The 111,502-nt window shown below is 35.9% G+C and overlaps 13 protein-coding genes, 1 non-coding gene and 1 pseudogene across 37 annotated transcripts; 5 read left to right on the top strand and 10 right to left on the bottom strand.

Annotated features, from left to right (window-relative positions):
• Positions 1-7,082: 7,082 nt before the first annotated feature.
• On the top strand, positions 7,083-9,326 carry LOC125215236 (galactinol synthase 2-like). The gene is made up of 3 exons (XM_048116598.1): positions 7,083-7,486; positions 8,234-8,554; positions 8,718-9,326. The coding sequence occupies exons 1-3, from the start codon at positions 7,163-7,165 to the stop codon at positions 9,084-9,086; spliced, it is 1,014 nt and encodes a 337-aa protein (XP_047972555.1). The 5' UTR covers positions 7,083-7,162; the 3' UTR covers positions 9,087-9,326.
• Positions 9,327-9,903: 577 nt separating this feature from the next.
• On the bottom strand, positions 9,904-11,859 carry LOC125210754 (annotated as a pseudogene).
• Positions 11,860-13,486: 1,627 nt separating this feature from the next.
• Positions 13,487-16,403, bottom strand: LOC125211398 (nitrogen regulatory protein P-II homolog). Of its 3 annotated transcripts, none has more exons than XM_048111168.1 (8): positions 16,084-16,403; positions 15,940-15,991; positions 15,810-15,837; positions 14,904-14,991; positions 14,593-14,660; positions 14,430-14,499; positions 13,877-13,912; positions 13,487-13,794 (listed from the first exon to the last, which is right to left on the bottom strand). In XM_048111168.1, exons 1-8 carry the CDS (start codon positions 16,316-16,318, stop codon positions 13,718-13,720), a joined length of 654 nt encoding a protein of 217 aa, XP_047967125.1. In that variant the 5' UTR covers positions 16,319-16,403; the 3' UTR covers positions 13,487-13,717. The 3 variants fall into 3 exon arrangements, with proteins under 3 accessions (XP_047967125.1, XP_047967126.1, XP_047967127.1); XM_048111169.1 differs by having other exon boundaries at positions 16,120-16,403; XM_048111170.1 differs by having other exon boundaries at positions 15,940-15,985; positions 16,120-16,403.
• Positions 16,404-24,156: 7,753 nt separating this feature from the next.
• Positions 24,157-31,482, top strand: LOC125212125 (DUF724 domain-containing protein 3-like). 8 transcript variants are annotated; one of them, XM_048112195.1, is made up of 9 exons: positions 24,157-24,769; positions 25,371-25,784; positions 26,775-27,149; positions 27,931-28,054; positions 28,139-28,365; positions 29,224-29,320; positions 29,441-29,761; positions 29,894-30,049; positions 30,120-31,482. In XM_048112195.1, exons 1-9 carry the CDS (start codon positions 24,248-24,250, stop codon positions 31,244-31,246), a joined length of 3,363 nt encoding a protein of 1,120 aa, XP_047968152.1. In that variant the 5' UTR covers positions 24,157-24,247; the 3' UTR covers positions 31,247-31,482. The 8 variants fall into 8 exon arrangements, with proteins under 8 accessions (XP_047968152.1, XP_047968150.1, XP_047968149.1 ...); XM_048112193.1 differs by having other exon boundaries at positions 28,130-28,365; XM_048112192.1 differs by having other exon boundaries at positions 27,928-28,054; positions 28,130-28,365.
• A 4,910-nt stretch (positions 31,483-36,392) lies between these two features.
• Positions 36,393-36,466, bottom strand: TRNAR-UCG. The gene has a single exon. It is a non-coding gene; the product is annotated as a tRNA-Arg (tRNA).
• A 3,268-nt stretch (positions 36,467-39,734) lies between these two features.
• On the top strand, positions 39,735-43,953 carry LOC125216324 (long chain acyl-CoA synthetase 1). 2 transcript variants are annotated; one of them, XM_048118016.1, is made up of 19 exons: positions 39,735-39,977; positions 40,272-40,426; positions 40,519-40,582; positions 40,656-40,745; positions 40,819-40,875; positions 40,962-41,010; positions 41,086-41,162; positions 41,252-41,291; positions 41,371-41,465; positions 41,558-41,725; positions 41,795-41,905; positions 41,979-42,066; positions 42,162-42,228; positions 42,303-42,496; positions 42,556-42,801; positions 42,884-43,023; positions 43,148-43,330; positions 43,483-43,605; positions 43,689-43,953. In XM_048118016.1, the coding sequence occupies exons 2-19, from the start codon at positions 40,275-40,277 to the stop codon at positions 43,734-43,736; spliced, it is 1,992 nt and encodes a 663-aa protein (XP_047973973.1). In that variant the 5' UTR covers positions 39,735-39,977; positions 40,272-40,274; the 3' UTR covers positions 43,737-43,953. The 2 variants fall into 2 exon arrangements, with proteins under 2 accessions (XP_047973973.1, XP_047973974.1); XM_048118017.1 differs by lacking the exon at positions 39,735-39,977 and having other exon boundaries at positions 40,221-40,426.
• Positions 43,954-46,669: 2,716 nt separating this feature from the next.
• Positions 46,670-48,367, top strand: LOC125212776 (pentatricopeptide repeat-containing protein At1g09410, mitochondrial-like). Its single transcript, XM_048113033.1, has one exon. The coding sequence runs from the start codon at positions 46,673-46,675 to the stop codon at positions 48,281-48,283; it is 1,611 nt and encodes a 536-aa protein (XP_047968990.1). The 5' UTR covers positions 46,670-46,672; the 3' UTR covers positions 48,284-48,367.
• Positions 48,368-48,590: 223 nt separating this feature from the next.
• LOC125215002 (argininosuccinate synthase, chloroplastic-like) lies at positions 48,591-52,116 on the bottom strand. Of its 2 annotated transcripts, none has more exons than XM_048116270.1 (11): positions 52,041-52,116; positions 51,637-51,743; positions 51,489-51,547; positions 51,315-51,396; positions 51,075-51,213; positions 50,852-50,900; positions 50,530-50,712; positions 50,139-50,213; positions 49,840-50,025; positions 49,390-49,478; positions 48,591-49,287 (listed from the first exon to the last, which is right to left on the bottom strand). In XM_048116270.1, exons 2-11 carry the CDS (start codon positions 51,698-51,700, stop codon positions 48,735-48,737), a joined length of 1,479 nt encoding a protein of 492 aa, XP_047972227.1. In that variant the 5' UTR covers positions 51,701-51,743; positions 52,041-52,116; the 3' UTR covers positions 48,591-48,734. The 2 variants fall into 2 exon arrangements, with proteins under 2 accessions (XP_047972227.1, XP_047972228.1); XM_048116271.1 differs by having other exon boundaries at positions 51,637-51,735; positions 52,041-52,086.
• Positions 52,117-54,893: 2,777 nt separating this feature from the next.
• LOC125215000 (probable pre-mRNA-splicing factor ATP-dependent RNA helicase DEAH2) lies at positions 54,894-59,021 on the bottom strand. 4 transcript variants are annotated; one of them, XM_048116267.1, is made up of 7 exons: positions 58,617-59,018; positions 58,166-58,368; positions 56,993-58,077; positions 56,464-56,589; positions 56,136-56,374; positions 55,930-56,048; positions 54,894-55,183 (listed from the first exon to the last, which is right to left on the bottom strand). In XM_048116267.1, exons 1-7 carry the CDS (start codon positions 58,902-58,904, stop codon positions 55,057-55,059), a joined length of 2,187 nt encoding a protein of 728 aa, XP_047972224.1. In that variant the 5' UTR covers positions 58,905-59,018; the 3' UTR covers positions 54,894-55,056. The 4 variants fall into 4 exon arrangements, 3 of the variants coding, with proteins under 3 accessions (XP_047972224.1, XP_047972225.1, XP_047972226.1); XR_007175197.1 differs by lacking the exons at positions 54,894-55,183; positions 55,930-56,048 and having other exon boundaries at positions 56,322-56,374; positions 56,464-56,686; positions 58,617-59,021; XM_048116268.1 differs by lacking the exons at positions 54,894-55,183; positions 55,930-56,048; positions 56,136-56,374 and having other exon boundaries at positions 56,488-56,696; positions 58,617-59,021.
• A 3,348-nt stretch (positions 59,022-62,369) lies between these two features.
• Positions 62,370-64,567, bottom strand: LOC125208974. Its single transcript, XM_048108524.1, has 4 exons — positions 64,365-64,567; positions 63,498-64,275; positions 62,747-62,894; positions 62,370-62,645 (listed from the first exon to the last, which is right to left on the bottom strand). The coding sequence occupies exons 2-4, from the start codon at positions 64,096-64,098 to the stop codon at positions 62,636-62,638; spliced, it is 759 nt and encodes a 252-aa protein (XP_047964481.1). The 5' UTR covers positions 64,099-64,275; positions 64,365-64,567; the 3' UTR covers positions 62,370-62,635.
• A 1,614-nt stretch (positions 64,568-66,181) lies between these two features.
• Positions 66,182-69,479, top strand: LOC125210886. Of its 10 annotated transcripts, XR_007174415.1 has the most exons (6): positions 66,182-66,373; positions 66,556-66,627; positions 67,643-67,707; positions 67,778-67,875; positions 68,843-69,013; positions 69,111-69,479. XR_007174415.1 is itself a non-coding variant. In XM_048110506.1 (5 exons), exons 1-5 carry the CDS (start codon positions 66,238-66,240, stop codon positions 69,165-69,167), a joined length of 534 nt encoding a protein of 177 aa, XP_047966463.1. In that variant the 5' UTR covers positions 66,182-66,237; the 3' UTR covers positions 69,168-69,479. The 10 variants fall into 10 exon arrangements, 3 of the variants coding, with proteins under 3 accessions (XP_047966463.1, XP_047966464.1, XP_047966465.1); XR_007174420.1 differs by lacking the exon at positions 66,556-66,627 and having other exon boundaries at positions 67,794-67,875; positions 68,856-69,013; XR_007174417.1 differs by lacking the exon at positions 66,556-66,627 and having other exon boundaries at positions 68,856-69,013.
• A 1,194-nt stretch (positions 69,480-70,673) lies between these two features.
• On the bottom strand, positions 70,674-71,989 carry LOC125209923 (WRKY transcription factor 23-like). The gene is made up of 3 exons (XM_048109500.1): positions 71,550-71,989; positions 71,312-71,458; positions 70,674-71,222 (listed from the first exon to the last, which is right to left on the bottom strand). Exons 1-3 carry the CDS (start codon positions 71,882-71,884, stop codon positions 70,862-70,864), a joined length of 843 nt encoding a protein of 280 aa, XP_047965457.1. The 5' UTR covers positions 71,885-71,989; the 3' UTR covers positions 70,674-70,861.
• Positions 71,990-81,844: 9,855 nt separating this feature from the next.
• LOC125217040 (transcription factor UPBEAT1) lies at positions 81,845-82,287 on the bottom strand. Its single transcript, XM_048118862.1, has one exon. It carries the CDS (start codon positions 82,198-82,200, stop codon positions 81,895-81,897), a length of 306 nt encoding a protein of 101 aa, XP_047974819.1. The 5' UTR covers positions 82,201-82,287; the 3' UTR covers positions 81,845-81,894.
• A 16,415-nt stretch (positions 82,288-98,702) lies between these two features.
• On the bottom strand, positions 98,703-101,892 carry LOC125211898 (stachyose synthase). Its single transcript, XM_048111858.1, has 4 exons — positions 100,225-101,892; positions 99,983-100,160; positions 99,546-99,913; positions 98,703-99,449 (listed from the first exon to the last, which is right to left on the bottom strand). The coding sequence occupies exons 1-4, from the start codon at positions 101,686-101,688 to the stop codon at positions 98,886-98,888; spliced, it is 2,574 nt and encodes an 857-aa protein (XP_047967815.1). The 5' UTR covers positions 101,689-101,892; the 3' UTR covers positions 98,703-98,885.
• A 7,072-nt stretch (positions 101,893-108,964) lies between these two features.
• Positions 108,965-109,879, bottom strand: LOC125209287 (glycine-rich cell wall structural protein-like). Its single transcript, XM_048108891.1, has one exon. It carries the CDS (start codon positions 109,877-109,879, stop codon positions 108,965-108,967), a length of 915 nt encoding a protein of 304 aa, XP_047964848.1.
• Positions 109,880-111,502: the final 1,623 nt, after the last annotated feature.

The following is a 111,502-nucleotide window of genomic DNA, read 5'->3' as shown; positions in this document are numbered from 1 at the left end:
AAGCAAAATAAGTACTAGGATTGACCCAAAATGTGTCATTTTTAAAAAGCGTAAGCCCATATATGGAGTACTACTACAATTTAACCTTCGATTTTAGGCTACAATTGAAAGGCCCATATATAAAATTGGGCCTTATTTGCATCGTCATATATAATTCTATATTTAAAATTGGGCCAATATATGGAGTATTAGGCCCATCGACGTTGGAATTTTATTTACTGTCGAATAACTAATTTAAAATTCTATATTTACTCACAATTAAAACTTAACTGAAGGTAGTAATAATTTTATTTTGCTCAGATAAGTAGAATATGGCATATGTTAAAAACGCATATATCACTTCAGAGTATTATGCTTTAATTTGCACATTTTTAATAAGAAAAATCAATCGCTCGAACTTGTACTAGAATGAATACCTGTAAATATATTTTTATTATATATACAACAAATTGATATACTAAAATAACTCTGATTGATAACTTTCAAATTTGACTTTGTCAAAAATAAAATAAAACACTGTTTGCATTAATAATGGATTTCATACTCATTTGATTTGCCAATAAATTATTTGGGGTGTGTGTGGTCACACTCACATATCCACATACTATATTCAATAAAGCAGGGAACACATCAATTTCAAAATGTAAGTGTGGGCTATGTATAAGTTGGGGCCAGACTCGAATAGAGACAACCAAATATTATTCCATATTACTCCACTCATTTTATTTCACTTGCTTCCCATTACTCTTTTTATATCACTCAACATTAATCCTAAATTCCTAACTAATCATAATATGTTAGATTATAGTAGTATCATTACGTACAGTTTGAAATTATCCCCTCATCAAAATAAGAATATATCGTCCCAAGACGGATGCTTCACTAAAATGGAGTGTAAGAGAGACTATCTCAATTCCCAACCATCTCTTGGTTCAATTTGGTCTACTACAATATTAACATAATATTTTAATTAATTTATGAATGTGTGAAATAAGTAAAGCTTGTTTATTAGTAGTCCAAGGCTGAAAAACTCATACTACTATATTTTATTTCTTTTTACATTTCTTAATTAATGAACATTTTTTATAAAGAATTTATTGAAACTCTTATTATATCTAATTACTACTCTTATATTCGTGATATCAAAAATAAAATAATTTTTCAAAACTTTATACCCAACTGAGAATTTGAGAAGAGACGACTCTTATGGCGAATGGGAACTTGGATTAAAGAATGATGCCCAAACTTTCCTTATGCGCCAGATTTTTTGATTAATTTGGAAGATATTAGGATTTGGTTGGGTGCATGCGATGGCAGATAAACCTTAGTTCTGAGTTTGTGTTTGCGTTTATTTTTGGTAATAGTACCTAAAGCCCTGGCTTAGATTGTTTTTACTTTTTAGCATTAATTTACTCTTGGTGCTAACTTGGGTTTAGATTTGTTATTGTGGTTTGAGGGTTGTTTCCCTTGCTCATCTCCTTGGCTCGAGCATTTTTCCTTTTATAAAAAAATAAGAGATCTTACTCCCATTTCTGTAGCACGTGTTTAATAAAACTGCTTTTCATTTTTGTCTGCTACGTTTTGTCAATTTGTGGTTAGCGATGTCGCCGTCCCCACTTGCCGTCACATTATTTGTTTTAAGCTTTAAACTGAAATAAAATTCGAGATGCTGCTGTGCACAAGTCAAAGCTCGTGATGTTAATTATTGGGAATAAAACATTATGTTGTTAATTATTGAGATTTGAGGGTGTCCATAATAAATCGATGACAATTGAATAAAGAAATGCAATTCTTATAATGTGTAGCTGTTTATGGACCCTCGATGTCGATCAATTATCGCAGAAGAGAGCAAATTAAAAGGCATGTGAATTTTGTGGTTCTACTTTACTTACCCTTTCCATTATTTCAGCAGTGCAACATGAAAAAAATGTGGATCCAGTTGCTGTCAACTCATAATTTTCCCATTCTTACAACTTTTGAGTGAATTGAAGTTCGACTATACAAATTGTAACGCAATAGAAGTTTCAAGTTCAAGAAGAACATAAATTAAATTTTGGGAAGCTTATATATAAAATTAAAATTTTGTTTTAGCATTAACTTATTTAATCCTCTCTTTGTCCAACCTAAGTGAGACGTTTTCCTTTTCGGTACGTCCCAACCTAAGTGAGTCGTTTTCTCTTTTGGTAATAATTTACCACTCCTATCCCCTACTTTATTCTCCTTTCTCCCGCTTTATCATATATCCTACTTTTTTTTTTTTTTTTTTCTTACTTTATTCTCACTAATGTACGTTAGAGCATCTCCAATGCTATTAAGCCAGCCACTATCTCTCCCTGCCACGTCAGCAGCACTAAAAATCCACATGCAACCTCAGATTTAGCCACCCATAGGCCAGCCGCAAAAAAAATAATTCAAAATATACTACATTTACGGAATTAAAATTACGATTAAATTACGGAATTAAATTTACGAGACATATACGGAAAGATTCATTAATTGCATTTAAAAAGGTACATAGATAAAAAAAATTACATTTAAAAAGGTACATAATAAAGAAAAAAAACTATCGCCGTGCAGTCCTCCGTGCCCACAACTCTTCAATTATATCCTTTTGGAGTTGAATATGAGCATCCACTTGGCGCATGTCGGCAAATTCCTTGAGGCGGCCGGCTTCATCGAGAGGTACCCCACGTCGTACGTTAGGGGTGGCCGTTCCGTGGCTTGGACCGGCTTCATCGTCATTGGCCCAACTAAAATGAAAATGAAAACTCGTTAAAACAAGCGGTGCAAATGAAAATGAAACTAAAATCGCGTTTATATAGGTTTAAAAAAAAAATTAAAAATTGGCGCTGGCCGATCGGGCCGCCACAATGGCGGCCAGCGCATCGGCCACCACACGCAATCGGCTAGCCTTGGCCGGTTTTTTCGCCGAAATTCGACTAGCCTACTCCAATGGTTCGGCTAGCCGACCGGCTAGCCACGTCAATCGGCTAGCCTACCATTGGAGATGCTCTTATTATCTTTTTTTTTTCTTATGTTATTATCTTTTTTTTCTTATGTTATTATCTCTCTCCTACTTTATTATTAATAATTTAAGTAATTAAACATCACTACCTAAGTTCTTGTGTCAAAATAGAAAGCGTATCAGTTAGGCTGGAATGGAGGAGTACTACATATGAGACATATTTAAAAAGCAATATTATCCATCAATATAGTAACAACTTAATTGTATTAAGAGTGAATATTTATTACTCACCCTTTATTTTTACCATAAATAGTAAGTTGGTCCTACATTCCACTAACTCAATTCACTCACATTTTATTATAAAATCAATATAAAAAAATGGATCTCACATTCCACTAACTTTTTCAACCAACTTTTCTTTACATTTTTTAAAAAACTCGTGTCTGATCATAGTGTGACTCTTAATCAGAGACGGAGGGAGTATTACATTAAAAATCTACAAAATCTCGAGAAGCTTCCATCCGTTTAATCAGTTAAAGGAACCGTTGGATTAAAATTATAATCTGCTGTCCTTTGTAAATTGTAACCACAATTTAAATTAGGTCCAACTATAATTGAAAGACAAATTAACACAGCTGGTGTAACAGAAACATTTGATCAGTTATAATCTTACCAGTGTTTTTAAATTCGTGCTCATCATATAGGATTATCTCTTGTACTAAAATTTATATTTCTTCCAAGTGGGTAGTGATTTAGATTTTGACTAATATATCCTTAATAGTGTAATTATGGATAATTTTCATTTTAGGGGATTTTAATGTGAAGAATTTCAGTTAATATGGTACATTAATGTGATGTCTGATTAACATAACCACACACATTTTCATTTTTTTTCTTTATATATCTGTATTTTCTTGAGAGTATATATTCTACAAAATTACAAATTTTCTACTTATTTAAAATTGTAATAATTAAAAAATCAAATTTTAAAAATAAAAAATAAAATCAAAATTATGAAATTCCTATAATTAAAAATGTGAACTGAATCATTATTAATATACTATTATTTTTCAAATTTTAATTTATTGCATGAAGAATTAAGCTAAGACTCTAGTACTATATTTTATAAAAAAGAGTAAATATTAAATATGAAGCTTTGAAATATTAAATAAATGAGTTTAAAATGTGATAATTTTTTTGATAGAGGTTTGTAAAGTTTCAAAATTAAGAATTTATATAATTTAATACTATTTTAAAAAGTAAAGAATTAATTATAAAATTATTAAAATTTTGAACTCAAAACTTTAAATTCAATTAGTATGAATAAATCATATCGTATCAATTTTTTTAAATTATTGCATGATAGCGAAATGAGCCAAGAAGTTTATTTATAAATAAAAGAAAAATATTAGTAATTATATATCTTTAAGATATTGAATAACAAGTTAAGAACTAAGATCATGTGATAATATTTTGATCGAATCCAATTATAACGTTCCCAAAAATTAGACATTTACAGAAATTAAAATTTGAGAAAAGTACATAAAAAAACTCAAAATTATGAATTCTTAAAATCAATACTGTAACCTCATTTGGAATTAATATATCTTATATCAAATATAAATGTGTTACATGTTATATTGAATTGAACTAAGGGCTCTAATATTTTACAACAAAAAAATATAAAGTATAATTGTATATTTTTAAATAAACATATAGTACTGTATTAATTTTAAGCATTCGAAATTTTAACATTTTTGAATATATGTTTAATTATTTTGTCATTATTAACGAAAATTGTTGACATTTATTCTTATCTTTTTGATTCATTTGTTTTTAAAGTACATATAAAAAAAATGATATGGATCAATTAATTTAAAGCTGTGGTCCCAGCTAAATCCATATATATTTCTGTTAATATATTTCTGTTAATGAAGTACTCTTATGGAGTAGATCTTAACTAATACTTCTTGATTAGATAATTATATATGTAGGGGCAATAAGGTATATTGATAAACTATAATTTTAATCAAAAATAAAATTAAATACAAAATTACTAATTACACCCTATTATAGCAATGCCATTACGTCTCCAAAACATTTCTCATACAGTAGTAATTATTTCTTGCAATTATTTGGTAACTCTGTCCCTCATTAACCAACTGCGTTGTTCCTGTGGACTCCTTGTATCAGTGACGGACCCAGGTGAGGTTGGGTGGGGTCTGACGAGCGCCACCGTAAACTTCATTCACAGACCTCCGATCAAAGAAAAATTTCTCCTCCCGACCCCACGAAGCTCCGTCTTGACCTCGCGCAGTGGACATCCACCTCATTCATTCAAACTTTGCAGAAAAATGAAAAGAAGAGAGGGATAATCAGTGGGAAGATTAGATGAGAGAGATGGAGAGGGGAATTCAGATCGGTTGAGGAAGAAGAAGCGTTGAAATGGGCTCAGTACGTGGGCCTCAATGAGCAGGCTTCTTTTACATAAATCTAATAAAAATGATTATTTAAGTACAGTTATGTTTATAGTTTTTCTTCTCTATAAACAATAATTCCATTGCATTCTATTATTGTTTTCTAACTTATGATAAACCATTAAATAATTATTTATAAAATATTTCAATATTAGAAATATATATTTAAGTGAGAAAATAAACAACTTAAATCGTACAATCTCCACCCAATAATAATATTCATTTTACCATTTAGGTATGTCTGATAATAGAAGTCTTATTTTACTATTATTAAATATATATGTAGATCTCATATTCATAAATTCATTATAATTCCTATTTTTATTATAAACTAATTATTAAAAATAAGATTTAGATTCCATTTTTTTTCAAACTCACATTTTTATTAAAATTTGTGTTTAGAAAGGGGTTTAAATCATGGGTGGAGGGAGTCATATTTTTTACATAATTATCTAAATATTATATTATATATGATAATTATTCAATTATTCAATCCCACGAGTTTCAGTTTCTGCGTCCGTCATCGCCTCGTATACTTATTTGTTTATATAGTAGAGATTATCTTTGTATCAAGAATATCTTGCATCTATTTTTCGCCCCTTTAATTTGTTCGATCCTATGGGGTATATTTTAAAAAAATACTCCAAATGACATGACATGAAATATAAACTACGTTCCCATCAAGTTATTTGAAGATTGTATAGATGCGACATTTTTATACAAAGAAAATAGTTTGTGGTATAATCAAATAATTCTCGAATTTGAGAACATTTTAATAAAACAATTATAATTTGGGTTTTAAAATCATTCTCTTCTATATAAAACACTAGTAATACTCTCCGTATCTGTACAGAGTGGACGACACATATTTTAATTCAAAAATTACAACCTAAAAGTATAGAGAAAAAAAAATAGTTGGAGACTTATTAGGCCACACACAATAGCACCCATAAATCTCACCCATTTTTATTAAATTTGTGTATAGTAATCCTATTTTTGGCTCTATAAATATCCTATTTTCACCCCATTTATCACCCTTCACTCCAATGACCAATCTCTTCTCCCATCTTATTTTGACCTCTCAAGAAAGTAAGAAATGAATCTCAATGATTTCCCAACAAATTCTAACGGAATTATGACGTTTCTCGCCTTTAATTTATGTTATTTTACTATTTTATTATACTATTCGATAATATAAAAAATTGAAACATAGTGATGAAAATGGAGATCGTGAATTTTAATGACAGAATTTAGGGCATTATTCAGATGCTGAGCTGAAAGGTAAAATGCTAATGTGGCAAGAAAAAAAAACGTGAATAAGAGAATTTTAATGATACAGAAAATAAATTTGCATAGATATAAATAATTTGAACAGATTACATAAAACATCAGTGGTCTATATTAAATTATTACTAATATTTGTAGCAGTTAATAAATTGTGGCCAGTAATCCTACATTTCCAGTGGAGTTCTAGTTTCTTCTTCTTATCTCACAATCCAGAAGATTCCACATCCCGCCATAATCCTAAACAGCCGTCCGATCCTATGAAGGTACACGTGTCTTGTGGCGATTTATCATCGTTTATAAAATTAAACACAGTTGTCCATTTTTTTAACTATATAAACTCTACTCCGTCACAACAAATATACTATCTCCAACAACTTAACATCAAAGGAAAAAATTTCAAATTCACATCAGTTTGCAAAACTTGTCCCTTTCCATGGCTCCCGAGCTAGTCACGGCAGCAGCGGCAGCTACAGCCAAAACGACGTCGCTGCGATCGAGAGCTTACGTGACTTTCTTGGCCGGCAATGGGGACTACGTGAAGGGCGTGGTGGGGCTGGCCAAGGGCCTGCGGAAGGTCAAGACAGCGTATCCTCTCGTGGTGGCGGTGCTTCCTGACGTGCCGGCAAAGCACCGCCGCATACTGGAGGAGCAAGGCTGCATAGTTCGGGAGATCGAGCCTGTCTTCCCGCCTGAGAACCAGACGCAGTTCGCCATGGCGTATTACGTCATCAACTACTCCAAGCTCCGTATCTGGGAGGTACTTGCCACCTTAACCACGCACGAGTTTTAAGAAATATAAAGAAAAATTGGTTGAAAAAGTTAGTGGAAGGTGAGATCCACTTTTTTATGTTAGTTTTATAATAAAATGTGAGTGAAGTGACTTAGTGGAATGGGGGACCTGCTTATCATTTATGGTAAAAATAAAGTATGACAATTATTGAAAGACGGACAGAAATGGAAAAGAGTAACAATTAATCGGGGACTGAAGGAGTAGCAGTGACTAAGTCGTGATAAATTATCTATGATTTTGATTTTTTTTTATGATAGTTTCATCTGTGTTCTCTAATTTTAATAGAGGCGAAGATTTTTTAAAATTAGTACTAGTATTATTAGAAATATATTTTAGTATCCCGCATTAAAAAGTTATTTTAACTGTTCTTTTCTTCTAGTATATACTAGATCGATCCAACTAGTTTAGCATCTTCTGGATAAGGTAGTGTTGCTATAACACCTAGCTTTGCATGCCAAACACGTGGGTTTTCCTGTCCGATTCTGGAAACTTATCTTTATAGATTATAGAATTAGGTCACTCATACCCTTGAAAGGCTTAATAAGGGGAGAATTATCTAAGAATATACAGATGAGATAGAAATATTATCAAGTTTGTGTGATAAGAATGAGTTTGTTTAACATCATGCATTATGTTTTTCATTGATATGGCATTTGTGGGGTGTGATTAATTTTTGATTTGCTGATAATTTTTTTGTTTGTTTTGGGTGTGAAGTTTGTGGAGTATAGCAAGATGATATACTTGGATGGTGACATTCAAGTGTTTGAGAACATAGACCATCTGTTTGATTTGGAGGATGGTTATTTTTATGCGGTCATGGATTGCTTCTGCGAGAAAACATGGAGCCACACGCCGCAGTACAAGATTGGCTACTGCCAGCAGTGCCCAGAGAAAGTGACGTGGCCTGCGGAGATGGGCCCGCCTCCGGCACTCTACTTCAACGCCGGCATGTTCGTCTTCGAGCCCAGTCTTGCCACCTATGAGAGCCTCCTTGCTACCCTCAAGATCACCCCTCCCACTTCTTTCGCTGAGCAGGTACATTATGTATATACTACTTTTTCGGGAGGAATTAGAATTGTAATTCATTTCCGAATTCAACTTTTTGTGGTGCCGGACAATGGATTTGGAATTGAATGCTCCAATTCTAATTCTGCTGGTCCAAAAGGAGCCTAAGTTTTTTCTGATTTGTTTATGGCAGGATTTTCTGAACATGTTTTTTAGGGATGTGTACAAGCCAATACCAAATGTGTACAACCTTGTCCTAGCCATGCTTTGGCGCCACCCAGAAAACGTGGAGCTCGACCGAGTCAAAGTGGTTCACTACTGCGCTGCAGGGTCTAAGCCATGGCGATACACGGGGGAGGAAGAGAACATGCAGAGAGAAGACATCAAGATGCTGGTTAAGAAATGGTGGGACATTTACAACGACCACTCTTTGGACTTGAAGATGTCTCCCACCCCGGCTACTGAAGGCGGCCGTCTGGATCTGCAGCCTTTCGTTGCTGCGGTCATGAATGAGGCTAACGCACCCGAAGTGATGTACGTCACGGCTCCTTCTGCTGCTTGAGCTTTGCTGAGGAGAGGAGAGAGGGCTGTCATAGTAAGTATGGCTTTGAGGAAGGCTGATGAATATATTGTTGATAGTTTGTGTTGGATTTTGCTGTTGGAAACCATCCTATTGCAGTAATGGGAGAAGTAATGTTTGGTGTTAAGCTTAGTATGCCCTTTTAGAGAGATGTTCAATGTATTTCACTAAGATTGGCGTCCAGATTGGGGTATGATTAGTTTCAATACTGTTTTGTTTCTAGTGTGAAACTTTGCCTTTAATTATTTTTATATCAAAAAGCGATGGTAGATAGTCCGATTTATACTAATAAAATGGTGTGGTTTATGGTTTTGAGTTGAATCATTCTTTACAACAAAATTTAGTACTAGTTGCTACGCGTGATTCCTTTAATGAAAATCCCAGTCACACCAATCTCCACCACAGAATTAAAATGCTGATAGTACTTTAAAGTAGAAAAGTAATGATCGACATGATTTTTCCTCCATAAACTCTAATGTTCGACGTTTCTTTTCAGCACAGACTTTTAAAAAGTTGTGTTTATTTAGTTAAATGAAGTTAAACTAATGGTGTATATGAAAGAGGAAAGAGAGTATATGAAAGAGGAAAGAGAGTAAAGAGAGTAAGACTAGATTTTTCATTTTTAGCAATAAAAAAAATGGAAGTAACTCAGGTTAGCCCAAAATAGAATACAACATGAAGTACTACTACTTTATATGGAAAAATCTTAGTACGGACGCCTACTCCATATATCTTTTAAAAAACAACAATAAGTTTACAGAATAAATATTTTGAAAGTGCAAGTGAAATTAGGTAGGTATTACTCCAGTAACTATCTGACTATTTATATATACTCAGCAAAATATATCCCTGAGAATGTAATTTATTAACATGACTGTCTCATCAAAAGTGAAAATCGATACTGGTAGGTAGTTTCGATTACGGAACTCGATCGTATACCACGAAACAGTAGTAGGAAAAAACACACGGTTGACAAGAAAAACTAAAAATTATTAACTACATAAGAAAGGCCGAAAGATGGCAACGTTCTCGACTGGATCCGAGGCTGTCAGCATAATAATGCTAGACAATCGAGTGATAAAGAATGAGCCCCACAGGCCATAGTGCAAGGTCATCTCAGGCAGAAGAGCTTAACTCTGAAAAAAAATGCATTGAGAAGATAATTATAAAATCGGGTTGCACAAAGAATAGGTTTAATTATACTGGGCTATAGTTGTAAGATGCAATCTTACCTTGTTGGCAATGTTGTTCGACAGCCAGTCCAATCCCTCATAGAGACCTTCACCGGAAGTTGCACATGTGCTCTGGATGTACCTGAATTTCAGAAGCAGACAGATGGATGAGTTACATGAGATTCAAGATGCCTAAATCAGAGGGGAAGGTATACATGAGTTATGATAAGAGATTGTACCAATGGCGTTGGCGGAGAGAATGAAGGCCCAGCTTGTCAGTTATTTCTGCAGCATTCATTGCATTTGGAAGATCCTGCTTGTTGGCAAAAACAAGCAGGACAGCATCCCTCAACTCGTCCTGAAACAAAGGTTTCACTCAGTTTGGTGTTGCAGGGCAGTTTCTTTTTTGTTCATCCTAAACCGTATCAAGAAAAGAGAAGTTCAGTGATGTGTACCTCATTCAGCATCCTGTGCAATTCATCCCTTGCTTCAACAACACGATCACGATCGTTGCTGTTGGAAGTCGGGGCTCGTCCCCGGTCAATATTGGATCAAACAAAACAATAGGGGGCCGTAGCACTGACCCTTTTTTGATTCAATACAATAAGGTAAAAGCTACAACAAGGAACTTACCAATGGTAGGAATTGTGGTGACAATTTCTCCAAGTTTGAGCTTGTACAGAATGGTTGTTTTACCCGCAGCATCGAGACCTACCATGAGTATACGCATCTCTTTCTTGGCAAACAGCCGGCTGAAAAGCTTCGTGAAAGACAGCCCCATCTTTTAACTGCCAACTAATAGTGCGTAAGCTAAATCAGATCAAAACCAGCAAATACCCAACCTATAAAGCTCTCACGAAAGAAACACCACAGCATACATATTCATTATCATCTGAAAATGAGCATGTGATCTTACAACACAATTCCAACCAAATTGACATCAAAGTTATGCAGGGGATCACGTGAACTTCAATCCAGCCACTCTTACCCATGGTACAAGATCACCAGAACTGAATCTGTTCTATATGCATTCCTTAACATCTTTTACATCAAATAATGCAATCACGCAATATAAAATGAAATCATCAGACAACTATAAGGCGACATATCAGTCCAAAAAGTCAAGCAGAAACTATCAAATCTATATCTGGAGCAAATTAACCTACACAAGCCGACTGCAAAAACACGAGATCTAACACCACGACGATCAGATCGAGCATCAAGCGCAAAAATTGAGGACAAATAAGCGCAATTAGGAATTTAAACAACCAGCTCATGAGATCGATAACCAGGATCTAAAAATAACTTGAATCCAATATTTTAAAGTTCCAAAATGAAATTTTAGGCACAGATGCACAAATCAAACCAGACGACCAGTACAAATCGTCGAAGTTCAGTACCGAGAGAGAGGGAGAATTAATTCTTACAAGAGGAGCAGCGAGGATGGATCGGCGTTTAGAGATCTCTCCAAAATAACGATGTGTGCGAGCGTAACATCTGAGCAGTGCGATATTTTATTGTGGTGCCCCTTTCTTTTTCCTTTTTCTTTTACTAATATTTGTTCTCCAAAATTGAATACTAACCTGTTTCTTTGTGCGCCTTATCTGCTGTAGCTATTTTATTTTCTTGTTTCTATACTACTAGTACGGAATTGTTATATTGCTAACTCAACACTTAGGTGGCGTTTGGTTGTCATGACTAATTATCATGAGACTATCAATCGAGGATTAAATTATGAGATTATTTTAGTTGGAGGGGGAGGCTATGACTAATAATTTTGAGACTATCTATCTAGAATTAAGTTGTATGGAGTCAATCTTATGAACCAAACATGATACATATTTAATCATGAGATTTAGTCTTGCCAACCGAACACCCCCTTAATTGCTAATATGACTAAATAATGGTCATTAGATATTTAAATTACTGGTCTAGATCATCAATCTCGAAATATCAATATGATAAAAAAAACATCAACAAGGATATTAAGGTCAATTTATAACAAATTAGTTGTAACTAACTTTTGAAAAATATCCCATAACTTTAAAACACATATAACTTTCTCGATTTAAATTATTTTTTTCGCACATATATCAAATTAAAGATAATTTCATAAGGATTCTAACGAGATCTCACTTACATATGTTCCAACGTTAAATTTGAAAAAAATTTGAAAATTTTTATTTTTTTGTACAGCACAAATGTCAACATTGTATATAAAATATGTCAATATAATACATATAGAATGTCAATATAAGCAATGTGTTAACATTCTAAAAGCATTGTGTTGACATTCTCAAAGCATTGCGTTGATATTTTCGAAACGCTAGATTGACTTTTTCATCCAAAATCCTAATTTGGTAGTTTTTTTTATCTTTTTTTTATTTAATTAATAAAAACGAAAATTACACGTAGTAAATTGTAGACCACAAATTTTCTAAAATTCTATGGTTTTAAATTAGTTATAGTTAGCAATTAAATGATGAGTTAGCAATTGATCACTCCTCCTACTAGTACTACTAAATAAGTACTCCAACTTACAATTAAACGGTGCTCATTCCTCGAAATAAAAAAAGTTTATTGGTTGCCATTATATGAAGATTTATTCAAATTTATAATCCCGAATAAGAGTCCCGTTTTTTCATTTTAGTTCCTCCGCGAATAGGAGTCTCGATTCATTTATCTATAAAATGGTAATAAGTCTCACATTCCACTAACTCATTATACTCGCATTGCATTTAAAATTAATAAATATAAAGTGAGACTCATATACCGCTAACTTTTTTTTCACCCACTTTTCTTAACATTTCTTAAAACTCGTACAAGAACGAAATAGGACTCCTATTCGCACACAGTAGGAGTAATTTCTACATTATTGAAAAAAATTGTTTTTTATTTATAATTAGAACACCCCCAAATTTTCAGTAATAAAACTGCATTGATATGTTGGTAGAATGATGCCATTTTAGTGATGCATACCAGACAATAGTGAAAAAATATAAAATGTTTATAATGCAAAATATATGAAAAAATAATGGTGCTGTAATTACAACGTTATTATAATAAAAAAAAATTAAAGTCATGTTGTAATAGCAACTTTTTAAGAGTCCAATTCTCCATTTAGTAAACTAGATTCCAGAAAGTACTATTCGAAGAAATTTCAAAGTTTAAAAATGGCAGTTTATGTAAAAAATGGGAATGAATGCAACATTAAGGTCTAATGTGACTGGGAATGTTTGAGGTTTGAACTGATTTACATTGTTTTCATTCACAAAACACACAGCCATAATGCCAATCAACGAGAAATCTGTCTGAAGTACTGAATTTATGCACTGCGTTTTTGTTGATCTGTTCTAGTAGAAATATTAAAATCTCAAGACTAAAGATTCAAAATCTCCAACAGTGACAGACAACAAAAAAGGTTGTGCAGTTCTGGCGGGCTTAAGTAGTGGAGGATCCAACGGAGAACATATCATAACGTCCGCCTGTCATCCTTTCAGCCTTCTCTCCTCGCTCGCCTAAATTAGAGCATAAATACTTCATACACAAATGAAAAGATAGAGGAGGCATGAAAATATGTTATATAGATAGGACGCTTACCTGTACGAACTCTTATTATGTCCGCCACAGGACTCACTGCACAGATGACAGACAAAATAATATCAGGACTAGTTTCTCGGTTACAATTTTTTGTTTCTGTTTTTTTATGCTCTCTGTCTGAGGTATTAAAAACTAGTTTCATAGTTACGATTACTCCTTTTGTTTCTCTTGGAAATTAACTTCTGTCTCTAATCCTAAACTGAGCCAAAAAATTTTTTTATCAACATAGACTATTCTATTTGTGACCCCACTGCAGGTTCATTGTTTGACTATGAACTATGACAAGAATCAAGTATCCCAGGTTAAACATAACAGGAAAATAGCAGCATAGACACGAGGGAAATAGCAGCATAAATTCTGAATACAATATTAGTCTCAGTGAAGAGTTAAGACCTCCTTTGCATGAAATATAAAACACTAAACAGAACAAAAATGCAGGATAAAAGATTAATTAGGAAATCACTAGAATTCTAGAAAGAAGTAATAAGTTGGAGGATGAATGAGGTCTAAGAGAAATCTCAGCCCACAAGAGATATCACTTTTGTAGTCTTACCAAAAATCTTGCCATCCCCTATTTCTCCAGTTCTTGCCTGGTCGATTATCTTTGCAATGACTTCTTCGACCTACACAACAAAAAGTAAAAACAAGAACCTTACACGAGTTTTGAGGTGGACATAACTGAATGGCTAAAACAAAAGGTCCTTAGATTCCTATACCTGATCTTTGCTCACAACAATCTCCATCTTTACTTTCACGACAAAATTGTCTTCAGAAAACTCAGAGCCTGAAGAGAGCACATATGACATAACATTACATGAAATAGATTACAAATGGTTTTGAATGCAAAAAACAATAAATTGAACGCTGTTGGAACTGTGCTTGGGGATGGAAGCATTTATCCACCTCCCTACTGTTCTTATGCTGCAGGAATGCATTAGTTGCCATCTTCAGCCCGGGCAGGGACAAAAAATACATTTATAAAACAACCCTTATAAACTGAACCACAGAATTTTGTACGTGCATATACCAGCCTGTCTTTCTGCTGAACCACCTTGAGCGCCAAAGCCTCGTACATCAGAAACTGTAATTCCACGAATTCCCATCTTCAACAATGCCTAGGTATTATCCAGAAAAAAAATGTTCAGTAGCACAGTTTTCTTCAAATTATAACAAGAAGACGTGTTAGATATGCTGAAAACTCCAGAACCAGAAGCAATAGCTCAATCCTGTTTGGGAATAGGTTTCTAAATTCAAGGTTCAATGTAGAAAATCTTGTGGTTTAGCTGAATGATATATATTGATTATTGTTCCGAATTAATAAGAGTCGTGCTAGTAGCTTTCCAGGATAGAGACAGTGTTGCATTCACTGGGACATTATAAGCCATGTTATCACGATTAATGTAATGTTTCCATATCAAAGATGTTGTGTTAGTGATCTTGAACCTACGACTAGTGAGATAGTGATCCTGCCATTTCATTTTTAGAAGTGTAAAGTGTCATTGCAAATTCTGTATCAGATGCACAAATGTCATTCTAAACTTGCTCAAAACCTTCCCTAAATCATGATCATTTCAAATAGTAATGAGAACAATGACGATAACTAAACCCTCAAAACCAAGATCATTAATCATGTACAATGATACTGATTCAATCAACATTTATGAAGAGTTAATTATGCGAACAACAGCTATCATCCACACAACTGTAAACAGAAATGACTATTTTTAGGCATATGAAAGAACATCCTGGTTTATCGCTGAAATTGTTTATGAATAATACTAGAACATAATGTGGATTTCTTTACATGCAAACAAAAATTTAAAGCAATTTAACAACATTCATAACAATTTGCATGCTAGTCGGATTAAAAAATGTGTCACAAACTCCAAATACAATCTGTAATTATAAAAATCCTAAAAATACATATCCTTACCGAAGAAACCTGTTGAATCCTCCACGGCCTAAATCCAAGGTTAGCAGAAGAGAAAAAGGAAAAATAAAAACAAAAACAAGTCAGCGAGCTATCGAGACATGTAAAAACGAGATCAGCACATTAAGCGAACCTCAGAATTGCCTCAACTTTGTAGAAATTAGCCTCAGGTGTGTAACCTACAGCTACAATGTCAGAGGCAATTCATCAAACAGTTAGTCAGCTATCGACATGTACGAAAATATTCTCTATCTTCTGCTGAGTACGCAATGCTAACCTAGTGGCAGGGTAAAAACTATTTCCGTCTGCATACCTGGAGAACTCTGAGCTCTAATAATCGGCAGGGAAGAGCCATTTGCAGTGTAGTGATGGGCGAGGCCGAGCGGAGGAGGGCGGAATTCCGGAAGGCCATGGAGGAGCGAAATGGAGGCAAATTTAGGGAAGAGGTGGTGGCGAGAGTTACAGGAAGAGAGAGCAGTGGTGGAATTTGCAATCGCCGTAGACGCTGCCATGGGAGGATTTCGAAAGCAGCTGGTGAAACAAATTGTTGATGTTAAGCGGTTAATGGTCAGTTTTCAGTTTCACATACAGCTAAGTATGACTACTACACTTAACTGGTAATAAGTAGTACGGAGTACAATTTTAAAAAATGACTAAATTAGAGAATTATATACATAAAATAATTTTATTTTAATTGAAATTGTTTTGAAAAAAAAAATCAGAAAATCTCATAGTGCATATATTTAAACTAAAAAAATGTTTAAAATAGTAAAAACTTATGTACTTGCAAACTATAATTTGTCAAGTAAAAATGATAAAATATCAACTGTACTTTACATATTACATAGGCTAAGGGTATCCACAGTCGTGGCCCTCTTGGGCATGCCCAAGCCATCATTTTTTGGGCATGCCCAACAAACTTAGCACTGCCCATGAAAACTTGACCATCACAATTTTGTTATATTTCAAAAATTAAAATCATTTTCATACATTTTTCGTTACATGTTAATATTACTAGAATAAAAATTATTGGACTATAATAATTAAAAAAATCTAAATTAATTTTAAAAATTTTGACAATTACAAGTAAATATATTTATTGAAAATTCAAATTTTAATTATTTCCGTAATTAGGGTGTGAATTGAAATCACAATCCTTAATTAAAAAGTTCACCAATTTAAAAGGGATTTAGTTTTAGAGATTGATTTGTTTCTTAAATTAATGCTAAATTTTTTGAAAACGGTCGTCCTCTTTTCCGTCACATACTCTCTCTCTCTCTCTCTCTCTCTCTCTCCACTTCATCTTCTCCAAAATGCTAAAATTAACACAAAAACTGAAAAGAAAAAAAAAATTGAAACCATGGCCCGGGCCACGGCTCTCTGCCCTCTGCAGTGACGAGCCGCGCCTCGCGCCCAAGGTCCTCGGCCAGGCCGAGAGCTCGCCTCTCTCTCGTCCACGCCCTGAGCCGCGCCTCCCTTCCGCCTCAGTAGTAGGGGGCCGCGCATGGCCGACTCCGGGCCAAGGGCCGCGGCCCTCCCAATGTGTATACTCTAAAAGAATCATAATAACTATGTTTACTTAAGTCATGGATTTTTTTATCCTTGTATATCTTGCTAACTAATTGTGTTTTGAAAAGATAAAAATAAATAATTAAAATAAAGAAAAAGTAAAATAAAAAAATTAATAATATAGATAAGAGTCTTCTCTACTTTTTAAGTACTTCTTTTATTTTTAACTTTTTATCCACTTTAATTATTTATTATTATTTTCTTTAAACTAGTGCAGAAAATAAAATGATTCTATTAATTTGGAACGAAGAAAATACTCAAAAAGATGTTAATGACTATTTTTATTTATTTATTTTTTATTTTTAAAATAAACTCCTAAGAAAGGAGGAAATTACAACTGAGGTTAAGAGGGCTCGAACTCGACACCTCATACATTGATGGCTAAGCACCTTGCCGCTGGGACAAAGGCTATAGACAAGATGTTAATGACTATTGTGTAGACAAAACTTGTCAAGTTATAGCAAGCTATGAGAAAAGATGACAATGAAAAATACTCCCTCTGTCCCACTTTATGAGTCCCGGTTGAGTTCGGCACTGGTTTTAAGAAATATAGAGAAAAATTGATGAAAAAAGATAGTGGAATGTGAATCCTATTTTTATATATTAGTTTTATAATAAAATGTGAGTGGAAAAAGGTGAGTGGAATGTGGAGCCTATTATCAATTATGGAATATTCCAACGAGACTCTTAAAATGGGATATTCAAAAGTAGTAAACCAAGACTCCTAAAGTGAGACAGAGAAAATATGTCAAATGCATGAAAAAGGAATCAACGAAATGCATAATTTATTTGGGAAAACAAGTGTACTTTCATGACTTGTAAAACACAAAAAGTGGAGTAGTACTCATTTCACAGAGAAGAGTGATTTTCAAACATCATTTTTAATGCGAAGTGATGTTAGAGCACCCACTATAGGGGCGGCGCGCCGGCCGCCCCCTTCCCGGCTTAGCCGCGGCGGGCTATAGCTGGAGTGGCGTCCGCCCCGGGGGCGGACGAATTGGCTGGGGCGGACGGAAGATCGCCGGCTTTGCGGCGAGGACGGGCCGCTGGAGAGAGAAAAGCGGCGGCCGCCGCGCCTACCTATTGCGCGGCGACACCGCCGCGGCGGTCCGCCGGATTTTCCTTTTTTTTTTTTTTTTTTTTTAATTCGAATTTTTATTTAATTTAATTGGCTTATTTAAATAAATACCCACCAATTTGTCTTCCACTCCACACCCATTTTCACTCCACCCCCAATTTCACAGCCCTAGATTTTACCGAGATACACGGGAGAGACGAAGATTCACTCGGCACGGAAGAATCGGGATACGGATACTATCCTTCTTCCCTTTTTTTTTTTTTTTTTTAATTCGAATTTTTATTTAATTTGTTGGCTTATTTAAATAAATACCCACCAATTTGTCTTCCACTCCACACCCATTTTCACTCCACCCCCAATTTCACAGCCCTAGATTTTACCGAGATACACGGGAGAGACGAAGATTCACTCGGCACGGAAGAATCGGGATACGGATACTATCCTTCTTCCCGGCCATCTCAGCTGTGGGGATCGAGTCCCACCCCCCGGGGATCGAGTCCCAGTCCCCCTCCATTCCAGTCGTGGTCACCGACATCCCCGCCGTGGCAACAAAGCCAATATCGGAGTCAATCTTCTCATCAGAGGAATTTGGGTCGTTCGGTATTTGGAGATTATCGACCCACTATGGACTCGCCCAACCATCCGCGTCCGGATACCCCTTCTCACTCTTTCCAGCGCACCCAAACTCCTTTGTCGGATTTCGATAGGTTCACACTCGGAGCAGATGATGGGGCGATGAGTCCGGCCTACCGAAGAACCCGCCGATGAGATCTTCCGGCGGGCGGTGGTGGGAGGGGCGGCGGCAACGACGGTGGGGGGAGAGGCGGCGGCGACGGCGGTGGGGGAGAGGCGGCGGCGGCGACGGCGGTGGGTGGCGGGCCGGCGGCGACGGCGACGGGGATGGCAGCAGCAGCGGCGGTAGCGATTCGGCGGTAACAAGTCGGGCCGTGCACTACACCAAAGACGAGTCGATTGCTGTGGCGAGGGCATGGGATGCCGTCACATCCGACCACTGTGTTGGCACCGATCAGACCGAGATTGGCTTTTGGAAGCGCGTTTTGTTGACCTACAATGAGTTCAAGCCGAGAGGCGCCAAACCGCGTGACGCGGAACAGATCCGGAAAAAGTTTGGGAGGATTCTGACACCCACCAGGAAGTTCGCGGGCATCTACGGCAACAACCTTATCAACGCTGAGAGTGGCCGCAACGAAGCCGACGTGAAGGCTCTCTCTGTGTCCCAATACAACGCGCTATATAAGCCTAAGTTCAACCACTGGGAGGAGTTTCGCGTTCTCGAGAACTGCCCGAAATTCAAGGCCATCTGTGCAGAGGAGACTGAAGGTCACGGGGCGAAGCGCAATAGACGCAACAGAGCCGGGAACTACAGCAGCAGCAGCGGCGGACATTCAATCGACCTCAACGACGCCCAAGCGGAGGAGCCCTCTGATACACACACCAGGCGCTCACGCCCTCCGGGGGGGCAGAAGGCCAGTATCCGCAGCGCCCGGATGTCTGCAGGTTCCTCCCGCTACTCGGCGGCCGCGTCTGGATCGCGGGGCGCGCAGGCGCCTTCTGGAGCTCAGTCCGTGGACCATGGGGCCCATGTGGTCTTGAACAGGAACCTGAATGTGCAGTTGATGAAACAACTGCAAGATAACTGCCGTTTCTACGAGTCGGCCACCGACCCGATCACCAAGTCGATATACTATGAGCTGATGTGTAGGATCAGAGAGGAGCTGGGGCTGACTGGTCCAGGGGCGACACTTGGGGCGCCGGGGGCAGGGGCGGCGGCGCCGGAGGGAGTGGGCGACCAAGATGAGGCAGAGGTTTCCGACTCCACCACCGAGTAGATGGTGGCGGTGTTTTTATTTGTTTTTGTATGTTTTTTTTTTTTAAATGTTCGTTGTGTAATTTTTCGGTATCCATGAATACAACGAATATTTGGTCTCATCGCACTTTTTAATTTTATTATTATCTCGTTCTCTTATTATTTATAGTCCGATAATTTTAATTGTAATTGAATTAAAATATACAACAAAAACAATAAAGTGAAATTTGTCCACTAAAAAGTGTCCACTATTGCTGCGGACACTTTTTTTTGTGGCTGTGGACAAATAAAATGGGGCTATGGACAAAAAAAAAAGTTGTACACCAAAAGTTGTCCACCTATAGTGGATGCTCTTACATGGATGGAGGTTACTTGGAAGTATTCAATGGTACACAGGTGGTTGGGGAAAACTTGTCACTTTTGTCATCGATATTATAAAGAGTAAATAACAAAATTAGTCCTGAACATATGTACATTTTATGATTTTAGTATATTATATTTTAGAGGGAACATCTTTTTAGATCCACGAACTTTGCTAAAGTATCATTTTAGATCCGTGAATTTTGATAATATCATTTTAAGTCCGTGAACTACAAGTTAATATCATTTGAGGTATTTTGAACTTTTTTCGGATGAAAATGCCCTTAAGGCCTTCAAAGGGCAATTTGGACAATTCTTTCGCTACTATTTAATTCAGTTACCATCCAAATTGAATTTAAATATAATTAAAATTTGCCGTAAAAAGTGTGTTAGTTTTTCAATTATTAGATGACTAATTATTTAATGATAGTGAATTGGGACTTGATACTTTATTTTATTTTTTCAATCTAAACTGCATTTTAATAACTTACTATAGGTGATGTGTGAATTCTATTAAGTTTATTTTTTTGAAATTAGATAGCTACTACTACCTCCGTCCACCAAAATTTGTCCCACTTTGACCCGACACGGGTTTTAAAAAATGTAATGAGCAGTGAGTTGAAAAAGTTAGTGAATTGTGGGTCTGCTACTTTTATATATTAGTTTTATAATAAAATGTGAGTAGGAATGAGTTGGTGGAATATGTGGTCCACTACCAAAAATGGTAAAAGTGAAATATGACAAATTTTGGTGGACGGAGGTAGTAATTTGGATTGTCATTCGGAGGTGAATTTCAAAATGGAGATCAATTAACATCTAAATTGAATTTAAATATAAAAATTTGCCGTTAAAAATTGTTGGATTCCATGTCTCTGATGCAAGATGATTGGCGAAAGAATTATCCAAATTGACCTTTGAAGGTCTTAAGGGTATTTTCGTCCAAAAAAAATTCAAAATACCTCAAATGATATTAACCTGTAGTTGATGGACCTAAAATGATATTTTCAAAGTTCACGGACCTAAAATGATACTTTGGCAAAGTTCGTGGACCTAAAAAGATGTTCCCTCTATATTTTATCTTTTGAATTTTTGCATTTTGAACATTTCAACTCGAATCACAATTAGTCTTGTACTAACAATTCCATCAATTTTTAAACGGTTTTAACCCGATTTTGACCGATTTTTAAATGGTTTTAACCCGAATGGGACTGTTGAGACCATCAAAATCGGGTTAAAACAGTTTAGAAATTGCACGTTGATTTAATTGTGTGAAGTATGATGAAAAAGCCTCGTAAGTTAGTCAAATATAGTAATAGACATGCCGTGGGAAATACCAAACAAAATGCAAAGTTCGTGATATTATATACCAATTTCAAAATTAATGAGAAATACCAAATTTTATGCAAAGTTCATGATTTTAGAGACCAATTTCCCAATCAAGTAATAGAAAATTAATGACGTATGGACAATGTTACGTGCATTAACTAGAAATCACAATTTGCTAGATATTTTCTTTTAGTAATCAACATGATGTACTTATCTTATTGTAGTCATTTCATTGGTACACAGTGTATTCGTCATCTCAGATTATAAGACTTTAAGCTTGATACTACAATCTTTGGTGATAGATAGTCCATTTCCTATCTATATTGTGAATATTAATTTACTTGTACAAGAAATTGGGAAAGAGATCAATCAGTGACGACACGATCCTCATTTAATGTTCTACGCAAAATATTTTTGGACTTTTGTTGTTCCATATATAATTTAAAGACAAAATATTATGTCCTGAAAATATTTATTTTCATAAAATTAAGACATACGCAGTGTACGTAGGTGTGTGGTGCGTGCAATGTAACGTGTAATTTGTGTGCATCGTGGGTGGAATATGTAGAGTGTATGTAACATGTGAACATGTGAGTGTAGTGTTTGTTGTGTACTACTAGTACTTAATTAGTTTCCAGTATATTTAATTTCATTTATACCGTAACTAATTAGTATTCTCTAATTAAGATTAAATCCTAACCTAATAGCCATTAGATTAGAAGATCTGGTGGTTGAAATAATATCATATGAATTATATTTTTAATTAAGAAAATTAATAAATAAAATTAGAGGGTATTAATGTCAATTCCCTCTCATTAAAATCATCTTAAAACTTTAAATTTATGTAACTCTCTCGATTTAAATTATTTTTTCACAAAAAATATATCAAATTAAAGATAATTTTATAAGGATTCCAACGAGATCTCAATTGCATATGTTCCGACGACGTTCGGATGATGAAATTTGATATTTTTTATTTTAGTTTTAAGTAAATGTTGATAACCAGATTTTTATCAACAAATATATCAAAAAATCTCAATAAAACCATGTAAAAATCTCAATAAATATGTGTTAATATTTTCTTGTACTAGTGTTGATATTCTTATGTCAGATTGTTGATATTTGTAATACACTATGTTGATATAAAAAACATTCACGAAAATTATCATATGATAACATAATGACAATATTACTCTTTTGTTGATATTTTGTCTACTATTTATTGAGATTCGTAAGATTTAATCTCATCCACTCATTTTAAAATCTAAGGGTGAAGATTTGGTCTTGATTTTGGATTAGGGTGCTATAAGCATTAGAATACGACCCCTATCATCTATACTTATCAAATTTAAGAATACAATCAATTATCTCTTATAGAAATATGTTATATTTTATTTTTCGCTCGTCACATAGAAATAGAGTACAACCACATTTATAGATACATTTTCTACCCATCTCTTACTTTTTCATTTAGGAGCTCCACCATCCACCGACACTAATTCAACTACATTTCCTCATTCTTTCTTTATTTATCAATTATGTATTGAACCATATCATCCTCAAATACATATCTCTATAGAAATAAGATATTTCTTATCTTCATTCCATATATCTCACAGTTAACAATTGTGTCTAAAAATATGGCAAAATCATATCTATAAATACTCCCTCTGTCCCACTAGAAATGAAACATTTTCCTTTTTGGGTTGTCTTTCTTAAAATAAAAATAACTTTATCTATACTTTTCTCTCTCTTCTTTAACTCACAAAACAACACTACATAAAATCTTGTGCCGAAAAGCAAACGTTTCATATTTATTGGGACGGAGGGAATAATACATTTCCTCATCGAAATGGTCGTTCTAGACCATTGGCCAAGCTATTGGACTGGCCTAACTCAAACCTCCATTGGACCTAAAATGAATAAATAGGTAGGATTTATGCTTCGAACTTACCATTAATTCAACCACACAAGTAAAAAATCACAAAGAGGGCATTTTTGTATGTAGTTTGAGCCAGTAATTTTTCAGCAACACATCTTAACCTAATATAACAATGAAGTAACTACATTAGTTTACAATAAATAACACCAAGCATCACATGATGCGAAACTGAGCAAAAAATGATCAGCAACATTTAATTTGGAAGACACGATTATTAAAGCTTTAATCGAAAGGGGGAAAGTTTGGTCATCAGTCTGGAAAATGGGAATTTCAAAAAACCCTAGCGCTTTCCACTTCTTCCATTTTGGTGTCCACACATCTACTCTCTCCCTCCAACAATGGACGACGCTGCCGATGCTCTGTTCGAACTAGCCCCCACGCCCCACTCCCACCGCCGCCCCGGCCGCCGCCGCCTCCACCACTTCCCCATCGGCTCAATCGTCGAGGTACGCACCGACGAGGAGGATTTCAAGGGCGTCTACTTCTCCGCAACCGTCCTCCCGCCGCCCAATTCCCCGAAGAAGACCGGCCGCAAGAGATCCAGGAAGCTCTACGTCGAGTACCACAACCTGCTCGCGCACGAGGACGGCTCGGATCGGCTGAGGGAGCACATTGACGCCTCCTGCGTCAGGCCTACGCCGCCGCAGCACGACCCTGGCAAGGGATTTGATCTCGACGACGTCGTCGACGCCTTCTACAAGGACGGCTGGTGGACCGGCATCATCAGCCGGGTGGTTGCCGAAGGCGAGAGGTATACCGTGACGTTTCATAACCCCCCTGATGAGCTCGAGTTTGGGATTGGAGAGCTGAGGTTGCACTGCGATTGGGTGAACGGGAATTGGGTTCGTCCTCAGAAACAGGTTTAGTGAAAAAATCCATCTCGATTTTGTCTTTAATTCTCGTTTTCTTTTGAATTGTGTGGAAATTTGGTTTGCAATTTTGTGGTTGCATGTACATATGTGGTTGATTGGGCGTGTTTTCAATTTCTCTTTAATTGTACACATCTTTTAAATTGTGTGGATATTTAGTTTGCAATTTCGTGGTTGCATGTACATATGTGGTTGGTTGGGCGTGGTTTTAGTTTCACTTTAATTGTATACATCTTTTAAATTGTGTGGATATTTAATTTGCAATTTTCCGGTTGCATGTACATATGTGGTTGATTAGGTGTGTATTTTTCTTATGATCTTGCCTTACATTGCTGGTCTCATAGGATGCATTTCCTTTTTACTGTCTTTGGATTGTATTTTTGGACTTTTGGTTATTGGCGCTAGTAGTAAGTTGCACGGCTGTTTGCTCTCTGTCTTGGTTTGTTTGGGTGATCATAATTTTCATGTTTCAACCTGAAAATTGGTTTTAGTTAAAACCCTTGAGTTTGGTGGTAATTGGTATAAGGCGATGTTTGCTGCGATTATCATTACTGATGTTCTGTTTCTTTTTTCGTCTTGTAATTGTGCGAAGAATATAGCAGGATTGATGTTTGATGTTGGAAGGAAGGTGGAGGTGTCATTTGACAGAGAAGATTTTCAGGATGCTTGGTTCCCAGCCACAATTCGTGAAGACCTGGGGAATCAGACATTTTTGGTAGAGTACAATAGTGTAAACCCTGATAGCCATGGTTCCACTAAAGCTAGTGTTGATTCTTTGCACATCAGGCCTTGCCCACCACTTCTCAAAGATAAAAATTTTATTTTATTGGAAAAAGTGGATGCGTTCTTTGACTTTGGCTGGTGGAATGGGATAATTACAAAGGAGCTTGAGAGCAGTAGGTACCTTGTTTTCTTTAAGCAAATGAAATGCGAGAAAGAATTCAATCAGTCAGAATTGAGACCTCACATGGATTGGAAAGATGGCAAATGGTTCACTTCTGCCCAGGTTTTATCTACTCTCTTGAAAAAGCTCTCCTTAATTGGTTATACTATTTATTTTCTTTTTGTTGTTTTTGAATGAATTCCATATAATTATACCATGCTTTTATTTTCATCACTGTTACTGCATCCAGTTTGATGTCACTTTTATGGTTTTGATGTTACATCAACTAATACTCTTGTCTGAGAAAGGAGGCATGACTGCCACTTTTCTTCTTTATTGTGCTTTTGGCACAAGACAAATAGTGCTTCTGATTAATGTTGACCTTTAGGTGTTGATGCTATCTATCTGCAAGTCAAAACTATGTTATTTGAATCTGATTGCCTGACAGTCCACTCTTATGCCTTGAACCGTAGAACGGAGGTGGAGGATGGGATGGAGAGGATTATTATATTACCTTTCTTTGTTGCCTGTTTGCTCTCGTACTCGTTCACTCGTTGTACTTATGTGTATAAAACATTCTTATATGATTTTTAGTACCATAGTCATTTGCTAATTGGATAGTCTACTTTAGTCTAGGTTATGTTATAAGCATGAATATTGAGATTCTACGTACTGTTAGAATCTTGTGAAATGATTTTCGAAGTGTTTATCTTTTGTGTGGACAATACCAAGAGTATTTTGTAGATGGGTTTTGTTTTTCCATTACTACGTGCATTATTTTGGTATCAGAAACTCTTACATACTTTAGTGTATATAGTACATACTACCTCCATCCGCAAAAAATAGACTAATTTTACCATTTTGGGGTGTCTACCAAAATTGGACCAAATCTAAATATGAAAAGTTTTAAAGAAATACTAACCCTACACATCATTCTAAATGTGGACTCCACAATCCACTAACACTACTTCCAACACCTTTTCCCTCCATCTCTCTTACTTTACCAATTGCACATTAAAACTCGTGTCATTTACAACTTTGTCTATTTTTTGTGGACGGAGGTAGTATTTGTTAGTAAGAAGTCTAAGGCTAATTCCTTGGCAATTGTCTCAGGAACCGTCAGTCCCATCCTTAGACGATGGCGTCGGTCAACATCTCACACCTGATAACTCTACTGCCTCTGTCGAAGCTACTCCACTGAGCAATTCAGTCGATGGAGAGGACACTTGTGGTGGAAAAACACACTCATCATTGATACCAAGAAATAATTTCTTTGAGAAATTTGTTCTGGATAAGCAGAAACCGTCCCATGGGTCTTTAGCTTTGGCAAAAAGGAGATATGTATCTGGTTCAGGGGGTGCTCCTTCTCAGCCTTTTAAAAAGCTCAGGGAAGGAAATTTAGTGCTGGCAAATATAAAGGATGTGCATGATGGATCAAATAAAGAGATTTCATGCGGTCCTGAAAGCCCAAAATCTTTAAATAATATGGTAAAATCTGTAGTTCAAACTACGTTGGGTCGTTCTTCCTCTAATCATCTATGGGAAGAGAATGTTGTAAACCATGCCAGCCCTTAGATATTGCATACTCCCTCCGTCTCATAAGAGTATGCACTTTTGGTTGAGCACGAGTTTTAATGCACAATTGGTAAAGTAAGAGAGATAGAAGTGGATAATGGGTCCCACCTCAATAGAGAGAATTTTTTTCCAAAATTAGCAAGTGCATACTCTTGTGAGACGGACTAAAAAGGAAAGACTGCATACTCTTGTGGGACGGATGTCGTATTATTTCTCTTTGATAATGTTGCTATCCATGGTGGCCAAGTTCATAATAATGAATGATGAATAGGCAAAAACATGACTTCTGTTATGTTGTATCACCCGTAATCATAGACATTAATATATTCTTAATGGGTCGAGGTGACTGGACTGTGTGGGCCAAGATGCAATTTACAAACTGTTTTATGGGGATTTACATCTATGTTCTTTCTTACTATATGAAGGACAAGACTAGAACCAACATATATTGTGCACATCTTGAATGTATCTTATGTTGTTGCATTTCCTTCTGTTTAACTTATCAGATGCTTAGTACCGATGTGTTGGTAATATTTTATGAAACTTCAGCTTCAACCAAGTTCAAACTGTAGAACTTCTAGATCATCAAAGTATTGTGAAATTATAACTATGTTGTATTGATTCTGTGCTTCAATGTGTTGCAAGTTATGTTGAATCTTTAGTTTTGATCTGTTACCCTTGAATCACGCAGCAGAGAAAGCAAAGGAACATTCTTACAAAACAAAATGGCAGTGAAAACATTAAATCCACACCCACCACCCTAGGGAAGAGCGCTGCAGAAATGTTGCCATTTGAAAGTTCACAACTTGGTTCTGGAGGTATAAATTCTTTTATGCCCATTTTTCTCAAAAGTTTCCACCAGTACTTTTGTTCAGTTACCAAAGCTGGGAAAGACCTTGCAGAGAAGGAACCGGACACAGCTCGAACTGGAAACACTGAAGAAGGTGCACAATACGAGCATGCAAGACGTGAAGCTGAGCTTCCTATAGTCATAGTCTTGCCATGTGCTGAAGCTGGGAGCTCAGGAAAATCAGGAAGTGACAGGAGTCGACCTTCGAGCAATAAGGGTTTAATTAACTTGGATGATCAGAGACATCAAATCTATGACTTTACAACTGGGAGAATCACGGTGGGTTACAAATATGAAATACAGTAACTTTACATATTATTTTGGTTTGTTGGTTTAATTTTGTTTTCTTGTTAAGAAGTATGTTTGTTCGTTTGTCAGGTATCGATGAATGTTTTTCTTCTATAATTAATGATTGTGATTTAGTATGCTCTTGATTATACAGCCATCTTGTCAGGTATCGTTTGTCAGGTGTTGACAAAATGCTATTGAAATTGATTTGGACAGAGCATGAGCAAAGTTGTGATGAGAATAGTGGTCTCAACCACCGACTGTAAATATGTTATCATACATCTGGTTGAGTCAGAGTATTTTGATGTAAAAAGTACTTCATTTCATCCTAACCACAAGTTTAAAGTGAACCCCCAGTAAATGTGAAAAACACAATCAAAATTGTCCCCTACGGGTTCCTTTTTGTAATGGTTTACTTTCCCTCCATTGTTCTTGACAATCTAGGAAGTCGTTCACTGTCTTAATACTCTGAAGGTACATGCTCATGTGATTCCAGTTTTCACTTCAACCAACCATGTATGAAATTTAGCAATAGGAATATATGATATATCTTGAGAAAGAATAATCTTTTGGGAGAGATTGCTCTACAACCACTGAAACTGTTGAAGAATGTAATATGCTAGACAGTGTTTATGGTGGCATGATGAACTCGGTTGGTCTAAGGTCTCAGTGGAGATGATTTATGTATACTATGGGCAGATCCTATAGTATACCCCCTACCCCTCTTCTATGGGCAATTGGGCATGCCGCTGAGTGGGGGATGTAGGAATGTAGAAGAGAAAATATAGAACATCGAAGATGTCATGAGGCCATTCATTATGCTTATTACTACATATATTCCATGTATAGGATGGCAAGCAATTAGGAATGGACGACGTTAGTGAGAAGAAAAGGAAAGGGAGACCAAAAAGAAACATGGGTGAAAGCACTGGTACTAAGTCTGCAGGTATAAATAATGTCATCCTCTGTGGAGCTCTTCATTTTCTCCATGAAGAAATATAAATATTTTGTTTGCTTTTCCTCCATACATTGCATATTTGCATTAAAGAATGATTTCTTGTTGTAGGAAGTGGTGAGCATGGAGGTCAGAGTTCAGGTGACATCAATTTAAACAGGGTAGATGATGGTTCACAGGGAGTCCATGACATGATGGTGATTGACATCGAGGCCTCGATATCGGATCAGGAGGAGACAGAGCCAAATCAGGAAACAACATCGAATGGCCAGTCTGGTCCTCGGAAAAGAAAAGTGAGAATGACAAAACGAATATTGGCCAGTAAGCATGAGGAGTCTGGTGTAGCAGAGCCAGTCAGGCTGGCAGATAATCGTTTATCCAAGAGAGGACGGAAACAGTTTTCAAGTGGTAGAATTGCAGTCAAAGTTCGAGGTGAGATACTTTTTTGGATTTAAAACTTGACCTCTGGCTTTGTTAGAACTGTTATATGATGATATTTCAGTTTTTATCTCAAGATTCAGAAAAAAGGATGATGTGTATATCTATTGTTTCTTGCTTGTATAGATTCTGCTGGTGCATCTGGAGGCGAATCGGTGGTAATTAACCCCACACTGGATGTAGAGAAAGTCATTGAACCTCAACCCAGCAATGAGTTTGATAATGAGCCGCTTTCAAAATGGATCGAGGAGATGCACGTGTCATCTGTAATTGATGGCTCAAGTAAGCTTACATGTCTACTAGTGTGTTTCTTGCCTTCTCATTCTGACTGGCGATACTATAATTTTTGCAGGATTGCCACCTGCGGACACAGTGATGGTGCCATACACTGAGAATGGTACGACTCAAGTCGACCCTGTTGGGTCTGATGAGGCTAGTGAGATGCAGCCAGAAAGTGGAAGACAATCTTCTGGTTTGGTTGATGGTTTGCCTTCTGACAGCAACATCACTGGTAATGTTACTGATGAAGGCACTCAAAAACAATCAGAAAGTGGAAGACAAAGCATGCCTTCTGGGGAAGAGACTTCTATTGTTTTGCTCGATTTGAACAGTGACCATTGGTCAGAAGACGAAGCACAAGCTTCTTTGACGGTTAATAGAAGTCCCATGATTACTTATCAACCCCTTCAAAGTTCTGTGGAAAACACTCTAGCTATTGTGCTGGATGAGGATATAGAGAAGCGGCCAGAAAGTGAAGCACAAGCTACTCCAACGGTCGATAAAAGCCCAGAAAGTTCCGTCAAAAAGATCATTCATGAGCATTTCGAGGACAATGAAAAGCAGCCAGAAAACAGAACAACACCTGCTGCTTTGGTTAATCAAATGGCCCTAGTACGGAATGAGACAGAAAAGCTGCCTTTTGTGAAAAACACCATTCTTTGGAAAACTATCGAATCCATGCAAGTATTCGAGAGGCTGCCACAGAATCCACATTTCCGACCTTTGCTGAATTTCAAAGAAAGTACACGAGAAGGCATGGCTATAGGCTATATGGTAACATTTTCCAGCATAGTAGAAAGAGCCTCCAAGTTGCAGCTAACTGATCCCGTAAGCATCATGGACGACATAAAAGAGACACTTACAGACTTGGAAACACACGGGTTTGAAGTCAGGCCCATTCAGGACTGCATACACGAGCTGCTCGTTATGAAGGACAAACAAGAAAGGCTTGCAAAAGACGCAGAAACTCTCAACGGACAGCTCACAGATCACAGTGACACGAAAGCCAGACTTGAAAGAGACATCGACGAGATCAACGAGCATATACAGAAGCTGCAGAGGAAGCGGTTGCAAGTGGAGTCCTTGAAAGAAAGGGAGGATGAAGAGATTGCATTCCTGCAGGTTAGGCTGAGGGAAACCAAATACAGCATCAAGACTGTAGAGAGTGATTTTGAAGGTAAAGTTTCTTCTATTTTGTGAAATTTGAGAGGGGCAAAAATTGGTGGTGAAGAAAGTGGCAGTTGTAGGTGATATTGGTAGTAATGCAGAGCTGATGGTTTGTATATTTTTGCTCGTGTAAAGGTGGTAACATCTTTTGGTTAAAAATGTTATGTAGGTGTAGTAGTAGTAAATGTCTTTTGTTGCTGAAAGGAATGATGTAGCACAGGTGATGGGATTATAACTTTATTACTACAACACTACTACTTTCTTATTCATGCGTTTTAGTTTGCCCTGCCTTGGAGTTTTAATTTAAATATCGCATTATGTGTTGCTGGTCACACTGATTACTACTCCCCTTGTTCCACGTCAATAGAGACATTTCATTTTCGGTACTCGTTTTGGAAAAATAATACTTCCTCCGTCCGCAAAAATAGATAAAGTTGTAAATGGCACGGGTTTTGATACTTCCACTATTTATATTAAAACTCGTGTCATATATAATTATGTCAAATTTTAGTGTACGAAGGAAGTATTATTTTTCAAAACGACTTGCAGAAAATGAATGCCCTGGACCAGAGGAGTATGTTATATTCCAAGAAAAATCCCAAGAGAGAGAAAATCGAAAAGAAATGGAAATGAAGGTTGTACGTTGGAAACAACAAATTGTACTAGGACTGTTTTGGACAGTGATTAATGTTTATAAAATCATGAAAAATATATATTGGTGTCAGAGGAATTTATACATTGATTAAAAGCTTATCTTAATAAACACTTTTTAGGAGTTAGAGCGTCTGCAGGAAAAGTGATGAATAACCAATAGCCTAGCACTGAACTAACCAATAACCAAAAACGCCTTATGCCATGTTAGGATTAACCATTACACATTAATAGCCTAACACTAGGATTAATCGACGTCGTAACTAATAAAACAAATGCACAAAATTACAAATACGGAATTAAAATTTCGATATGATTACGGAGAAAATGTAACATTTTATTACATAAAAAACATATTTCAATAAAAAAATGCATAGTTGAAAAAAAAACAACCATCTCAAAGGTTCACCACACGCGCCCCCATGTCTCAATAAAATAGTGCAACGAGCCGTATATATAGAGTTAAAAAAAAAATAAAAAAATAGCGCTAGCCGACCGTTCGTCGATCGCGTCAGCGCAATAGCGGACGAGCGATCGGCTAACGCCACCCCGTCGCACATTCGTCCGTCATGTGTTAGTCGATTGCAATAGCAGACGAACGCGACTCCTGAGCCTCTAGCCGGGCGCTAGGGCGCGCGTTCGTTCGCTATTGTGGATGCTCTTAGAAGCTCAATTAAATTCCCTCTAAATCATGGCGAGTTCGCTTGATTTGTTTGATCAGATATTTTTGAATCACCTCAAATAACTTTCATTCAGTTGAGCTATGTATTCTGGAATAGTCTAACTCGCTTACAGTCTGAACTAAAAGCAACAATTTTGCAAGTGTTTTGTAGGAGTATTCCATAGTTATTGTGTTATGGCTTGTTGGAACATTTTAATATTGTCAATATAATCGTCTAAAGATTGTACTACATATTTATGACTAATTATTGAATATTTTAATTACGTTATCTACTAAGTTGAGTCTAATTTATCGGGTCCAATGATCATCTATAACAATCTGATGACTATTGTGCAAATACTACCTTGTATAGCTTTAGTTTTGTTATGGGTAAAATTAGAGTTATAATAAAGTTAGGCAGGGTTGTGGTCCCCAAGTGCCACTTATACATCGGAGGAATCTCACTCCTATCAATGTTACAAAAAACAAAATACAGATTCTCTTTGAAAGCATTGACACTTGGAAGTCTAATTTCCATTTTAGAATTCGTCAAGTATATTGAAGATCGGGAATCCAAATTCATGTATTACATTTTTATTTTATGTTTATCAATCGTACTCGGCATGCATAATTTATGTGAATCATTAATTTGATTCCAACGTGGAGACGGAGGTCACAAGGTTTATCTTATCTACTACCCCTTAAAATAAATAACTAGAAGGGCACGGTAGTTTATAGCTGAATATAATCAACCTTTTCTCAGTGCTAGTATTTTTTATGCTTTCATTTGATGAGTGTTAGAGCATTGACAATAGAGAGCCGCCCGGACCGCCGAGCGGGACGATGGTCACGACGGCTCGCTCCTATTGGCGCTATTACAACCGCCGAGCTGTCCGAGGATTTCGAAAGGCCCTCCAAGCGACCGCCGTCCCACAATTTATTAAATGTAAACAGCTTTCCAGCTACGACCTTAAATGCTTGCTTGGATTAATGTACAACTGTTGATAATGTGATTCACATTTGTGTGACTTTTACCAGTGGTCGAAGGGTGTCCATCTATATTTTGGGTAGCTCAAAATAGGTAGACTTTCTGGCATACATCTTACTTTTGTGAAGTATATTAAATATACATGAATTGGTCATTCAATTCTACACCTAACTTGGGACACCACTGCATTGGACCCATTAATGTTCTACTTATCATCGTCTCGTCTTGTTAATTCATTGACAAATACATAACTAATAGCTCAAAGTGTGGTACCATTTCTCGTACGTTACTCGATTTTCTTGCTTAAAATTTATGAACATACTACTATGTCTTTGGGTGGTTGAGGTGTCCTTTTTTTGTGCTTGATATCCTATGTAGTCATTTGAAATTTTAGGATGATGCAGTTGAAAATTAATTAGTATGATAATGTATCGATATAATAATATATTATTGGTTTCGGATTTTTGTATTGTGTTGTCTCTCTCGTTTCATTCAGCACATGTGTGTTTAATAGATATATAGAATGGCCTAATATTATCATTTGTGATTATGATGAGATGTAACACCAAAAGCAGTTAAAAAAGTTGTTATGAGAAATGAGTGCATGTGATGATGCTTTCTTGTTTCCTCACTTTATGAGATTATGCATCTATTTCACTATCATCAATTCACATTATGTACATTATAAATTTATAACATTGTTTTATTGGATAGCTATATAAATATACCAAGAACATGGATTGTTGAAAAGAGCATGAAAATATAAAGGAAAATTGAATTCACTAGCCTGATAAATAGCCGTACGGCCGTAAAATTCGGTCTGCATTTAATGTGTACTGATTTTACTAAAATATACTCCCTCCGTCCCAAGATAAGTGATTTGTATTCCTTTTTGGGATGTCCCCACTATAAGTGACATATTTTCATTTTTAGCAAAAATTCATCTCTCTTATTTTATTCTCCACCTACTTTATTCTCTCTTCTCTCCTCTACTTTTCTCTCTCTCATACTTTATTCTCGCTACTTTAACTTATTTAAATACCATTCTTTAAATCTCGTGCCCAAAAGAAGTAGGTCACTTATCTTGGGACGGAGGAAGTAATTATTTTTGTTGTAAAAATAATAATAGAGAGTAATTGATTTCACTTGTATAATGATGGTGTTTTGTAGAAAAAAAATTAAATTATATTGAAGCTTTCGTCATTAATGCTATGAGCGCGAAATAAAAGAAAACCGCTGACATAATTTCAATCATTTTTATATCGAATAATATTATTATTGAATTACTTTTTCAAATAAAATAAGTTCAGTTGCTTGTAAATGCACAAATTATTCTCAAAATTTTGTTGTATAATTATATACTCCGTCTCAGAGAAAATGTCACACTTGAGAAATGTCACGAGATTTTAGGAGATGTTATTTTGTGTGTTAAGTGGTGAGAGAAAATATAATTTTATAATTGATGTGAGAATGAACTTTTTCTAAAAGAGGAAATGTGACATCTTTTGTGGGACAAACTAAAAATGAAAGTGTGACATCTTTTGTGGGACGGAGGGAGTATTAATAGTACGTACACTATTCTTTAGTAAAAACTAATATAATCTTTCAAATATGTTTTAAACTTAGTATAGTTTGATATTCGTTGGTTAGCTCGATTCTCCTAATAAGTCTTATGTAATGTCTAAAAATATAGTAACAATACTTGAAAAGCTTTGGATGATCGCTTCAGTATTATAAATGGTACTCCCTCCGTTTCATAGTAGTGGAGGTGTTTCTTTTCAGCATGGAGATTAAGAAAAATTGTGTTAGGTGAGTTAAGTAAATGGAGAATAAAGTGGAAAATGAAAAAGGTAGAGAGATGAAGAGCGAAAAAAGTAAGAGAGAGTAAAGTAGATGTGGAAAAATGTGTTGACTCTTACTAAAAAGGGAAATGACTCTATTACTGTGTAATGTACCAAAATGACAAAATGACTATATTATTATGAAACAGAGGGAGTAAAATTTATTGTTCGGAAACTCTACATTGTAGTATGTTTTGTAATCCAAATTTGGATTTATACACAATGAATCAACAGAAAGGCATTGATGGATCTGAGATAATACTAATTAACTAATACTCCCTCCGTCCCAGATAATTCGTCCCAGTTTTCCATTTCGGTCCGTCCCACATGATTTGTCCCACTTCACTTTTACCATTTTTGGTAGTGGACCCCATATTCCACTAACTCATTCTTACTCACATTTTATTATAAAACTAATATATAAAGGTAGGACCCACATTCCATTAATTTTTTCAACCCACTTTTCATTACAATTCTTAAAACCCGTGCCCGGTCAAAGTGACCCGAATTATCCGGGACGGAGGGAGTATATTAGTACTCTTGATGAAATTGTTGTGAAATGTCGTCTTTACCCTCCTCTATGTAAAACGTCGGGCTTCATTATGTATTTTAATGTACAGTACCTAGTTTTCAATAGAAACAGTTGAACCATCGTTATAGTATAAGAGCGTAGGGGGCTCTTTGATAGTAATACTAATTAATTGTGAATCCAAATATTTGTAACTACATTTAGGCTGCTGGTCCAGTGGTCCACCAATGGTTTCCCATACTCTTCCGTGATGAGATAGGGTTCATATCCTTGATTATGACACACATTAAAACCATGTACTACTAGTATACACATTAAAAACATTAAAAACATATACTACTCTTCTCTACATTTGCGTTTTTCCACTTTAACTATTTAATAAGTTTTTTTACAAATCAGGGGTGCAAAAGTGATCGGGACTCCTAAAATGGGATGGAGAGAGTAATAAAAATGTAGTACTCATATAGTAAATAACAAAAGCATAACAAAAAATAGTTAACTATTTTATTCGACCACAGTGGGAGTCGAACTCACGACCTTTTGATCCGAAGTCAAACGCGCTAATCCACTGCGCTATGCGGTCTAGATATAATTTCAGTGTTTGTTTTATATAATAAATATTCTTCTGAAGTGAATTACAATTGATCTTATTAGTGTGAACAAATAAACATTTTGTTCTCGGTGGCAAAGATTTATGATAAATGTGTTTCCTACCGTAAGAGAATGAAACTTTCAATTTTTAATGTAATTAATATTATCACAGAAACTAAAACTTTATAGGTAAGGTCATTGGTGGATCCAGAAACTTCGGATTGGGGGTGCAATAATAATTAAATCGACTTGAAGATTTAAAATTTAATCGAATTTTTTCCTGTTAGACACTTCATTTTATATAAAAGAAATAGATGATTTTTTTAAGTGTCATTAATTAAAATATTTTCACTATTAAAAATGGAGGTTGTTATATAATTGAGAACATATTTTAGTTTCTAAGAAATTTTAACATTTAAAAAAATGCATCATATTTTCTATATAATTAAGGTCAAAATATGAGCATAATTGAAAACCATAAATATTATTCAACTAAACACTTTTATTGTGTAAAAAACAAATGAGAAAATAAATAACAAAATTATTATATAATCATACATTAGTTAAACACTATCATTAATAATAGTAAATGATTAAATTCAATGATAACACGTAATATTGAAAGTTAACAGTTAATTAATGCTAACGAAAATACAAGACTGAATAGAATAACAAAAATAAAACAGTTAACAAAAGAAATAAAAATACTACAAGACTAAAGTTAACAGTTATAGAATCATACATTAGTTAAACACTATCATTAATAATAGTAAATGATTAAATTCAATGATAACACGTAATATTGAAAGTTAACAGTTAATTAATGCTAACGAAAATACAAGACTGAATAGAATAACAAAAATAAAACAGTTAACAAAAGAAATAAAAATACTACAAGACTAAAGAGTAGTAGTAAAATTTACACCAAGGAGAATCGAACCTGGGTCTTGAACTATCAATTAGGAGAATTTTACCACTAGGTCTAGGCTATTCACAATTTTGGGGATACCGTCGTACCCCTTGTTCTTAACTCCGTCCGCCACTGGGTGAGGTATACATTGTTTGGTGGTTCACAGTAGTATATTTTTCGTGTAAGCAACAAATTAAGAGCATGCATAATCGTGCATGCTTTTCACTATTCATGGGTCTGGCCGGAATTTCATTTATATTTTGTTCTCTATTTTTAACTAAGGTACGATACCCGCAATCATGCTCTTTCTCAAGAACATGTTATTCACTGTTCATGGATCGCACTATTTTATTATGGGATATTGGTCCTTAAAACCATAAATTTTGGTCAAATTTTGGTATTTTCCACGAACTTTAAAATTGGTATAAAATATCTCAAACTTTCCATTTTGTTTCTTATTTCTCATGGCAGGTCAATCATTATATCCAACCAACTTCCGTGTATTTTTTATCCTACGTAGCTTTTTATCCTACTTGTCACAAACCTAAAAAGTAATCTAAAGGGGTAACTGCTTTTAAAGTCACCAACTTTCCGTGAATTCCGCTTTTTCCCACGAACTTTAAAAAGTTCGTGTAATGTCACGAATTTTATTGTCGGTTGCCATTTTCCCATGTCAGGTTTTCTAGTCTGATTCAAACTGTTCGTTTCCTATTAAAACAATGTCCAAATTCTTTTATCTTACTATTGTTATCTTCGTCTTTGAAATACCTTCGCGTGGGTACCTTGTACCCCTCGATCGGAACTCGGATGAAGAAGTTATGGCCATTTGATGAAGGCTGCGACCTTTGTGCGACCTTGTACTATCATAATGGTCATAACTTCTTCATCCGAGTTCCGATTGAGGCGTACAAGATACCCACGTGAAGCTATTTCAAAGACGAAGATAACGATAGTAAGATAAAAGAATTTGGACATTGTCTTAATAGGAAACGAACAGTTTGAATCAGACTGGAAAACTTGACATGGGAAAATGACAACCGACAATAAAGTTCGTGACATTACACGAACTTTTTAAAGTTCGTGGGAAAAACCGGAATTCATGGAAAGTTGGTGACTTTAAAAGCAGTTACCCCTAATCTAAAATATCATAAACATTTTACGATTGTACACGTATAATAAGATTTTCGCCGGAGATATCTTTTTGGGCTGCCATGGAAACTAACAAACAAAATGTAAAGTTTGTGATATTTTAGACCAATTTTAAATTTATGGAAAATACCAAAATTTGATCAAAGTTCATGATTTTAGATACCAATATCCCTTTTATTATTCAATTTAAAAACTACAATTACTAAAAATATTTCATTGATAATAAAATTTCAATTCATTAAAAAAAACTGAAAATGACATTACAATTCCTAAAAATTTAATACGTATAGTACATAATTTAAATCCTAAAATTTTAAAATCATATTAAAAATTTGAAATCATAGTTATAGAAATAAAAAAAATTACTCTTCCAGTGGTGGCATGTTCAAACGAGACATGAGGAGTACAATTGTTTGTTGGTGTGTCACTGTTCTAACGGCGACATACGGGAAGTGTCGGTCGTTTTAGCGACGTACAACATTTGAAATAAAATAGCTATGGAAGAATTGAGGGTCGTATAGTTTGGCCCATCTCGTTACCTTCCTTTAGCTTGGTTCGACCTGTCTCGTCCCATTCCTCTAGACATACTTGAATTGAGAAAAATGTTTAAGCGATAGTTTGGTTTCATGTAAAAATTTTGGGTAATGAATGATGGTATTTATAGATAATTTGGATGAACTTAGGGATAAAATATGAAATAAATTTTTTATAAAAAATAGTCATAAAATAGTCATTGGGATTTTTTTTTAAAAATTTCTAGCTTTTTTTCATATTTACATGATTAAAAATATTTAAACAGACAAAAACGAGAGGGGGTGAAGTGGGTGTCACGTGTGCTTTTGCCGCTGAGCGGTGCTCTTAGCTAAGAGCATGCATATTCTTGTGGAACGGATGAATGAATTTTACCTTATTAGAGAGAGAAAAAATTTTAAAATTAAAAAATGTATGCTCTTATGAAACGAACTAAAAAGGAAAGAGGGTAGAACGAATGAATTACTACTCATTTTCTAAAAATATAGAGAAATAAATAAATAAAAATTACTCCAACATTCCAAACACACTAGATGGATGTGTATGGATGTATAGATAGATACGGAGCGCACATGGTGGGCGTCTTTATCAAAACTATCACTCAACACTACATTCCAGAAATATCTTCTCAAATCCCATCTCCCTTAACACAGACAATTCTATTTTCTGCAATGCAATCTAATCTAACACACCAAGTTTTCATGTCTGTATGCCAAAATAATTGACTGCTCATAGGTTTGTTCCAGTGCTAATTAATTAATTAGTTAGTTAGTAAGTAATAGTACACATGGCCTTAGAAAATGGCAGTTATTGCATTCAATATCGCCAAACTTGCTAGTATAAGGAACTCCACCACGGCACCACCCTTGCCAACAAAGGAACAAAGAAAGAATCGTGGTTTTCGGCTGCTGCTGTAAGTTCATATATATTGCCTCATTTAGCTCAGTTTTCCTTATTTCTTTCTTGATTTTTCTAGTCAACCAAGACTCATTCTGGTGTTTGATATACATGAAAAGTTAATTCATTGCTCCAACTAACAATGTGAAATCAGCTGAGAGTATTTATTTTGTATCAAACAAAAGCATATATTGGTCCTTTCTTGCATTTATGATGGTGGGGCATTTCGAGTTCTTAAGTCTTGCACATTCACACTCTCCCAAAATCACACTTTGGATCATTTTTTATCCTCTGCTTTTACTTCTTGCAGGAGATGATGAAGAAGAAATTCACAGTCATAGTGGAAGAAGGCAAGAAGGGCCGGGATGGGGAGCTCTCCGTGGGGCCCGTGTACCGGAATCCTCTCTCCCAGCACGAATACCCTCCCATTGAGCCGGAGTCCTCCACTATTTGGAAGATTTTCATGTAAAACTTTTTTATGATTTTTATAGTATATTTTTACCACTACATGGCTAGCTCTTTTAGAATGTTGTTATGGATTGAGTTTAAACACGCAGATCATCGGTCGAAAAGCATTCCGATAATAGGATGCTAGGATGGCGCGAGTTGCTGAATGATAAGGTACATTTTTGGAAGAAAAACTTATATTTTCTTGAATTTATTCTTGATGTTTTTTTAACTCTTTGGTTTGCAGTGGGGGCCTTATAAATGGAAGACTTACAGGCAAGTGTATGAAGAGGTTTTACAAGCTGGTTCTGCTTTGAGGGCTCATGGCTATGAACCTGTAAGAAAATCCACACACACACACACATACTACTTATAGCAAATTATTTGATTAAAATGTGCTCACATTTTAGGGTGCTCGAGTTGGAATATATGGAATGAACTGCCCTCAATGGGTTGTGGCAATGGAGGTTGATATCAACTCTTGATCTTCTCTTTCTCCGATTTATTTTTTCACTTTCGTTACATTTTCTCGGATTTACTTCTTTTGTTTCAGGCTTGTAGCGCGCATAGCTTAATCTGCGTTCCTCTTTATGACACACTCGGTAACTTAAACTTCATGGATTTCTGTTTTATGAGTTCTTGTTGTTAATTTACCTGAGAGTTTTGGCGTGGAGCAGGGCCGGGAGCTGTCAACTATATACTTGATCATTCTGAGATCGATGTTGTTTTCGTTCAAGACAAGAAAGTTAAACAAGTAAGCACTAAGACAACGTACACTCATTGCTTTGGCTTCGTATTTTGCCTCATTAGCACCGGATGTAATATAACATGTGTCTGTCGCAGCTCCTAAATCCGGAATGTGTTCATGCTCAGAGGCTAAAATGTGAGTGTGAATCTCTAATTTGCCTAATTGCTTAAGTAATAGTAGTATTTTATTGATCGTTTTCATTTCTCGGATGCAGTGATGGTTTGCTTCACATCATTCACAGAGGAACAGAAGGAGAAGACTGCTGCAATTGGTATTCAAACATATTCATGGAATGATTTTCTTAATAAAGTAAGTTTGTTGGTATGATCCATTGATGATTCTTGTTGGTGAAACTGCTGTGTGTGTTGGGCATTTTTTCGACTGAATTCTGATTGCTTCAGGGGAAAGACAATCCGTGCAAGGTGTCACCACCCGAGCCGGATACCATATGCACGATCATGTACACGAGTGGCACGAGTGGTGATCCGAAAGGAGTTGTTCTGACTCACGAAAACGTGGTGACCAACATAAAAGGAGTCGATCTCTTCATGGAGCAGTTTGAAGACAAAGTGAGTTCTGTTTTAATCATTTCTTTTCTTGCTGCTGAGTTTCAAATTTTGATGATTCTTGATGTATAGATGACCACGGACGATGTGTATATATCGTTCCTGCCCCTCGCTCACATCCTTGATCGAATGATCGAAGAGTATTTCTTCCACAAGGGTGCTTCTGTTGGCTACTATCATGGGGTTAGTTAACTCTCTCCCTCTCTCTCTTTCTCTCATGCCATGACCTGATATCTGATGTCTTTTCGAAACGAAGGAAATCAATGAGATTAGGGATGACTTGATAGAGCTGAAGCCGACGTTTCTGGCAGGTGTTCCAAGAGTTTTCGAGCGAATTCATGAAGGCAAGAGATGTTTACTTTTACTTTTACTTTTATGCATTTAACTCAGCTGTGGTGCTTAGCAACCTCTGTCTCTCTCTCTCTCTCTCTCTCTTCAGGAGTGTTGAAAGCACTTGAAGATCTCAACTGGAGGAGGAGGGGAATTTTCCACTTGCTTTACAGATAGTAATGACTTCAACTATTATATTAATCTTGTTGAATTTATGGTAGTACTAATAAGTTTTCATGTTGTGTTGCAGCAAGCTTCACTGGATGAACAAAGGGTACAAACAGAAGGACGCGTCGCCCTTGGCCGATTTCATAGCTTTCAGGAAGGTCAAGAGCAGGCTAGGCGGGAGGCTGCGTCTCATAGTCTCAGGGGGCGCCCCGTTGAGCAGTGAGGTGGAGGAGTTCCTTAGGGTCACCTCCTGTGCTTTTGTTACACAAGGATATGGTAGGAACTTTATATTTTTTTCGTAGTTTTCAATGAGTATAACAACAAGTAATGTGCAGGTTTAACGGAGAGTTGTGGGCTGTCGACCCTTGGCTACCCGGACGAGATGTCCATGGTGGGAGCAGTCGGGTCAACATTCGTTTACACTGAGCTGCGACTGGAGGAGGTTCCAGAGATGGGGTATGACCCTCTCGGGGAGCCTTCTCGTGGCGAGATATGCCTTAAGCCCAAGTCTCCGTTTGTCGGTTACTACAAGAACCCGGAATTGACACAAGAAGCAGTGATAGATGGATGGTTCCACACAGGTTTTTTGTTGCATACATGAAAGTATAGGTCAATTATATGGTTATAAAACTTATCTGATATCTTACTTTGTTTATGATTCAGGTGACATAGGAGAGATGATGCCTAATGGAGTAATAAAAATCATTGATAGGAAGAAGAATCTGATCAAGCTCTCTCAAGGAGAGTATGTTGCTCTTGAACATCTTGAAAAAGTTTATGGTATTACACCTATTGCTGAAGATGTAAGCCTTCCTACAACGTCTCGAACCCGAGACCTCTTCGTTGTGAAAATGAGAGGTCTCGGGTTCAATCTTATCTTGTGTTAAATATGCGATTATCTAAATGTGGAATGGTTGTTCCCTCCAGATATGGGTGTTCGGAGATAGCTTCAAGTCGATGCTGGTGGCGGTGGTGGTTCCAAACGAAGAAAACACGACGAAATGGGCACAAAAGAATGGGTACAAAGGGTCGTTTTTAGACCTATGCATCCTTGATCAACTCAATGAGTATATTCTTCTTGAGCTCAAGGCTACGGCCGAGAGAAACAAGGTTAGTCTCGATTTTAGGAACTTTATTAGCAGTGGCGTATCCACATAGGAACAAGAGCCCAAGAAAGCCCAATAATGTATCGAGATCTCTTCAAAGTCGCTATAATTATTTATCGATGTTTTACTAATATTGGTTTTGTTGGATGGAAACAGTTGAGAGGATTTGAGTATATCAAAGGTGTAATTATAGAGCCTCAGCTATTCGAATTATCTGAAAAGGAATTGGTGACTGCAACATTGAAGAAAAGGAGAGACAGACTGCTCAAGCTGTACAAGGTAAAAATGCTGCATTCATATAAAATGAACTAAGTTTGTGAATTACCAAACGAAATCTTATTATACAATATTGTAATTTGCAGGTGGAGATTGACTCTCTTTATAAAAAATTAAGTGGATCCAAGTCATAAATTTGGACACTGCAGCAGCATTATGCAGCCTCTACTATTTATATAAATATTGTGTGCTTCGCTACATTTCTCTTCGATTTGAATTTCAAGATCGTAAACATTGTGATTTTTGAAAAGAGGCCAGCAGCCAGCGTTCCCTTTGTTAAATTACGGCATAAAATATTTAAATTCGCTTTAATTTGATATTCCCAATATGAGCCTAATATTATTGTTTCTACTTACTAGTTAGTTTCACAAAAATCAAAGATGTACACTACATCCACAACTATTTGCATCAACCAAAGATGTGTATCCACGACGAGCATCTCCATCCGTACTCTCATTTAATAGTACGAAGGTGGGCCCGGACCCACTTTTACTCCATGTCCTTAGGTAAGAGCATAACTCCCACATCCATGCTCTTCCGCAAGGACAAGCTTAAGGGTCCCAACATTCTATTATTCAATTTAAATACTTCAATTACTAAAAACATTTCTACAATATAAAAATAGAGTAAAATATAAAATGACATAATCAAATCCTAAAAAATAAAAGTTACATAATTAAAATACTAAAAAATAAAAATATATAATTAAATCCTAGAAAATAAAAAATACATAATTAAATTCAATAAATTTAAAAGACTCACTACTCGTTGCCGAATTTCGCCCAAATGTGTTTGATTAGGTCTTTTTTGTAGCTCAATGAGGGTTCTTGTATCGCGCATTGTGTGTCTTGTTTCGATCCTCTCGTCCATCGTCGTATGCACACCTCGGCGTGGGTGAGACCTCGCGGTTGAGCTTCTAGCTTCATCCTCGTCATAAAAGTTAGCCGTCATCGGTCCTTCGTCAGCTATAATCATGTTGTGCAAGATAATACACGTGTACATGATATCGGCGATATTCTTAACGTACCACAGCCGAGACGGGGCCTTCACAATGTTGAATCGGCCTTGAAGGACCCCAAAAGCTCTTTCGACGTCTTTCCGAGCAGACTTTTAACGCTGCGCAAAAAGAATCTGTCTCGGGTCAATCTTCACAAAAGTCAATCACCTTAGGTAGATACCATCGGCGAGATAATAACTCATGTGGTATGCATTTCCGTTGACGGTGAAGTCGATCGCCAGTGCTACACCATTCAAACATCATCGAAGAGTGGTGAAGAATAGAGCACGTTCAAGTCGTTGTTGGATCCGGCAACACCGAAATATGCATGTCAAATCCATAGGCGGTAGTCGGCGACCGCTTCAAGGATAAGCGTTGGGCCGCCGCGTTTGTGGCCGCTTAAGTATTGCCCCCTCCAAGCAGTCGGGCAATTCTTCCACTTCTAATGCATGCAGTCAATGCTGCCTAGCATACCGGGAAAACCGTGGACTGTTTTGTGAAGATGAAGCAACCGTTGACAATCTTCGGTGGTGGGTGCCCGAAGGAATTCCTCGCCGAAAGTAGAACGAACACCGTCGCAAAAATTTTGAGGTATAGGATTCCAGTTGACTCACCCACATGCAAATACTCGTCGAAGAGGTCAGCCGTTTGTCCAGTAGCAAGTTGTCGAATGGCATAAGTACACTTTTGCAACGCCGAGAGACTTTGCTGACCAGTTGCGTCTATATCTAATTGAAAGTATTCAACATGGGAGGACAATGTGTTGACAATACGCGTAAACAACCGTTTTGACATGCGAAAACGGCGCCTAAAGTAATCTTCTGGAAATCGCGGCTGGTCGAAAAAATAGTCGGCAACGAGCCTTTCGTTGGCTCCCTCCCGATCACGACGGATGTAGCGGCGAGTTGATCTAGTTGGTCAAGGAGGAGGGGCGGGGGTATTGGCGGCGACATAGGCTTCATAGGCGGCACGATATTGTTCCTGGTATTCTTGTTCTTCGCGCTCTGCTTCCACATGAGATCGGTGAAATCCATTTTTGAATTTTTTTTAGAGAGAGTTTGAGTAAGAGAGGAAGATGTAGATGATTAGTATGAAAAAATATGAATGAGAGATAATTTGATGTGAAAAGTGGATGATGAATGTGTGTATTTATAGATGATTTTGGTATATAAAAAAATAAAAAAAAACATCCATAAACAGCTCTATTTTTTGGGATCTAAATTTTCTTTTTTTTAAAATATTATTTTCCAATTTTTTTAAAAAGAAAAAGAAAAAATCAAATTTGCCAAAGGCTTTGCCGTTGGCCAATCGCAGCCCGCCACGTAAGGCTGCTCAGCGGCACGGACGTGCTCTTATTTAAGAGTAGCGTCGTGCCGCTGGCACGGACGAACGGCTTGCGGCAGCGGACGGCGGTGGGGCGTGCCACTGGCACGGACGGACACGCCCCCGCTGCGGATACTCTGAGACCAATATGAATCATTTACTATAAATATATCATTCGTATTAAATGAACTTCATGGAGTATGATTCTACTAAGAATATAGTAGAATGAATGACGCCATAAACAATTGTGAAATGTCGTTTGATAAGTCGAATACAAATCTTAATAAATTAAAATTTAAAAGAGAACTTTAAATAAAAACTTATATAATTAATTATAAAAGTAAATAAATATCAAAATAACTCAAAGAATTTCAGAAACCCCAACTTGAAAAGGGGAAGGAAATTAAATTAATTAGTTTCAACCATTTATGCATCATTGCAAGATATAAATATCCGAAAAATAAAATTTAATATACTAGTAGTACAATTTTATATGAGTGACTGAAATTAAGAGTACTCAATTGAAAACGTAGGACCCAATTAATGATATATTAATAATAAACTAATATATTGATTCATTAACGTAGATGAGTACAATATCTCAAATACACAATTAATAATAAATGTGATCAAATGAAAATCATTTTTCAATTATTCCCATAGCTCTTTTTTTTTTTTTTTTGTTCTAAAAATCAGTATATATATTACATTCAAATTCATAAAACTTTGGCTCCAAATCAGAGCATTTCAATGCGCACACAAAAATCATTAGCCCCTCTCTTCTTCAGCGCTGCTCGATTCCACACCCACACACTTTCGACTGTTACTCTGAATCACAAGATCAACAATTGCGTGCGCAGCGGAAATGTCAGCGACGCACGCAAACTGTTCGACGATTATCCCCACTCGAGAAACACCGTCTCCTGGAACTCCTTGATCAATGGCTACATCAAATCCCGCCATTTCCAAGAAGCCCAGAAGCTGTTCGACGAAATGCCTCACAGAGACGTCGTTTCTTGGAACACCCTGCTTTCCGGCTTCCGCGACGCCCAGAGCCCAGACAAGGCTCTCCGCCACTTTCTACGAATGATGGCGAGCGATCGGAGGCCGGTTGAGCTCACGTTTGCAGTGCTCATGAGCGCGTTTTTGAATTCGGAGTTCGATGTCATGGTTCCGCAGCTGCACGGGCTCGTGACCCGTCTAGGGCTTGATCTGAATATCTATCTGGGATCTGCTTTAATGAGGGGATATGTTGGCTTGGCTGATCGCGATGGTTTTCGCAGGGTGTTCGATGAGATCGAAGTGGTAGATGTGGTGCCCTGCAATGTGTTGATCTTAGGTTATATTGAATTTGGGATGATGAGTGAAGCAAAGACGGCGTTTGATTTAATGCCTAAGAGAAATGCTTTTTCTTGGAGCATCATCATTAATGGATTGATGAAGAACAAGATGGTTGATGAAGCAAAGGAAGTTTTTGACAGTCTACTTGAAAAAGATGTAGTTTCTTGGACTGCAATGATAAGGGGGTGTGCTCAGGGTGAGAAGTTTACGGAGGCTCTAGACATGTTTCCTGCAATGATGAGCTCAGGAGTTCGCCCGAATCATTATACCTTTTCGAGTGTCTTTGATGCCTGTGCGGGCTGCTCGTCTCTTGTGATGGGCAGCCAGGCTCACGCGTGTCTATTGAAGCTCGGTATCCCTGTTGATGTGGTGTTGGGATCATCCCTTCTCAACATGTATGCGAAATGTGGCGACATAGTCGCTGCATTCTCTGTGTTCGAGTCCATGCCAGTGAAGAATCTAGTGTCATGGAACTCGATTATTGGAGGCTGTGGAAGGCACGGACTTGCAGATAGGGCGTTGGAGGAGTTTGAGAGGATGACCTTGAGTGGCGTGCTCCCTGATCAGATCTCGTTTATCAATGTTCTGTCGGCATGTGTGCACGGGGGGAAGGTGAGAGAAGCTGAAGAGATTTTCTACTCAATACAGGCGAAGTATGGGTTGGAGGCAGAGATGGAGCATTATTCGTGTATGGTGGACTTGTATGGTAGGGCGGGTGAGCTAGAGAAGGCTGAAGAGTTGGTTAAGAGGATGCCGTTTGAGCCGGATGTGGTTGTGTGGGGCGCACTGCTCGGGGCTTGTGGGCTGCATTCTTGTTTGGAAGTTGGTGAGTTTGCAGCAATGGGAATATCTAAAGTGGAAAAAGATCATCCGGCAGTTTACTCGATCCTGTCGAAGATATATGGTGCGAATGGCACTCGAAGCGGTGTGTTTCAGCTGAAGAAGATGATCAGAAAATGGCAAGAAAAGAAACAGAAGGCTGGTAGTTGGATACAATCCAATCCTGGACTAGTTACATGAATTGATAGAATGATTTAACTCACTTCGTTCCAAGATAGTTGTAACATTTTTTTTTGGCATAAATTGATGTTTAAAAGTTAAAATATAGAGAATAAAGTATAATTGAGAATAAAATTATTTTGGTAAAAAAATGACTCAACTATCTTAATACAGGAATACTAATTACTAGGAGTACTAGTTTGGATATGATATATACACGTAGCTGACATTCTTGATCAGGTTATTACTGGACTTTGCAAATGTAGTGTTGAAATTGAAAATTGAATACAAAAGCGAGGTATGATCAAACCAATTAACACGAACAAAAGACAATAAATAAAAGCTCTGTTTTATAAAATAATTCTAGTAATTCAAATTCAAGCTTGTGAAGACTAACAAAGTAACAAACGACCTTACTAACTACGCATAGTTAGTCACGCAGCACAACGGAGATGCCACACCTCTAAACACATCACAACCCTTTCTCGAGCATAGCTCGGACCCTCATTGGCAATCCATAGAGGCGGATAAATCCAGCAGCATCGGCTTGATTGTAGATATCACCGCTCTCGAACGAAGAAATGTCTTGCCGGTAGAGACTGTTAGGACTTTCCCTGCCAGCTACACTCACAGATCCTTTGTAAAGTTTGAGTGTCACTGAACCAGATGTAGTCTTAGTAATTTCCTTCATGAAAGCATCCATGGATTCGCGAAGAGGATCGAACCACCGACCAGCGTACACTAACTCGGCATACTTGAGGGCAAGAGAGTCCTTGATTTGGATGGTCTCGCGATCTAGTGTTAGGGACTCGAGCTCACGCACTGCAGAGAAGAGGATGGTCCCGCCAGGAGTTTCGTAAACCCCGCGGCTTTTCATGCCAACAAGTCGATTTTCAACCATGTCTATGCGTCCGACTCCATGCTTCCCACCTAGGTCATTGAGCTCTGCAAGTAGAGAAGCAGGAGATAGTTCCTTCCCATTGACTGAAACTGGCAGGCCTTCAACTATACCAATTTTCACGTACCTACAGCACGGGGCAGGGGATAGAGTAAGAGAAGTGTGCATTAAATGCAGTTCAGAAAGATATAAGAGAAGATGATGACGAAGAAATATCATTGTGACTTACTCAGGTGTATCAGGTGCGTTTGTTGGGTCTACTGACATCATATACATGTCCTCTTTCGGTTCATTAGCTGGGTCCTCCAAGATATCCCCCTTCACGCACCAAAGGAGCAAGAGCCATTAACTTTTGAGTAAAAATTTCCGAATATAAGAAAGTTGCTTATCAAGAACACAGACATACAGATTTGAATCTAGATCTATGCAACTGATATAAAATCTTCAAAACAACTCATATACTTGTAACGAGTAAGCAATCTTTCTCAAGGTGAATATCCCTTTTAACAGGCAAGCATAAAACATAGTTGTTTGATCAGAGCTCTCAAATGAGTAAAGGCTTGTCAGATGCAGGTGCAGTGTCGTAAAGGTCAGACAAAAATAGAATGATCTTGTTTGTAATAGAAATTGTACTCTCATGAAACAAAGACAAGCTTCAGATGCTTCTTGAGTAGATTACCTCATGGCTGAGATGCCACAGATTCCTGTCTCTGCTGTAGATCGATTTCTTTGTCACTGGAACAGGTACATTATGCTTTTTAGCATATTCAATAGCATCTTCTCTTCCTGTTATTTCCCATTCCCTCCAAGGCGCAACAACATTGAGTTCAGGGTTCAGAGCAAAGAAGGTGAGCTCAAAGCGGACCTATAATAAAGAATAAGGCTCATTACGGTTCCTACAATTGAGGAAACTAAATAAAATCAACAGTCATGCTTCAACAAAGATCACAACATAGCCAGTGTAGCTATAAAGCATACTTGATCATTTCCTTTCCCTGTACATCCATGAGATACAGCATCAGCTCCAACCTCTTTGGCAGCATCAACCATTGCCTGAATTTATCACAATTGATTTAGTAACTTAATGGGGCAAAGTAACATCAAGAAAGAGAGTTGAGGTGGGGGGGGGGGGGATGCTAAGCGTGACAACATGCAAGTACATGTGTAAATACCACCAACAACAGTCGATATGTTAAAAAATATAGTTACATAAAATCGGGAAATAGGGCCTTTTGAAACTGAGAGTGTAGTTCTCTTTTATAAAAAAAGACTGGATTAAATTTCAAGATAGAATGCATTAACTTCGTAATAAGAGAAAAAACAACAAATGAAATTACAACTTTGTTTTTATTTATTTTCTTAAATGTACCTTTGCAATAACTGGACGAGCCATTGAAGTCCCAAGCAAGTACTTTCTCTCATAGATGGCACCAGCTCGTAAGCAAGGAAAGATAAAATCTTTCACAAATTCCTCCTTTAAATCCTTCACAATCAGTTGGCATGCCCCACTAGCCCTGGCCTTTTGTTCTAAACCATCCAATTCTTGCAGACCCTAACATTGATGGAATTGTAGCAAATTTATGGTTATTACACAGATCAAAACCATCCATCCCAGCCCTTTTGTTCTTCTACATAGTATATTTTATGGAATTCGAACTTTTTAAGATTACTGAGATTAGTTTTTCACATACTTGACCAACATCTGCAGTGAAGCACACAACCTCGCAGCCATAGTTCTCCCTGCAATAAACAAAATAGTGACTTAGTCAGAAATGGATGTTTCGGATATCAAACCAGATTAAACTTTTAAACCATCATCGCAAATAGAAGAAACATAGCAAGAAAATCTATAGTAACATACAAACAGGAAATGAAAAAATGATACGAACTCAAGATAACCGATTAATAACATACCTAAGCCAAGGTACAATTACAGATGTGTCTAGACCACCACTGTAAGCCAGCACAACTTTGTTCAACTTTTTACGCAAAACCTTACTATCACCGCTAGAAGTTGACACCTCCTTGTCACTAGCCAAAACTGCTTTGATAGCTGCATCCACATTCATAATTGGTTTCACATCTAATAAATCACACATGCAATTTCTTTCTAATAATATATGCACATAGATCCTTTTAAAGGATTGCCAGTACCATGATTTTCACGAACTGGCCCAAATTTAGCTAGGGTTTGGGAGATTGAAAGGCCGTGAAACTCGCTGGCTTTTACTCCTACCTGCCATCATAAATTCAGAAAAAAATATCCTTAGATAACCACCTAGCTTGCCATACAAAAGTGGATTAACTGAATCGGAATGCCAAAATCACCTGCTCTTGTGAGGCCATTCGCCGACTGCAATGAACTTTGTCATAAGTTCTGCATGAATCTACATTTTCAAAAAATCAACCACAATTATTAGTATTTTTATTGCTTAGCAGGTTTTCAAAACGCAGACATGTCAATATCAAACACCACCTCTTTTCAAACCACAGAAGAGATTGGTGGAAGAACATGAAGAGACCGCGTGAATCTGAGCCATGGCTATCCGGTGCAATGCAAGACGAAATCTCGTCTCTGAAAATCTGGGAATTAGGCATTTCAGTAATAAACGATGCGAGAGAGCCGCTCACGTTAAGGAATACAGCATCAAATGCTACTAAATTCGAACGATTTGGATCCAATCAGCATACAAACAAATACTAGTATAAAAAGGTTCAACAGAAAGGGATTGATACAGGTAAACTAAACTTCATTTCCAGAAAAAGGGGATACCAAAAAGTAAAAACGAACAAACCAAAAAACAAAACCTAGTCAACAACTGAGAGGCAATAGATGAGTGAAGCATGAACCCTAATAAATTTGCAAAAAGGGATGATTACCGGCGTTGAAGAAACGGCGGCTGAAGTAGACAGTGAGCGAGTATGACTAATCACTAAGCTTCGTGGTGAGCTAAACAATAGTTTTTACTCATATTTAAACTGGGCCTAAAAGATTCTTTTACTCAAACTGGGCCCATTAGAATCTTAGGCCCAACTAAATTTTCTATTTAAATAGTATCGACTGATTGAATATTTGTTATCCTGTTAAAAAAGTTACTCGTATAATGGAAAGTCTCTAGCATTCGTTGAAATTATATTGCCATTATTTTTCACTTTTTCGATTTTTCTGACGAAAATGCACTTCAACCATTAAAGGACATTTCCATACATTTTGACATTTTGTACATTTTCAATTTTATGGCCTTTAAAGTTCCTATTAATTTGCCTATAAGTATAATACTTGAGCTTCAGTTTATATTTATAAATGTCAATTAATACATTTTACTTAGTTTTAATGAATAGAATTAAAATCACAAGTATAATATGAAATTAATATTGGAACATATATGATATATGAATGAATTAGTCCTATCATATAATCATATATCGGTGTTGGATCCAATTTTGTCTGAACCATTTAATATATCATCAGATTCCATCATTTATATTAATATTATCTATCTCATTTATCAAAACAAATACTTGAAATACGTGACTTATCCATCATCGATACTATATTACTCATTGTATTTGTTATTTTAAGTCAATTAATTGTGAAATTTACAAAAATTGCACAATAGGTTTAGTTAATGTTAATGATTGAAGCTCAAAGCATAAGACGTGCACTCGTAGCTATTCTCAAAAAATAAAAAATAATTATATATACTAATGCAGGGGTGCATTATGGTGCCACCATAAATAGGATAACACCATACCACCAATATAGTCCGTTAGATCTCATTTATGGACACTTAGGATTAAGTTCTTGAAAAAAACACGAGTTTGCAGTCTACTGTATTAGATATTGCAGTCGTGGTAAACTGCAATATTGTTGTGGTGAGACTGCAATATTCAATGAACAACACTGCAATCTGGTAACGTAAAATTAGAAATTTCCTATTTTACCCCCGTGTTTTTACACGTGGCAGCATGACAAGCACACGATTTTCAGATCCAATGGCCTAAAATGGTGGTATGATGTTACAATGAAAAGGGTTGTCATCTTAATACACCCCTACTAATGCATATAATAAATATTTTATCAACAATTACTTCCTCCGCCCCACAATACGAGTCACATTTTGTCTTTTCGGTTCTTCCCACAATAAAAGTCACATTTCACTTTTACCATAATAGTAAGTCTCATATTCCACCAATTTAATTCACTCATATTTTATTAAAACTATATATAAGAGGGGCTCATAATCCAATAACTTATTTAACTCATTTTTTTTTTACATTTCTCAAAACTCGTGTCTACAACATATGTGATTGATGTAGGACGTAGGTAGTACCAAACAAATTTAAATTTGATTGGTATTATAAATTGACATTCTAAAATTTGATTTATTTAATTCCATACTATAAGCCCTGGTTATGATATGTTTGAGATGTGAAAATATATAAAAATGCCTTATAGTGGTTGAGGGACATTTTTGCCTGGAACGATACAAAATGTAATTTTTGTTGAGCAAAATTTATAGACTTATTTTTGTTGGAATGGTTATTTTGGATAGCTACTTGAAACAAGTAAAATCCAAAATATCACTAAAAGATCAATTTGGAAAAGCAACTTTGATAGAGAAGAAATATGTGTGGAGGTTCGAGATATCACATCAACATCACAACATCTCTTATCCCTTGTAAATAGATACCTCGTACTCTCATATACTACCTCCAGTCCCACGTCTCTTATCCCTTGTAAATAGATATCTCATACTTTTCTTTTAAGAAATGTAAAGAAAAGTGGATTGAATAAGTTAGTGGATTATGAGTCCAACTTACATATATTAGTTTTATAACAAAATATGAGTAGAATTGGTTGGTGGAATGTAGTGTCTAATTACCATTTTTGGTAAAAGTGAAATGCGACACTTAATGTGGGACAGAACGAAATGACAAAATGTAACACTTAATGTGGGACGGAGGTAGTAGCTATTTTAAGTCATCATTTCCTCAATTCTCAAATATCTAAAAGTTTGCATGTGCCTAGTGTGTTAGAGATGCTTTTATACACTAGGACGAAGTCGTTTATCTTTTGGGGACTCTACGTCAATCTGTGAGCACTAGCCAAAGCATAATTTGTCTTGCAGAAGACTTGACCTATACTTAGTTTGGTTGTGTTACTGTTTTCATTATAATTTTCGTTTCATTTGTATTTGTTTTACTCTTCGGCTGTAATAGTTAGAGTCTCGCCCGAAAACGACCTGAGAATCTTCCAAATTTTATCTAATAGTCGCAAGACAAATTACGCCCCGACTAGTGGTCACGGATTGGCGAAGTACCACAAAACAAATGGGCACAGGCAAATTTTTGGAGTTTCGAGAATTGAGGAGACAATGCTCCTAAAGTAGCTATGTGAGAGTACAATGGATCTAGCTTAGAGAGGGAAAAGAGATATTATATGGAATGGATATGAAGCAGTGATGATTCTTGATTTCTCTTCCAACAAGTACGGTAGGAAGTACAGAAATCATCTTTGTTTTTTCTTCCAACATCCAAGTAGTCATCTTAGTGATATTTCGTATGTTAGTTCTTCCAACTAGCTATCAAAAATGATCACTCCCGACTCTTACGCACTACTAGTAATTTTTAAAAGTGAAATTCGCACGATACTACGCAACCAAAGGAGACATGCATATAATGATACTAGGCGACCATAACATTTGAACTGCTCCAACGTTTCACCAATTATAAAGCAATACAACTCTTTTACCACAAGGAGGTATAAATTCCAGCATATCCATACAAACAAGATATATTTTAAGGTTTCTTCAATCTTAAAATACAATTGAAGCTCTCACATCTATAATGCTCTTCTCCATTCGCTCTCATCAGAGCTAAGTGGGACTTCTCTTCATTTCTTACTTCGACTTTCATCCTTTGCATTCTCCCTCTTCTTATACAGTTTTTCCAGCTGCCGCTTTGCCTCGCAGTTGGGGAAGTTTGAGAGATCATAGTAATGCGGTGCAATGTCAACCAACCTGCAGCATTTGACACAGGTTTAAAATTAAAATCAAGATAATCCAGCAAGAGACTAAAAACTGAAGCATAATTCATGACAACAACACGAGAATTATCGGCAGTTCGCAACAACAATTGGAACAGTTAATACCCACGGCAAATATTACCTCCCCCAGTCCCATAACAAATAGGCTAATTGGGGATGGTACGGGTTTAAATGCGTAATTGGTAGAATAAGAGAGGAGAAAAAATAGTTCAAATGTAGTGGTTAGTGGGACCCATAAATGATAAAGTAAAAGCAATGGAGAAAAAGCTATCATAAATGAATATGGACTATTTGTATGGGACAAGCGAAAAAGGAAATTAGGCCTATTATTATGAGACAAAGGGAGTATATGATGATAGTAGTACAAGTTGTTAATCAACCACCAACAGGAACATGTCAGATCAGGGAAGCAAACATGAAACATGCAACCCAAGTACCCAACCACACAAAAATATTTCAAGGAAAAGGAAGCATGAAATTAACCATGTATTTCCCATATAGCATATCTAATTTGAAACAGTGACATGCAAACAACTTATAGCAAATACTATGATACTATGCAACCAAAGGAGACCATAACATGCATATATTTTGCGCACAGTAAACTATGTACAGATTTAACAGCATGTGTCGGTGTAGAACAAAGAGGCATGGAGATATTGAAGTATTAAACAACACTACAACAGACAAGTTTCATGTCATGAGGGACCCAAAACTAACCATTCACCACGAATATCTGTCACGGTACGAATGAAATTCCTGCTTGTGAGAACATATTCATTATATATAACCCACTCAGGTTTATGATCCAGGCAATTTGAAGGGTGCAAGTGAACAACCTGCCAAAACAAACAATTCATTAACATTGATAAAGTGATACGACAATGGAAATATGATGAAACATACAAATCGTAGCAACGACATACTTGGTTGTCTTTCACAGTAAGATAGTGGCCAGTGCGCTCTAAATGGGCAACCTGCATGAAGTATCCAGCAAGCATAGCCTTCCTGATATTGACATAGTAGTCACGGCTGTTAAAATCTGTGCTACAGAGCTTCAAATTGAATCTGGCCATGATCCTAGCTAGCTGCTGTCTGACATTGTCCGCTGATTTAAGAGCCCTCTGATTGACAAAGTTCTCGTAGCACCATTGTGGATCTTCCTCTGAAATCATTGAAGGTCACAGACAAACATTAGCATCCATATACTCAATTATAAAGGTAGAAATGAGAGATGCTGAGGATATTACTTACTATTTTGTTTGTAAGCGTGATACACATTCAACAGCGTGAGATGATCTCCGTCAATGTGACCAAAACGAGCTTTTGCTTCATCAGCAGCTTTTTGAGCATCCCTAGGCCGGACGAAGCAATTGGGTACTAGAGAAAAAATTGGTTATCACAGAGGAGGCCCACGGTAGGTCAGATGTATACAGGCGAGACGACACCATTTGCTTGATGAGAGAATACTGAGTAACTGCAACTATCTGCATCAGCACTTGCTTAGAAATCCTTGGTACATGCCAAGGAGGCATGAGACCCAGACAAGGGATGCTGATGACAACCTAAACAGACACCCAGATATCAATAACATACACAAATGCTTCAGCAGTTGTGTATGAAATCAATGTCTGAAGTTGCAACAGACAGAAGGCAATCTGTGTGTGCAAGACCACTTAAGCATGAACTTCACACAAGAGTGAAGTACGCCAGACAAACAATCTACTCTTGTAGATATGCGACAACGTAGGCGACGAAAAGGGAAAAAAAAAGTAAAGCATACCTGAAAGCATTGCAGATACTGAAAGGATCTCATTTGAACAATTGAATTCTGAACTAACAACCAGCATCTTTGACATCTGAGGATCCAATGGAAACTCACTCATAATCTCACCCAACTTGGTCAGGTTCCCATCATCATCAAGGGCTCCCAAGTAATTCAAGACCTCCAATGCTCTCATAAGTGTCTCAGGAGCTGGCGGGTCCATAAAATCAAAATGGACCAGATCATCTATTCCCAACTTTTTCAAAGTCAAAACGGTATTTGCAAGATTTGACCTTAATATCTCGGGATACGTCTGCGGTACAAGGTCATTATGGAAACTCTTTTCTGTGTACAGTCTGAAGCACTTGCCAGGCTGTGTTCTTCCAGCACGTCCAGATCGTTGATGGGCACTAGCCTTTGATATAGGAGAGACCAAGAGAGATTCAACACGAATTCGAGGATTATAAACTTTTTGTTTTGCAAAACCAGGGTCTATGACATAAACTATGCCATCAATTGTAAGAGATGTTTCAGCAATATTGGTAGAAATAACAATCTTTCTTCCTGCGGGGCCACCTTCCCTTGCAGGTGGTGGAGCAGCTTCAAAAATCTTCTGCTGCATTGCCGGAGGAAGTGTAGAGTACAAAGGGACTATTTTCACCGGTCCAACTTGATCCCCATTATTGGCTATTTCCTTCCCAATTTTCTTACAAGCATCTTCAATTTCTTCTTCACCAGTTAGGAAGACAAGAATGTCACCAGGAGGTTCACACAAGTGTATCTGACACACAGTCTTTATAGCTGCTTCAAGGTAATCTCTCTCAGGCTCCTGGGTATAGAAAATTTCTACAGGGTGGAGCCTCCCAGGAACTTTCATTAGTGGTGCACCAAAGAAGTAACCTTGAAACTTCTCCGCCTCAAGAGTAGCACTCATTACAACTAGTTTAAGGTCAGGCCTATTTTTCAACACCTCCTTGAGAAGCCCAAATAAAACATCTGTTGCCAAAGTCCTCTCATGGGCCTCATCAAGAATTATCACTTTGTATCTCTCTAGAAGAGGGTCGGTCATGGCTTCTCTCAAAAGCATACCATCTGTCAAGTACCTGCAGTGTCAGAAAAACATAAGTACGGATCTATTACACAGAAAACAAACTCCAGAAATTTCCAATTGATGATGAAAAGTATGCATACTTCAAAACAGTTCGAGCACTGCTGCAATCCTCGAATCGAATGCTATAACCTACTTCTTCACCAATAGCCACATCCATCTCTTCAGCAACTCTCCTTGAAACAGACATAGCGGCCACCCTCCGAGGCTGAGTACATCCGACCATGTACTTTTTGCGCTTATCAGCTGACTCTAGCTCTATGGCATCCAGCACAAACTGAGGAATCTGTAAAAGTACAAATCAAAATTTAGCTTTCTAGCATTAAATCGAGAAATTAATAAGTATTATACAATCAAAACTCAAAACTTCGTAACATGGAAATGCAAATCATCTTGTTCAACATTAAAGGTGAATGCAATAACAAAGCGTAGCTAGTGAATATAAAAAAAATAAAAACACATAGAAATGCATTCTTAACGGCTGTGCCGACTGCATAACAACAAATTAATTAAGTCGAGCGCATGAACACCAACCTGAGTCGTTTTACCACTACCGGTTTCACCCACAAGGATAAGCGTCTGATTAGCTCTAAGAACCTGTAAAAACTCATCCTTTTGGTGCCACACGGGCAGAGTCTTCCTCTTCTCCAAAATCTCATAATATCTCTGCGAATAGGGCTTCGAGTTCCATTTATTTATCGTGGAGGGCAGCGCCGCCGCGGCCATTCTGTCGCTGCCGTTGGCCCTGGGAAATTTCCCCGGCACGGCCGTCTCGTCCACAACGTCGAATAGACTCACCTTCCTCTTTCTCTCTGTGCCCATCTACCTCCCTAATCCGACGGCGACACGATTGACGGTCGAATTGAGAAAAATCGAAAGCTAATCTCCAGATCCTAAAGATGGAAAACCCTAGAGAGAAGGTGAGTGTAATTAGGGTTTGTGGATACGAACTTATACTGAAACAGGTGTAGCCAACAAACTAACCGACTATTTCAATTATTGGGCCCAAGCCCAAAATAAACCTATCACTCAATTCTCTGAGGCCTACGAATTATGTTTAAAAATCTGCACGCCAGGAACACAGACATAAACGCGCACGTAGTGGACTTTGACGTAAGAGGACGAACATATGATTGTTTTATCAATTTGGTCCAAAACATTATCTTTTTGATTATTTGTTCCTTTACAATTGAATTTGGATCGAAATCAGTCCTAAATTAACAGAACTGTTAAAAGTAACGGTCAAACATGGTGTTTAGCCGATTTTGACTAAATTAAATATTTTTATCAGATTTTTTATTTATTTTAAATATAAAAATTATTATTCTAAAATAATTTTAAAAATTTAAACCTCCTCCTCCAACCTCAACAGCGCGCCGCTGCTGTCATCGGCTGCCGCTCGCCGACCACCGTCGCCTTCGGGAGGTAAGATATTTCATTTTCAACTTCGTAAAACAAATTTCTAAGTTAGAAACTTGTTTCATCCGCCCCCAAATCGGAGCTCCTCAAGGAGGTGAACTCCACAACGGTCTTCCTCCCTCCGTCATCGCCGCTCCGATGCCACGCCGGTGTACTCCAATGGTTCAGGCCTCCGTCAGCTGAGGTGCATCTCCAATTTGAAGAGATCCTCCCCCAAATCGACCAAATCGGAAATCCCCAAATTTCAAACTCTTCAAAGCTGCCTTCGTCGCCGGTCACCACCAATGGTCGTTGCCTCACCCTCACCAGACATCACCGTCGCTCAGCCGCTGCCATTGCTCCGCGGCAATTTCGTGTCGCCGTTGTTAGGAGAGCACAGCTGCAACCTCGATCAGCCACCACCGTCACCGTCCCGACTGCTTCTCACTCTCGGTCAGAATGTCGTCGTTGGTCAGGTGCACCATCGCGGTCTACGATGCCGCTGCTGCACCGTCGAAAGTCTGGTAGAGTCGTCGCCGCCGCTGAGCTACCGGACAGAAACTTCAAAGTTAGAAGCGGCGGGCTGTTCAGTTTGGAGGAGGAGGTTTTAATTTTTTAAATTATTTTAGAATAATAATTTTTATATTTGAAATAAATAAAAAATCTGATAAAAATATTTAATTTGGTCAAAATCGGCTAAACACCCTGTTTGACCGTTACTTTTATCGGTTCTGTCAATTTAGGATCGATTTCGGTCCGAGTTCATTTGTGAGAGACCAAATAATCAAAAAGATAATGTTCAAGACCAAATTGATAAAACGGCCATATGTTAAGGGCCACAATTGGCCTTTACTCTTTATTTCCTCTATCCTAGGTTACTTAGTTCTGTTTTTATGATCATTATTTGTTACATTTATTTTTTATTTCCTCATTTGCAATTAAATTTTTAGACATTTTTTTAGTATGAATATTAAGAAATTATATTAAATAAGTTAAAGAAGATAAAATACAATGGAAAGTAAAGTAAAGTACTCCATGAGAAAAATCAAGGTGTAAATATGAAATGAGATAAATAAGAGTAATTTAGTGTTTTTATTTTTGTTAAAAAAAAATGAGTCAACTTAGTTGGGATATTATGAAAATAAATTATGACTCAACTTAATTAGGATAAAGGAACACTATTTTTGTAATGGATCATATTTAATTATAATATTATTACCAAATAAATGTTTTTGAATTAATATGAACTTGATTTATTTTAATACATGAAATATTAGATTTTTTATCTACATTATGTTACTAACTAACAATTTATATATTTGATTATATTTACTAAATTTTAATATTTATATATTTATATAGAACTAATTATATATAAGGTTTAATGTTTGTGATATATTATTAATTGTATTTTATCATGTACTAAATTTAATTAATTTTTGTATTCTATATATCTAATTATATATATTTGTAGTTGTAATAGTAAAACGGTTTAATAAGTGATTTAACCGGTTCGATCGGTTGAACCATGAACCAATAGTTTCGCTGGTTCACTTGACGGTCCAGGTTCGTAAAACATTGCTTAAAACTATCAGTGTACTGTACACGAACTTAATCTTGACCGTAATTATAAAATTTGTAACAAAAAAATTAAAACAAAATCGTGCGCCAATTTTAAACTTATTTATCAAATGACAGAAATTTTATTTCAGTTGTCCTAGTTCCTATTAGAATTTGAGCTATAAAATCAGGGTAAAGTAATGATTGAATTAGCCAACGGAATTAGGGGTGTCGAAACTATTATCCGCGGGTACCCATACCCGAATATTTCAATATTATACTACCCAATCACGACCCGTATAGTTAAACGGGTAACCCCATACCCACATCGAGTATCCCAAACCCACAGTTGCGGGTACCCAATCCCGCAAATATAATTTGAATTGTGTATTATTCAATGGTATTACACTTTTAGTTTTCGCTTATCAACAATGCTAGTCATCTAATACAATAATTTTATGTACATGTTTGAAATTCTAGAATGAATTTTGGGATTGTTGCTAGTTGCTGCACTATGATTTTAGATTTATATTTTTTTTTACTTTGTTGTATTTGCATAATTTCCAACTATTAACTAAGCACAAATATGGTGATTTCTCATCTCTTAAATATAATATGACTACGTATAAAATATAATGCAAATCCAAATTTCAAATAAGCAAATACTATGATAGAAACATCAAGCATGTCTAAAATTAAATCACCGTTCAAAAATTTAAAATAAAACAAAAAATAATTCACTTTCATTAAAAGTCTAAATATTTTTAATCTCTAATCTAAAGACACTAAACTAATAAAAGTTTCAGTTTCACCAATCTTGCAATCCTTCAATTGGCAGCGGATAAATAATTGGAAATAAAGTGTATCGTCGGGGAGTATATATAGATTTTAAACTAATTAACTAAAATAAAATATTTGAAAATCCTAACCCTAAAAATAACGGGTATTATCGGGTATAACAGGTATACCCGCGCGGGTAGCGGGTATACCCATACCCGCAAAAATTTAAAACAAACTACCCAATCACGCCCCGTTTCCCATTGTCGTCAGGTAGTGGGGACCCGCTACCCGGCGGGTTGAGGGTTTCCCGATACCCGCTATCCATTTCGACACCCCTAAACGAAATATTATATGACCCGCAAAACTAATCTTTGTTCTTTTTAGTAATTTTAGTTGTTTCAAACATATTCTGTTTTCATAATTAAATTAGTTTTATAAAACCAGTTATAAGAAATTATATTTTGAAATAAATTTAAAATTGGTCATAAACCAGACTGAGCCAAGCATGGCTCGAGCTATACACATATAGGTGTCATATTTAAACAAAGATAAGTGAAGTTATATTTATTAGTCATTTGCTTATAGATACAAAAGAAACACTTTGAACTAGTGCAAGAGATTCAAACAACTTTCTCATTTACAAAGAGTTAGAGAGAAAATATGTGCACTCGGTTAGAATCTGATCTCCACCATTTCAAGAACCCAATCTACATTTTCTCAGGAGACGCTCGCTCGTCCTCATTTTCAACTTCATCTTCATCTTCGTCTTTGTTCTGTTCCAGCCAGCTGAGACTAAGACTCGTACCACACAGAAATTATGCAGACCTGCATCGAAAAAGTTAGCAATCGAGGGAGAGTTACAAGGAGCAAAAACAATGTTTATGCGGGGGTGCAGACAACAAGCATGAAATTAAGAGAATACGCACTTGGGAGGTAAGAAACTCGGTGCACCACCACCATTAGATTTAAAAGTTTTATAGAACTGAACAGGCAACAAGCCTCTCATTTGTGGCGGTGGCTGAGGTTGAGGAGCTCCTGCGATTATCAAAGTCGAACTAGTGCTCGCGTTCAGACCTGCAGACCAAAATAATACCGAGGTTAACGAGATAGTTCTAATCTTGATATGTAGTGAAGAATTGTGTTTCATGGAAGAGCAAACTCGAAGAAGGATCACTTTAACATGGATATGGATTATCTTTGTTTTAGACAGCAACATAGCCTCTAATCGATTTAGTAGAGACGTGCATCAATTTCATTTACTCGGTTCCAGTTTACGTGCATCAATTTCATTTACTCAGTTCCAGTTTACAATTTATATGTACTAATACTACTTCGTTAAGAAAAAAACTAGCTACGAATTCGGTTTCTAACAGAAAGGGAAAGACTATGAAAGCAATCCACACAGTAAGTTTGATGGAGTGAAATAATAGGACACATCTCTCCTCACATGACAAATCAAACTTCAACAAATTAAGTAAACTTCAAAACCATAAATGAAAATCCTAACAAAATCTGCATTTTCCTTGCAATTCTTGACATATAATAGTACTTATTAAACACCAATATGCGAATGACTTCATTATCTACGCATATATTTGATGCAATTCCTTACATAAATGAAACAATAAAAACAGTTGTCAGTAAAATATGATAGTGTGGAGAAAATGGTGATTATACCTTGCAAGATTAACACGAGAAAAAAGAAAATAGTGACGAACATGGCTGAGATGGTTGCAGCAGATGAACATACTGATGATGACGACGAAGAAGATGATGGGGATGACAATTTGGGCGATTTATTCTTCTTCAATGCCTTCAAACGTTCCATCCTCTCACGCTTCTTAATAGCAAGCCTCGATATCTCCTTGAGCAACCTCATGTCTGCAGCATCCAAGGTCGGACCCTTTGGAGGCCGAGGTGGCTTTGCAGCCTTCTTAGCCTTCCCACCTTTCCGTCTCTCCTTCTCAACAGGGGGCGCCCGCCCCTCTCCTCCCCTCTCATTGTCCCTCTCGACAGGGGGCACTACCCCCTCACCCTCCTCCCCTCCCCGAGCCTTATCACTCAACAATTTCGTCGTCTCTTTATCAAGCTCTTCTTCTGTACAAACGTCCGATTTCACCCTGGCCTCATCATCAACAGATCCATTTAAATTCAAAATCCCACTGCCAATCCTTTTCAAAATCTTCTTCCCCCATGTGGAATCAGAGGATGAATCCTTACTCCCATTAGCATCACCATTTTCAATATCAATCACAAATTCTTTCTCTTTGTGCTCCATTTATGATCGATCAATCACAAATTCTCTCTTTCTAACCAAACCCTCAAACGCATCGACAATGAAATTGACAAACCAATTATCACACCACACAGAATTTGTGCAGCTAGGGCTCTGAAATTTTGGGAATATATTTTCCCAAAAATCTCAGAATAAACGAATCAATCAATATAATCTCTCCTGATCAAATCATAAACAAAAAAGATCAACAGACATTTCATCGAACAATAATGCAATATGTAAATTGTAACATGAGATCAAAAGCGTACCAGTCAGAAAACAATGCGCAGAAACCTTGAATTCGAAAAAATGATGAACAAAAAAGAAGTGGGAAATAAAAAAAGGGGGGTGTGAAGATTCGAGAAAGATTTCTATCCACCCCCCATATTAAGCTTTCCGCATTGCGTCCTTCCTCCCATTATTATAAATATATATAGAAATTCATGTGGGCCGCAGCATAGCTGAATAAATTAGGGGCGAATCCATGTCTGAAGAAGCTGGCAGTGAGAGAATGCAATAATTGTTGGACAAATTTTTGTTGGATTAAGACCGGCCGAACCGAATTGTACGATGATGTTTTTGGATAATGCTGATGATTTTATTATTTTTATTAATTTAATTGAATGTGCAATGTTTACTTCTTCTTTTTTTTGTTTCAGAATTTCTTTGAAAATTAAAGTAAAATATCTAAATCAAAAGATTAGCGTAATTTAGTACTAGTATAATTCTTCGTGGATTGTTATTTTCTTTTTTCACAAAAAGAATTATGGCTCGACTGAGAGCAAAATCTAGGAGAAAAGAACCAAAAAGTCATAAAATCTGCGGATGGATTAGGTTGTGAAACGGCAGAATAGTCCAGATAAGGTCAAGCCTACAGCTGTCAAACGCGGCCCATTCTCCTCACGCGTTTCGGCCCAAATGGCATCTCGACTGTATAAAAAATTGATTACTTTTTCTCACTTTTGGAATTCTATAATTTTATTCTATCGTTATCAAGTTTGTCAAATATTTTATTCAATCGTTTATTTTTAACTGGTGAAAAATATTCGAATATACCAACGAATGATTACAAGACACAATATGTGCATTATTGATTTGTCATTGAATCACTGCATCCTATGATATTCCTATCATGTGTTGAGTTATTTACTCCTATATAAGATCCTAATATGATTAGTGGAACAACGTCTCTCCCTAATTTTTGGGGCTTCTCTACAGTCCTATATACGCCATATGTGATCAACACGAATATTAATGAAAAAATGATAAAGCAAGAGAGATGATAAAACATCAATAAAGTAAAATATATAGACATGAAAAAAATAGATAAAATAAGAGAGAGAAAAAAAGTGAAAAAACATGAAAGAGAAACTTTTCATTTTAAAAATAATAATATTTTGTGGATATAGTACAAAATAGCAAAATGAGACTAATTTTTCATGGACGGAGATAGTACTATTACTTAACCAATTATTTACTTAATATTACTAACCCTTTTAATAACCTCTTTAGGGGTGACAAATCGTGCGTGTTATGTCGTTATCGTATCGACACGATAATGACACGACACGATAACAACAAACACGAACACGACCCCTTAAGAAAACTCCAAACACGAACACGAACACGACCCGCTACCCTTAGACGCGAACATGACAACGACACGAACTACTTCAGGTCAACACGACACGATAACAACACATATATGACATGACACACAATAACGACACTATAATAATAATATTATAACATATTAATATTATTTCTAATATTAAATTTTAAAAGAAAAAATAAAATAATAATATTATAATATATTAATATTATTTCTTAACGTGTAACACGAAAACGACACGAACCCAATAAGCCTTGACACATACCTATTAATTTCGTGCGGGTTCGTATCGTGCCAAAAATTGTCAGCCCTAAGTCATAACCTCGGGTAAATATAATTAAATCCATATGTACCTATATATATATATTCGTGAATTGTTTAAATATTAAGATAATTACTCGAGGTGGATTATGATCATAATTACTTTTCCATAAAATAAGTACTAACAATTTCCCTTAATTACCACAAGTCAATGCCAAAAGTCATTTTAGGGCTGGAATAGTAATTACAGCATTAATCAGATTCAGTGTATGGTTAAACACGGCGGAGAGGCGCGTCGATCACTGCGCTCCGGTGCCGCTTCCTCTGGCTCTGGCTTCCACCTCAACATCGACTCCAATCATTCACTGCCTCTCTCCGGTCACAAGAGACCGAATCACTACTCTAGTAATTTTGTGGCTTCTAAATTTGAATCTATACGTTAAATTGTTGTGCGCATACGCCAATTTTCGGGGCTGTGCTGCTTAAATTTTGAAGCATCATTTTACCTCCAAATTTGATTTCATGTTATGATAGTATTTGCTTCGTGTTTATGAGTTCGAATAATGTGATCTCTGTCTTCGATTAAGTTTACCGCTGTTTTGTGGGAGATACTATTGAGGTTGTTCTTCCTAAGGATAAGCGGACTGGATTACAGCAGGGTATGATTCAATGAATCGGTGGTTTCTACTTTCACTTTCATGTTTATTATGGTCGATCGTGATGTGCAGCTGGTTTAATAGACTCAGGGGTATCATTATAGTTGAAATTTGATTGGGAATCACTATTTGATGAAGTATTCTGTCTTGAGTATAGACATGCTTTGAGAAGGGATATTGAAGAAGTGAGTACCTTTTAATTGCATTCGACACTTTCCAGACCTATAATAACCTTGCTCCATTGTAAAAGAGGTTTCATATGAACTTTGCCCGAGCTCACTGATGTCTGCACTAGACCTTGTTTGTTGTTAAATTTTCTTGTACTAGAGCCTGACTTGAATTGCATGCACCTCTGCTTTTGTATTAACTGTAAGAGGTGCATAAAAAGAACTGCATTTAGGCTCGTCAATTAGTTGAACTAGTCCCAACTCCTTGAAAACATGTACCTTTGAGCTTCGAATTCCTGATCATCTGTTTTTTTTTTCCTTTATGGAGTACATAATAAAAGAGATTTGTATTGTTAAGAATGAATTCAAGCAAAATCACGGTATGCATCTTTTGATTCTTTGAGCTCCCCCTTGTCTAAGTTCATTTGGATTGCATGAGCCTGGGAAACTATTGCTAGTGAAGTGGTTGCTAACTATGTTCTTGAAATTTCTTAGTTGGCCAAGTTTGTGCACCCTGAAAACAACAACTTAAATAGGTGATTAAGGAAAATATCTTTAAGGTTCTCTTTGTTGCACTGATGCACTCGCACCATGATCTGTTTTTCTTTGCATCTCTTAAATACTAAGTAACTCCTTGCTTGTTGATTATTGTAACTTCAGCCGTTTTTCCTCATATGCACCATTTCTGGCTTTAAGGATGTCGTTTTGTCCTATATATTTTTAGAGATATTGCACTTGCCGCAACTCATGCATTAAATGGAATAGATGTGATCGTAAAGCTTTATGCTTACATGTCAGTGTTTCTCATTTCTTTCCATTTTAGAAGTGAATGCCAAAATATTTTTTCATAGGTTTGTGATCAACCATTGATTGTGCGGTTTGCAGATCAGAAGTAGCCCCAAATATGGGATTCAAGGTTATCACCCGTCCTGTTAATTATCTACATTTATAGTTTTCTGATAATAGATGTATGCTCTATCTCATAGATGGAGAGATGTGCAGTGTGCCTTCCGTTTCTCAGTTATATGATATAGCTGGACGACCATTTTTCTGGAGAGATGGAGGATCTATGCCAGATTGCCAGGTCAATTTCAACCGATTATGCATATAGATATAAAACGTTTCTCCAAAAAATGAGTAGATTGGCAAAGAAAAAGTTGATAAGACAAACTTAAACAGATGTCACAAGAAACAAAAGTTGAAATTTAATGAGTGGAAGTGAAGTTAGCTACAAGAGATCTTTCTTGAACAATCCCCTCGCGCTTCAGTTCATCGATAATCATATATTTTCTGACTATTGAAAAAAACTTTCTTCTTGATGTTGATAGCTTAGTGATGGCATGTAAATGTGTGCTCACATACGCGGATATATATTGTCTGCGCTAATCTCGTTTATTTAAATCTTTGTTACTATCAGCTTAATACTTTGGTTTACTTCATGCCTGCTTCATATTCCAATAATCTAGCTAGGGCGCATATGATGCATATTCTTTCTGGTCATCCATAACCACTGGACACCATATAAATCTTATTTACTTTAACCTTTCCATATCTTGTTGGGTTGTGTGTTTGGAGTTCAAGTGGCTTCATACGTTCAACCTGGATCATTTGATTTGTGGCAAGAGTCTAAAATCTAACAGGAGTATTCTGGAAAGAGTTTTATTTTAACAAGCCAAAACTTGTTTTAATTGCTACACCAAATAAAATACAAATGTTGGGAAGAATTTCTCTTCCATCTTTTGCTTGATTTTGGAAAAGCACCTCTTAACAACAATGTAAGCTTCCTATTGATGCAGCATAGCAGCATTGTCATGCCAGCGTTACATTCATGATGTTTGATTTCTTCTAATCCTGAGTGCTTGAATTTCACCTCATTAGTTGGGAGCCCATTTTTATCATTGCTTCTTCCCTCCTCTTGATGCTTGCTTGATATATATCATCTTCTATCTTGTTTTGCCATGATGATAAAGGGTAATATGACATAAACAAATTTGTTGACAAAAGGTGTGTGCTATTTCACTTCTGCAATGATACCAATTTTGAATCTGCAGTATTCTCACTCAGGATGCAAGATAGTAACAATGGCAAACAAGGATTCTGCACCCGTAACCAGAGCATTTGATTCCAGTGCTGAGGTAGAGTCTGTAGAATGTGACTGGAGCAAGCATGTTTTTCCTGATGGAGATTTGTACCATTATAACTGTGTGACATGTGAAAGCAGGGTAAGTGGTTCTTCCATTTTTGCATTTTTTCCCCCTTCCCATAGATCTCGACATATCCTTGGATTTTGATGGGCAACTGTTTCAAGCATGATATTAGTGGGAGAACCCTGTGGAGCTCAGTATGCAATTTATGAACAAGAACTTGATGGCCTAGAAGAACAGCAACAACACCTGCATGAATCAAATTTACACACTTTTGTCCCAGGAGGTGTTAGAAGCCCAAAAGGTACCTGCACTCGCATGACTCCAAGAGTTAATACAAAGGAAGCATAGCTGCTGGAATCACATATGGTTAGTTTCAGCTGACTACCTTGTATTTCAGTTGAGTTATTCAAGTATGTTACAACTGTGTCTTATGTGAGTTAGAGGGTATAACTTGTCTGTAACACTTTTTCATTCAAGTTGTATTCTGGAATTTATATGTTAATGCTGCAAAACAATCATAATCCCGAGGGAATTAGTTTCACCATTTTGGCAATCTGCACATGGTAACTCGTAGCACCAATGTCGGGTATAATATGTATACTCATGTTGTGTCCACCACTACAACTCATTTCTGTTAGTTACCCAAAAATCCCAATAAGTCAGTGGATGGAAAAAGCACAACTTTGATTCATGATGCATTGTTTGCCCATGCACTGCCATCTTCAAGATGCATTTATCTGGGTTTTTGTTTGGTTGGTAGAGTGTGTGAGCTTCGAGAATTATGTTGCATTGACTGGGTTATGAAACTTCCTTGTTGAAGTGAATATATTCACTCTAATGGTGAATCCTGCCTCTTTCACCCATGTTACCTTGTTCTTTGAAATTTGGTAATGGAAAGTGAAATTCTTAAAAGAAGTGGATCTGGTGAAAATGACAAAATGTAGAGAATAATTTTTAAATCTTTGTTCACAAAAACGGTGGGTGCATCTTCTTATCGGATGAAAATGCCTTCAAATTCCATTAGAGGCACAAATTTAATACTTATTTGTTTATTTTTAGTTCGTTGATTTTCCGTGTTTGTTCATCGTTCTCATTTTCCTTTAAAGATGTGGAGTAGTAATTCTCATTGGATCCATGTGTGTGTGAGAGAGAGAGAGAAAGAGACTTGATTTATGGCTATTATTGGTGCAATGACCTAATCTTCTCTCATGCATACATTAACGCATGTTTGATCAGTCAAAATGAGTGTTGCTGACTTTCAACTAGCTACTTAAAATGGGAGTAGTTTTTGCCATTAATGGGTGCAGTTGTGTCCCCGCCAAATTTTTTCTAATAATTTATACATACATACATACACATATATATCTAGCACATCGACATTAGTGTTCTTTGTGGGGAAAGAATGCCTCTCCCACTCAGAGTCATAGCCACATGGGATGGGATTTAAGGAGGCATCGAGCACCGACCGCTGTCTTGTTCCAAAATCCGTTTCTCACTTGGGTTTTATTATGTTAACGTGTTTCATCACTACAAGTTACCACACCTCAATAATTCCCTACATTCATTGAATTCAACCACAAAATCTCAAAAGCATTAATCACCCACAACACCTACGTCGGCCGTCAATTAACTAGTCAATTCCCTTTTCTGTGCCATTCCCACCACCCCCTCCCCAATATTCTCCACTTTACCAAATCCTTTTTCACAATAATATGATGTAATTCCAATGTAAAAATGAAACAAAATAGATGTATATACTATACCTTATAAGCTACAATAATCTACATTATCATGATGATAAAAAAAAAAAGGACTCCACCATTAGGGTTTTCTGAAATCACATACTGTAAACAATGGACCATCAAAATGTCACTTTGATCTACCAATACTACAACAAAAAGGAGACAACCTTATTTTGTTAGATCACTGGTCTTCATCTTCTCTCTTAGTCGCAGGCCATGGCACAATGTCTTGAAGAAGACCATTGTTCGCCATTAAAGCCGGCGGCTGTGAGCAGAAGCTCAGCTGCTTCGCTCCTCCTCCTCCTCCTCCGCCTCCCATGTAGCTGTTCGCAAGAAGCGAGTAGTTTATCAGTTGGTGTTGGATGTTTGGCTGGGCGGTGGAGAATCCCGGATGAGGAGGCGGAGCGTGAGGGCGCTGCGACTGGGGACTCGGATGCGTGTGCTGGCCCTCGTATGTGGTCACGACAATGGTGGGGTCGGTGCAGGATCTCTCCACCCTCTTCTTCACATTGCACGTCGGGTTCGTGCACCTGTAGTAGCTCCTGCAACAACAACAACATTGTTTGATCAAAAAAGCTGCAATTGAAGGTTTATTTAATAGGAAAGCAAATACTAATACTAGTAGTACTACCTAGGAAAAGGGCTGTTTTTGACAGCTTTTTGGCCGTATTTTCGCCATCTGTATCCATCTTCCAAGTGATCGACCTCGCTTTTAGTCATGAAAGCAAATCTCTGCTCTCTCTTCTTCTTCTGGTTCGTCGTCTTCTTTGCCTTCAACCTAATTCCACAAATCAAAAAACAGTCACTAAAAAAACACACTACACTTCTAGTGAGAGAAATATATATACAGAGAGAGAGATAGTACTTACTGTTTGGTGGTCTTCTTTTTCTGGTCATTGTCATCTTCTTCTTCTTCTTCTTCGTCTCCATCTTCCTCCTCCTTGTTAATCAGCCCGCGGTCGCTGGATTCCGACGAAATGGAGGAGCAATTCGGCGTTTGCGGCGCATTCAACGACTCCTGCAGCTTGGAATTCTGATTGGGATGCTCCTCCTCCTCTTGAAAAGCAGCGGAATCGTGCATATTGAGCAGCTCCATGAAGCCTAATGAGTTGCTCTTCTCATCGGCGTAGTCCAGCATCTCCGCCAACGTACAACCGCTCGATGCGTAGTGATCCCAGAACGACGACGGGAACGGATCTTCCATCTTCTTCTATGCCTTTCTTTCTTCTCTTGCAACACTTTAGAGAGAGAGAAAGAGAGAATGAGAGGATTTTTTTTGGTTTGGTTTGGTTTGGTTTAGTTTTGAAGAGAGAGAGAGAGAGAGAGAGTGGAGGGATATATCATATATGTGAGGGGAGGCTTGGAGAGAAAGGTTGACCGGGAGTAGCCGGTTGCAGAGATGGCAGCAGCTGTAATAAATGGGGACATTCAAACTGCAGTTTTGACCGGTAAGCCGGTTATCGTGTGAACGCGATCGACTGACACATGACTTGATTACGGCAAAAAGAAAAAAGAAAACACTTTCCCTTTTCCCACCATATTGTGTAGCCAACAAGTTTCACTCTCCAATTTTATTTATCTCATTATCTCATTTTTATTTTTTAAAATAAATCGTTTTTGCATTCAACTAACGCCTACATGTCGGGATTATCTATACGACTATCCATAGATTTCACAAATACTACTACAAATAATAGAAAAGGGAAATTTTAGTGGCAGTGGGCACCTTTAATTGTGAAAAAGTATAAGTGGCAAATCAAAATTTGATTTAAGTAGATGACTAGATTTACAAAGTATTGACTACATATGTAGTAGGAGAACTCAGATACTCCACTATCTAAACCATCAAAATGCATGCTTCCTTCTGAAAATAGAAACATGGTACTCCTTCCTACGGTCCCACTCGAAGTGGGACATTTTTTTTCATTTTTCATTTTTTTGGAAATTAAGTTAAGAAAATAAAATAAGAGGAAAAAAAAATAGAGAGAGTAATATTTTCATTTTTAGAAATGTAGTACTATCATTTGGGACATCTGAAAAAGCAAAATGTGTCACTTGTGGAACGGAAAAGGTACCTACTATGAATTATTGCTCCCTCTTTCCATGAATGTTGTCCACTTTGTTTTTTTCCATTTTTTATGAATGAGGTTCACTTTCTACTAACTCATTACACTTAATATAAATATGAAATTCACATTCTACTAATTTTTCTTTCTTTCTTAAAATCTACGACAAATCAAATGTAGATAACATGTCGCGGACAGAAGGTGTATGATATTTTTCTTAGCATGTAGTACTAATATTTATCCACATTTCTTTATAAATATACGAGCCTATCACGGAAATTTTATAAATAGGTGAAAAAGTGAAATTTACCATCGTTTAATGGTTAAAGTTCCAATTATTCTATTCACCATTCGTTTGATGAAAAGTTTGTTTGGCTAAGTCAGCATAGCTGCATATTGTCAATCGTAGTGCAATACGTTGGTATCTTAATTACTCAATATGTCCGACATTATTTGGTACTACTTACTATTTTTCTTCTGTATTCATCCGCTAATACTTGTTACTCTATCTTTTAATTAGTACTATCTTCTTTTCTCAATAGCCGAGTCATTTCTCTTTTTGAGAAAAACATCTCATATCATCTCTCTTATTTTATTCTTTCTTAATCTCTCTAACTTTTTCCTTTACTACTTTATATTTCTCTCTTCACTTACTTTTAACATAATTTTTTAAATCTAATACCGAAAGAAGCACCTTAGGGAGTACTATTTTTGGTAATTCATCCTATATTTCACTTGGACATTCTCATTTATATTCCATTAATTGTTTTTAACCAATTTCTCTTTTATCATTGAGTAATAAATTTTTTAAAAATTTATATCAAGTCAAATTGTAACAATCAATGAAGACAGACTAAAGACGAATGGAGTAGCACTTTGATCCAATAGTTCATGACATGATCGATGATAAAAGAAGATGATTTGACCAAATAGGAGAGAATAAAAGTTACTTAAAAGAGAAGAATTTAACGGCGTTATGATTATTTAAATGTTAAGTACAGTTATGCTGTTAATTAGGTGTAATAGATTAAGAGGAAGTGGGCTCTCAATCTCGACGTCGCCATCAGCTCGTTGATCTATGAAGGCCGTTGGGCCTAACCCATATTAGTCGCATCACGTGGCCCAAATAGCACATTTAAACGTCGGCGAACACGTGTCAAATCTGACGGTGGAAGGTTCTGTTCAGCAGCACGTGACTGTATTTACGCGTTTTCTGGAATATTCCGTGGTGGGCCATTTGCTTGTACCATACGCTCCCTTCTACTATACTTCCTTTTTTAGATTAGACTGTGCTTCCATTATCGCTTTTATATTTTTTTATTTTATTTTTATTTCTAATACAGTAATAAAAATGTCTACATTTACAAATACAGCTGTACTAAGAAATAAAAATGGAATGGAATGACAATTCCTTGCCTGAATGGAAAGAAAGAATATTTCCACAAAAAATTAAATAGTGATTTGAAATGGAATTGTGATTCTTAAATCATAAGAAATGGAGTACTTTACAATATAGGAGTATTTGACAATGAAAGTTAAGTGATTCACTAAAAATTATACTACTACAGTAGTATTTTAAATTTTTTGTGCCCAAATATTGCCACAATTATGGTTGCAGTGTATAGGTGATGCACGTTGCCACGTTGGACACTCATAAGTTTTTAACAAATTGAGTTTATTGGATAATTAATAGTAACTCCTTACTTACTTCAACTTGTCTACATGATTCATAAAATAAAAATTAAATGAATATTAACAATCATACTAATTTATTAGATAAGTGTTCATATTGTATTACACTACAAAAACTTACAAATATAAAAAAACATAATTAGTTGCATTAGAAAATTTGAGAAAAAGTCCCTAAGTTGAAAATTAATTATTTTATTCTTTTACTAGTAAAAGATTAAAACAATTTATTCTGAACTTAGCAACAATTTTTTAGCCATTTTACTGATAGTTTAATATACTACTCCCTCCGTCCTCCATTCGAAGTCTCATTTCTCAGCGGCAGTGATTTTTAAAAAATATTAAGAAAAGTGGGTAGAATAAAGTTAATGGAATAAAAGTCTCACTAGTTTTAAATGAAATGTGAGATGAATGATTTAGTGGAAAGTGGGACTCTATTACCATTTATGATAAAAGTGAACTAGGACTCCTATTCACACTAAAAATGGAAAAACGAGATTCTTATTCGCTGACGGAGGGAGTAACTCGTATAATACATTTTATAATGTTATTCAACACTAACAAACATATCATTATAAGAAAATATTGAGACATATGGAGATGCATATATTTCTCATTAATCTAATATTGCATATTTGCACTGGGTAAAATATATTAGTATAATAATCAAATTATATAATTGAAAGAACACACATTTACCAATTACCAGTCTTTGGCACAAAATTGGACTACATAGTTTAATCTTTGAAATAAAACTCTATATAAACACATTGTTCTTCCGATGCTTGTGAAACGTTCACAAGTAGTAGCATATTTTGCACATAATGTTTGCATATTGCGTTATAACCATGCAAAAATCTTTACTTAAATATATACAATTGGAATTTCCTTGGCATTCTCATAAGGTTTTTTATATTGATTTAATACATATTTTGTGGAAAATAATGAGTTATATATAAATTCAAAAATTTAAATATGTTTTAGACCTTTTAATTTAGTGTATGCTAGCTATATCAAATTTAAATTATTATGCTATGTACGTATATAGTATAAAATATTTTGTACTACTATTTGTGTATACAAGGATATGCGGATTCGAAATTTTAATTTTATAAATAAAATCTCTTAACTACCGGCTAAGGGTTAAACCACGCTGCTGCCACGAAGCTTCGGTGGGTACATGTACAAATTACGAATTAGTTACCTCAAATTTGAATATTAATAAATCCGAATTTCATATTTTAAAATTACATGTTGCTTCTTGGATACGTTTTGGAGGGAGATACGTTCCTTAATAAATTAAATAATTAACAAGCACATGAAAATTAAATGGAGCCTGTCTTATTGTGGCGAGTCACCATCTGAGTCAAGCCTCATGAATCACACCTCAACAATATGACTATTACTCACAAAATCACTATACATATAAATGAATCGTGACAAAATAATTTTTGCTATGATATCAATTATAGGATCAAAATAATCATTACAATATTTTATATTGTGATAAAAAAAGATTTACCCATTTTAAAACGCCCACAGACTGCACAATAAACTGCTTCTAATAAATTAGAAATCGAAATTTGGTTTAGGGTGTCTCGTACAAATTTGGATTTATTTAAAGATTAAATTATAGCGTGAATGAAGCCAGCCAAATCCTTCAATTAAGGGGATTGCAAGATTGAGAATCTTGGCGACAATTATTAAATGCGTCTCTATCTAATTCTCACCTAAATATAATTATAATAGTCTTTTGCTTATTAAATTGCTTTCACCAACCTCAAGGTTTTGAGGATTATCTTCTTCAACACCATTCAATTTTTATTTTTTTGTTCTCTTTCCATTTATTAATGTTTGAAGCATTCTCATCCTACAAGAAATCTTCACGAATTATACTAGTACTTTGGTGTGTAATATTTCTTGTTGGGCACCAATAATGACAAGAAACGTCTACACATATCAAAGGGCAATTCAATCCATATATATCAAATGTCGTTTGAATAATGCAATTTGAATCGACGAATATTATCAGATAAAGTTATGCTTATCATTAACATTAATTTGCTGATTCTAAACATTCAAAACTATTATTGAATTTATTAATCTGTACTCCTTCCGTCGGTGAATACGAGTCTCATTTCTTTTCGGTTGAGGTTTTAATAAATGTAAAGAAAATAGGTGAAAAAAGTTAGTGGAGTAAGTGTCCCGCTTATATATATTAATTTTAAATGTAATGTGGGAAATGCGTTAGTGGAATGTGAGACATATATAACATTTATAGTAAAAGTGAATTGAGATTCTTATTCGCGGACGAATCGAAATAGAAAAACAGAACTCTTATTCACGAACAGATGGAGTAACTATTAAAATCAAGGTTAATTTATTTTCTTTATAAATTTAAATAAATTAATTTAAAATATACTGAATATATTTTTTGTACAATTTACAAATGTTAATTTATTTTTTTAGATATTATAATTAAATTAAATGAATAAAAAAAAAATAATGCTATTGTGACTAAATTAAGCGGCCCTCACTCACATCGTCAATACTCATATTACGCACACATAAATAGCCTAGATAACAGTACGGAGTATTATATAAAATCTGAAATATAATAAAATGATAACTATATCTTAATATAATTTTTAATTTGTTAAATTTTAAGATTTGATGTCAATATTCAATAAATGAACGATAATATCAACATAATGTCTCATTTAAGCCTGATTGACATTTGTATATTTCAATCTTAGTGGTCCATTCCCTAAATAAAATCATCGATATTAGATATAATTGTTATTCGCCAAAATAGTGGTGATACTATTTTAATAGTAGGGCCAAATTGTATCTAGGCAAATACATTCAATTTCATCAGATCCTAATACAATTTTTTCGTAGTATTTGGTTCTTTTACTTTTTACCTTAGAGAACATATAATCCCTATAAATTAAAACTTAAGGACTTTTTAAATTTTAATTATTTAACATACTATAATCTTTGCTACCCAATAATCTCTAAGTTGGAGAAAATATTAAAGCTTTCGGTATTAAAATCGAAGCTTTTAAGAAAGAACTATGCGAATTTTCAATCAATGATTTATATTTAAAAATGTATTAATTTAGTATTGAAGTCCTACTGTATAAGCTTTGCTGAATATATATAATAATAGGCTAATTAAAATAATAAAATTAAAGAGTTCATTCCGTTTAAATAGAAAATTTATGTTGTTGAAGATAAAAAAAAGGACTCGTTGAAATGAAAAAATTGTACGAGGATCTAGTGAAAAATATACTAAAAAGTAAAAAAAACGTAATAAAACGATAAAATTTACACAAGGATCTACCAAAATTTATTGTGAAAGTATAAAAATCTAGTTAAACGAAAAAAAAAATGTATAAAACCAAATAAGATTATGATAAAAGTATAATGATCTAAGAATGTGTTTCTCCTAAATTCTACTCCTACACATATAAAAGCATTGGCAATGGGGGCCGATCTGGCGATCTCCTGATGCCATGATCAACTCCGAGATCAGCTCCAACTGTGGAAAAGTAGCCTATCATCGGCCAATCTCACCTCACCTCATCCCGAAGGGCTGTTCCAACGGCCTTGGCTGATCTCTATACTTGATTACGGAAATGAGAAAATGGAAATATAGAAATATTGCTGACGTGGAAATAAGCTAGGTTGTAGATAGGCATTGAGGTAAATGCTAATGTGACAGGAGAAAATGAAGATAGGCTCTTCCACTGTGAATGCTCTAACATACTCTCTTTGTCCTGTTCAATATGGAAGGTTTCCCTTTTTGAATAGTCCTATTACAAATGAAATATTTCATAAAATAGAATATCATTGATAAGGCTAATTTCATGCATCGGTTATGTGGTGAAAAGCGTTATAATTTGCTGGGTCTAACACGTTTCCTAAGCCAGGTGTGTGAGAAAATCGCTAGACCAAGGAAATGCTGAAGGAGATGGTCTAGCGAAGGAATGAAGCGAAGTGAGCAGAATTTAGAAGAAAAGAAGGCGTGACAGAGGGAACCAATAGCTGAGGGCAACAAAGTCTATCTATACCTCGCTGGGCCCTACTCCAACGCCTATATATAGAAGAGCATGCAACGCACATCATATCACTTTTTCACTCTTTTAGCTCACACACATACACACACTTGGGAATGGGAGATCTGGGGTAGTCGGGTACGAAGGGTTACTTTTCTTTAGAAGTTTCGCAGTTGCAACACCGTCCGAGTGTGGACGAAGATACAATCTCATTTAATTTCAGTTGTTTTACTCTTTTTGCTGTCGAACTTCACTTTTGGGAGTCGACTTGGCTGTTGATGATACTCGTTATCTTTTCGCTTGTTGATTTGTGTTTAGTTGTGATATTTTGAGTTGATTTACGTAGATCTTGCTGCTGGAAGTTTATTTTAACAAGTATTATGTCGATCTCTGTTTTATTTTGATATTGTGGTGTTTGATATGGGAATTCGGTGATAGATCTGTGGTTTATTGACTGATTGGAGGTTGTTGTTCGAATCTGAAGTGATGAAGTGTTTCTGTTGGTTGGAGTTTGTGTTGGACGCTTGGATCCGGAGTGTATTTAGCATATGAGGTTGGATCCGAAGTGAGAAAAGGAAGTTATTAGATGGATTTGAGTTTTCTTCTTGTTTTCTGTTTTACTTCATCTAGCGTCTGCAGATCTGTTTAGTTCTTCGTTGATTATGCGTAAATTTGAGTTGGATTTAGTTTGCTCTGCTTTGATTTCGTTAATGTTGATTTTCTTATGAGTTTTTGCGCAATTTGGTTGTAGAAGATGATGTCGTTGTTAGTTAGTGCTAGAGTTAGTTATTTTGCCAGCTTTTCGTCCGTACTCTGCTTTTTCAGTCATGGTCCCCACAGTCAGTTTATTTCCTAGGTCTAGGTAATTGGAGTAGTTTTCTTAGATCTGGTGATCGAGCAGTCAATTTTCTCGCAACGTTCTCCTATTCTTTTGCCTAGGTCTAGCTATTAGCTTAGGAGTTTTAAGATTCCCAAGTCAAGTTTAATTTGCTTTCCTCAACCCAAAAAAATGCGTGGCAGCAGCCAACACAAAAAACAAATCCAAATCCTTGAACATGAGTATTACGCATCCTTCTCTGTGTGATCGATCCCTACTTCCCTATACTAGGTTTAGTAAAGTGGTTGAGGGTTTTGAAAGAAGTGCTCCGTGTGTCCGACGACCAGGATTTCCTGCGACCAACGAGTTCCTAGACCGCGTGATCTAGTGGGTTTGCTGGACCTAGGGGACCTGTTATTTCCTTCTGAACACACTATGAACATGACTGTACCTTTCAATCATCATCTCTACTTTTTACCTCACTCTTACTTTACTTTTTTTCATTAACTTGTAAAATTTCGTGTTGAAAAACAAACCTTCTATATTTAATTGGACGGAACGACGGAGTATACATGTAAAATCGCATGATAAAATCTTTTCATTTTTCTTGTGTCATTGCACGTGAAAGGAGTAGACTATTTGCTGAATCTCAGGAATTCAATTAGCTATCCTAATTCAACTTTCACCTTTTCGGTAGTAAAATATCTTAAAGGAAAATCTAAATTGAAGAAGTCGGAGTATATGTGTAATATAAGGGGCTGCTATTGTTGACTGTTTACCTAGTCTAGGATATACTAACTTTTGTTTATCTTGGGGTAAACTGTATTATAAATAGCATTATTTGCTGTTGTAGTACTTTACTACTACTACTCATACTAATTTGAAATTGAGTTATGCTTTATAGGGCACGAGTCCTAATAGCTAGGATGTCAGCGAGTGGAAAGCTTCTACCAAACTAAAGTTTTTTTTTAATTTATAGAATTATTGTCGTACTAACGACGAATATTTGATATTTTACATAAAATACTGTACAAAAACTCCTATCCTCAAAATAAATTATAGAATAATTTTCTTTTAAACATTTCGAATATGAAATTTAGAAAATTCAAATGTAGAACCTAATATCTCATCAATTACTATACACAAACTATATTGTCTTGTGTACAACTGACAATTAGAAAGAAACCACTCCAATATTATTTTCTACCTTCTGACTCCACCATCCTCACAAAACATATGAGGAGTAGTAATTAATAACAGAATTACTTTTCTTTTTTTCTTCAACATTACCACTAGTACATTACTATCGATGTCTGCCAAGTCTCCCCCCTATTGGGCTTTATTTGAAGAAAAACTTTCTTATTTGGGCCTGGCCTCATTTTCATAGTATTTAATATGAATGTTTTTTTTCTGAAAATTCTGCGCCTATTCTGGGCCAATAATAAGTTTTCTTAGGCACTTTTGCACATGAAAAACACTAATTTCGGTGTTATCAAATGGGCCGATTCATGAAGTATTTTTGAAGTAAATTTGAATGCCACAAATCAAGTACTGAGAATTTTTAAGAACAACAACAAAAACACTCCAATGGCGTAGACAACTATTTTTTTCATGTTCTAGTTTCATTGAATTTTCATTAGATAAGTTTCAAAGATGTGTTTTTAGGGTGTGTACTTGGTTTCAACCTTGAACCTTCTTCACTCTTCTCGATTCTTGCTTGATTATCTGCTGTTCGTATTTAAAACGTGTTGTAATTAGTGCACCTCATATGCATATTAATATAGTATTATATTAACGAAATTTATGAGATTAGCTAGTTTCAAATCTTGATTAAGTTCCATATCCATGCATATCAAGAGAGCAACGACAAATTAAATATAATCAGGGTTATCACAAAATGGGAAGACCAATCCTTACACATTTATTAATTTTCTTTTTTCTTGATTATATATTATTTATTATTTATTTCATTAAAAAAATTAAAGTAAATAATTTAAATTAAAATAAAAAAACATAAAAATGAAAAACAATGCATAATCCAATTAAAATTTATGTATCCTTGAGTTGGCCCAGGAGTGTTCAAATTTCTTCAACTATAACTTTTTAGAGTTTGTCATTTTGGTTTCTATCACGTGTCATGTCAACTCATGACGAGCTGTATAAGCTCGTTACAACTTACAACTTGAGTTAGGGAGTATTGAAAATGTGTGTTTGTATGTGTATATAATTAAGTAAATGATTACATAAACTAAAAAATTTAATGAAAATCAAAATTATTACCATTGACTATTTTTGTTTAGTGCGCTGCAACGGCGTACTTAGTCGCAAAGCACACAAATGCCCCTAAATCATTTTTTTTCACATAGACAACAACCTAAGTTGCCACTTTACAATCCAGGCAACATGAACTCAGGTCTTTAATCAAACACCTCTCCTAACCCCATAAAGAAAAATCGAGAACAAGAAAAATGAAAAAAAAAAATCGATATAACACACAAATAAGTAAATATAAAAAAAAGAATAGTTGGTATTATAATCATCCTCTTTTTTTTTTTTTTTTACAATTGTAAAACCTCATAAATTATTCATCATCTGAAGGCGTCGCCAACGCATCCACCACCGTCTGCATCACTTTCACTCTCCTCTGCAGCGCCGCTATATACTCCGCTGTCTCCTTGAACAGCCCCTCCACTCCCATCGATTCGCAGTTCGGAATCAGTTTCTTCAGCGTCCTCACTTTCCTCCTCACGTCGCTTCGCTGCCGCCGCCGCATCATCACCACCGCCGCGCTGCCGCCTCTCCTTCGCTGCGAGGAGCGGATCCGCCACGACGGGGCCGCGATTACGCTGTCGTCGAGGAGCGAGAGGAGGGAGTTCGCGGTGGCCATGGAGTCAGACGAAAATGCGCGGAAAGTGTTTGTGAAAATGCGAATGTCAGCGAAGAGTAAACTCAGTTGTCAAATTGTTATTCAGGTGTCGAGATTGTGAGCCTTTAATACTAGACATTGAGGATAACATATCATACAATTTTCAAGGGTGCCAAATTGGAGTGGGCCCCTTTTACACCTATTATTTTTAGTTGAAAATTTATTGACCAATAGTGTTATCCCACCTCCCAAATCCTTGCTATTTAGATAACCCTAATCTCATCATTTAGGGCTTTTCCATTTTAATAATTTTGTTATGTAACATTATTTAAAAGTTTCACTTATTATAGGTACATGCATATCTGGTTTCAGGGTTCAGTTGCCATGTTTATTTGTGACCAAATGTCATGTCTAATCTTATCTCTTATTCGGTTGCATTTTTAAAAAAAGTTCAACACGTGGCAGTGTGTCTTTGCTCGTCTCCACAATGCCAAGATTACACTAATTAAAATCTCACCTTTACCCCGATGAACAATTAACCCTATACAAACCCTATTTTGACTTATCTCATATTGTATCACACGATTATCTTGTCTAGCGGATTGAACGCTCCATTGAAATTGGTTTTGTGAGGATGGGTCTGAATAATAGTAGGATGGAGATGATGGTTCCAAAGGAGTGGGATGATATGATTTGATGGGGTTGTGGGCATGTTCTCCAACCCAAAAATGCACATGCAACCACATGATTCTCTTCACTGCCTTCATCAAACCACCATCTTCTTGTTAGCTTTCATCACACCTCCTCCACACCTCTCTCTAAAACACCCTGGATTATTCCTTTTCCAACTTTCCAAATTCAATGCACACCTTCAAACTCAACTCATTTCTCTACACATAATTGGTGGGCGTGAAGCCACGAGTGGCTAGCAATGGATTCTGAGGCTGGAATACTATAAAAAAGAATAATATTTAATTTAATACTTGATTTGAATATTGATATATAACTTAAAGTTTGTTTGCATTTCTTTGTACAAATACGATGCATAATAAATAAAAGGTAATTTGAATAAAATTCAAAATGATCTTGATAGTAACCTTTTTTTTTTTGTCTAGATTACCATTTTCATACGTTCAAATAAATTCCACACATATATACTTTTACATGTTAATAGAAGTTAGAAAATCAATTTATGAATGAAGTTACATAAAGTGGTTGATTATTTGAAATTTCCAGCTCAAAAGGGGTGGCAAAGCAACGGTGAGTCACCCTAATTTAAAGGCGGCGGGCGGCGGTGGTTAGGGCTCCCATGTTTAGGAACATGAATCCCATATTATCATTACATTTTCATTAATTTATGTCGTCCATGGATTTTTATGTCAGTGTTTGTCTCAACAAAAAGGGGTGAATAGATTTTCGTGTTGGGATATCATTGATTTTGTTTTTCTCATTCTTCTAAATTTCAATTCCGTTTGTTTGCTAACTATCAGTCCGTTAATTACGCGATTTCTTTTTTTAATAAATAAAAAATCATACTATAAGAAATGCACGTTAATTACACAATGTTGATGAGATTCAAACTCTTATTTACTAGGCGATTTCTTAATTGATAGCATAGTACCTCTGAATTTGGACAAATTATGAAGCATGAAACTTCTTAGAAATCCCCATTTATTTTTGTTTAAGACTAATCATTGGTTACGTTACGTGGATATTATCCTGTTGCTGAAACTTAACGCGCGCGCATATTCTTTATAATATTATATGCTACTCTATACCATTCTCTTAATTACTTGTTTTATCAGAAATTTTTTTTATTCAAAATGATAATATAGTCTACAAAGAAAATAACAAAGGCGTTAGTAATGATTAATTAATGAGCTTTACTTAACACCAGCATTGAAATTAAGTAATTAAGGATCTACTACTAATTAATTCAATAAATTAAATATTACAATACCCCAGATACACTGACACACACATGAAAGTCACATATATATACATGTATCACCGTACATACAAAATACATGTACCACCTTCATATATTAATTAAATCATCAGTTTTTATATATGGATGCTATACTTTCCGATTTTCGACACCTAGCTAAGTCATTATTTTCCAGACTATGCATGTATCACAATATAATAAAATAAACACATAATGCAAGAATATAGTACTAGTAATTTAAAAAAGTGAAAAGGTAAAATGGGTAATATAAAAATGATGGAATTGAAAAAAACCACATGCGAGCACATGTAGTGGAATTAGCGTGCAATTTAATCATGCATGCAATGAGGCAGACCACTCAATAAATAAATTACTAACAAAAAAAAAACGAGATTAAAGATGGTGGTCAGCTGTAGCTCTACCAAATGCAAATGAATGGCTACCTATATATGATGTCGTGGCACATTATCGACTCTCTATTTTTCGTATATACTCCTTATATATTAAGTAGTAGAGTATTATACTATGAATTATTCTTGCAATTTTGTGAGACGTTTCATTTCATGTTTTGCCTGACAGCTGTCTCGTTGCGTATTCTTTTTTGTATTCGATCACTCTTCAAAGTTTATTAATTTATTTTCATATAAATAAATTGACTCATCTTTAAAAGTGATACGATTCCTTGAACAAATATACTACTCCATTATTCGATATACTATTCTTTTACTCTATTATTTTTGTTTTATTCAATTTTTAGTCGACTCATAAAATAAAATAATACTCCATATTAAATATAATTTCTTGCCGAATAGTATAAAATACTCTAAATTATATTAAATCATTATATAATATCTACTTCATAGTATTAATTTTCATCATCATGTATCTAAAATAATCTTTCCAAATTACGTATACTCTTGAAATACTCAAAGTACATCTAAGTATCACACTCAGCTTTACGATTATATTCCCACCCTCTAAAAAAAGGTAATGACATGAAACTAACACATAATTGATAGCGTAGGAGAGGAGAAGAGAAGAAGAGAATGATTGTTAAAATAGTGTCAGTAGATATTGAGAATCACATTATTATTAGTGATTATTATTAGTATTTAATAGTGAGTTATAATGGTATAAGTTGTAAATAAATTGATGTATATGAATAATAACGTCGGTAATGAGTTTGGGAGAACTTTTTATAAATTAAATGAGATATTTATATTAGATGGATGAAAAAGGAAAATGTCTTTATTTTTATGAAACATATGAAAATGAGATATTTTTATTGGATGGGTGAAAAAAAATGTCTTTATTTTTATGGGACGGAGGGAACATATATGGTTGTGTAACTATAAAATTAGGGGTGGAGAAACGGGTTACCCGCGAATACGCACAGCCGATTTTAGCCAAAGTTGTTGTCCCAATACTCGTTCCGCAACATATCGGGATTACCCAATACCCATATCGAATATCCCGTACACGACATTGCGGGTACCCGTACCCGATCCGAAACCCGGATGCTGAGTATGACCCTTCAATCGTGCAGAAAGTTCTTCAAACCAAAGGTTGAGTTCATGAAACCAATTAATATTTATGCTTTGAGTTTTTTTAATAGTAATGATTTTTTAAATTGTTGCCGCACTATGATTTCAGATTTTTGTTTTTTAATTTGTTCTTCAATCTTGATGCAAAAATTCCAACTATAACTATGCACAAAGCGGTGATTTCTAGTCTAACTTACTACCGGAAATAATCAAAATATGATCATACATCATATTTGTATATTTTAATATATAATTTGCACATTTCCAAATTAAATGCAAACCAAAATTTATTATATCAATTTTGATTGTAAGCTTTGAATAGATTGAGAATAAATGTTGGGGGATATTCTATAGCTAGTTCTGGTGAGTTTTCAAATGCATTTTTGTTGGAATATGAAAATATTTCAAAAAAACCTTTCAACGTTTAGATTCTATAAAGTATTAAATGATTGTATATAGCTAATATTAATATTATCGGGTATTATCGGGACTAATGGGTATATCCGCGCGAGTGGCGGATATACCCGTACCCGCAAAACTCTAAAATACACTACCCAATCCCGCTTCGTTTTCCGTTATCGTCGGATAGCGGATACCCATTACCCGGCGGATATCGGATCGAAATAGAAATAACCTATTACCCGCTATCCATTTTGCCACCCGTAATAAAACCATCTTGGCTATAAGTATGTGCAACTTTAAAACCATCTATTCCATATAGAAATGTGTCATCATCCTATAAAAAGATATTAAGTGAGGAAATATATATCCAAAACTATACTCCATAAAATAGGCGAGATTATTATCAAACTAATAAAAAGAATTTAATAACAATAGTATTTTATAGCAGATTACCTTAAAAGTTAAATCAACTCAATCCCATTCGAAATTATCGGATTTCTAATGGGCCAACACGATAATAAAATGAATCTTGAAAAGCTTGACCCAAACCCAATAAGTTCGTCGCAGATTTTCACGACGTGTCAAAAATTGTCACTCCTAATATTATGGTTCATTGTGATTAGAGATTAAACCCATATTTTATATCTAACTGATGACAGTAAAATGACGTTATTCCCTATAATATATAGTACTCCCTCCATTTCACAAAAGATATCACACTTGTGGGACGACACATAATTTTAGGAGGTTTTGTTTTGTGTGTTAGGCAGAAAGGGAAAATATAATACTCCGTATTTATATTATTGCGAGAACTAACTTTTCTAATGGAAATTTGACATCTTTAATGGGTCAAACTAAAAAGGAAAGCGGGACATCTTTTATGGGACGAATGTAGTAGTTTTGATATAGAAGTAAAATGCTCAAACTACCGAGGGTAGTGAGCAAAAGTTCAACAGAACCACAAACAAAGGTTTGCAGCAAAACAAACATACGCACACGAGCCAAAGCTAAAACACCTCACAATCTCCCGGTAGCTTCTGGGACCAAGGGCACCCCCACAAACCAAAAGCACAGAGGGAGAGGATGAATTGAAACAAAACACTCAAGCAACAACAGAGACAAAAAAGTCAACAACAAAGAAATCACCCTAGTCTCGCACATCCTCATGAAGAGAAGAACATACCCGTAAGGACACACTCAACGATCTCGACCCCATCTAAGAGAGTCCTGTAAAAAGTTCGACACAGATTGAGGATCCAAATTCACAAGTACAGAAAAAATGCCGAATTGCAATGAAATATTCCACTAGTAAATTCGAACAATAAAATGTCTTACTGGCGGAATGAAATTGCGGCAAATTTTTCCCGGAAGTATTATTTTGCGCATTTAATTTTTACTGGCAGATCAGTTAAAAAATTTCACAAATAAAAATGTGAAGATGGAATACCAGTAATATTTTCACCACTAATAAAAATTGCAGTAATATTTTTCGCAGCTATTAGATATTTCTTGATTTTTTTCTCTTTCAAAAACATATATTATCTTCGTCCCATGCTAGTTACACTTTTTATTTTCGGATCTTTCCAAACTATTTGCACTATATTTATTTTAAGTAAAATTTAAGACATTAGAGTTAGTTAAGTGTTCCTTTATTAAGTGGTCTCTTATTATACTTAAAGTTTATTATACTAATTACTTATGCTTAATTTATTATTTATGCTTAAAAGTACAAGTAACATGGAACGGAGGGCGTATTTGAATGTTAATTGTAACTCTAGAAGTGTTGGATGGTACTCCATTTAGAATAGAATGTTTATATGTAGATGGATGAATTTTGTGGTGCGGAAGTTAAAATACTTTAATAAATTGAGCATATTACGAATGGAGAAATAGTCATATGTAGTGTACTAAAATAAATGTTCACGCATTTAGGAAATACTCCAAAACGAGAAAGGATATACTCCACTATTATTTTTGGGAAACAGATGAAACATAATTTCAGCAATCAATTTTCTTTACCATAATTGACTTGGTTAACAATTTAACAAAATGAGAATTGATATGCCAAGCGTTTTTAACGAGCGTAATATGATATCATCGCCAAACCTGGAAGAGAGGTCGCAGGCTCGCGGCACGAGCTGGAGGTGTAGGAGCAGCCATCAATCGACGAAGAGGTGCAGTCATCGATCGAAGAGGAGCAGGAGGTGCAAGCACCGGACTGAGGGAAACTCACGTCCTCGCAGGCAGGTCACCCTGCGGAGCGGTTCGTGGCACGGCCGCGAGTTCCTACTCATTTAGTTTAGTTTTATTATTTAGTTGTTTATTTCCTTTTAGTTATTTTATTTTGCAAAAACAATAATTAATGAGTCGAGAGTAATTATAAGCTACGTTTTGGATTTTCTTTGTTGGTTCTCCGAGATGACTTGGAAGTTGAACAAACCCTAGAATCCTAGATATTATAAATATGACACTTATTGTTGATTCCCCATCAATTAATGAGAAGTTTCCTACCAATCTATAGTGTTCTACAAACCCTAAATTATCCAAATATGTTCGACGGGAAAATCCCGTGCGTAGAACCCTACCCCTCCGCCCGCCTAGCAGCAATCACCATCTGACCAAGCTGTTAAACGCCGATGCTCAGCGCCATCAGTGCTTGATAAGTAAATAATCCTTAAAAGAACGACAATTCCACATCACCACACTTGATATTTTTATTTAATTTTTATGAATTTTTCTAACCTCAGTGCGACTGATGCAGAACTGTCGCTCGTTAAGAGCCCTTAACAGATCAATTATCTTAACAAACTAATGTGGAGTTTTGTAAAAGAATTGTATATTATAGTGATTGACGGAGAGTTATATTAATGTGAGATGCACTTAAAATTTTCTTATTAAAAGAATTAAACAGAAAGGTTATCAACTCTCATAGCATATTGATGACATTTTGAACCCCATTAAACGAAAAATAATAAGGAGCAACTAATTATGATATTATAAATGGTGAGTCGGTGACAAGTTTGCAAATACTGATTACTCCGAGGACAAAAATATAAATTGAGAACTTCCCCATTTGGTATAAAGAGGAATATCCAACCAAATTAGGTTTATTGTTTGCACAAAAAATTGCAGCGGCAGCTTGCGGAGCCCTCGAGAGAGAAGGCATATTTCTAGTTTGTTCGTGAGTCTAACGTTCATGGCACACACCATCTATGGAGTGATTTCGATTTCAATGTTGTCGAATTCCCTCCAGATTTGGAATTTCAATGGCCTCGATCAATGTTAGATTCACGCACAAACTCGTGATATGTCTTTTCGGTTTTAATTGAACTGACCTCCGATTCATTCGGAGAATTATCTTGTGGAGTGAATCGTTATCAGATTCAATTGCAGGCCAATGGATCTGTTATTTTATGTTTGGTTATTCGATTTGTTTTTAAAATAACTGTGATCTTATTTGTTAACTTGAATTGCTCTTTCGTTTGCGCAAGGAATTTTTTGATTGGTTAATTTTTGTTTGTTTGGGGTATGATTCATGAAAATGGTCTGCTTTTGATTATATGTTGTTAGATCTATTGATTCATTATCATTTTAATGCTAAAAATGAGGAATCTTTGCTAAAAATGAGGAATCTTGATGTTAGATTAGGCAGCTAAATAGAAAACATCTTAATCTGCTCTGAAATTTGAACCTTTGGAATGAGGTTATGAATGGTATATTGTACACAAAGCTGCTGCTGCTCTGTTTTATTACTGCTGAATGTCATGTTCATTGCAACCCAAGTTGATATTTGATGTTCTTGTTTAGATAGAATGCAATTGATTGAATCGGATATTAATGTTCTTGTTTGGATAGAATGCAGTTGATTGAATCACATATTCAATGTTCTTGTTTAGATAGAATGCAATTGATTGAATCAGATATTCAATATTTTTGTTTAGCTATAAATGCAATTGATTGAATCGGGTATTCAGTGTTAAGAATGCAATCGATTGAATCAGATATTAAACATCCTTGTTTAGATAGAAGTTGGAATGCGATTGAGTGAATTGTATACTCTCTTTGTTTCTTTGGATTTTGCTACATATACAGTTTCTACTTCATGAATGATTTCCTCGAGTTGGACTAGGCAGTAGGCAAGTGCTAGGTTTGCTATGTTCTAAACCCTTATGTTCAGCTCTTACGAATAAGAAATCCGAGAATCTGAAAAAAAATCTGAGTTTTTCTATTGGTTTAACAGAAAGTATAAATTCCTTAAATAGAATCTCTAATCCGCGCTGCTATGTTCTAAACCCTTATGTTCAGCTCGTACAAATAAGAAATCCGAGAATCTGAAAAAATTCTGACTTTTCCTATTGGTTTAACGAGTCAAAATTCCCTAAATAAAATCTCTAATCCGCGCGAATGTTCACCATACGAGTTTCCTTATGTTTGCTTTCATGTGTACTTTCATTATGAGGCTGTCTTATCTTTCTTTGGGAGGTATTGTGCACATCTGAATTAGTTTCTGGATCTTGAAATGCTGCTACTGAATTACTACTGAAACTATTTTGTTAGAGAACTGCGAAATATTTGATTTTTTTGTGTGATGCAAGAATCTGTAATTCAGTTGCATCTTCTTTAGTAATAAAGGCTTCATTTATGAAACTCATGTTACCTTTTTAAGTTTTAGCTCTTATTGAATGACTTTGAATCTATGAACATAAATCTTATTATGAGTGGTGAATGACTGTCATTACTGGTGATCATTGACTGCAATAACTTCAACGTTTTGGCCGTTTCTATAATTACTGGGCTGAACATTCCTTTTAAGAAATCCAGATTGTGCTTGCAATAAGCACCATTCCTTTTAAACACCTATACACATTCTGATGAACAAGGAATTAACAATTTCATCTTCATAATTATGTTCCTTGATTTTGAGCAGGACTGGAATGAGCCCTTTGCCTGAAGTGTCCAGTCTCGAAATACTCGTAAGTTTCCTCAGAACCCTAGCTAGTCATCTTCTCACATGCTCTAGCGAAAGGCCTTCGTGTTATGATTCGAAATGGCCCTGAATGGTATGCTAATTGCATGAAGCATATGCAAAACATTTAACTCACACTTTCCTTTGTTATTGCCGCAAGGCCAAATCTGCTTGAGGTGGTTTTAGTTTTTACCATGTTTCTTCAAGGTCTTTGCAAACCCTCTAATCGAGTCATAGGTTTGGGTTCCAATTGACGCCATAAGGACATTTGGAGGAACAAGCACTGCTGTAGTCACTGGCCGGTGGGCCCTAGTTAGGATGATGTGATCACAAACATCGAGTCCAGGACCCGTTAGGACTACGACGATGAGAGGGATAATGCAACGGGGGGAAAACTTAATAGTGTCGAATTGTGGCTAACAATGGTATTATCCACTTCGTTTTAATGTCATTAAGTAATACTCCATCTGTGACTAAAAAACAATTTAATTTTCATTAGTTGAACATATCAACACTGACAAATGGGTCGTCAGAATGTTAAAATGGTTTTATTTTTATGAAGAGTCAATTACCAGATTACATATGAAAATTAAGGGCTTTTATGTAAGTTAGTTTTATTCGCCCTTGGCAATAGAGAATCCGGTGCAAATTAATGTGGTTAAAATGTTAAACATTGTATTTTTTTTTCCTTTTAGTTAGGTTAAGCTAATTCTATGTAGAATCATTTAAACCGTTATAGCTACTAATTTTTAAAATAATAAAAACATTACAACTCTAGTGTCGTAGCCCCTAAACTTAAACTCTACTACATAGTCCTAGCCCTAAAATCTGATGAAAAATGGGCTATGTTTAGAATTATTTCTTAGATTAAATATTGTGGTATTAATGCTCAACTTCTCTAAATAACAACTTTTGCAGCAGATATCAAGGCCCATTAAAAAAGAAACCCAATAGGAGGCCCATTAATAATTAAAGAATTCTAATGGACCGGAAATTGAATAAATTGGATGGCTATAGAACTAATTGCTCACCAAGTAATTCAAAAAAAAAAAATTACATTTATTTAAAAAAATAAGATAATGAGCTGTGATTCCAATTTCCATGAGCTGTTGACAGATATTAGACGGTTTAGTGGTAGTTAGTTATTAGTTACTTGTGATGTTGATGTGTTAAGAAAAAACGTGGTCGGTTTGGTCTCATCCGACCACAGACCACTATTAATATTTTTTCTAGTAATAGTAAATGTTAAGGTCGGTGGAGTATTACTTTTTGTGGGATAGGTTGGAAAAGATGGTGTTTATTTAGAAAACGACAAATTAATCAGCTAATCTAACCATGATTTCCTCGAATTAACTTCCGAATCTTCGTCTTCCGATTGATAGGCTTGCAGTTGCTTTTTTATAATACGAAGAAATATATTCAAGCTTAGATCTAAACTATTCAAATTTGAATTCCATAATGGTTTATTAGTAAAATTTTATAGCTAATAAATCATATTTAAAATTTAGAGTGAAAATATTTAATTTGAGCGATTGGAGACTCAAGTCACTCAACTATGAAGTGTTATGTATGTCCACACCAAAGTTTATAGTATATTTTTAATTTAAAGTAATTATTAATCTTTTCGTCCCATAAAGATTGTCTCATTTTAACCGAATATAAGTTTTAAGAAATGTAATAAAAAAAGTGAATTGAAAAAGTTAATGGAATGTGAGTCCTATATTTATATACCATTAGTTTTATATAATAAAATGTGATTACGGATGAGTTGAGTGAAATATATGCTCTACTATCAAAAATAGTAAAAAGTGAAATGAGATAAATTTTATGGACATATAAAAATGAAAAAATAAGACAATTTTTATAGGACGAAGGGAGTATAAATTTTACTTTAGCTAACTTTAAATGGAAGCGAAGAATGAGTTAAAGTGATTTAAAGATTAAAGATGTCACGGTACTATTTAGGATAAGGAAATCACGTGTGGCCATATCTAGTCAAATGACATAAATCCAATACTTTTGGAACAAGTGTGCTTTTTTCCTTTAATTTCGTGGTGATGTAACCAAATCTTATGCTCCTATTTTCAATCTTCACAAATTAATGAGAGAGTAGTGACTCATTTGTTTAACGAGTTTTACAAAAAGAATTGGATAAGATTTTGGCTAATTTGAGCAGCTTGACTAACTTGATATTTTAATATCTATACTAGATATTTTATGTATTATCAAATCTATCACTAAATTAAATTTCCAACCTAGATGGTTGCTTAATTAGGAAGGTTTATGTGTAATTTTTCTTTTAAAAGTGTCAAATTAAATATTACTCCCTCCGTCCTCCAAAGTTTGTCACATTTTACCAATTTCGTCCATTCCGCAAAGTTTGTCCCACTTGAAATCTTACCAAAAATAGACATTAAATACACCCTCAATCTCCTTAATGTGAGACCCTTATTCCACTACACACTTTCATTTAATACAAAACCAAACAATTTCTTAAAACCCATGCCGAGTTAAATTGGGACAAACTTTGGGGAACGGAGGTAGTACGATTCAATATGTCAATTTCTATTAAACTTATCTTATTTTCTTTTTAAAATTATCAAAATTTAATCTAAATGAATAAATGATAGATTTGCTAATTTAGGAAGGTTGGGATAAAAAAAACTACTACTAGTATGAAGAGATGTACTCCTTCCGTCCTAACCAATTAGTTGAGTTGTATTTATTTTTGGAGGTCCCAACTAAGTTGAGTCATTTTTCTTTTTCACAAAATTTTTGTCTCAATTTATTTGGAACATGTGGTAGAAATTATAATTAAAAGTTGCTAATATAAAATCTTCCCACCCCCTAAATCACTCAACGCTCTATGTAGCTATCAAAACCTAGTCCCATTTTTCAGGCATGATCAATGGTGTATAATGAGACATAAGTCACAAATACAAAAGTCTGCATGAGAAAAAAGGACCTAAAGAATTAGACGTCACACTTTTCACAGTCAATAAATCAGTTAAGTTAGTTAATTGGACGGTTGTTGTGTCATCAATCTTCAGCAACACGTATATATTTGGTAGAATCAGATTTATGCAGTTGGCCAGATTTGGAACAAAAGTGTGTAGACAAGAAATAAATATCTTATCCTTATTAAAAAGAGAAAATATTATATAGTGATATTAAAGAGATAAATGGAACACTTTTCTCTTGGAAAGATTTTTGTCCGACAAAAATTTGCCGACATTTGTCACATTATCAAATCAAGAATTAGTCCAAGATTTCAATTCCAAGTGTTAGTTTAGATTTCCACTGTATTTCGGTTACCCACGTTATTTGACACAGATTGATTTTGATTTTTGAATGAAATTAAATGCACCATTATCTTTCTTCTTCATTCCCCAATTTTTTCATTTATAATGAAAACATATGATGTCAACGTACGGTTACATGAAAATATCTAAGAAATACATACAAATGTTCTATAAAAATTTTATTGATTGGATAGATCCAATCAATAAAACCCTTCTGGACTTGGTTTAAATTTAATTTGCGTCTGTTGTTGTTATAAATTTTAATTATAGATTTAAAACCTACAAAATCATTTCGAAAAAAAACTAGGAAACCGACAAAATTGAAATCGGACCCGCCCCAAATTTTAATTTATACATTATTTAAAAAGAGGAATATAATACGTGCCCTAACTACTTGGGTTTAGGTATGGTCATCTCAATGGTATATGCATGAAAATGACAACTTTTTAAATATCATATCAAAATAGTTTTAATTGCACACATGATGTAGTCTACTCTATAGCATGCATGTCATATGGTAGTACATGTGATTATGTTTGTGTTATGAGAGATTTTTGTAGTATTCTCTTTCGCTTCCAAGATAATTAGACACATTCTTTTTGGATACAATTTTTCAAAAAATTATTGTGTAAAAAATTAAAGGTGGGAAGAATAAAATAAAATAAGAGAAATGAAGAGCGAGTAAATAGAAAAGAAGAATTTAAAAAAAAAAAAGAGAAATGATTTAACTATCTAGAGACAACTCTAAACCGACCTTAAGAGGTAGGGAGTAATTGATAGCTAGTAATCATTTATCTTTCTTAAAACAAAGCAAGATTTTATTTATATTGGAGCGATTTCTAATGACATGTATTGATTACAAATTGGACGACTAAAATGATAAAGCAAAATAATAGAAATCTACCAAAAAAGCATGTATAGAACATGCTAACTGATAGAAATTCATGGGTTTCATCCTAAAACCAATTGGTGATAGGAGGAGTGATCCAGGAGATTTATATACTAGTTTCAGTTTTCTCTTGACACCGATTTAGGACAGTTATATGTTAGTTTCAATTGTCAACACCCTCCCTCAAACCCTTCAAGGTGAACCTTGAAGGCGTTGGAGTTTTTATGATCAATTGGACGATTGCCCAATTTTTTTCTCGGTCGATTGGATAATTGGCCCAAATTTTAAGCCTATATATATTGTTGGGTCAGTCATTTTTTTTACCGTTTTAGCCCAGATATATTGTTGGGTCAGTTAATTTTAACCCACAGTCGGTGACTCACTCTGATACTATAATAGAAATCCATGCCTAAAACCAATTGGTGATAAGAGGAGTGACTCATAAGATTTATATACTAGTTTCAGTTTTCTCTTGACATCGACGTGGACAATTATACGTTAGTTTCAATTGCCAAACACTAACACCCATATAAAAATTAGTACAACTAAATTTTAATTACTACTAGTAGTATTTTCCAGTGCATTCTTTCTTAAGGTACAATTCACACTAATTCTTTAAATTAAAATATACGTTAGTTTCAATTGTCAACCCTAGCAACCATATAAAAATTAGTACAACTAAATTTTAATTAGTACTACTAGTTTTTTCCAGTGCGTTCTTTCTTAAGGTACAATTCACACTAATTCTTTAAATTTAAAAAAATGGTCTTTTTTTTTTTTAATTTCACACGTATTGAAGAGAAGTTTGGTTAAATTGTTCAATAAAATAAACTTATATATTGACACATTATTCGTCAGAGCAATAATGACTCAACCACACATGATAGGAATTGTAACAATAAATAAAAACTTTGTTTGAAGAAATCGATCACCCACACCATGCCTATTTCCACCTACATCTTTTATTTTAGGTGTGAATTTAACTAGCAAGAAAATACGAGATAAATGTACAACACCTACATTATCTAGTAAAAATATTAAGCCAAACACGTGGCACGAAGATTCTGGTAAGAATCTAGACAGTGCAAATAAAGGAGGATTCTAGCAGCAGAAAAGTAGCCCAAATATAGAGTTATTGTGATTAAGACTTGGATAATCAAACTAATTTAATTGATTTTCCCCTAATATTGGGTAATCCAACTACCGCTACGTATGTGGGATTTAATTTCTTGTACTATATAATACTCCATGTACATTTAATCTATTGAAATCATGTGCCATAAATATACTTTTAGATAATGCAAACTTAAAATAACAAGTTTATCATCAAAACATATTTTGCCAAGTTTATAATTTGTGAAGGAAATACTATAATTATGTCAAGGCAAAACATTGTATCATCATGTTATAAGATGTGTTTTACTTAGTGAACTTAATAAGTATCATTAAAATTTATTCTTACATTTTAAATATTATTTTTGTTACGGTTATTGTTACCTGCTCCAAAAAAATGTTATTATGTTATCTTGAATTGACATTTTTAAATGTCTATTCTTGTTACAATTATCGTTATCCGCTTCTAAAAAAAATGTATCATTATGTTAGTTTGTATGGAGATAAATCTATTCACAATTAATCTCTAAAATTGTGTAAAACAATTTATCTATATTAGTATATAATTTATATAAATGATCAAAGTCTATCCATGTAATAACTTGAATATTCAACCTATTGTATAAATACATCTTATTGACTAAATTGTGCTTTATCGACAATATTTCATGTCAATAATGTTGGATATTTTAGTGTAATTGGATTAACTTGATTAATCGGTTATTGTTATAATGATACATCTAAGTATGGAGGTGCGGAGTGCACGCTTATTTGAATTCATTATGATGTTAGGGGCGAAACTCCTTAATAGATGAACGGGGGTCCGGGGGCAGCGGGGTCCAAGGGGCAGAGGACTAATTTTTTATTTCCAACGAAGTTGCTGTATTAGAAATTCATCCGAAAATATAATTTCTGAAAGTCAAAGGACTAATTTGCAATTTCGGAAACCTTTTGAAAATCAGTTATTTTCGGTTAATATTCCCAACGGATGCACTGTTTCGTCAGCAGCTGCACCGGTTCGTCTTCTTCAAAATCTGATCAATTCTTCTGGTTCAAATATCTCGAATACACATATGAATTTTCTGAATTCTTTGAATTTTATCCGATCAAATAAGTTTGATAGAACCACCAAAATTGATTTGATCTGAAAGTGATTATCACGACTTTCAGATATCCGTTTTTCTATTCTATATATTGAATCTCCCTAACAAATAATAGGTAATCCAATGTTTTTATTAGGTTCGGTCCATGTTTATGGGTGTGCGAGATATGACTCGCATTGTCAATTTTATAAGTATGTGCAGTTTATAGAAACTAAATATATTGATCACAAAAAACAAGAAGTGTACCCTTTACATCTTCTGGAATTGTAGGAGACGGCTATATCACGTAAATAATCCAATTTTAATCCCCCTTTTCTTGTTTTGCCTTAAAAAACAAGGCATAAACAGTCCCACCTCATTCACAATCCACTGAAGAAAACTAATTAAATATATATACCTGTAATTCATGATTATAGTATGATTGTTTGAATTAAAAGTAAATAAAATTTATATAAAATCAATAAATAATTAATTACGATTTAATTAAAATTTTGATAGAATTTACAATCTTAATTTTAAATTAATTAGTTTTCATTAGAAACTAATTTAGTCGATACGCAAGTAACAACTTACTATTTCTCAAGAATTTAGCAGTATTGTATTCTTAGTGTGAGTTGTAATGCTAACTTTTACTTATTAAAATTGCTAACTGGCTAACTAATCAATGCAATGTATGTATGGAAAATATCAACACGATCACATTAAAATGTCAACTCAAATTTATGTTGTGTGTTGTCATTTTAATATACTGTGTTGACATTTTGAATATCAATGTCAACATATTGTATTAAAATACCAACTAAGTTTGTGTTGATATTTTAACGTGATCATACACTACACTGCATTGATGAATTAATTAGCAATTTAAGAAAATTAGCAATGAATTACAGCTATATGTTCTTAAATGGAAATTGAAATCCTTCTTGCAAAGGTATGCTACATTTGATATTTAGTGAGATTTTGTGTAGGTATACACGTACGTGTACAGATGTAAGCTAAATACTTAGCAAAATCTTCAAAATATTTGTTAAGTTCTGTATAGTGTTTAGCAGGCAAGAAATTAATTCTATGACATAGTGTGACATTTCCCTCAATAAAAAGTTACAATCAGCTTCACACACGTATACGACATATTGCGCACGTTATTTTTAATTAATTCGATTCTACCAACATTTACCAGACCTAAAATTAGTCCCAATTTTCTCAAGAATTCAGTATACAAAAAAACATAACCCAAAAACAATAACACAACATACAAAAAAAAAATGAAAAAACTTAAAATTATCATAATTTCTTCGCCTTATACATCATTAGGCAGTAACACTTCCTTATCATCAAATACATCATAATCAATCTTATCAAACTCAAAAGCCTGAAAATACATATGATTCAAACTTAATCACTCTACTAATAAGCTATAGAGTAAACATGACCAAGCATTAGTACACAAAAGTTAGGTTAGAAATTCCTCCACATTCTTGATACCAAGGAATGCTAACTTGCAGCTTCCCATCTCCAGACCATTGGAACAATACCTCATCTCCATTGACATACGATTTCTTCGGGGCAATGCTCGAATACGCCAAGAATGTACCTTCGCCCTTAACCTCGATCTTGGCCACGGCCTCGTTGTACACCAGCCCTTGAATCGTCCCTCCACTGTTGAACATGCCGGTCAGCCCAATTGGCGCGAACTTAGCATCGTTCCCGATCTTCTTGATTGGGACGAAGCTAAAGATTTCAAACGTGGAGGGCTGCAGAGTCACCACGATAGGATCCGATTCTGGTGTAGTCAAGACAATCTTTTCGCCCTCAGTTAGGTACACAGCGTACTCCTCGGCTTCCCCGAGGCTAGCAGCTTCGGCCTTTTGATCCCACTTGAGATTAGACACGTGGACCGAGGCAGTGAGGGGCTTGTAGCACTCCGAATAGCCCCTGATCCTCTGCTCCTTGGGGTCCCACCCGGCGCCCTGGCAGTTGAATGCCCCGATGACACCTCCGTACTGCATAATCATCATTAATACATCCAATCAACGATGTTGTAGTGATAATCAAACTATCTGAAAGTTAAAAAAAAAAAAAAAAATTACTCATTGCACCTTGTTGAAGTTCCAAATCTTGAGGATGGACTTGCTATCAAAGAGGGGATTCTTAAAGAGGCAATCTCTTGTTGGGAGAGCAAAATGTGTACATTTAGGGATTGTACCATCTTGGAACACAAGCTTTTTTAGAAGATCAAAATCATGGCCTCCCAAAGAGTCACTCACATAGACTGGGCCTCCACAAATAGCTCTTGATCCAGCGTGGAACTTGGCACAACAATGGTCGGATTGAAACATGTCCCAATCTGGTTGGATGAATTGTCCCATCCACATACTGTTATAGGCACAGTGGATCATGTGGACCCCTTGTAGCCAATAAACTCCCATTGGATCACCATTTGGGTCTTGGAACCAAAAGTCATCCCCTATTTAAAATTGAAACAACATCAAAAATTGACTTGATTATTGATGATTAAGAATTTTTAATTTCTTACCGACTCTTCCCATTGAGATCTGCTCGGTCCCAAGGAAGAAGAAGTCATTACACTGCTGCATGCTGGAAATAAGACCAGTTCCATTGAAATTCTTCTTTAGAGATTTGGACAAACCCTTGTAATAAGCCTTTGCAAGAGCTACTCTGCCCCCATAGTCCTCACTCACATATTCAAGTGTCTGCACGTGTGACAGTGTCATAAAAGGAAAGATTTAACCAGACAATTTTTTAATGGATACTTACATGAATAACATCCACTTTGACTCCTGTGATTCCTGCATTAGCTAGATAAGAGTGCATAGAGTCATAGAAGTCCTCGGCTTGATCCGGGTCCACGAGGCCGATGGAGCCCTCGACGATCTTGACGACTGCAAGATCCGACATGGTGCCATCGAGGCCCGGGGAGAGCTTGCAAGGCACGATCTTAGCCTTGAGGTGAGTCGCCCCGGGCCTAACCCCACCCCACGCCCCGGCCAATGCGTGCCAAACGTAGATATCATCCAATCCTTTGAAATTACTCCTCAAATCCTCTGTGAATGCCTTCATACCGGTTTCCTCCTTCTTGCCGGAGCAACCATTTTCCGACGAGCCCTTCTCGTCACCGTACATGTCTTCTAGTTCCTTCTTCAGTTTTTCGATTTCGAATTCTAACTCGGAGAGATCGGCTGCACCAGCTTGCATTGCTTTGTCTTTAGCCTTTTCAGCCATCTCCAACTCGATCGCTTTGTTGATCAGCATTTTGGGCTTTTTGGGGTCGAACGAGGGGGCTTCAGCCCCCTCCATCGACCCTGCGCGGTACTTTCGGAACTTCCCGCACTCCTCGAAACGATGGAGGCGGGCGGTCATCTGAGTGCCGCCAAGAACGAGGTTCTTGGCGTCCTCGTGCGGGTCCTGGCCATCAACGTTGATGCTCTGCCAACCGTCGTCGATGATCAGGAACCGCGGGTGGAGCCCGCCGGCGGCGAACTCTTTGACGCCGTGCCAGATCCCGGCGGGCTCCACCGTGAGGTAGAAGGCGTCCCAGGTGCACCACCCGAACTTGTTCAGGAGTGGCGGGGGCGCCTTCTCCTCGAGGAGGCGGAACGTGCCGAGGTGGCATCGCACGGCCGTGTAGGCGTCCCGCATTAGGGCGTAGGGATCGTCCGACACGTGGACGTACGCGATGGCGCCGAGCGCGGACGCCTTCACAGCCGTGGAGCCGCTCTCGGCGCAGAGGAGGAGGTGGCCGTCCGCCCCTGGCTGTAAAGCAGAGCGGAAGCCGCCGTCGATGATCGGGATGACGGCGGCGTAGGATCGGATCTCGGGGACGTCGAGCATGATCCACTGGGTTTCGGACTGGATGTCGGAGCCGGAGGTGCCGACCCACTGAGTGGACCACCATGTTTTGAATCGGAAGATGCTGAGGAAGTCGCGGCCGGTGAATTTTCCGATGGAGGTGGTGAGGCGGTCGGAGGGACTGCGCTGGCTGAAGCCGAGGAAGCCGCCGTTGTGGGAGAGGGATTTAGCGCGATCGAAGAGCTCCGGCGGGGCGGTGGAGGATTTCACGACGGAGGAGAAGCTGCGGAAGGTGACGGTGGCCGGAACCTCGGAGAGAAGCGGCACGTTATGAACGGAGAGCTTGCCGTCGGCGAGGTCGAAAACGGTGTCGTTTTTGATGAGCTTGGGAGAGGTGTGGATTGCGTTGGCAGGATCGTTTGGGGGCGCCATTGGAAACAGGGGAAAACAGAGATTGTAATTTGTTTAGAGAGAAAAAGAGGCTATTTTGCAGTAAAAGATGGATGAAAAATGGGGAAGGGAAGATAGATATATATAGAGACTTGGTGAAGGAAAGGAAGTGTTGAAGAGAATAGTGATAATTGAATATCAAATGGAAAAAAGGGGGGGAAATAATCAATAGACAGAGAGCCAGAGGGGGCTAGAATTTATCATTTGGGAGATTTATGCAGTGTGTTATTATATCCCACTTGTTTTGGTTTGTGAAAGCTCAATATCAAAACGATGACAAGAGTTTTAATTGTAGGCGACGAAAAATTGGGAGCAACTCGAAACTTCTATATTAATTACTATGTTCAAACTAGATTTGCTTTCATTGTTTACATTATTAAATTAATGCAACTCTATTGATGGTCAAAAAGTGATAAAAAAAAATACTTATCCTTGTAGCAAAAGGTGATGCGGTCACCTCAGCCGCCCCCACACTCTGGTCCAACAGTTTGTGAAGGGGTTCAATCAGGGTATACAGCGGCTCATTAGAGAGGAGGCCTTCAACCCACCTGACAGGAGCCCTCATACTTGTGCCTGAGAGATGGAAGCTCCCACACGCCAGTAGGGATTAGATTCAAACCCTGAGAGATGGAAGCTCCCACACGCCGTAGTGCAATTCGAACCCCGCTCCTTGTAGCAATATCTCCGCTTCCCTGGAACCAATCTGCGCTAAACCCTTTGGGCCAAAAAAAAAAAAAAAAAAAAAAAAAAAAAAAAAAAAAAAAAAAAAAATACTTATCCTAATTCCGTGACCGAGGAAAGAAAATAATTTTGACTCGAACTTGGGTCGTTTTTTTACGTTTTGTGAGATGATTCGAAATACTAGCTGCTAATAATCAAGCTCTTTTAAACATACTTTTAATTTTTCCTTTTTTCATTTTTCATCGTTATATAAATATGTGTGGGATTATCTCAATTTCAAAGTTTTTTTTTTTTATATATTTCAAGGACTTTGTATAAAATGAAAAATGGAGTCTAAATACAAAACATTACTTATTTAGAATTTAATGAAATAGTAGTAATATTCGTGGCGTTTCAAATATATGAGTATGTATATTAAAAATACCACATTATATTTGTTTACAATGATATTAGTATTGTTTTAGTTGGGCTGATATGCAGGCCTAGCAAATCTTACCAACATATTTAAGATCTTTAGCCCAGTTTGGTTGGACCATAATATGTTTGATCATCACCGTGTTTTATTTATTAAATTTGATTACTCACTCATAAACTCAATTTTTCATGTCCTTCAGCTATTATCTACCAAATATTCCTCTACAAAAGTTGTTACAATATAAAAAATTTATGCTCATGTTTCCAATCATATATAGTACGTATAGGCCGTGTCGATTAACTTGTACTCCTATGGGGGTGTTCGGTTTGTAAGATTGTATCCGGGATTAAATTTGTAGTGTGTTTGGTTCATGAGATTCAACCCCATAACTCAATCCTAGATGGATAATCATGGGATAATTAGTCATAGCTAACCCCCTATGACTAAAATAATCTAACAACTCAATCCTAGATTGTATCTTGGTATTATTTTATCTTGTAAACCGAACACCATCTATATTTTTAAGGAGTATATATGTGCTCTCTTATGGTATATCGTCTTCACAATCATGTCATGTGAACAATACTAATAACATTATAATTTTAACATGTTTCTCTAAGTCTCATTGTTTTGTATTTGGAGAAAATTACGTATGACACAAAAGCCAAAATTCATGATTTTTCTTTTATAAATATGTGTACTTGTGTATCACTCACCAAAGCTATTAATTTTAATATGAAAAATAGAATATAATTTTAGACTAAACTCACTAAAATATTTTGGGAAACAAATCATACATAATTTCCTCCAAAGTTATGACAAAATTAATTATTTTTAAAATTATTATATAGATCAGAATATGACCAAATTACATATTTTTATACTCCCTCCCTCCGCCTCCTCCCCCAACCCCCCCCCTCCCAAATAATTGTCCACTTTGTCATTTTCGTTCGTCCCTATTAATTATCCACTTTCACTGTTTACTATAAATGGTAAGTAAGCTACGTATTATACTAACTCAATTCACTCACATTTTATTATAAATTAATATGGTGTATATAAAAGTGAGAATAGTCATATTCCACTGACTTTTTTAAATACTTTCTTTTACATTTCTTAAAATTTGTGCCGGAACTAAAGTGGACAATTATTAGGGAACGAAGGGAGTAGTAATTTATCTTATACTAAAATATCTCAATCACAGTATGCTCATAATCCACGTAAAATAGCGATCACTTCCCCCGAAAAAAATCACTTCAAGTAGAGAGAGAAGTGCCATATACATATAAAAGAATAATGAAATTAACTACTTATTAAACTGAAAATAATGGCGTTCTATTATTGTGTAGGAATATAAATGTTTAATTAATTTAATTATATATTATTGTGTGGGGATATAAATGTTTAACTAATTTATCTATTATTGTGTACGTAGGAATATAAATGCTTTTTATAAGAAAATACATCCTTTACTAACTACTACGAAGGTTTACTCATAATTAGATTGTACAATATAGGATATGGTCGCTATAAAAGCAGAACACCCCCTTAAACGCAGAATTTGACATTACAAAATCAAATTATTATAAAATTCAGATTACCTAAAGTTATTTTTACTTTTAATTTTTTCAATACAAAATAAAAATGACATGTTCTCTTATAATATTTGTATCTAAGTTTTCGTTTAAAATTAGTTATACATTGATCACTATACTACTGATATAGCATGAGCAAGGTCTGTAAACATAATAGTAGTATATAATTGTTCCATTAACCCATAAAAAATCATTACAATTTAAACCCAATATATAGGAAACACCATATCATATGGAAACTCGATCAATTATACTATATAGATGCATGGACTTATTTAATAGTAGTATTATTATAATTATTCACCAATGTCCATAATCTCCTCAATGGCCACCATTACCTGTACCACCACCTGCACCCTGACCATACCCTTGTCCCTGGCCAGCTCCAAATCCACCCTCTTCACCACCGCCACCGCCACCGCCACCCCCGCCACCACCACCCCCGCCACCACCGCCTCCTGTCCCACCGGCACCTCCACCAGCCCCATAACCCTCACCACTACCATATCCATATCCACTCCCACCTCTACTTCCACCGCCTCCGCCCCCTCCCCCGCCCCCGCCCCCGCCTCCTCCACCATTAAATTGATCTTTCTCAAGCATACGGCCATCGGCAATTTGAATCATGAACAATGCTAACAACAATATCAAAACAAACACCAAACCGTTTCCCAAATTCTTTCCCATTTTCATTGGAATGTGGAAGAGCTGCTAGCAAATATTGTTGTGCTTCGTCGATGGAATCCTTCGATTTTATTTATAGACAGCATTGAGCGGAAAAATTCATAAATGCAATCAGTTGAGATATCACACTTACACACCACCACCCTTACGTCTTAATATGTATGAGTAGGGTGAAATGTCATACATTATTATTTAATCGAAATCAGTTACACAAAATTAGGAATAATATCATTATATAAAAATTGTAAATAATTAATGTGTATTCCATAATACAATGAAAATTACATGTACAAAGTAAATCATGAATAACAAAGAATCCTTCGAGTACCACAACTTATCCTGTGTTACAGATTAATATATTTTTAAAATATTAATTTTCAATTTTAATTAATTAAACAAATTAAAATCAATATTAACAATGAACAATATGAGAAACAATTTTAGTTATATAAGAATAAAAAATTTATACAAATCAAAAGCATAATAAATTTGAAACAAATCACATACTCCCTCCGTCCCCCATTACTTGACACGGTTTGACTCGGCACGGGTTTTAAGAAATGTAATGGAAAGTGTGTTGAAAAAGTTGGTGGGATGTGGGTCCTATTTTTAAAATATTAATTTTATAATAAATGTGAGTATGAATGAGTTAATGGAATATGGGGTCCATTACCAAAAATGGAAAAAGTGAAGTGTGTCAAGTAATGGGGGACGGACCAAAATGGCAAACTGTGTCAAGTAATGGGGGACGGAGGGAGTAATATAATGTTTAAACAATAAATCATGGAGTAGGAATATAAAAATCTATCACAATAAAGAATTAAATACAATGGATAATTACTTATCTTCATCATCACCATCGTAATAATTTCAGTCAGATTCCACTTCCTTTTTCTCTTTTCACTCTGAAAATGACAACTCCTGCGCTAAAGAACAACTTCATATCTTCCGGCCTCGTCTCCAATCTCCAGCAAGCTCTCGGGAGTATCGTTAAGTACACTATACAAATACAACATTCTTAAAACCACTTACAAATGATATTAAGAATTCATCTATTTCTCTTCTATCTCATTCATCAATTAGAAGTATAAACATATTATGATGTGAATCTTGAAATTTTGATATAGTCATTATGTGTTTATTAATTGAATAAGACAATTAATACTAAGATGATTCCATTTTATACTTTGTAACAACGAAGTGTTAATTTATGCCACTAACTATACCACTAATCCACTAACTAAAACTAAATAACCAACTCTTATTCACTCATTATGAAACTAAATAATTCATATTTATATTTAAATAATAATGTCTATTTTAAAAGAACATTTTCTTAAATACCCAAACTCCCCTTATTTCTCTAAATACCTCTACAACTCCCTATAGATTTTACATTAATTCCTTAATGAATTATCATCATGACAATACAATTTTGTACAACATTTTCACTTTGACTTTGCCCAATTATATTGATTAACGGTTAAGTTTCCTTAATTACATTTCCTTACTAAATCTCCTAATTTATCTTTAAGGTGGTTATAGTTTCACTTTGTTGGGAATCTTGTCTTCTTTCCTAAGTTTCAGTACAGTCCCATACATCATGGTGTATTCATCTATCCTATGATTGGTTAATGTGAGTTAAAAATTAATAAATTTTAATTAGTAAATAATTAATCCTAATTAAAATCAATAAATAAACTGAGAATTAATAAAAATTAATTAGAATTAAAAATTATTGGTAGATATCAATTCATGTTTAATTAGTGATTAACTAATAGCATTAAATATTAATTAATACTTAACCTGCCGGATCAAGCACTTCATTGTTTCAATTTTTCCCCTTCAAGTATATATTAACTTTCCCCAGCTTAAACTCTAATGTTTTTTGTTTTTCCACAAACTTTTTTTAAAAATTTAAACATATATACTTTTATTTTTCTAATTGTTCCCATAAAATAAATTGGGCAAAAATTCGTAACTACAATATTTATTGCGTGGTTAGTGCAGGATAATGATAACTAAATGTTGTATCCTTTACCCCTTCGTTCACAGTCAGGACCCGTTTTATTGCTTGGTTAGTGCAGGATAAGGTGTGTGGGTCCCACCACAATCCAGCGTTTTATGAGTTTGTGCTGCTTTCCTAAGAACCCGGGTTTCTGACTTCTGACCCGGTTTTATTCACCATTGGGTTTGGAAAAATGGGCAAAAATTGTCCATCAACTTTTGATGGATTTTAAACCCTGGTCACCACCCCTGCATGGATTAAGGAGCAAAATTCCACCAATACCCCCCTAGTCACCGCCCCCAACACAACACATTTCCCACAAATTTGAAGACAAAATGATAAATTTCTTAGTAGTCCTCTTGTGTATAGGTGACACCAAACGTCATAAAGGAATAACTTCAACTTTGGTTATCCATACACTTAACCAAATAATTAATCTAGTCCATTATTTTCCAAACCGCGCAATAAAACGGGTCCACAGCGTTTACTCTCCTTGACCCACGCCGTAAGCAGCAACACACAGCACCAAAAGAGAAATAGCTAGAGTAACAAAGAAAGCTAGGGGAAGACTACAAAGAAAGAATGCAGAGTGAAAGAATAGGAGAGAGATAGGGCTGAGGTGGAAATTGACACATAACTTTAGTTTTTCTAGTTTTTTTAAATTTTGAAAAATCTAAACAATATCGTTTTGATTATTAATTACATTAGTTGTAATTTGCTACATCAATAAAATTTTAGCCCAATTTATTTCATGAGAAAAATTAGACAAAATTAAAGTTTGTGTACACGGTAAAATTGTAACTGAAGGATACATCATAGCATCCAAAGTCCAAACATTTCCATCACATAAATTATGTCATTTTTTTTGTATATGCATGGTGTACGTAGGGGTGGGTAGGTACGGTATACCTTACCGAAACCACCATACCGTATACCTTACCGTAAATACGGTAAGCAAAAAAGTCATACCTTTACCTTACCAAAGTTTTCGGTATACCGAACTTCGATATACCTTATTTTCGGTATGACGAATTTCCATACCAATACCGTATCTCATTTTCGGTATACCGTACCGAAGTTCGGTATACCTTACTTTTACAGTATACCTGACTTTCAACATCAATTAAAATAAAAAATTAAAGTTTCTAGAATATTATTTATATTTTATAATTTTAAAAATAAATTAAATATAATGTATTCATAATTATATTTATATTTTATGATAGATTTTATAATTTAAAAATATATAAAATATATTTTATATATAATTGTGTTTATATTTTTGTGGTATATACCTTAGTTTACGGTATATACCTTAATTTACGGTATATACCGAATTTCGGTATGCAGCGGTATACCGCGGTATTTGAAAATTCATACCGTTACCTTACCGGAATCTTTCGGTAAGGTATCATACCGTACCGAAAGTCACGGTATACCGAAAATTCGGTATTTTCGGTATTTTTTCGATACGATAAGGCCGGTATTTCGGTATTTCGGTATTTTTCCCCAGCCCTAGGTGTACGTGTGTGTGTTTTTTCTTTGAAATGTAGAAACAGTGCAAACCCCTCCCCTAAATATAGATATTAGGAGTAGGTATATGTATTCTTGATATTATGAAATATTGGTGGCATAAGAATTAATCCCTTGCCAAATACACCGAGGCATGAACGATACGAACCATATATTCAATTAATTTGGTTGTTGTTTGACATGACCAACTTTCACAATTTTTTATAATTAATTTCATTAATAATTTAAGGGCACAGTTATACAGCTTCCATCAATAGAAAAAAGCATACCATGCATGCAATACTCGTCTATACTTTGGACATTTTTTTTGTCCTATAACAATTATATTTAGATGTGATCGAACTAATGTCCACCACCAAATCCTCCACCTCCTCCGGCTCCTCCGCCAAATCCACCACCTCCTCCTGCTCCACCACCAAACCCTCCTCCCGATCCTCCTCCTAGACCGCCCCCACCTCCCGATCCACCTCCAAACCCTCCACCAGCACCGCCTCCTGCTCCTCCTCCAATTCCTCCACCAGAACCTCCACCAAACCCTCCTCCCTTTCCACCTCCAAATCCTCCACCGGCTCCTCCTCCAGCTCCTCCACCGGCTCCTCCTCCAATTCCTCCACCTGAACCTCCACCAAACCCTCCTCCCTTTCCACCTCCAGCACCACCTCCAAATCCTCCACCGGATCCGCCTCCAGCTCCTCCTCCAATTCCTCCACCCGAGCCTCCACCAAACCCTCCTCCCTTTCCACCTCCAGCTCCACCTCCAAATCCTCCACCGGCTCCACCTCCAGCTCCTCCACCAAACCCTCCACCGGCTCCACCTCCAGCTCCTCCACCAGCACCACCTCCAACACCTCCACCAAACCCTCCTCCCTTGCCACCACCACCTCCAACGCCCCCACCAAACCCTCCTCCCTTGCCACCACCACCTCCTAGCCCTCCACCAGCACCTCCCCCGAGCCCACCACCAGCTCCGCCACCACCACCAGCACCTCCCCCAAGTCCACCACCAGCTCCGCCACCACCACCGAGCCCTCCACCAGCACCTCCCCCAAGTCCACCACCAGCTCCGCCTCCACCACCTAATCCTCCACCAGCACCACCGCCAAGGCCACCTCCACCACCAAACCCTCCGCCTCCACCAAGGCCTCCGCCACCAAGCGTGTCCTTCTCAAGCCTCCTACCATCAGCAATCTGCAAAGCAAACAATCCCAGCAACAACATCACAGCAAACACCCCTCCATTTCTCAAATTCCTCCCCATTGCCACCATAATTAAAAAGAAAATATTGATGTGTTTGTTATCCTCCAATGAAAGCTTGGATTCTATTTATAGAAATAGAGAGGAAGATGGCTCATAAATGCATGCAGTTGAGACAGAGACACAGCCTTTATATTTTAGGGTAAAGTGATAAAGATTGTCAAACTTTGCTTGACCTTTACTTACAGATTAGATATCATGTGCATGTGGTGGTCTGAAAAAAGGTTTTCATCAACTTATTGCAATCCCCAACTCTCAACCACCTTAATTTTTCTCATTCCTTAGTAGTATTATTGATTTATTATCACAACATCCCACCTTCTTCTCTGTCTCTCTAAGACTTTGTGTTACATTAATTAATATGTTAGGTGTCCGTAATAATAAAAATATCTCTCTCTCATTCATTACATGCATATGATAATAGAATTGGTCAGCTTTACATTTTTAAATTTTCATTCACTGAATGAGTTTGGATACAATCAGTCACAGTGGCTGGTCTACACTACATATGCATATATGCATTTGTGACTTACGCTGATAAAGTATAATCCTCTCGATCTCAATGGGTAAATTACCAGAAAAATCATTAAATTTGGTCATTATTTGATCAATCGCGCAATTTTCTAAAATGACCAATTATATCATGAATGTGACATTTTTCTTAATTGGATTTTGAGCAAATATAATGTATGATGTGGCCGAGAGACAAAATTATGTGGAAAAAGCTTTCGACTATTCAAATGATGTCATTTAGTCCACCTAGCTGGCCAGTCACGTCCATTTGTTACATATATTTGCGTTATGTTAATAAATTCATACATGTAGCACGTTAAAATTTTTTACCTTGGCATATAATTGAAAAATAAATATCAAAGTTATAATATAGTAATCAATTATTTATTTTTCAAAGCTGCAGGATTGACCAGAAATTGAATGTGGTGACTTTTTATGACAATTTGCCCTTTTAAGGAATACACTATTTATCCTATTCTATAGATGTATGTGTGTGTGGCTTTTCCAATTATCTATTGCATAGTTTAAGCATATCTTATGTTTTCAGTAAACCACATTAATACTAAGATGATTTAAGTTTAATTTTCTATCTTCGAATCGTCTTTTATTAACTTTTTACATATTTATGCTATTTTATATTTTCTTAATTACTCTTACGACTTAATTGTACATCCAAACGATAAAGACTTGGGTAAATAGCAGATCCCTCCATAAGAAAAAAGATAAAAATAATTGGCAATACTATCTTTTTGGAATAACGATGAATCGAAAGTGAAATCTTTGTGTCCTAAACAAAGGGAGTGGTCCCCACCCCCGAAATTCGGAGCCGTCGTCGATTTATTGCTGGGAAGCAATAAGCACCGACACCAAGAGTTAAGTGGTTGGGATAATTCATAATTGTGTGTTCAATTCACACGTTTTCATGAGAGTTTACATCCTGGGTTTTCACTGTTTCAGCAGTGGAACAATTACTATGTTTGAATTCTCCAGTTTCACTGTTTCAGCAGTGGCACATTTATTTTTGTTTGATCCAGAATTTAAACAATAAAGTTTTTAACTAGTAGGAGTAGTATTTTTTTTACCATCATACTACATAATTCGTGCATTTATAAC

Source organism: Salvia hispanica, chromosome 3 (assembly GCF_023119035.1).
Source record: "Salvia hispanica cultivar TCC Black 2014 chromosome 3, UniMelb_Shisp_WGS_1.0, whole genome shotgun sequence".
NCBI classification, from domain to species: Eukaryota; Viridiplantae; Streptophyta; class Magnoliopsida; order Lamiales; family Lamiaceae; genus Salvia; species Salvia hispanica.
The sequence above is the reverse complement of the archived record's forward strand: the minus strand, read 5'-3'. Positions and strand labels throughout refer to the sequence as shown.

Bases quoted from the DNA above. Each gene is read 5' to 3' on its own strand.
- LOC125215236 (XM_048116598.1), top strand. From the start codon at position 7,163: ATGGCTCCCGAGCTAGTCACGGCAGCAGCGGCAGCTACAGCCAAAACG. The intron at 7,487-8,233 runs GTACTTGCCACC...TTGGGTGTGAAG, and splicing joins CCAAGCTCCGTATCTGGGAG to TTTGTGGAGTATAGCAAGAT. The intron at 8,555-8,717 runs GTACATTATGTA...TGTTTATGGCAG, and splicing joins CCACTTCTTTCGCTGAGCAG to GATTTTCTGAACATGTTTTT.
- LOC125211398 (XM_048111168.1), bottom strand. From the start codon at position 16,318: ATGGCAGCGTCTACGGCGATTGCAAATTCCACCACTGCTCTCTCTTCC. The intron at 15,992-16,083 runs GTTAGCATTGCG...CTGACATTGTAG, and splicing joins AGTTTTTACCCTGCCACTAG to CTGTAGGTTACACACCTGAG. The intron at 13,913-14,429 runs GTAAGACTACAA...TCATCTGTGCAG, and splicing joins AGGGGATGGCAAGATTTTTG to TGAGTCCTGTGGCGGACATA.
- LOC125212125 (XM_048112192.1), top strand. From the start codon at position 24,248: ATGGACGACGCTGCCGATGCTCTGTTCGAACTAGCCCCCACGCCCCAC. The intron at 24,770-25,370 runs GTTTAGTGAAAA...AATTGTGCGAAG, and splicing joins GGGTTCGTCCTCAGAAACAG to AATATAGCAGGATTGATGTT. The intron at 25,785-26,774 runs GTTTTATCTACT...CAATTGTCTCAG, and splicing joins AATGGTTCACTTCTGCCCAG to GAACCGTCAGTCCCATCCTT.
- LOC125216324 (XM_048118016.1), top strand. From the start codon at position 40,275: ATGATGAAGAAGAAATTCACAGTCATAGTGGAAGAAGGCAAGAAGGGC. The intron at 41,011-41,085 runs GTAACTTAAACT...GGCGTGGAGCAG, and splicing joins TCCTCTTTATGACACACTCG to GGCCGGGAGCTGTCAACTAT. The intron at 42,497-42,555 runs GTAGGAACTTTA...AGTAATGTGCAG, and splicing joins TTTTGTTACACAAGGATATG to GTTTAACGGAGAGTTGTGGG.
- LOC125212776 (XM_048113033.1), top strand. From the start codon at position 46,673: ATGCGCACACAAAAATCATTAGCCCCTCTCTTCTTCAGCGCTGCTCGA.
- LOC125215002 (XM_048116270.1), bottom strand. From the start codon at position 51,700: ATGGCTCAGATTCACGCGGTCTCTTCATGTTCTTCCACCAATCTCTTC. The intron at 51,397-51,488 runs GTGATTTTGGCA...TTATGATGGCAG, and splicing joins GAATGGCCTCACAAGAGCAG to GTAGGAGTAAAAGCCAGCGA. The intron at 50,901-51,074 runs GTATGTTATTAA...TGTTTATTGCAG, and splicing joins GTAATTGTACCTTGGCTTAG to GGAGAACTATGGCTGCGAGG.
- LOC125215000 (XM_048116267.1), bottom strand. From the start codon at position 58,904: ATGGGCACAGAGAGAAAGAGGAAGGTGAGTCTATTCGACGTTGTGGAC. The intron at 58,369-58,616 runs GTTGGTGTTCAT...GTACTTTTACAG, and splicing joins GTAGTGGTAAAACGACTCAG to ATTCCTCAGTTTGTGCTGGA. The intron at 56,049-56,135 runs GTATGTCGTTGC...TTGTTTTGGCAG, and splicing joins TTACTGTGAAAGACAACCAA to GTTGTTCACTTGCACCCTTC.
- LOC125208974 (XM_048108524.1), bottom strand. From the start codon at position 64,098: ATGGAGCACAAAGAGAAAGAATTTGTGATTGATATTGAAAATGGTGAT. The intron at 62,895-63,497 runs GTATAATCACCA...TTTGGTCTGCAG, and splicing joins TCTCGTGTTAATCTTGCAAG to GTCTGAACGCGAGCACTAGT.
- LOC125210886 (XM_048110506.1), top strand. From the start codon at position 66,238: ATGGTTAAACACGGCGGAGAGGCGCGTCGATCACTGCGCTCCGGTGCC. The intron at 66,628-67,777 runs GTATGATTCAAT...TCTATCTCATAG, and splicing joins GCGGACTGGATTACAGCAGG to ATGGAGAGATGTGCAGTGTG. The intron at 67,876-68,842 runs GTCAATTTCAAC...TTGAATCTGCAG, and splicing joins GATCTATGCCAGATTGCCAG to TATTCTCACTCAGGATGCAA.
- LOC125209923 (XM_048109500.1), bottom strand. From the start codon at position 71,884: ATGGAAGATCCGTTCCCGTCGTCGTTCTGGGATCACTACGCATCGAGC. The intron at 71,459-71,549 runs GTAAGTACTATC...TTGTGGAATTAG, and splicing joins AAAAAGAAGACCACCAAACA to GTTGAAGGCAAAGAAGACGA. The intron at 71,223-71,311 runs GTAGTACTACTA...TTGTTGTTGCAG, and splicing joins AAAAACAGCCCTTTTCCTAG to GAGCTACTACAGGTGCACGA.
- LOC125217040 (XM_048118862.1), bottom strand. From the start codon at position 82,200: ATGGCCACCGCGAACTCCCTCCTCTCGCTCCTCGACGACAGCGTAATC.
- LOC125211898 (XM_048111858.1), bottom strand. From the start codon at position 101,688: ATGGCGCCCCCAAACGATCCTGCCAACGCAATCCACACCTCTCCCAAG. The intron at 100,161-100,224 runs GTAAGTATCCAT...TCACACGTGCAG, and splicing joins TCAAAGTGGATGTTATTCAT to ACACTTGAATATGTGAGTGA. The intron at 99,914-99,982 runs GTAAGAAATTAA...AATTTTAAATAG, and splicing joins GATCTCAATGGGAAGAGTCG to GGGATGACTTTTGGTTCCAA.
- LOC125209287 (XM_048108891.1), bottom strand. From the start codon at position 109,879: ATGGGGAGGAATTTGAGAAATGGAGGGGTGTTTGCTGTGATGTTGTTG.